The sequence below is a fragment of the Panulirus ornatus genome, chromosome 25 (assembly GCF_036320965.1).
Source record: "Panulirus ornatus isolate Po-2019 chromosome 25, ASM3632096v1, whole genome shotgun sequence".
Classification (NCBI taxonomy): Eukaryota; Metazoa; Arthropoda; class Malacostraca; order Decapoda; family Palinuridae; genus Panulirus; species Panulirus ornatus.
Window position 1 is genome coordinate 3,613,590 of NC_092248.1, and position 116,389 is coordinate 3,729,978.

Sequence of the window (116,389 nt, forward strand, 5' to 3'; positions counted from 1 at the left end):
AAGGGGGCCAGGTGAGGATATTCCCTCAAAGGCCCAGTCCTCTGTTATTAACGCTACCTCGCTATCGCGGGAAATGGCGAATAGTATGAAAAAAAAAGAAAAAAAAAAAAAAAAATATATATATATATATATATATATATATATATATATATATATATTACTATTATACAATCCCAAGACCACTTTAATGGGGCACTGTATCTTTAAAGCTGTGCTGCAGTCAGTAGCAGGGGAAATGATAGACTTCTTTGAGTCCTCTAGAGAGAAGCTCTTTAATGAGACGGTACACATTTTCGCCCATTGATATATATATATATATATATATATATATATATATATATATATATATATATATATATATGTGTGTGTGTGTGGTTTTTGTTCGTTCTTTCTCGTTATCTTAACAATAGGAAGACCTTCAGTCTTTGTCTCTTTGCTTCTGCACATCAGAAATAACCTCGAACACATCGTCATCATCATCAGCGCCCTCTGTCAGCTCCCGCAGACTTTTGGCGGCCTCTCCTTCCACCTTCAGGTTCTCGCTGTCATCAGGACAGCACCCACAGAAGCGTCGGAGGCAAGCGTACACACTGAAGGTGAGTATGAGTGGTGGCCCCGTCACCATTAGCGTGGCTACAATGGGAACGGCAGCCAAGTCGCTGTGCGAAAGGAAAAGATGATTGGATAACACCATACAAAAGAATCTAGTCCTTAATTTCAAAGACTTTTAGTATGTCTTAGTAACATATGTTTAAATCTAAAAAAAAAAAAAAAAGTATTTTTTTTTACCTGTAGGGACTCTCAATGGATAATTTGAGGAGGATAAAAGCCACACCAGGGTTCTGTAAGGCCGTCTCGATGCTAACGGCAATGATCTGAGGCTTGGAGAGGCACATGACTCTGGCGAAGACGGCGCCCAGGGAGTAGCCAGAAGCTGCCACCATCAGGCCAGCCACTGCCATCTGCCACGTCATCATCAGTACAACCTTGTACGAGTTGTAAGTCCCCATCTGCGTGACAGTAGGACATGCATAAGTGTAGGAGAACTCTCCTGGTTGTGTTATCACATTCAAGAGCACCTGGTATCCATACCCTAAGAATAAGATCCATTATTCACATTCATGAAGAATTTGGGTACTCATGCCCCACGAGGACCATCTGGCACTCGTACCCGTGAATAACATTGAGTTACTCCATATAAGTCTCATAAAGCACGCATACCCATAGAGAACTCGCATGAGGTACTCACAATCATGAAAAACAGGAGGATGAAGAAGGAGAACGGTTTGATGATCTTGGCGCCCTTATCTGCCCAGATTGGCCTTTTAATCCTAAGGTAAGACAGTAAAAGTTAGTAGCCTGGTGCAGGAAGAGCACACGAATTCGATTAGAAAGTACACATTACCAGCTGAAAATGTACACAGAAACATACAGGAAAGTGCAATGCAGAAAGTTAGATAAACACACACCGAGTTATATGTGAATGTGGACAGCACACAGAGGGTTAAACAGTTGTATGATCAAGTTGAAAGAAATGGGGCCTCATCAGTGTAGAACTTCCTCCCCTTATGGTACAAATACATAGATGTATATAGGAAGAAGCGAATGACGGGGGAAGGAATGCAAGCAGCGTGCCCCTGGGGTGTTTTCGACATAGTCAGGGAACAGTGGCAAAGTGGTTGATAAATCAAGAAAGAGTTTGAAAAGACTTTTATGTTAGCTGAGACGCCACGGGCTAGCGAACTCCCTAATCAAGACCATATATATATATATATATATATATATATATATATATATATATATATATATATATATATATATATATATCCCTTGTTTAAGTCAGGTGCCAAACCTACCGACTAACTCCGTGGGAAGGATGAACAGCTGGGTGAACTGCAGACCGAAATCTCCGACAAAGGATTCGAACCCATTCACACACAGTAACAAAATGTAGCACACTGGCAGGCAAGATCATTATCATGGATCATATTCGTACACAGAGCTGAGGATCAGCAAGACAAAAACAAAAAAAATAGAACTTGTAAATGTAATTTCCCGCTATGGGTGACGTCGATTTTTATTCATGGCTGTAGTGACTATTTTGATCATTTTTGAAACTATGAGGCCGAAGAAAGACCTCTGAGGGAACACAATAAGGTCTCTAGCACTGCATGAATCAGACAAGGCCAGTATATAGGAGGAGAGTTAAATACTTTGTGATGAACATCAGCAAGACGACGAAAGAAAAATGAAGCCGACTGATAAGACTGACAATCACAGAACAGAATTCACAGCAGAAGTGGAGGGTTCTATCTTATTGATTTTGAGCTAAAAGTCTTACCAGATTTTATTCATAGACAAACAGGGGAGTAGAAAAAGGCCATTAGCAATGTGTGAGCCAATAGCGTTCTATAAGCCAGATCAAGGAAAACTGGTAAGTCCCTAGCACGCCATACCTAGCTAGGGTAATCCTCTTGTCTTGCTGACCAGGCAGAATATTGCAGCTCGGGGCAAATTACCATCATGGTAGCAAGCAGAAGGAATGGATAAGAAGGTAACCAAAAGTTGGAGTTGCTTGTATGCATGATCTATAGTTTTCCATATAGCAGGAAATACATTCTCTGTTCATCTTGCCATGATTAAATACATCAGAGCAGAAAACCTTACATGCAGGACAATAGAAATGGGTTAATCACGCAGAAATGCAAAAAAAAAGAAAAAAAAATGATATTTTGGCAATTTCTAAACATCGGATGACAAAAAAGATTTTCAGTGATGAAGTACCTGATTAAAATGCCAATGCAGACGGGAATTGTTAAACTGGCAAGTGACACGGCCATATTGCCGAAGGGGATCTGCAGATCCGCGTTCTCCTGAAGCAGCTGTTTACCCATTGTAAACATCCACAACGGCATCATTCCTAAGACACCAGAAAGGCTGAAAAACTTTAAAATGTGATTTCATTTGAACTCTATGGTTTTCATACACAATCCGATTCTGGACTGAATATACCTGTGCGATATTACCATAGCCAACAGGAAGATATAATCTAATCTAACACTTCTAATATCAAAAGATAAAATCGTTGATGGTGTAGGCAGTGTTATAGAAATGATAATAGACCTCGCCTGGAATATAAGATATACGGACCCATGGCGGCGATGGTGGAGATGGCTGTCATGGTGATGGAGAGGTTAATGTCTCCGTTGAACATAAGGGTCCAGAAGTTGGACGAGGTGCCTCCAGGGCTGCAGCCGAGTGTGAAGAGCCCAAGCCGCTGAAGAGGGTCCGTGAACAACAGGTGTCCCATCCAGAAACTGGCCTGGACGTGATATAGAATTGATTTGCTGCATATTCCTTTTGAAATATACGCGAATAAATTGAAAGATTAGAGACAGACAGACAAAAGCGGAAAAATAGCAGATTAAGACGAACGAATAGCAGAAACTGTTGTTGGAGGATACGTAAAAGATGTAGCCTCTCTCTCTCTCTCTCTCTCTCTCTCTCTCTCTCTCTCTCTCTCTCTCCAGAGGTACGCGAGTGAACTTTGAGACGGAAGCCCGGCTCGCTAGAGCGTCATACATATGAACTGGGAGATGATTCCACTATCATCAGAGTCATACGAGTGAACCGGGAAGAGATGGAGGTGGACTTACCATGGGCATAACTGCGAACTGCGATAGGAAGCCACACAGAGGGCCGACGGGTCGCTTCAGGACGCTCTTGATTATCTCCAAGTTCAGCTGGGCTCCCATGTTGGCGTTGTTGAAGAGGACGAACACCGAGCCGACGGAGATGAAGACTATGTCAAGGGTGAGGGCCATGCGGTCCACGGTGATCTGTGGCGGCAGATCTTGCGGTCAGGGGAGATGAACACGCGTAAACCAAACACTTGGAAGGGAAAGTGAACAAGCATACTAGTTAATGAATCCCATAAAACGACGTATGGACAGCAGGCGAACAACAACTGGAAGCAGGAGAACTATGCCAACAAACGTGGTTTGGGAAGTGAGCATGGCACATGATCCGACCAGTAAAGAAAGATGGTTAAAGTTAAAAATGATAGTGATAAGATGAACTAAGATATAAACATGTTTAATGAAGACAAGCAAACGCTTGTTCAGGTTAATTCATTTTTTAGGAATGGATAAGCAATTTTTCTTTATCGGGAATGCTTATAACACAACATCAGATAGTAAGTGAAGAAACTCTACGATAAGAAAAAAAAAAAAAAGATCACAGAAGCCCATGAAGACGGTAAAATGAATAAGAAGCATGTGGACGAAATTTGTGCCAAAATCAACAAAATGGTTCGAGGAGCAAGGAAAGTGGATGGTTTGGGCAGGACACGAACATATATCTTAAGCAGGTAATGATCACACCCATATATAGCGGGGGGCTAGAAATCCTCTCCTCTCATTTTTTTTTTTTTAACTTTCCAAAGAAGGAACAGAGAAGGGGGCCAGGTGAGGATATTCCCTCAAAGGCCCAATCCTCTGTTCTTAACGCTACCTCGCTAATGCGGGAAATGGCGAATAGTATGAAAGAAGAAAAAAAGATATATATATATATATATATATATATATATATATATATATATATATATATATATATATATATATATATATATATATATATTAAGGATATACAAAACAATACATGACGCTGATATGACAGTTATCAGAAACTACGTAGATCATACATCTTATAAGTTCACAGTTCTTTATAATGATTGGTGCCTCTTAACACAGCCACTTCCCTTGCAGCAATGAGAGATTCCATGCCCCAGAAACCACAGTTGTTTTCGAAGGCTCTCCAGAATTTACCCACGGTAGAGGAGGTATTTTTATAGTATTTTTTATGCTATTATAATAATGTAATCCCGGGATTCCTTCTCCAGGGACTCCTGCAGGTTTAAGACTACGGTCAGTAGCAGGGAAAGGATGAATTCGTTTGGGGTGAGAAATTGTTTGTCTAGAGATTGTACTCCGATGACACTACTACCTTTGAGTAGGCGGAGTTCTGTTTACCGTGTGATTTTTTTGGACGTCGTTTTCACATCCTTACGCCCTACCAGATCCATTCCAGCTAACTACCTTACCCTAACCAAATCACATAACCAACTAACCTGACCTTTTAGGATACCACGAGAACCCCAGGTGGGCGAGGTCAGCAGGCATCAACGACAAATGCGCGACAAATTCTAGGATCTTTGGTACGCGACATCAGCTAAGCTTAAACATAACGTCCGTTGCTTCGACAAGTGGGAAGATTACTTGATTACCTCTGTGATGAAGTGTGTTCTTGGTCGCAATAATATTGATGAATTGATTACCTCTGTGATGAAGTGTGTTCTTGGTCGCAATAATATTGATGAAGTCAGTCATTTCAATGACATATTAGGACTACGAACGGTTGGTTGGTTATTCTGGCTCTAGACTTCTCAAATTTTCGGGTAGTTTTAGGTCTACCAACCTAAAAAAATCCAATAACCGGAAATACTTTATCATTTTCAGGTAAGGATGTATCCATAACCTGACATACCGACTTTTCTCTTACATATGGCTTTAGATTTATATTAACCACCTGTAAGTATTTATATCTTGTTACTGGTGACTCTGAAAGGAAAGTCGGTAAACTGTAAATGTTTTAAGTTGACTCTAATATTTACAACTTTACGGGCAGATTAACCAGTTGGTTGCTGAGTTCAATATAACTCGTTAATTTAAATTTCAGCAATAGCGACTCATTCAACGGGATGAATTATCAGTAGCAAAATGTATGAATGTCTGGCAATTTAGATTCTTATTTTCTTTTAGAGAAAATGCAGGCTAGGGTATTGAATGAGTAACTTCTGTAATTTGATATTATCGTAGTAAATGTCGCAGTGTTGTGAGTTTGGTCTGACTCAAATATTTCAAATCCCTTTCCGGATGACTTTTTTCATGTTGCTTGCAGAGTAGGGTAGGGGGACCAGCAGGAGTAAACAAAATGCTAAACAAGAGGGGGAGGGTAAGAATTTAAGTGAAATAAAGAATTAACCAAAGTAAGAAATTACCATACTTCACACATACTAATATACAACAGAAACACAGCGTCATCTTAGAAACTTAATTTCGATCATGTCATTCATGAGGATTATCAAGAGTAACAACACTCAACCATGTAGGTTATATGGTCTTTATACAAGTACGCAAGCTACAGAGGAGGTAAGAAATTTATATATATCAAATTCTCTGTTTATCATAATCTTAAGTTTCACTACAGCCGGTATCGAAATCTGGGGGAGAAACGTGAATAGTGAGTTAGCTTAAATCTACTCCTTCTTCACATTTCTTTTTGGTTTGTCCACTTCTTTTTTTTATTTTTTGACTAACTATACTTACTGCTAGGTCGTCCCTCAAAAGAGTGGTGTTGAAGTCCGGGTCAAGGTCATTTTGTGTGAGGTAGAAGGAGAGGTGGGTGATCCCCCAATAGTAGCCGGAGAAGGTGAGAGTTTTGTTGACTTCAGCAAGCACCTCTTCAGCCGTGAAGAATACGTTGGGGTTGACGAAGTCCAGCTTGCCTTCTTGGTCGGGTACCACCGTTACCACCAGCCGCGCCTCCTCCAGGCCCTGCTCCCAGACGCTGGGGGCATCACTAACGTTAAACCTCAGGGACAGTGTCAGGTTGTAGAAGGTGTCCTCCTTCACTTTCCAGACGCCTGTTTGAAACGTTTCCAGGTATACGCCCCGGCACGCCTCCACCAGCGTCGCCAACAACAACACTACCGGCCGCAACCAAGACATTCCAACGGGAGGGAGTTATAAAACTCTGGAAGAAAATGTCTGTGGCACCACAATGTGCGCTGGCTGGCCTGCCCTCTTGATGGGACTCACTTCACTATTCATGTATATGTTAAAAAGAAAGACCATTAATTTTTGTTATGATGAATCGTATATAATAACATAGGGAATAATCTAACCTATGATTATAGTCAGGTGCCTGAGAATTGGCGAAATGCATGTATAGTGCCATTATATTAAGGAAATGGGGATAAAGGTGTGTTTAAACTACAGAGGTATAAGTTTGTTGAGTATACATGGTAAGTTGTATGAGGGGGTATTGATTGAGGTGAAGGTATGTACAGAGCATCAGAATGGGAAGGAGCAGTGTGGTTTCAGAAGTGGTAGAGAACGTGTGGATAAGGTGTTTGCTTTAAAAAAAAAAAATGTATGTGAAAGATACTTAGAGAAATAGATGGATTTGTATGTAGCAGTTATGGATCTGGAGAGAGCATATGATGGGATTGATAGGGATGCTTTGTGGAAGGTCTTAAGAATAAACGGTGTGGTGGTAAAGCTGCTTGAAGCAGAGACTTTTTTTTATTAAAGAATGTAAAGCATGTGTACGAGTAGGAAGAGAGGAGATTGAGTGGTCCCAAGTGAAGGCTGGTGTGCGGCAGGGGTGTGTGATATCAACATGGTCGTTCAATTTGTTTATGGATGAAGTGGTGAGGGAGATAAATGTGAGGGTCTTGGAGAGAAGGGTGAGTATGCAGTCTGTAAGGGATGAGAGGGCCTAGGAAGTGAGTCAATTGTTTGTTGATGTTATAGCACTTGTGGTTGATTCGAGTGACAGACTGCAGAAGTTGGTGACTAAGTTTGAAATGATAAGTGAAAACAGAAGTTGACAGTAAATATGATAAAAGAAAGGGTATTAGGTTCAGCAGGGTTGAGGGACTGGTTAGATGGAGTGTGACTTTAAATGGAGAGAAACTGGAGGAGGTGAAGTGTTTTAGATACCTGTGAGTGTACATGGCTGCGAATGGAACCATGGAAAAGGAAGCGAGTCATAGGGTGGGTGAGGGAGCGAAGGTTCCTGTAGCGCTGAGGAATGTGTGAAAAGAGAGAACGTTGTCTGGTAAGACAAAAATGAAATGTTTGAGGTGTGAGGTGGTTTGTTTCGGTAAGTAATGAAACGGTAGAAAGGATGAAAGAGCTGTGGTAACGAAAAGGGCGTGGTTGAGAAAGCTGAAGGTGTGCTGAAATGGTTTGAGCATATGGAGAGAATGAGCGAGGAAAGGTTGACAAAGAGGATATATGGGTTAGAGGCAAAGGAAAGCAGGAGAACAGGGAGACTAAATTGGACATGGAAGGTTGGAGTGAAAAAGATTTTGAGCGACTGTGACCTGAACATGCAGGAAGGTGAAAGGCTTGCACGGGATATAGCGAACTGGAACGATGTAGCTTACTAGGGTCGACGTGCTTAGTGGACTGAACCAGGGCATGTGAAGCGTCTGGGGTAAGCCATGGAAAGGTCTGTGGGGCCTGGTTATTGATAGGGAACTGTAGTTTCAGTGCATTACCCATGACAGCTAGAGAATGGAGGTGAGCGGCCTTTCTTCGTGTTCCTTGCGTTATTCTGCTAACGCAGGAAACGACGATCAAATATATATATATATATATATATATATATATATATATATATATATATATATATATATATATATATATATATAATGGCGTCTTAGTCCTACTCACTTATGAATATACATAAGATTTGCCGAACAACCATCATTCTATATTGCAGTCAGTAGCAAATCATCAGGGGAACTAAGCATATCCTTCCTGCACGCTCAGAGAAGTAGATTTATAGCCACAAGTAGTTTAACGAGAGCCCCAGCTGCGTGCCACTCTACTCCAGCTGGTTACCACTCCACCCCAGTTGAGTGGTACCTAGAGAGAGACCGCTAAATCCCAGCTGGGGCAACTGAACTCCAGTTGGGAGCTACCCAGCCCCAGCTGGGAGCACCGATGTCACGTCTCAGTATTTCTTGAATACCACCATAGTTTGTACTTGGGATTGATGTCGGTATTTATATACTAGGTTTTGTTGTTTTGCTGTATGCCTGAAGACTCAGGAATGCTGGATGTACTCAGGTTAAGTCTATTACATAAAGGCTCATTTTACATTTCTATACGTTGATGCAAGAGTTAGGGGAGAGCTTAGAAGTTCGACATACACGCTGATTCCACCTTCGTAAGGAGAATTAGCTACGTCTTTTTCTGCACTAATGTCCTCACTTATATTCAATGAACATTCAGACAAAGACTATGTGTTTCATCAAAGTAAAAGTAAATTTAACTGTAACACCACTTGACGAGAGTACTCTGTGACACCTCCTTAGTGACAGCAAAGAATCATTTGATGTACCTATGTTTGAGTAAACATGAGCATTTGTTCTTACTGCCTTGTCCAGTGGCCATCAATTATCCTCGTACGACTTCCTGATGCCTTTAACTGTTCACTTACATTATGCGCATTGTAATTTCAACATTCTAGGTTTGTCTTTAGTGAGACACAAGGATGCCGCTCCTTAGACCTTCAACACCACCATCGCCATCCACCAACACAACAGATCTAGGCACGACTAACTGCCGGAGAGAAGCGTCGACGTTGTTGCCGTTGGCGCTACTGCCACTGTGTTCTCCGCAGATAAACCTGTATCAGAGGTGGACCTTCACCACCATACGTCGACGACCAATAACCTTAATGTTGCCTCCAAGTGATCCAGTCTGTGATCTCAAGGATTTGATATGAAAACCCATCACCATTGGGTCTCATTGTCCATTGTCCGAGTACGAATAATTGAACCTTCGTGTCGAGAGGCAACATACAGCAACAAGTGAGACATGGTGGCCGATTGTCACGTTATCGTGTGTTGTAAGGCGAGATACTTATCGCATTATCGATAGGAATATACTAATCTATAAGCCACTTCACCGGAGGTTGAAGGCTGATGATGTTCCTGTCTGGGAAAACATTTAAAACGATTGTTTTTTCCGACATTGTGCCTGTCATGTTGACCAGTGATAAGCAGAAGTTTGGCGATATGACATATATACTAGATAGATAGAAGAAGCGCACATGACTCGACTGCGTACATCAAGTAGACAAGATATGAGAGAAATCGTCGCGACAAGTTTTATTGCCACTGGTCGACTAATTTGAGAGGTGTCCTTGGAGACGTTGCCAGATACTGTCGTGGGTGATGGGTACAACTTGAGGCCATTTCTCGGTGCAAGACTTTTCCCCACCTCTAACTACCCAGGTAGTCTCAGCTCTGAATGGGGTTACGAACTCATTATGAACTGAGAAACCAAATGGCTCGTTGAAAGAGGCAATCTTGTGGATGTGCTCAGCTTGTAACCGCTTTGGTCCTCCTTACGTACTTCTATAATTTTTGGACAAGGAAGTATCTATCCATCCATCTGTCAATAAAAGTACTACATTTACTTTCCTGCCCGATGATACCCTATTAAGGAGCTTGTGAAGCGCTTAAGGAGGTGTCTACATTACAGATCTCAAGGCAGAACTCTAGCGACAGATATGGGACAACGTTGACTCAAAAGTCTCCCACACAGATTGCTGCAGCTTACTTCTTGCATTCATATCAAGCCCCTCTTTCGCTGGGTCCCAGCCTAATTACATTCACTCAGGATGAATTACATCAACTATGTATCAGACCAACTTTGGAATCTGTTTAGGTCCCCTTGTAAGTTGATGCAATCATCCTCTTCATTACTTCTCATATGACCCCGTCATCATCGGCATTTTCAGGATGGAGTCGAGTTCTGTCCAGCCGTTCACAGTAATAAGGAAAAGCAATGCATCCAAAACAGAACCATGTAGCATGCCACTGTGACAAAGCATTTCAAAGTCTTCTCTGACATGCGACTATTGGTCTCTTTTTTTTTTTTCCCCCACTAGATGTATCGTTCGAGGTAATCTCCATATTTCTGACGAGATTCAACATCCGAATCAGCCCACCATAAGGTACAGTGTCAAATCCTTTCTACATAGTCCAAATGAGACAATCCATCCAGCCTTTTTCTTTATCTAATACGGAGCTCACTCACAGAAATCTGAGATGGTCGTTTCACACGACCTTTCCCAGAAATCGTGCTCTTTCACTTTGTAATCTGAATCTCACTTAAGTAGTTATCCTCTGTATAAAGTCACTCATTTGCTATTTGATTACCGTCTTCGGTACCCTACAAATCACTTTTGTCAGAGTGATTGGTGTGTAATTAGACACATATTAATTAGGTCTTTCTCGTGATGACGTTACCCTCTTCCAACAGTGCGTCTTACCTTTACTCTTGCGACATATTTCCAGTGGTTTGTCAAGGGTATTCAGACACAACGTCAGCACTTCCAAGGGAATTTCATCAAGACTATGAGCATTATATAAATCATTACCATTTAGAATCTTGGGTACGTCTCTTCTGGATATTTCAAGGCCTCTTACCCATTCCTTTTCATTGGTGTTGCAGCTAGTTTCTACTCGCGTAAAAATCCTTTTGTCCTTATTCACTTCCTTCGTATCCTTAAATCATCTTCTATAACTCTTGTATGATAAATGCGTATTTCAGTAAAGGTTTTCTGAGCTGTCAAGTGTAAAACAAAATCCAAAAAGCTGATTAAATATGAATATATCTTTTATAGTTTTCACACTGCGATATCTGTCGCATCTGCCGCTGTCTACCGTAAACTCGTTCGTAAAAGTCCTTTGAAAAACGATTCCTCGAAATAGTCATAACACTTTTTCCATAATCTATTAATAAACTTAATCATGTACTAAATCAAAAAACGAATAGTTTTCAGTGTGATATTACTCGATGATATTATATTTTATCAAGTAAATGGGGTTTGTTTTGAATGGCTGGAGCTAGTTGGTGAGCTTATAAACTTTGCAGTGTATGTGTTGGCAATTTACGGATGACATCTGAGGTTATCGCATCTTCATAGGATTAAAGGGCACAGGGAAACTATGTGGTCGATATTCTCACGCGACCCAACTAGTTCCTTTCCATATGAATTAGGAGAAGAAATACGTTCAGGGGACAGTCGTAGTATATGGAAGCTCCATCGAGGCAAGAAAAAGGTAATGTCAAGAACCCACGTTTCAAGTTGAATGTATAGTAGTGTTTTAGCATGATTGCTGTTAAACAGTGCATTGTAATACAGAAATCCATGCTTCCTATACTGATTTACTGTATTTTGTTATATTAATCTTCTGAGATTCTACAAAATCAAGCCAATGATACATGTATCTTTAGGTATATCTCGCAGAAATAATATTAATAAGCAGAATCCGCTTTAATGCATTTGCGAGTTGTCTGTCAGTTCTTATATGTGAAGGAGGCTTTCTTACACGTGTAGAAATAGGCAAACTTTCTTTTACACTGATGGGTCAATCGTTTTGTAAAGATCCATACTAATATTAATACATGTCGAGCAGATGCTTATCGAATGGGGCGTTCATTTCGTTCCTGGTTCTGGCAAATATCGTATAGTAGACAGTTCCATTCTCATATGATTCTCTGGTTGAAGAAATTTTGGCTTACTGGCCCTTGTCGTTTGTCTGGACTTTCCCTTGATTTCATTGTATTCTTAGAGTGTGATTTTTTCAGGATTGAATAATTACATTAAAATTCTTTCTTTTTACCCTTTTAAAGATCCCCTTATATCTTTTTCTTAGCCATTCATTGTAACTTTAACATCTTTCACCTCTCCTGATAGCTTTTGCTTTTGTATCTGGGACAGTTGATGTCCTGATGTTAGTGTTGCAGGTGAAATTCAGAGTTTCTGTAATTGTAGTGTTTCTAAGACATTCAGTGAAACATAAGAATTAGACCAAGGAGGACAGGGCTTGAAAGATAAGGGAGTATTGTATGTTTTAGAAAAATTACTAAGACAACCTAATGTGGACTTGATTACTGATTCTGATTTAACTCGGATTAAGTGGAGTTGAGGCTGAATATGTTGGAAGATGAAGCAGTCTTAACTATCCTAACCCAGGTCGAGTTAAGGAATGTCTGATATGTTTGAAAGTACATCATTTGAAGGAAAGGCTGATTATGTTGGAACTTACAGCAGTATGATCTAAACTGGGTTAAGTTGAAGAAGGCATAATATGTTAAAACTTTGTTTATTGTAACCAAAGTCAGAATAAGTTCAGGAAAGGTTGAGTTTGTTAGAACTTAGAGCAATATAACTTTTCCCAGGTTAATTCAGGAAAAGTGAGTAAGGTGTAACTTGATGTAACTTGTAACTCAGGTTAGAATAACCTAGCTCAGCCCAGGGTAGATTCAGGTACATTGAAACTTGCAGCAATTTAACCAAACAAAGGAAAGGCATAAGAAATGTTGAATTTATGTGAGTGTAAAATAGCTTAAGACAACCTTAGATGGGTTTTGGAAATATGAGTTCAGTACATTAGTTCAAGTGATGGCTTAATCCAAAATAGTTGTGTTTCTCAGGGTAAATACAAAGGATAGCATTTTACCTTATCTGGGGTGGGGTTGACAAGTCTGCAATTAACTACAGAAATGTGTCAGATATCTCTCATAGACATTGATGTTATATTGTATGTAAATACCATGTGTACAGTGTTATCCTTCATATGCATAACATTTGGTGTGGGTGATGTCATGCATCATTTTTCAGAATTCATTGCTTTAGTAAATTGTTACATTTACTACTTATTGTACTGTTTTATTGTAGTGTATCATTTGATCTCTGTTTTTGAGAGTGTGACAGCAGAATGGCAAGTTTTTAGTTCGTACTTAAAAGCAACCTTAATAATGGTGATTCGCTTGTAAGCAGCAAAAAGCAGTGTAGGCAGCCAGATCTTGCATGGAGCCACAATGGGATTGGATGACCAAATGGCCATCAGTACTCTGGGACACTACCATTTTAGACATGAACTTATTCACCAGACTGTTTTTCCAGATGACCAAAATGTTTAAGTTGTAGGAAAGCTTGATTTTGGAGTGTAATTTTGTATATATGATGTTACTTACGATGTATGCTTGAAACCTGGCAGATGCCATAAGATCATCGGTCTGCCATTGGTCAAGTACTGCATACTTATTATTTTACTCTTGTCTTTAACAGCAAAACGGTGAAGAAGTGAGTTTGTTTATATGTGATGTAAAGGATGGGAATTCATCTTATTTGGACATAGCTAAGTCTGCAGTTAAGAAGTTGAAGACACTTCGCCACCCCTGCATCCTTACCTACATGGATAGTCTAGAGGTAAATTTCCATTTTTTTTTTTTTTAAACCATGTAAATCACATTTTAATTTCAATAGGTGACAGCCAACCACTGACTATGGAGATACTACAGGTTAATGGGAGGTTTAAAAATAGCACTGTGCAGTAATGTTTGCTGCAGTGGCTCTCATATCCCTGGTCCAGGTTTAGTTTTTATCTTCTCTTTCTGTCATACATACGCATTGGTTGCTGGAATTCATTCCACAGACACACATTCTCTCCATATCTTATTTAATTCTTGATGGCTTGTAAATCACATGACATTATTTTTATCACAGATTTCCTAATGTAATCTTTATGCAGTATATTCAAGTACAGGCTCATCACTTTTTCACTGTTATGCTCTTTTTGCTAATTTTGCTTTGTGCTTTTGTTGTGACACTCTGTAGTTAGATTTTAGATTATATTAAATGTAATTATGTAAACTCTGGTTTTAAGTAGCTATTTAGAGTGCTGTCTTTGATTAGATCATTGGTAAGGATAATTCTGGAAAATGCAAAGAATAAGAGAATGTGGAAAATTGCAATCCTTTTTCTGCTCTGAAGTTAGATAGAAGTATGGCTCCAATAATGAGAGAAATGGAAAGGCTCTTTAGTATGTAGATCAAGGGTATAGTTTGATGCCAAATTTTGCTGAATTTATTGCATATTCAGAAGAAAGCCAGGAGTCTGCCTGAGGATCTAAAGGAAGATTATCACAGGGGGTTTGATGTTGAGCCTTTTCATACTAGCAAGGGGGGGTTTATAGTAAGAGATGTACTGAACTTTATCTGTGTAACTTGTTATACATTTAAACTATTTGTGTAGTACACAGTGGTATTTTGTAAAGTACCATCAAAACTTGAAAATCTGATAACCTTTGGACTAGTCAGTGTATGAATTCCTGAAAATTACATACTTTTGAGTGGTGAAGCTGTCTGGCCTTTTCCTACAAAAAGGAGCCAGAAATAGACAACCTTTTACTTTGCATTTAACACTTAAATCACCCCTACACCATATTGTCAAGCTCTGCTAACCTTCCTAGGTGATTTATGGCTGGCCCTGTCTTTGTTTAATTGTCAGCACAGTATTTTGACATCTTTTCGTGTTGCCTCTTGATGTCATAATTTGCTGTTTCCAACACCATACTGTTCAGTGAGTTTGATTGCCAAAACATCTTTGCCTGATTTATGTAATATTTCATTTTTTTGCATGATAGTGAGGGTAATGTGCTTTAAATCTGAAACTGCAGACTTTTGATATTTGGATTTTTGAGCTATAACTGTAATAGCAACCAATTTCATGAAATTTCTGTTATTATCATTTTATAGCTCAAAGAGAGGGCTGTGGTAATGCATTGAATCCATTTGCATAATTTTTTTTCATAGGAAAATAGTCTCCATTAAGTGATGTTTAGCATAACACTTAGTTTTCTGGAAATAATAAAGAGCATTAAGCAGGGGTTGCTTGTATGTCAAGTGATGTCTTTCTGGCCATGACTTGAATAGTACCATTTGTCAAGGAGGGGTGAGCATTTCTTGAGGTCCCCTTGACCACTATTAAGTGACTGGAATCCACCTCACCGCCACTGACGCTGTTCCTAGATGTGTCTTTTTCTCTATCCTTTTCTTCAACATTTGCAATCTCAGACCCAGCCTCCCTTTATTGAACACCATCTTCCTACTTCCTCGTCTGATCTCTTTTCTGAAACCCACTTGTTCATGGATGCCATTGCTTTTCACTGTTATTGTTAACTATAATCATAGCTATTGTTTTAGCTTAAAGGGTAATATTTATGCTTGTTTTAGTACAAAAACACCTATTGCGTATCTGAGGATCTTGAGTCTCCCAGCTCTTAACCTGTTTAGCTCAATATTTCTGTATTGTTTATAACTTTAATTTTATTTTTCATCAATCCCCCACCCCCCCTTCTTCCACAGATGAATTAAAAGCCCTCAGCCATATTAACTCTCATACTGTCATCCCTCCTTAACCTTCCCTTTCCATCATCTGTGATGTTGCTGCCCTGTCTCTGTTCTACAGTGACTATTTTGGCCACTGCTTCCATGAGCTTTCTGCATGTGTCCCAACCACTAAAGTGCAGACCCACAGCATGTGCTGCTTTCCATCTACAGTTTCTGTGCAGGGACCAGCGTACCTCCTTTCCGTGAACAGTAAAGCTGTAGAATTCTCTTCCTTCTGTCAAATATTGCTCCTCCTGTGATATTTCCAACTTTAAGATTTTCATGTATTTTTGAGACTGAATGGTCAGAGGTAATGTTTTTCCTCTTCTTTTCCATGGAATTACTGGTTATGTGTCCCACATTTCATTATTTTCATTGCCTAATGATGTATGGTCTTTATATATGCTATAGAAGAATGAGTTTTTCCTCCACATAATGATGAAAAATGGTGTAGATGTACTACAGTTAGCAATATACCACTATTCACTCACTTTCTTCATATCCAGATTTTTTCTTATGCAGCATAAGAAATTAAGACTCGCTGTCCTCATAATTGTAAGAGGAAAGCAAAGTTTTTTGTGTGATATTATGGTGGTTCACTCTTCCAGTTTTTACCACATAATTTTGTTATTGATTTTGCATTATTGTTCTTTTTCATGTATCTTTCTTTCTTGTAACATGCAGAATGACAAGATGGTGTATTTGGTGACTGAACCTGTAACCCCCTTGCTTATTTGGCTGAAAGATGACACCCTCACTGCAGAACATCGCACTACAGCTGTTTCATGGGGTCTACTTCAGGTCACTGTAAGTACATATGTATACCTTTCTTTTTTAGGGTTTCTGACCTTTTTTTCTTAGATTTTTCTCTTTATGGAATTTTGGTGCCATTATTCATTAGGTACTTTTATATTGCTTTAGCTACCATCCAGTGATAAGCAGCATTTCATATATACATATACACATGCGTATATATGTATATGTCTGTGTATGTGTATGTATGTATACATTGAAATGTATAGGTATGTATATATGCATGTGTGGACGTGTATGTATATACATGTATGTGGGTGGGTTGGGCCATTCTTTCGTCTGTTTCCTTGCACTACCTTGCTAATGCAGGAGACAGCGACAAAGTATGATAAATAGATATAAATATGAATATATTTTATTCTCATACAGCTTTTACTCATCTGTCTCCTTGACTAGTTCAGACTGGAATTGCAGTAGGTAAGAGCTCTGCTATGCATGATGTTTGTATTTCCAAGCAAGTGACAGCCTTTTAGATGTTCATCTTGGTGCAGATTCACTGACTGGCACCATTTTTAACTTGTGTTTTTGGAAACCTGTGGTATTCAGTTCATATTGTATGGTACTGTTATTTTGGATTGTCTGAGATGGGAAATCTTTTTTATTATTTCATACTTGTTCGCCGCGTCCCACGTCAGCATGGTAAAACCAAGAACAAAAGAAGAAAAGGCCTCATTCGTTATCACTCTTCCTATAGCTTTCTGTTGTAATGCACCAAAACCACAGCCTTCATCCACAACCAGGCCTCACAGAACTTTCTGCAGTGACCCCTGGCTGCTACATTTGCTATGTTTCAGTCAGTTACAGCATGTTGCCCCTTGTTTATCGATAACATCACATCAGTTCACTTAATCCTGTACAAGCCTTTCACCCTCCTGTATGTTCAGGCCCTAAGCACTCAAAATTTTATTCACAACTTCCTTCTATCTTCAGTTCACTTCCCCCTTTTTTTTCCCCTTCACCTTTGATGCATGTATCATCTCTGTCAACCAACCATTTTGGCACAACCCTCTTAAGCTTTCTCTGCCATACTCTTCTTATTACATACCGCACTTTTATACCCAGCCATGCTGTTCTTATTACTACACATCTCTCTTGCCCAGCCATGCTCTTCTTATTATCCCACCTCTCCCGTACTCTTTCATTACATACTAAAATCAACCCTTGTCACACCACATGTTCTCAAATAGTTAACTTCCAACACAGTGACCCTCTTCTGTACACACTTATCCGTAGCCCATGCCGTGCATCCATACAACACTCTAAAAATTATTGTAACTTCAGACATAACCATTTTTACCCATTGAGATAGTGACCTCTCTTTCCACACTTTCGTCATTGCTCCCAGACCTTTTTCCCTCTCTCCTGCCCAGTGACTCACCTCAGCTGCCATGGTTCCATTCTCTGTCCAGTCCACTTCCAGTTATATAAAACATTTCACTTCCTCCAGTTTTCTTCCATTCAGACTCAAACTCCAGCTAAACTGTCTCTTTACTCTGCTAAATCTAATAACCTTGCCCTAAGATAACTAAACTCAGTGAGTATATCTACTGGCATTGGTTTTGCAAGAGAAAAAGAATCCCCAAGAATACTCTGTATACTCATCATCTATGCCTTGCCTGCCTGATCATTTGCCATTTCTACCTATCTATCTATATCTCTCGACACCTGTTCCTGGTTAGAACTCCCTTAAGGGGTTGACCATGGCAAAAGAGTCTCCATAACAAGTGAACTCCATTGCCGCTTTTTAACCTTTAGTGCCTAACCCTAAACAGGCCACTGGGAGAGGGCAACGCTAGCACAGTGTTTGCAGAGTCTCCTACCTAATGTTTCAACGGAGTACTTCTTCCTAATGCTCTTGCATAATGTTCCTACTTACTACTTCTATCTAAAGCTCCATTCTAAACTACTTCTGTCTATTGCTCCTACCATTTTGCTGAAAGGCAGGGCTAATGCACAGTGCTCACTGCAGGAAAATCTAGTTACAAAGAATGAGTTGTGTGAATTAAGTGTTGTATTATTTATGACAAGGAGAAATTGTATGTTTGCAGACAGATTGCCATTAGTCCATGTATGGGTGAGGCATGAAGAAAAGACAGCTACCTGTGTCAGAGGAGTGCAACTTGACAACCATTGAAGTGCTAGTTCACTGTGCAGCTGTCACTAACCCTCCCTAATTCTCAGATGGGTAGTACTGGTAATATACCTCCCTGGTTGTTGGCTATCCACCAACTTCTACATGCTTTGTGGAAAATATGACCAAAACATCATGTGAGTGTGAATACATGAAAAAACAAATATGAGATGGTAGGATGTGTTGGATAAGTATGTGAGCAAGAGAGATGCAAAGTGGAATACAAGTCTGGTGATATATAGTGAAGTAGTTTTTGGAGATAAGTTGACATAAATCATATTGTGTAAAGCAAATATAGTGAATCTGTAAACCACACACAATAGAGCACTCAGAAGAATCACTAGTTGCTTAGCAGCCACAAACATTCAACTAGTACACAATGAAACAGTCAACTAGTACACAATGAAACAGTACTTCCTATATTTTCCCAGGTGAGCATGCTTAGTACCCAATCTTATGTAATAATAATAATCTGCATCACATCTAAGCCATAATATGACCACATACTATCTTTATTGATGATATGATCTCACCCCAGATTCTCACAGTGTCCACATATATTTGCTGATCTTTTCATCCCCTGTAAACATCATATTGATGAGAAGTATTCACCTTGTGATAAGCAGGGAAGTAGTAAAGAGCCACTCCCCTAACTCAGTCTTGAACTCCATTCTACCAGACTGGTACTACACTCCCCAAACAAACTTGAAACACACCCACTCCTCTGCACTTTAGATACCATTCATCTCTTCAGCATTGCAAACATTGGTTCATCATATCACAGGACCGCTTGTGCCTAACATGCAACTTCCACGTTGAAGACACTGAACACCTACTTCTCAGCTTCCTGTCTCTCACCCCAACAAAACAAACTCATCACATTTTATCTGTAGTCGTAATTGATGGGTCTCGCTGACTTTTTGAATGCTTTGGAAGCCCCACAAAAGGTGCTCCTGAAGTAGGATAAGGTACTTTAATGTAAATTTTATTATTTTACATGATATGTAACTAATATTTCTTAATACTTATCCACAGAAAGGACTGAGCTTCTTAAACAATGATGGAAATTTAATTCATTATAACGTTTGTGCAAGCAGTGTATTTGTCACACCTGCGGGAGAATGGAAATTGGGCGGTGTGGAGTATTCTAACAGTGATTCATCCATGTATCCCGTCAAAGTTATACCACAATTAGATGTCTATAACCCTCCAGAAAAGACTGATTTATCAAAAATGCGAACTACAACTAAATGGTGAGTCTTTGTTTTATGTTATAAGCATGCTTTGTACCTTTATGAATTTATCTTTGTGCCATTTTCCCTGTATGGCAACATGGGCTGTAGAGAATCTCATTGCCACCATACATATTACTGTACATTCCTTTATATGAACACCTTTTTTTATTTGCTCACATTTTCCTTTTTTCCACCTTTTCCTTGACTTCCCTCCATTTTTTCCTCATTTATCTTACTAAATTACAAAAAGAATTTCTCCAGTCTTTTTGAATACCCTGACTACCTCAGTGACTGACATGACACTGGCTGAACATTCCCCAGTCAAGGCCATCTCAAGTGAAAAGGAAAAGAGTAAGATGAAAAAAGTTAGAATTAATCAGGGCACTGCAGATGTTTGTTAATTTGACTCTTAAAGGTAGAAAGGTTGTAGAAAGAGGGAAAGATGAATGGGGGAAGAAAAATACACAGCTTTGAAGAAATGAATCATAACAGTTGAACCTTGAGGTACTAGTCTCCACACAAAAACAGTGGAAGTATCAACCAGTATGTTTTCTTCTTTGATATCCACTTAAGATCACGTCACTTTCATTTTTAATTCTCTACTTTCTTTTAATGATCACACCATGCTCATGCTGATATCTCCAGTTTACTTTTTTCTACAACTGAGATTTATTCTGTCACTGTCTGGGCAGACATACTGGTGTGTCATAGGTGACTTCTGAGGTAATGTTTTGTCATCCTTCTTAAGAAATTTTTTTCTAACCCTCCTCTGAATGTTGGTATGCTTTTATAGCAAGTAGGATGAACCAACCTTAGAGAGAAATGTAGGATTTGAAGTATGTAAACCTTGTTTTTTCAAGGGCAGTGACCTCTGAGCATTTTTTCTGCTTTGTGTTTCCCGCCCTTCCTTCCCCACTCCTACAAAAACCTTTCTTTATAATGGTAATGATTACGATTGAGTTGACATCTATGTTTTTAATCTGTAAGGCAGTTTAGTCCTGATGGCCAGAGGGTGATGATGTCATTATTGAGGGAGGTAGTTGATTGGTCCCAGGGCAGACTCAGGCTGAGCCATTAGCCAGTACCACCAAGTAGGTGGTTAACTAGGGTTCAGGCTTTCATGTCACCTGAGGGTTAGGAGTTTAGAGGTTTTTTTAACCAAAGACTTCTGGGAGAATCTCTCATAGCTCATGGGACACCATCCTGGGGAGAAAGAGTTTTTCATGCTTGAAAAGACTTTGTAGGGATTTTCCTTATGGAACAATTCTTTTAAGCAGTTTGCAGTTTAAACAGTGTTTCTTATCACCTTTCTAAGCCGACTTTTTTCAACACATGTATTGATTTGATCTTTATTGCAATACATGATGCCTTGTTTTATTTTTCTCTCACAGGGCAGCAGACATGTGGGGGCTTGGTTGTCTTGTGTGGGAAGCATTTAATGGATATCTTGACCAGTCTATGTCTTTAAAAAACACTTCCAAGGTTAGTAATTGATGTTTACAGGATTGACATTAATAGATCATAACTTAGTTATGTAGCTTAGACATTGAAGCTTATTGACACAGTGGTGAAATTGATGAGAACTGCTACTGACGTTTGTGTGAATAAATTGTACATTTCCTTTTCCATAGCCAGAGGTTGAACCATTATGTGACATTCATTTTTTTTCATTCATTTCAAGCTAAAAGTTTGTTTTCTAAATTGTTTCTTACATTTTTCATATGTATATATATGTATGTGTGTGTGTGTGTGTGTATGTGCATATGTGTGTGTGTCTGTGTGTGTGTATATGTATATATATATGTATATTATCCCTGGGGATAGGGGTGAAAGAATACTTCCCACGTATTCCTCGCGTGTCGTAGAAAGCGACTAGAGGGGACGGGAGCGGGGGGCCGGAAATCCTCCCCTCCTTGTATTAACTTTCTAAAATGGGAAACAGAAGAAGGAGTCACGCGGGGAGTGATCATCCTCCTCGAAGGCTCAGAGTGGGGTGCCTAAATGTGTGTGGATGTAACCAAGATGTGAAAAAAGGAGAGATAGGTAGTATGTTTGAGGAAAGGAACCTGGATGTTTTGGCTCTGAGTGAAACGAAGCTCAAGGGTAAAGGGGAAGAGTGGTTTGGAAATGTCTGGGGAGTGAAGTCAGGGGTTAGTGAGAGGACAAGAGCAAGGGAAGGAGTAGCAATACTCCTGAAACAGGAGTTGTGGGAGTATGTGATAGAATGTAAGAAAGTAAATTCTCGATTAATATGGGTAAAATTGAAAGTTGATGGAGAGAGGTGGGTGATTATTGGTGCATATGCACCTGGGCATGAGAAGAAAGATCATGAGAGGCAAGTGTTTTGGGAGCAGCTAAATGAGTGTGTTAGCGGTTTTGATGCACGAGACCGGGTTATAGTGATGGGTGATTTGAATGCAAAGGTGAGTAATGTGGCAGTTGAGGGAATAATTGGTATGCATGGGGTGTTCAGTGTTGTAAATGGAAATGGTGAAGAGCTTGTAGATTTATGTGCTGAAAAAGGACTGATGATTGGGAATACCTGGTTTAAAAAGCGAGATATACATAAGTATACTTATGTAAGTAGGAGAGATGGCCAGAGAGCGTTATTGGATTACGTGTTAATTGACAGGCGTGCGAAAGAGAGACTTTTGGATGTTAATGTGCTGAGAGGTGCAACTGGAGGGATGTCTGATCATTATCTTGTGGAGGCTAAGGTGAAGATTAGTATGGGTTTTCAGAAAAGAGGAGTGAATGTTGGGGTGAAGAAGGTGGTGAGAGTAAGTGAGCTTGGGAAGGAGACCTGTGTGGGGAAGTACCAGGAGAGACTGTGTACAGAATGGAAAAAGGTGAGAACAATGGAAGTAAGGGGAGTGGGGGAGGAATGGGATGTATTTAGGGAATCAGTGATGGATTGCGCAAAAGATGCTTGTGGCATGAGAAGAGTGGGAGGTGGGTTGTTTAGAAAGGGTAGTGAGTGGTGGGATGAAGAAGTAAGAGTATTAGTGAAAGAGAAGAGAGAGGCATTTGGACGATGTTTGCAGGGAAAAAATGCAATTGAGTGGGAGAAGTATAAAAGAAAGAGACAGGAGGTCAAGAGAAAGGTGCAAGAGGTGAAAAAAAGGGCAAATGAGAGTTGGGGTGAGAGACTATCAGTAAATTTTAGGGAGAATAAAAAGATGTTCTGGAAGGAGGTAAATAGGGTGCGTAAGACAAGGGAGCAAATGGGAACTTCAGTGAAGGGCGTAAATGGGGAGGTGAAAACAAGTAGCGGTGATGTGAGAAGGAGATGGAATGAGTATTTTGAAGGTTTGTTGAATGTGTCTGATGACAGAGTGGCAGATATAGGGTGTTTTGGTCGAGGTGGTGTGCAAAGTGAGAGGGTTAGGGAAAATGATTTGGTAAACAGAGAAGAGGTAGTAAAAGCTTTGCGGAAGATGAAAGCCGGCAAGGCAGCAGGTTTGGATGGTATTGCAGTGGAATTTATTAAGAAAGGGGGTGACTGTATTGTTGACTGGTTGGTAAGGTTATTTAATGTATGTATGACTCATGGTGAGGTGCCTGAGGATTGGCGGAATGCGTGCATAGTGCCATTGTACAAAGGCAAAGGGGATAAGAGTGAGTGCTCAAATTACAGAGGTATAAGTTTGTTGAGTATTCCTGGTAAATTATATGGGAGGGTATTGATTGAGAGGGTGAAGGCAGGTACAGAGCATCAGATTGGGGAAGAGCAGTGCGGTTTCAGAAGTGGTAGAGGATGTGTGGATCAGGTGTTTGCTTTGAAGAATGTATGTGAGAAATACTTAGAAAAGCAAATGGATTTGTATGTAGCATTTATGGATCTGGAGAAGGCACATGATAGAGTTGATAGAGATGCTCTGTGGAAGGTATTAAGAATATATGGTGTGGGAGGCAAGTTGTTAGAAGCAGTGAAAAGTTTTTATCGAGGATGTAAGGCATGTGTACGTGTAGGAAGAGAGGAAAGTGATTGGTTCTCAGTGAATGTAGGTTTGCGGCAGGGGTGTGTGATGTCTCCATGGTTGTTTAATTTGTTTATGGATGGGGTTGTAAGGGAGGTAAATGCAAGAGTCCTGGAAAGAGGGGCAAGTATGAAGTCTGTTGGGGATGAGAGAGCTTGGGAAGTGAGTCAGTTGTTGTTCGCTGATGATACAGCGCTGGTGGCTGATTCATGTGAGAAACTGCAGAAGCTGGTGACTGAGTTTGGTAAAGTGTGTGGAAGAAGAAAGTTGAGAGTAAATGTGAATAAGAGCAAGGTTATTAGGTACAGTAGGGGTGAGGGTCAAGTCAATTGGGAGGTGAGTTTGAATGGAGAAAAACTGGAGGAAGTGAAGTGTTTTAGATATCTGGGAGTGGATCTGTCAGCGGATGGAACCATGGAAGCGGAAGTGGATCATAGGGTGGGGGAGGGGGCGAAAATTTTGGGAGCCTTGAAAAATGTGTGGAAGTCGAGAACATTATCTCGGAAAGCAAAAATGGGTATGTTTGAGGGAATAGTGGTTCCAACAATGTTGTATGGTTGCGAGGCGTGGGCTATGGATAGAGATGTGCGCAGGAGGATGGATGTGCTGGAAATGAGATGTTTGAGGACAATGTGTGGTGTGAGGTGGTTTGATCGAGTAAGTAACGTAAGGGTAAGAGAGATGTGTGGAAATAAAAAGAGCGTGGTTGAGAGAGCAGAAGAGGGTGTTTTGAAATGGTTTGGGCACATGGAGAGAATGAGTGAGGAGAGATTGACCAAGAGGATATATGTGTCGGAGGTGGAGGGAACGAGGAGAAGAGGGAGACCAAATTGGAGGTGGAAAGATGGAGTGAAAAAGATTTTGTGTGATCGGGGCCTGAACATGCAGGAGGGTGAAAGGAGGGCAAGAAATAGAGTGAATTGGTGTCATGTGGTATACAGGGGTTGACGTGCTGTCAGTGGATTGAAGCAAGGCATGTGAAGCGTCTGGGGTAAACCATGGAAAGCTGTGTAGGTATGTATATTTGCGTGTGTGGACGTGTGTATGTACATGTGTATGGGGGGGGGGGGGGTTGGGCCATTTCTTTCGTCTGTTTCCTTGCGCTACCTCGCAAACGCGGGAGACAGCGACAAAGTATAAAGAAAAGAAAAAAAAAAAACAAAAAAAAAACTTAGTTCTGTCTAATTAGCATATAGACTGGTAACAAGTGAGCATGATTTTCGTATGATACTGTATATTAAACTCAAGAAGGTCTAAGGAGACTGGACAAGATGAGGAAAATGTTACCTGTGTGATATGCTTAAGATTTTGTCAGTTTGACACATGGGCCCTAGTCTTTGTTAACTCTTCACTTTGGGAATGCTAACCCAGACAGCAAGAGGTAAAATCACAGATTTTTGTGGAGCATTTAGATATAACAAGTTTCTGAATGTGACAAAAAGTAGGATTGTGTTCAAGATGATAGTAGTCATTATTGCCACAAAGTTATTGAAAGAAAAGGAGTCTGAGATTCGAATGTGTAAATTTACTTGAGTGTGAAGAAAAATTTGTATGGATAGTGTACAGGACTAGACATATTGTTAAATACAAATAGATTTCTGTGCCCACATACATTAATTACATACTTAAAATTCTGATAGGACAGTCCATAAGCTTGATACATCCAAGTTAATGAATCACTTCCACGAGTTTACCTGTTTAGCCCCAAGCAACCATCCTTGCCTCCATCTATTTACAGTCCAATAGAATTATCCTTCTGTGTTATTTTCACGACCGTGCTATATAGATTTTTTTATATACACATGCCATAATATTGTTACAATATTTTACTGGTAGTAGTGAGCAAGTAGACCTGTGTGTTATACAGTTCTTTATATCTTGTATTCACCAGAAATCAAAATCCTGATGTAGCCTTCTCCTGCTACTTTTTAACAGATAGATAGTAAAGGTATGAGAGTTTTCTCTCTGTGTATTTTAATGGTTGATGGGTTATCACCTCCCTCCCAGTTACCCCCAATGCCTCCATCCTTTTCCCCCCTCCTTCACATTCCAACAGAATTGCACCAAACTGCTCTACCTGTTACATCATTATTTGATGTTTTCTTTTTAGAGTGTATATAGAAGAATTTAAATAGTTTCAAAAATTTTAATGTCCTGTAATAGCTGTGATTCTGTCATGAGTAAGCAGCTGCTTGCCCATGCCAGAAAGACCCCATGGTGATGATACAGCTTGCTTTCCATTGTTGAAATATTGCCATATAACTTCAAACCCCAGCATTGCTACCCCCTGCAACTGTGAGGTATCGACAGGAAAACAGGCAACGAATGCCACATTCATTCATACTCAGTCTCAAGCTGTCGTGTGTAATGCATTGAAACCACAGCTCCCGAGCCACATCCAGGCCCATAGACCTTTCCATGGTTTATCCCAGACATTTCACATGCCCTGGTTCAGTCCATTAACAGCACATTGACTCTGATATACCACATCATTTCAATCACTCTATTCCTTGCATGCCTCTCACCCTCCTTTATGTTCAGGCCCTGATCACTCAAAATCTTTTTCACTCCATCCATCCATCTCCAATTTAGTCTCCCACTTCTCTTTTTCCCTCTGTCTCTGACACATGTATCCTCTTTGTCAGTCTTTCCTCATTCATTCTCTCCATATGTTCAAACCATTTCAATGCACCGTCTTCTGCTCTCTCAACCACACTCTTTTTATTTCCACACATCTCTCTTTCCCTTTCATTACTTACTTGATCAAACCACCTCACACCACATATTGTCCTCATACATTTCATTTCCAACACATCCACCCTCCTCCGTACAACCCAGTCTATATCCCATGCCTCACAACCATATAATATTGTTGGAACTACTATTCTTTCAAACATAACCATTTTTGCTCTCTGAGATAATTTTCTCTCATTCCACACATTTTTCATTGCTCCCAAGACCTTTGCCCCCGCTCCCTACCTGTGATTCACTTATGCTTCCATGGTTCCATTCACTGCTAAGTCCACTCCCAGATATCTAAAACACTTCACTTCCTCCAGTTTTTCTTCATTCAAATTTACATCCCAATTAACTTGTCCCTCAACCCTACTAGACTTAATGACCTTGCTCTTATTTACATTTACTCTCAAGTTTCTCCTTTCATGCACTTTTCCAAACTCAGTCTCCGACTTCTGCAGTTTCTTCCTTGAATCAGCCACCAGAGCTGTATCATTGGTGAACAACAACTGATTCACTTCCCAGGCCCTCTCATCCCCAACAGACTGCATACTTGCACCTCTCAAAACTTGCATTTGCTTCCCTAACCACCCCGTCTGTAAACAAATTAAACCACTGTGGGGACATCACATGCCCCTGCTGCAGACTGACCTTCACTGGGAACCAATCACTCTCCTCTCTTCCAAGTTGTACACATGCCATGCTTCCTTGGTAAAAACTTGTCACTGCTTTGAGCAGTTTCCTCCCACACCTGATCCCCTATTTATGACCTAAGCGATTTACAACCATCTGTACATTGGACCGGAGAGAAAATATGAATTAAAAAATGAAAATGATGAAATATGAACTAAAGAATCTTTAATGAAAGGTAAAAAGACACCACAGAATCATATGATAGAGCTGGTTATTAAAAAGATAATCATGATAGAAATTGTGTAGGATAAAAGAATGCTGTACAGGTATACGAATTGCACATGCCATGCTGACGTGTCTGACTTATTGTCATTTCGAAATCTGATGGTTGGAGAATGGAACTTGAACATACGTCAGGAGTTAAAAACTCATGTTTCTTTTGTACCATGCTGTCATATTGATTTTATTGTGAATTTTAACATCAGGTAGGAGCCTCTACAAACACTCCACTAAAGTTGCCTCCTGCCAGTGGCCAGTTAAAAGTGAAGCACTAAAGGCTAAGATCTTAAGTGGCACTGGAGTTCACTATCTCTGGAGACTATTGTTGTAGCTACACCCTTGATAGGTAGATAGATAGATTGGTATGGGAGTGTACTTTTTGAAATTAGGCTTCTTCCTTCAAGACTGTTCACTTTTAGACATCATGTTTTGCATCATTATTTTCTCTGTTTCAGATTCCTAAGTCATTAGTGACAACATATACCCGATTGGTTGGGGCAAACCCTGCTAGTCGACCAAACCCAAAAGATGTAGTCAGTACCCTTCGCAACCCAGGACAGTTTTTCCACAATGATCTTATTGAAACTCTACTGTTTTTAGAAGAAATTCAAATCAAAGATACTGATGAAAAACATAGGTAAGTTCCTTTAAGATTTAAGTATTAATGATACCATTTACCCATGGAAAAAAATGTCAAGAAAGGAAATGAAATAGGGGAAATGCTTAACCCTTTGCTTGTGAGACTGATTTTCAGCTGCATAATGGAGGAATGTCAGTTTTCCAGTAAAATATGATTATGATTGTTTATCATTTACTGTTTTTTTCTTATTGATTCCAAGCCATAGAATTTTCATATCTGGCACTAATTTTTTTTTTAAACATCATCTGATAGCAGGGTTAAGAAATATGATAATAATGTGTTTGTGGGTGATGCATGAGCAGGATGACATAAACTCCTCTAAATTCAACAGTTTTCTTATTCCCAAAGTTGGGCACTAAAGTGATAATCTGACAACAGATGATTATCGAAGTTAATTCTTGTTGTTGGACTATTATCGAAAGTTAATTTTCATAATTGTTATTGGACCACATTAGTTTAGATATTGTTTTTACTAGGAGTATGAGGCAAGCCAAATTTATGTCATGCATTGGCAAAATACCCAAGGCTTATATAAAAATGTTTCAATAATCTCTCACTTATCAGTTTGCATTGCAGAAGCATTAGATCAAGTTGTAAATCATTTGTGAAATTCTGAGAATCAGTATTCTTAAGTAATGTACGATGGGATAGTGAATTTTCTTGTATGTAGCACTGTAGAATATTTTCTCTCAATGTTTTACCTGTTTATATAATGGCACAATTTTTGGGGGTATTATTTTTAAAAGAACTTTTTGAGTTATTAAAAAAGGAGTTAGGAATAGCTTGAATCACAGGACTTAGTGTGAAGGGATGGTTAAAGTAAGTGGTTCATTATGTTGGCATCAAGTCTGCCCCATGGAGTTAGGCATCCCTGTCTTTTGTTAGCTTGCCAGATTGGGGTTCAACCCCTTTTTTCAAAGTTAATCCCCACAAAGATATATGGCTGTATGTACTTGTTTCACCCCATACATATAGGGGTGGAGTTAAGAATGTTTTTTTTTTTTAAGTGATAATACTAGTTTTTTTCTTCCCCATTTATTTTACGTCACTATAGCTCTTCTTGGCCATGATGGAAAAGGCTGTATCTTTTAGAGATGAAGACATAGAGATGTGAAATAAATGAATTGTGCCATTGATTAACACTCATTAGACTATACTTAGCACATGCATACTTTATACTAGTGCTTGAGCTGAAGGTGGATTTTCACATGTGGTGTTACATGTAATAGGTTCTTCTCCGAGTTAACACCGAAGCTGGACAACATTCCTGACTACGTGGCCAAGAATAAAATCTTACCAGCTCTGTTAGCTGCTCATGAATTCTCCAATGTGGGATCTGTTATTCTTAGTCCTCTTTTTAAGGTAAGAAGCAAATATGATGGCATTATCAGCCTAAGGCATCAAGATTTTGTTTAACTTTCATGGTGTTGAATGTAACAATTCTTTTGCCATATTTAAAGATTTATGTCACTTTATTACTGTAATTCTTTTTCATATATGTTCACCTTTTTAAGCCTGATGATACCCTTCTTTATGGTTCCATCACACCCAGTAAGCTTGCTGTTATCCACTGGGCAGGACCACAGATCAAGAAGTGTGGTGATGTATGTCCTTCAGGGATGAGTGCCTTGAGTGTAGAAGTTGCATCTTGGATATGAGGGGTCTTAGGATATGGTGAATTGATGTTTGTGATGATGCAAAGGCAGGTGATATCCAGAGCAAAGATGAAACAGCTTATACTGCTTGGGAACTGTAGTTTCATATGGGTTATATGGAGTTTAAAACTGGGTTAGGAAGGTGATTGTTAGTTATTGTTGTCATTTTGGTGTATTGTATATATGTTTTGTGAATGTTGTGTTTTTTAGGGAAGAGGAATTCTGTTAGTATAGTAGTTGCTGAGTTATGAAATAGGGGTAAGCCCTTTCTTTCTCCTTAGGGGTTGATGGTTGTAATTTGGTTTGGATAGGAATATATAGCACTGAATATGTTGAAGTAAGCTCTTATTAGAAGCATTCTTTTTTCATTATGCAGGTGGTGTATGTTTATGGTTGTTAGGCAGCTGGTGATTGTACTGAGCACTTTGTTGGGTGTGGTTGGCAACTTTGATATATTTGATTTTAACAGGGGTGAATGACCAGCAGGTAATGCATAGTTTAGGTAGGAGAAAATGAATTGTTTGTGAAGCATACCCATGTAGATATGCACCCATCCCCCACTTGATAGGGTAGATATAGTCCTTAAAAGTTGACTATTAAATTAAATTTTTGTAAGTGAAACATGTTTTTCCATAGACTCACATTGATATAAGTAAAGGGAAGTTCCTACAGAAAGTATTTCACCCCTGAGGCATACTGAAAAAGGCACTAAAGGACATAGAAAATCTTGTTTTACACACATATATGATATGAAGTCAAAAACAGTCTGTTGAAATATTGATCCTTAAGTAGCAGGTATTTTCAAAGACTATCTCCCTTTGGTAAACACAGAAAATCTCATGAATTGTTAGGTTGTTTTTTAAAAGTATAGAAAAATCTGTAAGTACTTGGCATGTTGTAACACTTAGTAGGCAGAGAAGGGTGCATGGCTCCTACATTTCTTAGGCTATTCTTCCTCACCTCGAGACAAGAAGGCATGACATGAAGGTCTTGTTTCTTTGTTTCCAATGGTCTTTGTATCACACTCTACACTTGATTCTCATATAGGCTGATTGATGGTGGAGAGCAACACAAATATTTTCAGAGACATTACAGATGAGTGGAGGAGATTGTATGACAGCCACATATGGGGCAACCTTATCCCGCAGCAGGGTAAAAAGGAGGAACCTGGAAGTTTTGTTTGTTTTTCCTGACCTTGGAATCAGACTTTTATTTCTACAGTACCACAGAGCCATATATTTTCCTCCTTTGTTCCAACTCACTCCCTCTCAGCTGGCATCTGTGAATGGCTGTTATTGTGTATTTTTCTTTCCTCTCATATTATGCTCATGTATGCAGTACATCCTGTATTATGAAATGAACAAATGAACCAAAAATATGATAGATTCAATATTAGTGAGAGATGAGGGTAAGAACTCTACTATACTATACAACATGCTGTGCCCACACTCAATTTACAGCTGTTAAATAAATGAAGAATTCATTGGATCTAAGGTATGTGAGGCCCCCATCAGCAAGTTTCTGTGATAATCATAAGAAATTTAAATGATTACTAGGACCATGTTTCATATTACCCCTCCTCACTCCAACTATAACTCAACCACCACCACCTCACCACCACTTCCTCCTGTGCCTGTATTTTTGCTTTTTTTTCATACTTTATTGCCATTTCCCACATTAGCAAGGTAGTGCCAGGAAACAGACAAAGACACATACACTCACATACACGTATGTATACATATATGCATATACATGAACATATACATATGTATACATTCATATACATACACATACCCGGCACCACCTCACCACACAGGAAACATCATCCCCACCCCATGCATCACTGAGGTAGCACAAGTAAACAGACGAAGAAAGGCCACTCCGGCTTACATAACATAACCTGTCATGAGTAATGCACCAAAACCACAGCTCCCTATCCACATCCAGGCCCCAAAGACCTTTCCATTGTTTACTTTGCTTCTGTTTATGAATTTTCCTGTCAGCTTTTGAGCTATTTCATACAGTATACATTTATATTGTATGTACTTGTAGTACTGTTAGTGGAATTGGTTGCCATGAGTATGACCCTGCCTGCTAACTTTATGAATTTTGAAACTTCCAGTCATGTAAACCATCTAAATGCTTTTTCTGTTTCCTGTAGATTGGCAGGTTGCTTGGAGAATCAGAATATCAACAGCATATTCTCCCATGTGTTGTGAAACTTTTTTCATCCAGTGATCGAGCCACCAGACTCAAACTCCTTCAGCAGATTGAATTCCTTATAGAATACATGAACCATCAGACAGTGAATGACCAAATCTTCCCTCAGTTGGCAACAGGGTTCTTGGACACAAATCCCACCATACGGGAGCACACAGTGAAGGTTAGTAAAATCGAACTTCCATTATGTTGCCCAGAATATAAGACCTGAGACAAATTACTTAGTTTGATTAGTATGGCTAGCTCAAAAATTTTGATAATTTAAGGACTGATAAAAGTGCATCACTTTCCATGTCATGGAATATTGATTTTAAAACAGGTGGAGATGAATTTATGGTTAAAAATCAGTTTACCTTGATTGCTTGTTCAGTAGAGGAAAAGTGAAAGTTACTCTAGTACAACAGTATTAAATTTTTTAGATCTATGCACCACTCCTAATTAACATCAGGGTTTCTATGCTCTAACCCATGACAGCACTTAATTTGGTGATAAATGTTAAGTCTATAAAGCAAATTGTTTTACTTGGGGTGCATATTGCTTCAGTATAAGGGAGAATTAGATTCCTATATGGTTGGAGGTTGACTGTTAAGGACGTTTGGGACAGATGTATGTTGTCCAGTGGCTCATAACTTCCTGTTGTACTGCTGTAGCTGGCTCCTCAGATATCAGCCTTCTACTATTGATGCTGCTGCATGAATGTTGGGCCCAAAAGCACCACTTAACTCTTAAACTGTAACATGATATACAGAAAGTGCTTCACAATGTATGATGAAAAAAGATTTGCATGAAAATAAAGATTGGCTTGTAGAAGTAAAAGAAGTACTCAAACAGTTATATAGAGACCTTTGTGTTAGCAGGGTCGTACAGAGTCAGCAGGCAAAGGTGGTGTGTTCTGATAGCTCTTGAAAAATCAGAGGACATGGATCTCTTGTTTCTTTCTTTTTCTTGAGTGTAGTCTCACATTCTACCTTATTTCATACATAGGGACAGCATTGGTTTGAACGACTGTAATATATTTAGAAATATTGCACTACTCAGGCTGATGTTCATTAGCAATGGTTTTGAGGTTCAGTTAAGGTAATTAAGAAAGAATAGAAAAGTTTTGCATCTAGGAATGTTAAATATGATTCATTTTAATAGAATTCTGATATATACTAAAAGATTAGTAAAGCGTTCATATTGTGTGAGAGGTTTATTTGGTAAAGAGTTGTGCAAATAAGATATCATTCTATTTCAGTCAGTTTTGTTCCTGGCACCCAAGCTTAACTACAATAATCTTAACTTGGAAGTTCTGAAGCATTTTGCTCGTCTTCAGTCAAAGGATGATCAGGTAATTAAATGTGTTTGATAGCTTCTTGAAGTTTTCATATTATCTTCAGTTATACACAATTCAAATTTCCAATGTTGGATGAAAGAAAGGGTAGAACAGGGGTTAAGTGGTAGGTATTAGGTATCAGGTGAAAATAGCAGTGGTGAAAGGGTGATATATAAGAGCAAGGTTATTAGGTACAGTAGGGTTAAAGGACAAGTCAATTGGAAGGTAAGTTTGAATGGAGAAAACTAGAGGAAGTGAAGTGTTTTAGATATCTGGGAGTGGATTTGGCAGCAGATGGAACCTTGGAAGCGGAAGTGAGTCACAGGGTGGGGAAGGGGGCGAAAGTTCTGGGAGTGTTGAAAAATGTGTGGAAGGCGAGAACATTATCTTGGAAAGCAAAAATGGGTATGTTTGAAGGAATAGTGGTTCCAACAATGTTATATGGTTGTGAGGCGTGGGCTATAGATAGAGTTGTGCGGAGGAGGGTAGATGTGTTGGAAATGAGATGTTTGAGGACAATATGTGGTGTGAGGTTGTTTGATTGAGTAAGTAATGAAAGGGTAAGAGAGATGTGTGGTAATAAAAAGAGTGTGGTTGAGAGAGCAGAAGAGGGTGCATTGAAATGGTTGGTCACATGGAGAGAATGAGTGAGGAAAGATTGACAAAGAGGATATATGTGTCAGAGGTGAAGGGAACGAGGAGAAGTAGGAGACCAAATTGGAGGTGGAAGGATGGAGTGAAAAAGACTTTTGAGCGATCAGGACCTGAACATGCAGGAAAAGGCATGCAAGGAATAGAGTGAATTAGAACGATGTGATATACCGGGGTTGATGTGCTGTCTATGGATTGAACCAGGACATGTGAAGCATCTGGGGCAAACCATGGAAAGTTTTATGGGGCCTGGATGTGGAAAGGGATCTCTGATTTCGGTGCATTATACATGACAGCTAGAGACTGAGTGTAAATGAATGTGGCCTTTGTTGTCTTTTCCTTGCCCTACCTCGTGTGCGTGTGGGGGGAGGGGGTTGTCATTTCATGTGTGGCAAGGTGGCGACCGGAATGAATAAAGGCAGCAAGAATGAAATAGGTACATGTGTATATATGTATGTGTCTGTGTGTGTATGTATATATATACGTTGAAATGTATAGGTATGTATATGTGCATGTGTCGGCGTTTATGTATATACATATGTATGTGGGTGGGTTGGACCATTCTTTCATCTGTTTCCTTGCGCTACCTCGCTAACACGGGAGACAGCAACAAAGTATAATGACAATAAAGAAAATATTTATTTATGTATTTATTTAATATACTTTGTCGCTGTCTCTCTATGTATGATTTTATACCATTAGATAACCCAGCGGCCTTTCTCCAGGGGCTCCTGCCGCTTCATTACTGCACTATAATCAGTAGCAGAGAAATAATGGACTCCTTTTTTATAAGAAGTTCTCCCGCTTTCGTTAAATGACAGTGATACAGCCTGGCCAAAGACTACTTTTAACTTGCACTTTTTACTTGCACATTTAACTTGTACTGTAACCACAAGCAGCTAGATTCCAGTAACATATATGATATTGTTATCCCTACCCTTGGGTTGAGACAGTACTTCCCACACATCTAATGCATTTTATAAAAGGCAACTAAAAGGGATGTGACCTGGGGACTAGAAGTCCTCCCTTCTTGTATTACTTTCTACAAGAAGGAACAGAGGAAGGAGCCAAACAAGGATTTACTTTCCACTAAGGCTCAGTCATGTTTTGGACACTTCTTCACTTATGCAGGAAAGAGGGAATATATATGAAAGGAAAGAAGAAAGATATTTAACAGGAGGACCTCTTCTCCAGGGGATCCTGTAGTATCAAGGCTGACTGCCATCAGTAGCAGAGAAAGATGGACTCCTTTGGAGTGAGATGTTCTTTGAAGAAACTGAAGGTGACTTTTACACTCACATGTAACAGCAGACAGATTGAATTTGGTAACACCTATATATATGCGTAATTATTTTTCACACTTGATCAACATATCCTGTATTAGGGAGGTGGTATACATAAATGTTACATAAACAGTCATCGGACTACCTACACATCTGATAACACACCATTTGCCTCCACCCAAACAACCATCAGAAAGACTTAAAACACACAACAGCAAAGCCGAATGGCCAGCCTTTACATATAACATGGAGTCATAGCTCCAGAACTTCAGTACAGATGATTTTCCATCCTTACATCATACAGTCTCACACTTCACGAATATCTCCAACCAAGCCATAAAAGAGCGTACAACAAAGGCTTAGAAAGCATCACAAACCAAACTCCTCCCCATAAGCTACTCACACCTCATAAAGCATAGAAAGCAACTCAGATTAGATCATAACAGATATCAGAGAGTAAAGCCAAACTCTAAATGACACCTTCACTAATCTAATCACTGAAAGATTCGCTGGACACTGGCACTCCTTTCCTAATGCAGTGATCATAAGACCTACAGCAACCAGCTCTGGTTCATGTTAAAGAAGCTCCACTTTCATCTTTCCAGTGAAATTCTATCTCCCGAAGAACACACTAACATACTCTTGAGACATTACTCAAAAATTAGCCACATACCAACCTCGCACCTAAACTGGAAAATCATGAAATATCTATACTAAATCCATCCAGAAACAACTGCCCACCCATACTTCTCTCCCACTGATACAAGCAATGCCTTTAAACTCTTAAAGATGTTGGAAGATACTGTATTATTGAGCTTTAGGAGAAATGTGTCTGTTGTCTCACAAGATGGCCAAAGACTGAGTACATATTGTCTGTACCACACTGCAATATAAGGAGGAATATTTGTAAGTAATTTTGCTACCAAAAATTCCATATAAAGATTACTCAACACTGGTATGCAGATTTATTAGTTTAATAAACAGAATTTGAAATAGGAATATTAAGGTTGTCCAATGTCTATGAAAAAATCCAACAAATTTTCATCTGGAACTTTTGTGAACGAGGATTACACGTCAAAGCTTACTAGTCAGAGAGGAAATAGGGAAATGATAAGCAAGAAGAGTTTTATAGGAAATAAGCAAAGCTTGCCTCAGCTTGCAAGTAGTGTAACTTGTTATAGTCACCTTCTAGGATAAGGGAGATTCTTAGTTTCAGTGCATTTATCCTCTCTTGTTCTGATTTTGTTTCAAGAAGGTCATCTTTATATATTTTCATGTACCATATTTTTCAGAACAGTTAAGCTGATAAGCTCATTCCCATGATTATACAAGAATTTTGATGCTGTTTCACTAATACATGAAATATGGTGCTTCTAAGAAATGCATTGTAACTTGTAGTGCAGATAATGTTTGAAACTTTAAACTTTACTGGTTCTGACAGTCACAGGAATATATAAAGGTGTGAAATCAATTGAGTATTTTGAATTTTCAGGGAGGAATCCGAACCAATACTACTGTTTGTTTAGGAAAGATAGCAAACTATCTTCATCCAGATGTGAGACAGAAGTGCCTTACCTCTGCATTCACTCGAGCCATGAGGGATCCATTTCCTCCGGCACGTACAGCTGGTGTAATGGCCTTGGCAGCCACTCAGCAGTACTACACATTACAAGAAGTTGCTTCAAAGTAGGTTTTCTCTCTCTATTCTTCCACTTTTTGTATTCTTTAGGTATATTCTTACACTTCTTACTTCTTGTTTTACAGCATCCTCCTCTCCTTTATTTATTTTTCCCTCTCTTTTACCAAAAGTCACATCTTTTTTCCTCCTTATCTGTAGTCATATTTTAAAAGTACTCTACAAATCTCTTCCAAACCTCAGCCTTTGTCAGAAGGTCTACCAGATTGTTTTAGTATGCTCAGTCCTGACACAAGCCTTCCTTGTGCATCTGTGGGGAAGAGGGACTTAAGAAAGCCCCCAAGCTCTCAGCAGATTACAGGAGTATTCTTGTGAAAGATACTTTGTACTTTATATAGTATTTATCTTTGTACTAAAATACATGACCAGGATTGTTGTAAGAGATAAATTGTTTACTTGTTATTTATATTATACTTGATCGCCATTTCCCGCATCAGCAAGGTAGCGCCAGGAAACAGATAAAGAATGGCCCATCCATTCACATACGCACATGTATACATAAAAACCCATACACACACACATGTACATACATATGCATATACATTTCAACATATGCACGTATACATGAATACACATACACAGACATATACACATGTGCATTTTCATACTAGCTTGCCTTCATCCATCCCTCGTGTTACCCCGCCCCACAGGAGATAGCATTGCTACCCCCTTTCTTGGGGCAGGCATGCAGTCTGTAGGGGGTGAGGGGGAGCCTGGAAAGTGAGTAGTTGTTGTTTGCTTATGATATAGTGCTATTGGCAGATTCAAGTGAGAAACTGCAGAAGTTGGTGTCTGAGTTTAACAGTGAGTGAAAGGAAGAAGTTGAGAGTGAATGTGAGTAAAAGCAAGGTTATTAGGTTTAGCTTTGCAGAGAGACAGGTTAGTAGGGATGTGAGTTTTGATAAAAGAAATATGGAGGAAGTAGGGTATTTTAGTTACCAGCAAGTTGACATAGCAGTGAATAGAAATGTGGAAGCAGAGTTGAGTCATAGGTTGGATGAGAAAACGAAGGTTCTAGGGGCATTGAGGAATGTGTGGAGAGAGAATTTATTGTCTGGGAGAGTACAAATAGGTGTGTTTGAAGGTAAAGTAGTTGGATAAGAAAACGAAGGTTCTAGGGGCATTGAGGAATGTGTGGAGAGAGAAGTCATTGTCTGGGAGAGTACAAATAGGTGTGTTTGAAGGTATAGTAGTCCCAATGATGTATGAATGTTAGGCATAGGCTGTAGATTAGAATATATGGAGGAAGATTTTTTGGAATTTTTGAGTGCTCTGAGCCTGAATATACAGGAGGGTGAAAGGTGTTCACATGATAGAGTGAACTGGAGCCGTGTGATATATGGTGGATGACTTACTGTCATTGGACATGTAAAGCAGATGGGGAAAACCACGGTAAGGTGTGTAGATGAGGGGCAGTGGTTTTGGTGGGCTATACATGACAGCTAGAGAATGGATGTGTGCAAATAAGGCCTTTTCTTCATCTGTTCTTGATGCTGCATCACTGAAATGGGTGTTAGCTGAGTGGACAGGTTGAGAAGATGTAAAGAAATACTTTTAGAGTATAAGAGTGGTGGGTGAACGGAATAAGACTTTTACAGTATAGAGTGGTGGATGAATGAGATAAGATTACTGAAGACATAGATGATGTAGACAGCATACATATTTTTAAGAAATTGTATGATAGGAGAAAATATTCAAAAGATGTGGTCCCATGAGTGTAAAGCTCCTTCCCCATGTAATACAAAAAGGTAATGATAAATAGGTAATTAATTGCTCATACACACACACTGTTTGCCTTGTCTGATTTACTTGTAGCTGCATTTTTTTTATTACCATGATTAGGGCATGCTTTTGCCAGTGCCATGTTGGCTGCTATGAAAACAAATCCAAAATTGGTGACAACAAGAGGCATTGCATAAGTTCTCCCTTTAGTAAATTTTTGACTCAAGTTTGGTTTTAATTTTCTCTTGAGTTGCAATGCATGTTAAATGCTTGATCCATATTTTACTTTCCCACAGCCTAGCAAGGCAGCATATGTCAAGTCTCCTTCTTGTATTCTTGTGCTTGCATGGCTCTGAACATTCCAACGTGCCATTATTGTTCTTACGTTCCTTTGTTCTGTCAATTTTCACTCTTGATCTCCTTCCTCCTCTTACTTTCATCATGTTAAATGCCCTCTCTTAGTTACTTTTGCAGCAACTATTCTTTCCATGTTTTCAGACCATCTCAGCTACTCCTGTTGAAAAACTTAATCATGCTGTTGTATTCACATTATACTCTCTTTTTAGTCCTCCCCAATTTTAGATTCTTAAGTCATATTTTATTTGTTGCTTTATTTCCTCCGTCTTTTTTATCCTAATCCTAATACTGTAAGAAGAAATGTACTTCTGTAACCTTCACACTGTCATTCTTATATTTCAGACCTCTGCATCACTCACATTTATCAAGAAAGGCCACACTATGCCTTATTATTAGATTTACTGCAGCACCTTACATGTACATCTTCACCACTTCCAACTTGTTTCATGGTACCAGTATCTTGTCTGCCTTTCAGCCTTTTGTGCTTCATTATGTTTTGGTTTCTCTGATGATAAATGATAATTTTCCTGTTAAACATATACTTCTTTTTTTAATACTAGGTCATCATCATTTATGCTCGGGTATTTCCTACTCTTGGTGGTTTGGTAATGTATCAGGCAAAAAGATATTGTTAATGTGTGGTATTTTTGCATGCTTTGCCAAATGCATGCAAGTTTGTATCTTCTTTGAACCTTGGCTCTTCCCTAAGATCTTGTGGACTAACAACCAATGCATTTGGTATAATGCTTCCACTGTTTGATACAGATTTGATGATTATTCCATCTCTTTCTTAGATGTACTCTTTCTGCATAACGAGTAAAAAGAAAATTTGTCCAACAGGATCCTCCCAAGTCTATGCCAGCTAACTCTGGACCCAGAAAAGTCAGTTAGAGATTCTGTTTTCCGTGTCTTAAAAGGTTTCCTCAGCAAGTTAGAGAAGGTGTCAGAAGACCCAGCACTGAAAGAGCAAATGGGTAAGGCAATCTTGATATAGTTGACCATATGATGATGTTTCTGAGTTGGAGCACAAACTGAAATATAACTTAGGTTGTGAACAGTAAATAGAAGGTTGTAAGCAGTAAATACAATGCATAATGCCCAACATGTCCAGCACTCACATCATCCTTTCATTTCTACTCCTGTGCTTAAGAGGCATAGGGTTTGGGTATGTCACCATTTAAGGAAGGATGACAAATTATTTGGAAGGAATTAAATGTGTGTAAAAGCAAGGTCATGGTAGATGATTTTAGGAATTTAATAATGACAGTTGATGTACTTTGCAAGAAGTGAAGAGAACATTAACCATTTCACTGTCAGAATCACATGATCTCTGCTGAACCCAAAAAGTTTTTACTGAAAATCCCCACTAAGCAGAACCACTGGATAGTGAATCCCATTTTACAGTAGGGTTGGGGGGGTTACATTCTTTGGGGAGATTTCTTGTTTTAATTTTTACCCAAAATTGGGAATAGAATATCCTTAGTCATGATGAACTGGTCAGGCACAGTTTACATTTATGTATTTAGATAAGAAATACAGTGTAATGTATTTGAATATATGTATTTCATTCAGCATGATAACATGTAAGTGTTGGGATATGTTCCTGAATTTTGTCACACCCACTCCAGACACATTTTTATCCCCATTCATGACATTCATCCAAGGCAAACTCATCTACAGTGTGCATGATTACACCAGCCATGACACATATATACAAAATATGTTGTGCATGATTACACCAGCCATGACACATGTATACAAAATATGTAAGTTTACAATATGAAAACAAAAGATGACAAGAGCATTAACCAATAAAAGCAGTATCCAGGAACTATGGCATTGTGGTGAGAGCTTTGAATTTACTTTGAAGGAGTAGGAACATGGGTACATCTAGCCTCAAATACAGAGGAAAGGTTCAGAAAGAGGGAAAGATAGTGTGATATAAGATGTCAAAAAGCAAGAGCTTAGAGATGTGCAATGTGCACATGGAAGTGCATGGGAAGGACAGGTAATTGGAGACCTGATAATCCATAATGAGACTAGGTGTATGAAAAAAAGATATCTTAATTGATAGAAACAGGATGGGAAAGTGATGAAGATATTGGAGGCATTCCAGCTGGTTGGCATTTACAGAGTGTGATAGAGCAAGAAAGGAGTATAGCAGGATAAGAAAGAAGGAACAAAGAAACTTTAAAAGGAATATTGTGAGCAAGGCAAGAGAAAATCCAAAACTTTTCCTTGAATTCACGCAGAATGAATTGTCAGTTAAAGAGTAGTTACTCAGGTTAAGGGATTCAGAGGAAGGAATTGTAGAGGAAGATGTAAGAATTCTTACAAAAAAGTATCTTGTGAAAGGTAAGAAGCTGTATGCAGCTTTTATGGATCAGGAGAAAGTGTGGAACAGAGTTGAATTTTATTGGATGTGTTAGATATTTGGGGTAGGGGAACAACTGATGGATGATGTGAAAGTCTTCTGTAGAGTAGCAAATGCATGTATAAGAATGGATGGAGAGTTAAGTTAAAGTAAGTTTCAGTATGCATATGGTTGTGAGGCAGGGCTGTGTGATGTCACCATGGTTTTTTAACATATTTTTGGATGGAGCGATAAGTTAGGTGAAAGCAAAACTAGGGAAAGGGGTGTGGAGATGGAGTGTGGCAGTGAGATTTGGTGGCTAGTAACAAACTTGTTTTTGGATGTTACTGGGGATGCAGAGACAGGAGTGTGGCAGTGAGGAATGATGGCTAGTGACAAACTTGTTTGTGGATGTTACTTTGTTGTTTGCTGGGAGTGAAGAGGACTTGCAGAAGGTTGTAAGTGCTTCATGATGTGTGTGAGCATAGGACATTGAAAGTAAATACGAGTGAAAGTAAAGTAATGGCATTTGAAAGGAAGCAATAAAAGTATAGATATTACAAAATCCTCTTGAGTGAAAGAAAGAAGTGTATTGAACTATATTATAGATATGGAAGGAGAAAGGTTGGAACAGGTGAGAGAATGTAAGTGTTTAGGAGCTATCTTGGGTAAGCTTGGTGATACAGAAGAAAAGATAAGGAAGAGAGCAGTACAGGGTAGAAGAGTCATTGGGTCCCTTGGCAGAAGAATGAAGGGTTGAGGTGTAAATGTGGAGAAAATGATTAAGGGATAGCATAGTCCTCCCAACCTAGACTTTGAAACATGGATATGGAATGGGTCACAGGGGTCAAGAATCCAGGCTGTAGAAGTGAGGTATTTGAGAGGAGCATGTGGCATGAGTAGATCAAATGAAGAAAAAAGGAGGAAAGGATGGGGGTGTATGATAATTGTGGTATGGCAGAGAATGCAAATGGAATGAACTGTGGATTGGTAGAATGGGTGAAATATGATATCTTGAGGTGGTTTGGGCATGTAGAAAGAATGCAAGTTAGGGAGATTACAAGGAGTGTTTGATAATACAATTAGAGGAGTTTTGTATGTGGGGAAATAGAGTGGAAGAGTACCGGAGGGAGAGAAATGGGGGAAGAATGTGTGGAATGGTGTATGTGATTTAGGCATGTAAAGGCAGGGATAAGTGGAAACTCTTTTGCCATGGCTATCCCCTTGAAAGGATTTCCCAAAGGGAACAGATGTTGAGATATAGATAGATGGATATAAGGTTATGTAAGGAACTACACAGCAAGTTCAAAAGTCTTTACACAGAGAAAGGTACTATAACCCCAACACCAGTGAGACAGAATGAGGAGGATTTTTTAGAATACAGTACAATATCTAGAAAATGTATTTACAGAATGTTAAAAGTCTTGACCTGTACAAGCTCATGGCCCTGATGAAATGTTACCATAAGTACAGATTGTTCAAGATGCTCTTGGAGGGAGGTAAAGTGCCAAGGGAGTAGAAAAGGGCAAATGTTACACTTGTCTGTAAGAAAGGAGACCAGGAAGAGGCACAAATCTACAGACCTTTCTTACTGACGAGTCTGGCCTGTAAGGTTTTGGAGAAGATATTCAGAAGGCAAATGGATACATTTTACAGAGGAAGAATTACTGAAGTTAGAAATAGCACAGTTTTAGGGAAAGGAAGTCATTTTAAACTGACCACTTAGATTTCCATGAGAGTGAGTTCTGTCATAGATAAAAGGGAAGGCTGGGTGAATTGTTTGTATATGGATGGCTAGAAAGCTCATTGGCATTGTACCACTTGGGAGGCAAATGTTGAAGCTAGATTAGGAGGCAGGAAAAAGGGAGAGATTCCTTTATTAAATAGAAGATTTCTTAGTGGAAATGAACAAAGGATGATGTTTGAGGGTCATTCTTAAAATGAGTTAAGGTTACCAGTGGGTTGCCATAGGGTTCTGTACTTGGACCATTACTCTTCTTGATATGTGTAAATGACTTTCTAGAAGGATTGGACTCCTACTGGAATATGTTTGCAGATGATGCAAAAGTCATGAGGGAAATGAAAAGCATTGAGGATCACATTATCTAACAAAGTGACCTTAACTTACTCCAACTGTGGCCAGATACATGTTGGCCAGATACATTATTTGTGACTTTCAGCCTGGGTAAATGTAAAATAATGAGTATGGGACACACAGAAAGAAAGGACCCTGATATTATTATCATCTAGCAGAAAACATGGTATAGAAATGTGTCCGTGAAAAGAGCAAACAGTCAGTATCATCTCTAATCAGTTGCTAGAGTTTCACCTTTGGAGAGTAATTAAGAGACCAAATGTCTGCTGACAAATATTAGAATTGCATTCAGGTTAGCAGACAAGGAAATATTAAGCTAGCTATTCCTATTATATATAAGGCTGAAACTAGAATATGTTTCTCAAGTTTGGGTATTGCACCTAAAGAAGCACAAAGACCTGATATAGAAGTTCCAGAGGAGAGCAACAAAGACGTTGCCAGAATTAAGAGAGCTGATTTACAGGGAAAGCATATATGCCTTAAATTTATCGTCTTAGAAGAGAGAAGAATGATAGGTGACTTGATCACAGCCTTTAGACTTTTAAAACAGTTTATGACATGGACAGTGAACAGTTCTTTGTGAGATGCAAGGATAGAACAACTGGAGGCCATTATTCATTTGTTCTTAATGCTACTGTGCTGAAACAGAAGTAATTGGGTAAAGAGAAAATGAATTCTCACTTATATATTACTACAGCCTAGATTTGCTGTTTATCTTTATAAAGGAGTGAGATTTGCATTCATTATGTGTAATTTGGGAATTTCTTAGCTAGTACTGCTTTTGGCTACATCATTGTGACAAGCTTAGAGTCAGTAAATTTTATAATGCCTCCCATAGGTACTGCAGTAAATGTCTGCAGTAAAAAAGTTATACCTAATATTATATTCTTTCTTGTATGTAATTTTAAGTGATCAGTTTTGTCTTTGTCTTACATAACTGTCATTGCATTGTTTAAATGTTTAAGTTTATAATTGAAAGTTGAGTTCTGGAACATTATCATAGGTATTTGGTTTCTATATTATTTTGATAAGAGTGCTTTCATCTTAAAAATTAATGATCTCATTTCTGACTTAAGATTTTTCATTATCAGAGACGGAAGTGAAGAGTTTCAACTCAAGTACTTCTCAGCCAGCGTCTTGGGCAGGCTGGGCAGTTGGTGCCATTACATCAAAGTTTTATAAGAGTTCCATAAGTGTAAATCCTCAGCAACAGCAGCAGCAGCAACAGCAGGGTCAGCAGAAGGTAGATTAGATACTCCTCATGAAATTTTCACATCATGTATTATAATGCCTCAAAAGGTCCCAAGTACTGTAGTAGCTTTTATTTGATAACTGATAATAGATAGCAGTTGTTAATTCAAATGGATTTTGGTACTTTTTTGTCCATTGTACTCACTCTTTGTAAATGCTTGACTGATTTTAATCATATTTCTTTGAGTTTATTCATTTTGTTGAATTATCAGATTGTATTTTTAATTCAAGACAGTAACTTCTGTGAACCAGTAACATATGTATTGCCAAGAATAACCACCTAGTAAGAAATGCATTTATTCTGCAGCCAGCCTCCTCTTCATTTGGTACTTTTACACCTTCCACTAAGACTAGTAGTGTAGCTTCCATCCCGTTGGAAGAGCCTGGCAAACCCTCCAACAGAAGTCCGACTAAATTGCCCGATGAGGAGTCTGACAATGATGACTGGGAGAACTCTGATTGGAAATCTCTGGTTAGTCTAATAATTCCACTGGATTATAAGTAGTCATTTAAGTTGTATCTTTGTTTATAGATATATAAAGACATGTGTGGTGTGCAAAGTGAGAGGGTTAGGGAGAATGATTTGGTAAACAGAGAAGAGATAGTAAAAGCTTTGCGGAAGATGAAAGCCGGCAAGGCAGCGGGTTTGGATGGTATTGCTGTGGAATTTATTAAAAAAGGGGGTGACTGTATTGTTGACTGGTTGGTAAGGCTATTTGATGTACAGAGCATCAGACTGGGGAAGAGCATTGTGGTTTCAGAAGTGGTAGAGGATGTGTGGATCAGGTGTTTGCTTTGAAGAATGTATGTGAGAAGTACTTAGAAAAGCAAATTTGTATGTAGCATTTATGTATCTGGAGAAGGCATATGATAGAGTTGATAGAGATGCTCAGTGGAAGGTATTAAGAATATATGGTGTGGGGGAGCAAGTTGTTAGAAGCAGTGGAAAGTTTTTATCGAGGATGTAAGGCTTGTGTATGTGTAGGAAGAGAGGAAAGTGATTTGTTCTCAGTGAATGTTGGTTTGAGGCAGGGGTGTGTGATGTCTCCATGGTTGTTTAATTTGTTTATGGATGGGGTTGTTAGGGAGGTGAATGCAAGAGTTTTGGAAAGAGGGGCAAGTATGCAGTCTGTTGTGTATGAGAGAGCTTGGGAAGTGAGTCAGTTGTTGTTTGCTGATGATACAGTGCTGGTGGCTGATTCGTGTGAGAAACTGTAGAAGCTGGTGACTGAGTTTGGTAAAGTGTGTTAAAAAGAAAGCTGAGAGTAAATGTGAATAAGAGCAAGGTTATTAGGTACAGTAGGGTTGAGGGACAAGTCAACTGGGAGTTAAGTTTGAATGGAGAAAAACTGGAGGAAGTGAAGTGTTTTAGATATCTGGGAGTGGATTTGGCAGCGGATGGAATCATGGAAGCGGAAGTGAATCATAAGGTGGGGGAGGGGGCAAAAGTTCTGGGAGCATTGAAAAATGTGTGGAAGTTGAGAACATTAGCTCGGAAAACAAAAATGGGTATGTTTGAAGGAATAGTGGTTCCAACAATGTTGTATGGTTGCGAGGCATGGGTTATAGATAGAGTTGTGTGGAAGAGGGTGGATGTGCTGGAAATGAGATGTGTGAGGACAAAATGTGGTGTGAGGTGGTTTGATTGAGTAAGTAATAATAGGGTAAGAGAGATGTGTGGTAATAGAAAGAGTGTGGTTGAGAGAGCAGAAGAGGGTGTTTTGAAATGGTTTGGTCACATGGAGAGAATGAGTGAGGAAAGATTGACAGAGAGGATATATGTGTCAAAGGTGGAGGGAACGAGGAGAAGTGGGAGACCAAATTGGAGGTGGAAAGATGGAGTGAAAAAGATTATGAGTGATCGGGGCCTGAACATGCAGGAAGGTGAAAGGCATGCAAGGAATAGAGTGATTGGAATGATGTGGTATACTGGGGTCGATGTGCTGTCAATGGATTGAACCAGGGCATGTGAAGTGTCTGGGGTAAACCATGGAAAGTTCTGTGGGGCCTGGCTGTGGAAAGGGAGCTGTGGTTTCGGTGCATAATACATGACAGCTAGAGACTGAGTGTTAACGAATGTGGCCTTTGTTATGCTTTCCTAGCGCTACCTCACGCACATGAGGGGAGAGTGGGGTTGTTATTTCATGTGTGGTGGGGTGGCGATGGGAATGAATAAAGGCAACCAGTATGAATTATATACATGTGTATATATGTATATGTCTGTGTGTGTATATGTATGTATACGTTGAGATGTATAGATATGTTTATTTGCGTGTGTGGACGTGTATGTATATACATGTGTATGTGGGTGGGTTGGGCCATTCTTTCATTTGTTTCCTTGCGCTACCTCGCTAACTCGGGAGACAGCGACAAAGCAAAATAATAAAAAAAAAAAATATTTTATTTGGAGAAAGTGAGTAAGGAAAGGTTGACAAAGAGGATTAATGTGTCAGAAGTGAAGGGAACAATGAGAATTTGGAGACCAGATTGGCGATAGAAGGATGGAGGAAAAAGATTTTGAGCTATTGGGGCCTGAACTTGCTGGAGGGTGAAAGGTGTACATGGGATAGAGTGAATTGGAACAATAAGGTATACTGTGGTCAACATACTGTCAGTGGACTGAACTAGGGCATATGAAGGGATTTGGGTAAACCTTGGAAAGGTCTGTAATTCAAACATTCTTCTTTGACCCCCTTTCTTTTATGCCCTGTTACTACTCAGGCATTCTGTCAGTCTTCAGGCACCTCATCATAAGTAATACATACAGCAAAAATCTTAATAAACTGGTCAGCGACACAGTAACCCCTTTCTTGAGAAATTCAACTGCATTTCCGTGCACTCCAATCACCTTGCCACATTTCTTCTTATTTCAATGGCCTTTCGTGGTGTGGTGGTCAGCATTCCTAACTATCTATAGTTCATGCCTCGCATCCATGCAAAATGCTAGGACTACTGTACCTTCAGATATACCCATTTTTAACCTTCTATATGGTGACTTCTCTTTCCTCATAATCCTCAACACTTTTACAACCTTGGCCCTATACCCACCTGTTGACTTACCTCTGCTTCCATGCCATTTGCTGTCATGTCCACTCCCCCATATCTAAGAGACCCCAGTTCTATCAGGTTTTCTCCATTGAAACATGCACCCAACTAACTTGTCTCTTGTACTTAAAAACCTATTGATCTTGTTTTTATTCACATTTACTCTCAACTCTCTTGTTTTACACATTCTTCCAAACTCAGACACCAATTTCTTTGGTTTCTCACTTACATCTGCCACCAGTGGTGTGCCATCAGTTAACAACTTACTCACTTTCCAGGCCCCCTCACCCCTGACAGACTACATACCTGCCCCTCTGTATGTATGTGTAAGAAAATTATAACCCTATTGGCAATGTTAAACATGTTTATTTTCAAATTCTTGGTCTTTTGCATTCATTATGTGTGAGCTTGAATTGTACAAGGCTCACTAGAAACCAAGTTAGACATGGTATAGTTTACTTGTAAGCAAGACCAAGAATTATGTAGGTAAACTACACTTGAATGTACAAGATTTATACTTGAAATATATTATATTATATAACCAAATATGACTATAAGAGGGGAATGTATTCTGACAAATCTAACAAAGATGATCTGAGAGCCTGTTATTTGAGAAAGAGTGATATTTCATTGACACAAAAATATGGGATAGAATTATGATTAAAAGTCTTAATATTAGATAAAGTGACTTTCACTTTAAGCCATGGCTTTTCAAAACAAAAGGCTCCATTTTAACTTTTGGTTGGAAAATAAAGCTTATGGAGAAACTTTTGCTCAATAAATTGATGTCAGTAGAGGATAAGTACAGGTAGTCATGTAGCTTTGATTGTATTGATGTATGCATATTTTCTAAACCAAGTGTTCTCAATCGCCAATTCTTTTTCAGCACACCTCAACAAGCTGTTTACCATTCAATTTGCCACAGGTACCCAATGTCCACACTTATAACCTCATCTGCCATATGCTTTACTCTTGTATTTAGATTACCTGTCAACAAGATCTTATTCTTTGCATCAAAATTGCTAAGCATTCCTTCAGCTCCTCCCAAAAAACACCTCTTTCTTCTCTGTTTTAACTGCCAGGTGCATAAGCAATAAGATACATCCTCCTCTCATGGTTTGGTTTCATTCTAATCCATAATAATCTTTATTCATCAACATAGTCCTACAACTCCTTCATCATAAGTGCCATCTCTTGATTTAGCTCTTACCCATACATAAACCCCAGACTTTGCTTCCTGAACACTTTCAAACCACTCCACAACTTTATAGTTTCTCTCATCAGACATAGCACCTGTCGTTCCTTTCTCATCCTGGTTACATCTACATATTCAGGCACCCCAGCCTAAGCCTTTGAGGAGAAACCCTTGTATGGCTGTCTACCTGCCAGCTTATAAAGACAGCTTTAATTTGTAATATCTTTTGTGGCAGGATGACTCCTCAGAAGGAAAGAAGAGTGACACTGTTTTGAAGCCAACTACGGTGTCTAGTGCTCTAGCTGCTGCTGATGGTGACATGGATGGTGAAGATGGATGGGGAGAAGATGAAGAATGGGGCAGCTTAGAGGATGGGGTAAGGAATCATAGTAATATCACCATTTTTAGATGTTTATAATGTGACATAGTTGATCATAGTTGTAATAATAAGCTGTCATTATTTCCATGAATGAAACTGTTGTTATTTTCATATTGTTTGCAGTTATTATAATGTTTTTACCAAATATTATTATCCCTGGGGATAGGGGAAAATGAATACTTCCCAAGTATTCCATGCGTGTTGTAGAAGGCGACTAAAAGGGGAGGGAGTGGGGGGCTGGAAACCCTCCCCTCTCGTTTTTAATTTTCCAAAAGAAGAAACAGAGAAAGGGGCCAAGTAAGGATTTCCCTCAAAGGCTCAGTCCTCTGTTCTTGATGCTCTTCGCTAATGTGGGAAATGGCGAATAGTATAAAAAAAAAAAATCAAATATTATGGAATTAATCTGTGGTTTTTATTTCTAACAAGCCTTTTTCTGAAGCAGAAAAGGTTGGCTCATGCATTCTCTCATTTAGTATCAGTAAATTTGAACAGCTTGGTACTTGAAGGTGTTAAGTTAGCTTCCATCACAAAACCATACTACCAATTTGTTCGTGTCACTATCTTGCCATTAAATCATTATCAGAATAAAGAAATAGTCAAATACACAAAACAAGAAATAGTACAGCTCTATGAAATTTTTGGTGATGGAACAAACACCTGTTATAACTGAATTAACTCTTATCAAAAACAAATTGTGTTCAAGTGAAATTGACAACATCCATCCATGCCCATGAAGCAAATGGCAGCTGTGACAAAGCACCTCCCCTCCTCACAGTGGAACCTGGATCAGCTTCAGCCTTACTGCTGGCAATATCTTGCTCTTCTTCCTCCTGCTTTCAGACTCCCATATCTTTGTGAAAACTGCATCCATTTGATTCACTGTCAATCTCATCTGAAATGTTCAGGTCAAGTGTATCGAGTAAGTATGATTTGGGTTTCTTTATATGGCTTGTGTGAGGCAAAGTTGTTATAAAATCATATGCTTCAGCAATATGATGGTTCATAGCCACTTGAGTGGAAAAAAATATCAACTAATACATGGAAATACCCTATGAGATGCCAGTAAGTGCATTCTGAATGATTTACATCCCTATAACTGCACATTGACTTTTTAGAAATGAGATTTGTTGTCTGAGAGACAGACAATTCCTGGAGGCAGTGTGTCCCATTTATTGGATGCCAGCAGTCATCTAGCTGTCATGTATAGTGCACCAAAACCACAGCTCCCTTTCCACATCCAGGCCCCACAAAACTTTCCATGGTTTACCCCAGATGCCTCACATGCCATGGTTCAGTCCATTGACAGCATGTCGACCTCTTTACATCTCATCATTACAATTCACTCTATACCTTGCACGCCTTTCACCCATCTGCATGTTCAGGCCCCAATCGCTCAAAATCTTTTTCACTCCATTCTTCCACCTCCAGTTTGATCTCCCACTTCTCGTTCCCTTCACCTCTGACACATCTATCCTCTTTGTCAATCTTTCCTCACTCATTCTCTCCATGTGACCAAACCATTTCAAAACACCCTCTTCTGCTCTCTCAACCACACTCTTTATTACCACACGTCTCTTTTACCCTTTCATTACTTAATCAAACCACCTCACACCACATATTGTCCTCAAACATCTCATTTCCAGCACATCCACCTTCTTCTGCACAACCCTATCTATAGCCCATGCCTCACAACCATATAACATTGTTGGAACCACTATTCCGTCAAACATACCCATTTTTGCTTTCCGAGATAATGCTCTCGCCTCCCTCACATTTTTCAACGCTCCCAAAACTTTCGCCCCCTCCCCCACCCTTTGACTCACTTCCACTTCCATGGTTCCATCCACTGCCAAAACCACTCCCAGATATCTAAAACACTTCACTTCTTCCAGTTTTTCTCCATTCAGACTTACCTCCCAATTGACTTATCTCTCAACCCTACTGTACCTAATAACCTTACTCTTATTCACATGTACTCTCATCTTTCTTCTTTCACACACTTTACCAAACTGAGTCACCAGCTTCTGCAGTTTCTCACCTGAATCAGCCACCAGCACTGTATCATCAGCAAACAACAACTGACTCACTTCCCAAGCCCCCTCATCCACAACAGATTGCATACTTGCCCCTCTCTCCCTAACAACCCCATCCATAAACAAATTAAACAACCATGGAGACATTCACTGAGAACCAATCACTTTCCTCTCTTCCTACTCATACACATGCCTTACATCCTTGATATAAACTTTTCACTGCTTCTAGCAACTTGCCTCCCACACCATATACTCTTAATACCTTCCACAGAGCATCTCTATCAGCTCTATCATATGCCTTCTCCTGATCCATAAATGGTACATACAAATCCATTTGTTTTTCTAAGTATTTCTCACATCATTCTTCAAAGCAAACACCTGATCCACACATTATCTACCACTTCTGAAACCACACTGCTCTTCCCTAATCTGATGCTCTGTACATGCCTTCACCCTTTCAGTCAATACCCTCCCATATAATTTCCCAGGAATACTCAAGAAACTTATACCTCTGTAATTTGAACTCTCACCTTTATCCTTTTGCCTTTGTACAATGGCACTATGCACGCATTCCGCCAATCCTCAGGCACTTCACCGTGAGTCATACATACATTGAATATCCCCACCAACCAGTCAACAATACAGTCACCCCCTTTTTTAATAAATTCCACTGCAATACCATCCAAACTCGCTGCCTTGCTGGCTTTCATCTTCCGTAAAGCTTTTACTACCTCTTCTCTGTTTACCAAATCATTCTCCCTAACCCTCTCACTTTGCACACCACCTCAACCAAAACACCCTATATCTGCCACTCTATCATCTAACACATTCAACAAACCTTCAAAATACTCACTCCATCTCCTTCTCACATCACCACTACTTTTTATTATCTCCCCATTATCCCCATTCATTGATGTTCCCATTTGTTCTCTTGTCTTACGCTCTTTATTTACCTCCTTCCAAAATATCTTTTTATTCTCCCTAAAATTTAATGATACTCTCTCACCCCAACTCTCATTTGCTCTCTTTTTCACCTCTTGTACCTTACTCTTAACCTGCTTCTTTTCTTTTATACATCTCCTAATCATTTGTGTTATTTCCTTGCAAAACTCATCCAAATGCCCCTCTCTTCTCTCTCACTAATAATCTTACTTCTTCATCCCATCACTCACACACTTTCTAATCTGCCCACCTCCCACGCTTCTCATGCCACAAGCATCTTTTGCACAAGCCGTTACTGCTTCCCTAAATACATTCCATTCCTCCCTGACTCCCCTTACTTTCTTTGCTCTCACCTTTTTTCATACTGCACTCAGTCTCTCCTGGTACTTCCTCATACAAGTCTCCTTCCCAAGCTCACTTACTCTCACCACTCTCTTCACCTCAACATTCTCTCTTCTTTTCTGAAAACCTCTACAAATTTTCACCTTCGCCTCGACAAGATAATGATCAGTCATCCCTCCAGTTGCACCTCTCAGCACATTAACATCCAAAAGTCTCTCTTTCATGCTCCTATCAATTAACACGTAATCCAATAACGCTCTCTGGCCATCCCTCCTACCCACATACATATACTTATGTATATCTCTCTCTTTAAACCAGGTATTCCCAGTCACCAGTCCTTTTTCAGCACACAAATCTCCAAGCTCTTCTCCATTTACATTCACAACACTGAACACCCCATGTACACCAATTATTCCCTCAACTGCCACATTACTCACCTATATATAACATATACATGCATATATACACATGTACACATACTTGCTTGCCATCATCCATTCCTGGCGCTACCCTGCCCCTCAGGGAACAGCATTGCTACCTCCTGCTTCAGCAAGGTAGCGCCAAGAAAACAGACAAAAAAGGCCATGTTCACTCACCCTCAGTCTCTAGCTGTCATGTGTAATGCACTGAAACCACAGCTCCTTGTCCACATCGCTGTTTCTCAAGTTAGCAAGGTAGCACCAGGAAACAGACGAAGAACAGCCCATCCACTCATATACACATATATATACATAAACGCTTGAAAATAGTCAATGAATTTCTGGTTTGAATGCGAGGCTTTAGTGCTCCATGTTTTCGTAGTTAATTCTGCTATTTCTGTGTGTTTTACCCGTGTTCTGGCCTCAATTTGGCATCCAGTGTGTCCAACCCTCTAGCACTTCATATTTGTCTACATTATACTTGTTATTTACATTATTACCTATAACATATCCACACTGGAAAACACTACAAGAAGGACCAATATTTATATTTCAAAAAAAATCTATAGTATGATCCTTGCTCAATCTTCAGGAATCTGAACAGATCCTTCAGCCTAATAGATATATCAGTTTTAATGTCATATATTTTCTTATATTTTTGCAGTTTGATAGCAACATTGAGAGTAACAAACTTGAATCTGAATGTAGAGTCAACACAAATACAAAAACATCTGTCAGCACTTCATCAGCACCGGGGATTAGTGAAGACTTTTTCAATTACCTTGTTGGTGACCAGGTATGTGTATGTTTTATTATGCTTATAGATAGATACTTTGATTGGCATTACTTGACTCCACCTGCTTATGGTTGCACCTTGAGTGAAAAGTCATTTTTGGCGAGGCTGTATCATTGTCTCTTGGTAATTGGGAGTACAGTCTTATTGAAGAACTTATAACTCCAAAGGAGTCCCCAGTTTTTCTGTTACTGGAAATTGTGCAGCCTTGGAATAGCAGGAGCTTGTAAAGATGGGGTCCTAGGGCAGTTGTGAATTAAGTGATGTACTATAATTCAACGACGTGCTGTCAATGGATTGAACCAGGGCATGTGAAGCGTCTGGGGTAAACCATGGAAAGTTCTGTGCAGCCTGGATGTGGAAAGGGAGCTGTGGTTTCGGCGCATCATTACATGACAGCTAGAGACTGAGTGTGAACGAATGGGGCCTTTGTTGTCTTTTCCTAGCGCTACCTCGCACACATGGGGGGAGGCGGTTGTTATTCCATGTGTGGCTAGGTGGCGATGGGAATAGATAAAGGCAGACGGCCTAAATTATGTACATGTATATGTATATGTCTGTGTGTGTATATGTATGTATACATTGAGATGTATAGGTATGTATATTTGTGTGTGTGGATGTGTATGTATATACATGTGTATGTGGGTGGGTTGGGCCATTCTTTCGTCTGTTTCCTTGCGCTACCTTGCTAACGCGGGAGGCAGCGACAAAGAAAAGTAAATAAATAAATAAATAAATTCTATGATTCAAAAATATTTTTAATTCTTACTAATATTTCATTATTATGTTAAACATAGATCTGATGTACATGAGAACTAACTTCATATACTTTGCTAGATTCTCATTGAGAGCATAGTGTAGAAGGGTTGACAAAGATGATATATGTGTCAGAAGTGGAGGGAACAAGGGGAACTGGCAGACCAAATTGGAGATGATAGGGTGGAATGAAAAAGGTTTTAAGTGATTGGGGTCAAACATGCAGGAGGATGGAAGGCATGAATGAGAATTGGAATGATGTGGTGTACTGGGGTCGATGCACTGTCAGTGGACTGAACCAGGGCATGTGAAGCATCTGAGGTAAACCTTGGAGAGGTCTGTGGGGCCAGGTTGTGGATGCGGAGTTGTAGTTTGTGCATTACATTTGACAGCTCAAGAATGGATGTGAGCAGATGCTGTGTTTCTTTTTCAGCTGTTCCTTGCTCTACCTCAAAGGGAGGAAGATATGGTACAATATAATTGATGTAGGTAATGATTGGTTAAAGACATGAAGCATGTTTTTCAGAACCTAACTCCAATCCTTAAACAATTTAGTATGTGCTCCCTTAAGTAAAGTATTCTAAACTGCATATTTGATTGATTCCAAAAGCCATCTCTTTCAGTAAGTATACCTCAGTCAAAGCCTGATCTTTCTTTCTCAAGGAGAGAGAAGCTGTTGTTAGTCGCTCCACGACACATATGTCTTCCAGCAAGACTTCACAAGGTGGGGGCTGGGATGATTGGCTTGATCAACAAACTTCCGGTAAGCTCATTTTGACCTATGTGCTGGAATGCTGTAAGTATGTGTATTTATAAGTGCAATTATGAATAACTGTGAAGTTAGTATACTGTAAACTATTTCAAAATGTAATATAGTGAATATAACTGGTCAGAGTATGATTATGTAATTTTACTGTATATATTTTTGCTACAGTTAGACATTAGTTTTATTGCACATATGTAGCTGTGTGATAATTACAGTGAATGCAACAGTTAAACATCAAAAATCCATTTTTGAGGACACTTATGATTGTGTCACCTGCATAGCACAGCAGGCACATAGGGATCACCTTTTCCATTTTCATTGTTGTCCATGTATCCTTTGTCAGTTGTCATACCCTAATTTAGTGAAGATATGTTTAACCTAACCTTACATCAATCATTATTCTTTATGCTGTCTCTTTGCATCTGAATAGATAGAATGGCATTTGACGTATAGCTTTGATTTGGATTTTACCTGATTTTGCCCCTCATAAAGAACTTAAATTGGCATGCCATGTAATGGTCAGGTCAAACACAGCAAACTATATACTGTACATGGTTGTTTATCAATGTATAAAGATTTGGATGGCTTAAGATCCTTAAGTTCCCTATGATTTTGGTGTGAGTTATGCCCCATATGAAAAGGTTTAACCTAGAATTTAACTTGGTTCATAACATGTCTGTGGAACTTAATACAGATGTGTTTGATGTTCTCTGAACAGTATATGCACCCATTTTATTTTAGTCCCAATAACTGCACTACAATGAAGGTGTCACAAGTATTTCATTAAACATCATTATAGTTATTTCACTTGTGTAGCATGGCAGAAACCTTGGGACTGTTTGGTGTAGCTTCATCATAAGTCATTATTTCATCCATCTCTCCATCTTTCATCTGCCTTTCTATCTATCTATCCTTCATCAGAAGTGACACTTTAAGCTGCAACTGAATGTTCTCGTTCTTGTTCTGATACTGATTTAAATTATTTCTTGCTTATAAAAGGTTGAGTGGTATAAAACCTATAACTCTAGGATGGGTTTGCCTCTGCAATGCTTTTTTATGAAAAAAATTAACTTGAAACTTAAACTGGCTCATAAATTGAAGAAAACTCCATCTTTGGTCTTGGACCTTAATTCAGATGTTTTCGTGTTATATGTTCAGCATTACAGACATATAAGGAATGCTTTGTCTGTTGTGCCATCCATCTGTTCATTGTCCATCCTTGGGAGTCACACTTCAGCCTGCGTCATAATCCTGGTCATAGCTTGATCAGGTCAGATACTCTTGATTTTTTTTCCATACATATTGGCCATTTCCTGTATCATCAAGGTAATGTCAAGAACAGATGACTGAGCCTTATACTTTGTGATGTTGTAACCCATTATCTAAAGAACTGAATTACATAACATTATTTTGATTTTGATTTTGCTTGTGTTGTGCTGCTTATGAAGTGGGTAGCTTGGAATTGAATGTAGCTTTTGCCAATATTTTCACCAGTTCTTATTTCACTTTCATTCACAGTCCCAATATACTCACCAGTTCTTGTTTCACTCTGTCTAAGTACTACAATATACTAGTTGGTGACACAGGTTTTCTGTGGAACACTTTTCTAGTATGAATGTTGCAGTTGTAAACAGTTTGCAGATTGATTCTCTTATATTTGTATCTGTGACATTGATATATCAGAGTAGTACCTGATCATTGATATACCTTGTGATCATTTATACCTCCCAGTACACCTGATATGACTTTTTTATTTACATTACACTCATTCTTACAATATGCTTCAAATAATGAAGTTATATAACTGAATTTTATATTGGTAGGTTTCAGTAAAGCAGAGGAGCAACGTCGGCAACGTGAAGAGAAAAAGCTACAACGGCAGAGAGAGATTGAAGCAAAACGAGCGACTCGCACAGGACCCATGAAATTAGGAGCAAAGAAAATGTGAAAAATAGTTGCTGGAAATAAACACATTGGGGAAATTGTTTTGCCTGATTGCAAGTCTAGATGATAGTTGATAGATACAGTAGAGCACAGGTTAGCAAGATTTTATTTGATCGTATGAACTTCTCCATACAAACAAATGAATTTGTATGTACATAGTGTTTGAATGAAAATTTGAATATATTTTACATTGAAGATATTTCTGTATTTCTGATAGAAATCTCTGTTATACTCATTCAATATATTTCATGCATTAAAAGGGGTTTGTGCATGTAGAATATTTTTCAAAGACTTTTATTTGACACTTGAGAGCAGCCCTTAAAAGCTTGCTGATGTGCTTGTCACAATTTTTCATGGTTGTCATACAACTAAGAGATTTGATATTTTTGTGCACTGTTATAAGTACAGTTGCTCTAACATATAAAGTATGATTAATAACTTGCAGTTTGCAGAACCTCATCCAGAACTTCTGTTTACTATATGCTTCCACAGAATCCCTTTTCATGGCACCTAAGTGTAACCTAAAGTTATGATTTTAATCATATATTGTTTGATTCATGAAGAATATTATTGTTAACTTTCACTACATGAAGTAACTCGCTTCCTTGATAAGAGATAGTAAGAAGAGTACGTGTATCCAAAAGATTTTGGACCTAACCATGAATACAAAATTGTGTGAGAGATAATTTCATTATATTACATTGTCATTGTAACCAAAACCTGTCAACTTTCAGGTTAGTAAAGACCAAGTGAGAGTGTTAGTTTCTAAGAATGGTGTGATTTTGGTAGAATATTAATTTCACTTGTAACTGAGTCTAAGTGATCCATAGCTTGTTGAACTACAGCTTGTTTGACAGCCAGCTTATGAGGTGGACCTTTGTAGCCTGAATAATTGATACCTCTATCTCTGACACCCATTCCCTCCAGAGACTTCCACTGAGGGGATGGCCATGGTAAAGTGAAATAATTAAAATCATGCAAAGTTTAAACACTCTGGGTTATCCTTTTGGTTTACATTAGTATTAATTTTTTCTTGGTGGATATTTGACATAGTACAGCAATGTCTGTTTTGTTTAATAAAAATATTTTCTTTATGAAAGAAAAATTTGCCTACTTTCACAAATTTTAATGTCTCTTTATATATATTTTATATTTTGAGTCCTTTCAAATGAACATAGGTGGACCATTATTTTTTTTCAAGCTTGTTCACCATTTTCATTGTAAATGAGGTAGTGCCAGGAACAGATGAAGAAAGACTGCATTTGCTCACATCCATTATCTAGCTGTCATGTATAATGCACTGAAACCACAGCCCCTACCCACAACCAGGCCCTGCAGACCTCTCCATGGCTTCCCTTGGTTGCTTCATAGGCTTTGATTCAGTCTATTGACAGCATGTTTCTCCCTGTATACCACATTGCTCCAGTTCACTCTATCCCTTGCACACCTTTCACCCTCCTGCATATTCAGGCCTTAGTCACTCAAACCATTTTCATTCCATCCTTCCATTTCCTCCCTTCCACTTCTGACACATATCCTCTTTGTTAACCTCTCCTTACTCATTCTCTCCATATGTCCAAACACAGCCTCTTCAGCTCTGTCAACCACACTTCTTATTACCACACCTCTCTGCAGGGCATGGGCTATAGATGGGATTGTATGGAGGAGGGTGGATGTGCTGGAGATGAAATGTTTGAGGATATGTAGTGTGAGGTGGTTTGATTGAGTAAGTAATGAAAGGATAAGAGATATGTGTGTAAATAAAAAGAGTGTGATTAAGAGAGCAGAAGAGGGTATGCTGAAATGCTTTGGACATATGAAACAAATGAGTGAGGAAAGATTGACAAAGAGGATATATGTGTCAGAGGTGGAAGGAACAAGGAGAAGCGGGAGACCAAATTGGAGGTGGAAGGATGGATTTTGAGCAATCTGGGCTTGAATATGCAGGAGGGTGAGAGACTTGCAAGGATTAGAGTGAATTGGAACAATGTGGTATACTGGGATCGATGTGCTGTCAGTGGACTGAACCAGGGCATGTGAAACGTCAGGGGTAAACCATGGAAACGGCTATGGGGCTATGGGCCTGGATGTGGATAGGGAGCTGTGGTTTTGATGCATTACACTTGACAGCTAGAGACTGAGTGTGAGTGAATGTGGCCCTTTTTTGTCTGTTTTCAAGGTACTACCTCACTGACATGGGGTAGCGATGCTGTTTCCTGTAGGGCAGGGTAACACCGGGAATGGATGAAGGCAAGCAAGTATGAATATGTACATGTGTATATATGTATGTCTGTGTATGTATGTATATGTGTAAATGTTGATATGTATATGTGTGTGTATGGGTGTTTATGTGTATATGAGTGGATGGGCCATTCTCCATCTGGTTCCTGTCACTACCTTGCTGACATGGGAAATGGCAATCAAATATGATAAATATGAATAAATGTGCACTTACATACTTTCTTGCTTATTTACATATTTCTTGCCCTAGGAGTCCCTTCTCTCCTTATGAGGCATCTGCAGCACTGGAAGCTGGCCGTGTCCACCAGTCAGGACCATGGGCCATAAATTGTTGTGATGTGCGTGTGTGCGCGTGTGTGTTTATGTGTGTGTGTGTGTGTGTGTGTGTGTGTGTGTGTGTATATGCAGTAAGTGCAGGGCAATTTAGAGGTAAGTGCATGATGTTTTCTTTATGGTAGCTGCATCATGGGCATGAAAGATCTTGGGAAGTTGAGATACTAGTGTTTGTGGTGGTGTAATGATCTGTTATGTTCAGAGCATAAGGAGGAGAGTTTGTTTAGGTATATGGTTTCTGATGGGTCTATTTATGGTGTGTTGAAGTGTAAAAATGAGTTGGGAGGTCAGTTGTTTAGGGCTTGTTAGGTTATTTAAGTGTGTATATGTTTTATTGGTATTATATTTGTTGTGGTTTATGAGAGCATGTATATATGTGAGGAACTTCACACTTCAGAGGAGTACATCATATCTCTGCTCCTGCCTGGGAGTGCAGCTTTGAAGTTTGAAGGTACTAATGGTATCCTGGGGCTGTAAGATTAAATTGTGCTATCTCCAGATCCGTAAATGTCAAGCAATTCACCTTCATGTTGCAGTGGGTTGTTTATATCTCTGAGGCTATTTTACTAGTCTGTGTTTTACATTCCACCAGATGTCATTAAGCTCATTAGTGGAAAGGGGCAAAAATTAGTTTTCTTAATCCTCACATCGATTTTTATGGAAGTCTTACAGGGATGCAAAAATGTAAAGTGAGAATGTTGATCTGAGAGGAAATAAGATTTTGCTGGAGGAAGTTATATTTCATATCTTCAAGATATAAATGTCTTTTAGAGTGAATATATTAAACATCAAATATCGTGTATTACATGTAATGATGGTGACTAGTATCCATTAGTTAAGTATATCACTTTCTTTCATTAGTTTAAGTTTGATTATTGCTAAAAACATTTTGATACTTTCAGTGATTTCTGTAAAGAGACATTACAGTACTGAATTAAGATATACTGTGTCTACATGGAGGAGAATTAAGTTGGGTTGAAATGTCATTGTGTTTTTTGTTTTTCCTGGGAAAATTAGACTTTATTTTAAGTCTATTGATGTTCTGAGAAATATGACAATAACATGGTATGTAGTCAGTAGATTTAAGGTAGTTCAACAAGTTACAACATTTTGACCCTTGCCTCACATAAGAATGTTAATTGATCAAGTATTTTATTGATTTATGATCGCTACCTCGCTGATGTGGGAAGTGGCGAATAGTACGAAAGAAAAGAAAAAATGATTACCCCAAGACCAATTTCTATGAAAGAGTCTTAGTATTATCCAAAACCTTTCTAAAGGCTCCTGCAGCCAAAGGCTGTCCCACTTCCAGTAGCAGGGAAATGTAGACTCCTTTGTATGATAAGTTCTTTGACTAGACTGTCAGTACTCTCACTGATATAGTCTTGCCAAAGGTGACTTCACTTGCTATTTAACCTCAAGCAGGCAGAGTCTAGTAACACCCATTGATCGGTCATGACAGAGTAATCAGTTAGCTTCACTACTAGATTATACTGCCATAATTTTAGTGGCAATAACATAAGTAAAACAACGTCCATAATTCTCAACATATCTTTTGGGAGGAACATTGTGGTTTCAGTAGTGGTAGTGGATGTGTGGATTGGGTGTTTTCCTTGATGAAGGTGTGTAGAAATACTTGGAGAAACAGAAGGATTTGTATGTGGCATTGATGGTTCTGGAGAGTGCATATGATAGGATTGATTTTGGTGCTTTGTGGAAGGTGTTATGAATATATGGTGTGCAAGGAAAGCTATTACAAGCAGTGAAGAGATTTTATCAAGAGAGTAAGGCATGTGTGTGAGTAATAAGAGAGGAGGAGTGATTCCAGGTGAAGTTGGGTCTATGACAAGGATGTGTAATGTCTCCATGGCTATTTAATTTGTTTATAGTTTGGGTAGTGAAGGAGATAAATGCAAGAGTCTTAGAGAGAGGTTCAGTTATGCAGATTGTTTTGGGTTTGGGAGGCAGGGGGAAATCATGGGAAGCTAGTCATTCGTTGTTTGCTGATAGCACGGCCCTGGTGGAAGACTGGAGTGAGAAACTTTTGAAATTGATGACTTGAGTTAGGAAGAAAGCATGAAAGGAGAAAGTTGAGAGTGAATATGAGTGAAATCAAGGTCATTAAGTTTAGCAGGGAAAACAGACATTATTTATAGTGTATGTGTATATGAAGAGAACTTGGAGGAAGTGTAGTGCTTTGGATACTTGGGGGTGGATATGAGAGTGAGTGGAACCAGGGAAACTAATATGAGCCATTGGGTGGGTTAGGGATAAAGGTCTTGGGTGCATTGATGAATGTGTGGACAGAGAGGTCACTTTCTTTGAGGGTAAAGATGGATTTATTTGATAGTCAAATGGTCCCACAGTGCTGTATGGATGCAAAGCATGGACCTTAGACAAAAATGTGGAGAAGGGTGAATGTGTTGGAAATGAAATATTTGAGGACAGTATGTAGTTTGAGGAGGGTTGATTGAATAAGAAATGATAGAGCAAGACAAAGTTGCGGTACTAAGAGGAGTATGTCTGAGAACACTGAAGATGGTTTACTGTGGTGCTCTGGACATATGGAGAGGATGAGAGGACAGGATGGCTTAAAAGGTTTACATATTAAAAGTGAAGATAACTAGGAAAAGGGAGAAACTTTGGAGGCGATGGAAGGATGGAGTGAAAGATGCTTTTAGGGTTTGTTCCCTGAACATGCAGGAGAGTATGATATGTGAAAGAGGCAGGAGGTCAAGAGAAAGGTGCAAGAGGTGAAAAAGAGAGCAAATGAGAGTTGTGGTGAGAGAGTATCATTAAATTTTAGGGAGAATAAAAAGATGTTTTGGAAGGAGGTAAATAAAGTGAGTAAGACAAGGGAACAAATGGGAACACCAGTGAAGGGGGCTAATGGGAAGGTGATAAGAAATAGTGGTGATGTGAGAAGGAGATAGAGTGAGTATTTTGAAGGTTTCTTGAAAGTGTTTGATAATAGAGTGGCAGATATAGGGTGTTTTGTTCGAGGTGGTGTGCAAAGTGAGAGGGTTAGGGAGAATGAATTGGTGAACAGAGAAGAGGTAGTAAAAGCTTTGTGGAAGATGAAAGCCGGCAAGGCAGCAGGTTTGGATGGTATTGCAGTGGAATTTATTAAAAAAGGGGGTGACTGTATTGTTAACTGGTTGGTAAGGCTATTTAATGTATGTATGACTCATGGTGAGGTGCCTGAGGACTGGCGGAATGCTTGCATAGTGCCACTGTATAAAGGTAAAGGGGATAAGAGTTGAGTGTTCACATTACAGAGGTATAAGTTTGTTGAGTATTCCTGGTAAATTATATGGGAGGGTATTGATTGAGAGGGTGAAGGCATGTACAGAGCATCAGATTGGGGAAGAGCAGTGTGGTTTCAGAAGTGGTAGAGGATGTGTGGATCAGGTGTTTGCTTTGAAAAATGTGTGTGAGAAATACTTAGAAAAGCAAATGGATTTGTATGTAGCATTTATGGATCTAGAGAAGGCATATGATAGAGTTGATAGAGATGCTCTATGGAAGGTATTAAGAATATAATGTGTGGGAGGCAAGTTGTTAGAAGCAGTGAAAAGTTTTTATCGAGGATGTAAGGCATATGTACATGTAGGAAGAGAGGAAAGTAATTGGTTTTCAGTAAATGTTGGTTTGCGGCAGGGGTGTGTGATGTCTCCATGGTTGTTTAATTTGTTTATGGATGGGGTTGTTAGGGAGGAGAATGCAAGAGTTTTGGAAAGAGGGGCAAGTATGCAGTGTGTTGTGGATGAGAGAGCTTGGGAAGTGAGTCAGTTGTTGTTCGCTGATGATACAGCGCTGGTGGCTGATTCGGATGAGAAACTGCAGAAACTGGTGACTGAGTTTGATAAAGTGTGTGAAAGAAAAAAGCTGAGAGTAAATGTGAATAAGAGCAAGGTTATTAGGTACAGTAGGGATGAGGGACAAGTCAATTGGGAGGTAAGTTTGAATGGAGAAAAACTGGAGGAAGTGAAGTGTTTTAGATATCTGGGACTGGATTTGGCAGCGGATGGAACCATGGAAGTGGAAGTGAATCATAGGTTGGTGGAGGGGGCGAAAGTTCTGGGAGCGTTGAAATATCTGTGGAATTCTAGAACTTTATCTTGGAAAGCAAAAATGGGTATGTTTGAATTAATAGTGGTTCCAACAATGTTATATGGTTGCGAGGCTCGGGCTATAGAGTTGTGTGGAAAAGGGTGGATGTGCTGGAAATGAGATGTTTGAGGACAATATGTGGTGTGAGGTGGTTTGATTGAGTAAGTAATGAAAGGGTAAGAGAGATGTGTGGTAATAAAAAGAGTGTGGTTGGGAGAGCAGAAGAGGGTGTTTTGAAATGGTTTGGTCACATGGAGAGAATGAGTGAGGAAAGATTGACAAAGAGGATATATGTGTCAGAGGTGGAGGGAACAAGGAGAAGTGGAAAACCAAATTGGAGGTGGAAAGATTGAGTGAAAAAGATTTTGAGTGATCGGGGCCTGACCATGCAGGAGGGTGAAAGGCGTGCAAGGAATAGAGTGAATTGGAACGATGTGGTATACTGGGGTCGACGTGCTGTCAGTGGATTGAACCAGGGCATGTGAAGTGTCTGGGGTAAACCAAGGAAAGTCTTGTGGGGCCTGAATTTAGAAAGGGAGCTGTGGTTTTGGTGCATTATACATGACAGCTAGAGAGTGAATGTGAATGAATGGGGCCTTTATTGTCTTTTCCTAGCACTACCTCGCGCACATGCGGGGGAGGGGGTTTTTATGTCATGTGTGGTGGGGTGGCGACGGGAATCAATAAGGGCAGAAGTATGAATTATCTACATGTGTATGTCTGTGTGTGTACATATATGTATACGTTGAGATGTATAGGTATGTATATGTGCGTGTGTGGACGTGTATGTATATACATGTGTATGTGGGTGGGTTGGGCCATTCTTTCGTCTATTTCCTTGTGCTACCTCACTAACGCGGGAGACAGCGACAATGTATAATAAATAAATAAATACATAAACCTAGAGAGTGGATGTGCATGAAACCATATCTTTGTCTGTTCCTGGCACTGCCTTGCTTATGCAGGAAATGGAAATGTATGAAAAAATAGTTAGATATAGGGAGTACTTTTTATATTCATTCTCTCTCTTGTTGAAAAGTATATGAAGCAATCAGTTTAAACTTATCTCTTTTAAAAATTTGTTTCTAATGATAATCCTTTCGTCGGAGTGTTATTGTAACTTCATACAAGTCTGATGATTAAGGAAAGCCCTAAAATTTTGATGAAAACCTTAGGTATAAAGTCCTAATCTCTTGTTAAGTAGTTTTATGCCAAGGCTTGGAAGAGAATGTGCTTGGTACTTATGAATAACTAAGTTGTCACAAGTGTGTAATATAGTCCAATTTTTAAATGTAAGTTATCCTTAGTTTCATCAGCAATAATGGTATGCATCATTGTTTTCTTGTGCATCATTAGAATCTTTAGTTTATTGTGTATGCCTTGTTTACCCTGTCATTGAGTAACCTAAGCCATCTTTATATGTTAGAGTATTTTTTTTATTTAAATGTAATTCATAGAATTACCACTTACGTGAAACTGCAGTTGGTGCTGTATAGTTTTTATTTGAAACATAACATGAATGTTCTCTGTGTCTAAATACTCCGCCATTTGGTTTTACTTGAATTACTGTCATACATAAAAACTCATGGTTTATTGACAACAATGTTAAAGTTGATAGTGAATGAACAGTTACATGTGATAGTATTGTGAAAGTTTAGGGAGTTTCTTTCCAATTACTGGAAGCACATGACATCAAGAATATGGTTATTAAACAATACTGGCCTTTGTTTGTAAGCTTACTGGTGTCTAATTAAGGTAAATGTTTACTCATCACACATATCCATTCCAGACCTTGTGGAATAGTCATCTTTTGCATATAGTAAGTCATCAACTCCCAACCAGCACAGAATCATTCATGTTGCACAGTAGAGGAGTCTTATAATGTCATGGTTGTATTTGTTAAAGCCACTGAATTGTATCTAAGGTTCTGTGTTTAAGTTTCACTATTTCTTTACATATTTCTTTACATTTTGTACTAGCTCTTAAACATGATTACAGATACAACAGTATACTAGTTATATTATTCCGGCCTCTCTGTTGGCTACATATCTTTACTTTTTCAAGTCAAAAACACCTCATTTTCTTTTATGCCATGTGTATTGCAATCTTGGCCTTTTTGCCTTTCCTGTCCCAGCTCCTGCTTGGAATCATTCCTTGGTCTTTTGCAAGGAATAGAAGATGTATGGATACATACATCATGTAGTAGTTGCTGCAATCTTCACAAATGAAGTTGAAAATATATATGTATAATTAAAGGATGAGATAAGTTTGGGTATCATATTTCCATATTGTGGTTTTATATCTGCTGTATTCACTGTGCATCACATTGGAGATATTAGAACACAACATTCAGAAAGAATTTGATGGTACCATATTCTCACAAGAAATGTGAGGATGTAAGAGCCGTGGCTTATGGGAAATGACTCATCGCTGAAGTGGCAGACTACTGCATCATTTACATGCACTTGGTTACCCCATGCTACCCTTTCAGCAATCCTATGCCACCTTGGGACTTGTGTTTAGCATGTCTTCAATCCCAGCAAGAAATTAAAAAGATTCATATTACAAAACAGCAACTCATTTCTCAAAATGTTCAAGGCAGTCTCAAATTGGCTGAACCACTTTCCTGATAGAATGGAAAATGAATCTTGGAAGCTCCCAGAGTGCGGATGATTTAATCAAAATGTGGGACGACAAGATGTGAAGTACCTCTGTCTTTATTCATATTTAGATACACTTCCTGTTGATGGATAATGCTTATGAAAATATGGATAGTCAACCTTTAGGGATATTCACCTTATAGATGGCAGACATTTTCTTGAAGTAAGGCACTCAGAAAACATTAAACTGCTAGTCTGTAAACTGCTCCCTTTGTCTTGCGATGAACATTATAGCGTTACTTCCATTGTCACATAATGAATGAAGCCTTCCCACCTTTATTTTAAATCTGAGCTGATGTTTGTTTCAATAATTATCTGTAGAGTTTACTAGCTGCATACTTTTACAGCTGGAAAAAATATCACACATCTCGGTCACTAGTAGCATGTGAAAGAAAGTGTATAGACATCATCTAGGTGGGATGCCAGGTGTCTTTGCTCACCACTATAGTTTTAGAGTTAAAAGAGAAGTTTCTAGGCAATGAACATTGATATTTTTGATGCAAATAAAGGTACTTTTCCATTTCTTCATGAAAAAAGTTCTGTGTGTAAATGACATGAAGAAATATTTATTGTTAAACTTGTAAAGTATTTAGAAGATTTGTGAAAGAATATGGATATGTAGTGTAAAATCATGTGCTGAAATAATTTATTGTGTAAAGCGATTAGGTGTATATAGAATGAATCCCTGAAAAAGCCATATTGTCATCTACTTGTTTGTAGATAAGGAGCATCCATGCTGATAGCATAGGCCCTCCCCCGTCCAACACCTTACCACATGAACACAGGAAAATATACTACTTTAATGTTGATATATACATTCTTTTTAAGGGTTGAAAGGTCAGTGTATACATGGTGCTAGAAGACTCCACCTGTGTGGGGTTACACTGTAAATGAAACGTCACCATTGGCAAGGTTGTATTAGCATCAAGAGTACAATCTCATCGAGAATTTCGCACTTCAAAGGAGTCCATCATTTCCCTGCAACTGATTGTTGCATAGCCTTGAAGCTGTGGAACCTAGTTTAAGGGGTCCTGGGGTTTAATATTAATAACATTGGTATGAGGATGTTATGTACGATTTATTAAAATATAGCCATTATATCACCTGCTTAGAGCTGATAATGTACCAGCTACAAGTTTCCACTGTGGTCAGCCTTTCAAGAATTTGAGATTTTTTCATTCCTACTGTGTGCATATAAGTTGCCATTGTTAACCAAAAAATATTTTCATAGGAAAAGTAAGATTGTGCTTTGACTTCTTTCTTAGTCAGAGAAGAAAGATGTTAGGAAAATTATTGCATTATATTTTAAACCCTTGTTATCCTTTTCTGTGTGGAACATGGATTTCATAGGTTTGCCATTTCAATGCAGAACATAGCTTTTTATTTTAAAGTTGATGTTTTAGAAGTGTACCAATGAGGTTGCTAGGGTAACTATAAGTTGCCAAGGGCCATGTTACACTTAATCATAAAGAAAAATTTACCTCATTCATAATTTGCTAGCCATAGTGACCATGCCTTGTGCTCCACAACCCAAGTTTTATGATATATTTACACTTCATGTATAGTGTTGCTAGTTGTTAGAAGAATATAGTATTGATATTGGCCTTGAGACTGTGCCTGGGATGTTGGGAGATTTACTGCAAAAATTTTTTAACCTCTCCACTATCACCTGAAACTGATTGCATCATAGTGTATTCTTAGTTTGTTTTTGCCTTGTTTTGCTCTTGTTAAGGTTTGCTTTTTATTCCTAGTTTCTTAGTAGTGTACATGCATGATATGGGCCATTAGATGTGCTATGTAGTTTGTTTGTCAGCAGGCTGAGTGTAAACATCTCTACCGTACTGCCAAAACCCCACCCCACACCAGCACTTTAGGTGAATTTGCCACTATTTACACAGTGTTTAGGCAATATTACATTTTTTATTTATTCAGTGTTTATAAATTGTAAAGATTTATTTTGTGATTTTTATTTTTCAAAAATTTGGACTTTCATTTTTGCCTTTCCCTCAGCCTCATTGAAGGCGAGGGTTGCATGAAGTGGATCAAATAGTAATTTTTACATTGCAAGTGTGTTTTTTTAAGTTCAGAAGTATAATTTTCCACCATTCTGCAGTTTATTGTAAATTGTACACAGTATGTAATTAATTATTAGAATTCTGGCCTGACTTGTAAGAATCTTTCTCAGATTGAAAAATATTGCATTATTTTATAGAGGATTTTGGCATATCTTTACCCTTTTCATCTTGCAGTTTCTATACCAAGCCAGTATTCTTTCGAATATGTTGCCAACAACCCTTGCATAAGGTTCATAAATGAAGTCAGGTAAGCAAAATCTGATAACTGTATGCATGAAACCATATCCTTGTGCAACATACCTAGCAGAATCTGAGAACTTTATGCATGCAACTGTATGCTTGTGGAATGTAAAGATTTTTATGTAAATAGTTATACATGCATTATTAAGAGTACTCATTGATCTGATGTATTTTGATACTTTTTGAATGTTTGTTGAGTGTCAAAACAAATAAATATATTACCTTCTAATGTTCATTATTTAGTGAAAATTTCCTTCAAATTTCCAAATGTGTTGGTTAAGGAAGTATTAATCTGTATATTATCCCAATAGAGGTGTACACACATTACCAGGATTACATTGTATAAAGCAGAACCTGTGACAGTAGTGTGTGTTAGGTCTCCATACTGTGCATAGGTCTTGAGAAACAAGTTGCTATATTTCTCCTCTCAAAAAATCAAACAAGGCAAAGCTCCTACCAGGATCTTTACCTTCAGTTACCTATACTACTACCTACTGACTGGCATAATGTGATGTAGTATTACTTAATTGCCTGATGGCCTTGCACAAAATGATGGTCATTCAGCTGATACAATATGAATATAATAAAAGACTGCATGATAATTAGATTGAATTGTTAAAGATATAGATCCCTTGAAATAGAGTAATGTAGTCATTTTTGATATAATGAGTGAATGATATCCAGTATGTAAGGGAATAAGAGCCATTTCTTACCTGCACAATAGATAATATATTTATTTCAACAGCATATACCTTATAGTTTCCTGGATTTAGGCAGCCAATCAGCTGTAAAACACAGTTGAGGTATTACAGATATTACAGAACTTGGAGGTCATGATAGTTACTAATTAAATAGTTATGCAAGAGCTCAAGATTGGGGTGAGCTGGATATTTCCACACTGGGTAAGCAGATGGGTGAGGTACATCTAGATAGGCAGGATGGCAGATATACATGTATGCATAAATGACTCATGGTCAGTAGTCAGTACAACACAACCCTAAAATATATGCCAGAATATACCAGAATCACTCAATGTATGCCATCCAAATTGTCTGTGTTGTGTTCTAATGGAGTTGGTAGAACAATGCATGATATAGAAAAATATTCACTGCTAATCTGAGGAATTTCATCCTAGTCCTTTCACCAGATCAGTCTCCCAAACATTGACATACATTGTGCATTGTTTCTTTGTTATGAAATGAAAGAACATGCAAAAATAAAACCACAAAGAAATGAATAGCCCTTAATTTGCATGGAATAGTGTGTGCGAGGGGGGCACATAAAGACATGGATAAGTAGAAACTCTTGCTGTGGCCACCCCCTTGATGGGAGTTCCCAGAGGGAATGGATGTCAGAGATATAGATAGATAGAAGAATAAGAAAAAGTGTAAGAAGTGTATTTTTAAGATAATGGTGAACTCTATAAACAGTATGATGATGACATTTCTCCAAGTCAGTGGTGTCACCTCATCATTTATATTGTTTTGGCGCTTTTGCTTTTATACTGAAATTATCAAAATATGCCAGAAAAACAGTGTATGCAATCCATATTACCGCTTCACTTATATGGCTGGCCAACATTTCAGCTCCTGCTTACAATTAGGTAGCAATCTCAACCCACTCTTATTGTCAATAAAACTGTTCACTGAGTGATGATATAATGATTATCTTGTTTGACAATCTAAAATTTGAGTTTTCAGTACAAAAGTGTAGATAAAGAATCATCTTGGTCAATGTCAACAACAACAGATCATTGGTTGCTTTCTTTTTTGTGTTCAAATATTAGCAGCTGTTTTGTATTAAAGCAATTCAACAGCTGAATATGATAGTGGATCAATTTTCACTGCTTCTTTCGTGCTAAATTTTTTCAAGTTTTACCTAGAAATTGAAGCTACACTATTAAAGAATTATGATTAGAAAATATGTAGGAATGAAATCAGTTACTCCTCTTCCCACAGAGTAAAATGTAACACAATTTACAGGGCTGGTGTTGGGCCCCAAATGCAATGATATAGATGAAATGGAATGCTGGATAAGACGCTCCAATCATTTCACCTGATAGAGGAAAAAATATGGTGATATCACCATCTTAGACCAGTTATGACTTCCAGATCTGAGATGCTGCTGAAGTTGGCAAACAAAGGTTAACTATTTCCTCTGAATCTTTAATATAAATTCTCAACTGAGTTTATGCACTATTTTTCTCTATACAGCTAGAATATCTTATCACCTTAAATGTGTATGTGCTGAGGCTTAATATGATCAGTTTAAGGATATATCAGAACTGAGTTTTGTCTTACCTGGTTGAATGAAATCGATTAGTGGCATATATGTTTCTGATATTTGACCAGTTACAATGAAAAAATTGGTGTCAGACATATTATGAATACTGTGTGGAAAAACTTATATAGGTCAAGTTTCCTGAGCAATATTTGCAATGAGCCTAAGCAATGACCCCTCTCCAATATACTAATAATGATTTTTCTTTTTTAAGTAAACTTTGATCCCTCTGGAATAACTGAAATTGCTCAAAGTACAAAATTATTCTTTGCATTAATTGAATGAGATTACAAAGACAAGCATATTTGACCTTTGACTCGGAAAATCCTTTCTTTATATTTCACTGACTCATGTTATTCATTATAGCCTTCGTATCGATATTGTCATATATATATATATGGTAGAGGATGTGTGGATCAGGTGTTTGCTTTGAAGAATGTATGTGAGAAATACTTAGAAAAGCAAATGGATTTGTATGTAGCATTTATGGATCTGGAGAAGGCATATGATAGAGTTGATAGAGATGCTCTGTGGAAGGTATTAAGAATATATGGTGTGGGAGGCAAGTTGTTAGAAGCAGTGAAAAGTTTTTATCGAGGATGTAAGGCATGTGTACGTGTAGGAAGAGAGGAAAGTGATTGGTTCTCAGTGAATGTAGGTTTGCAGCAGGGGTGTGTGATGTCTCCATGGTTGTTTAATTTGTTTATGGATGGGATTGTTAGGGAGGTGAATGCAAGAGTTTTGGAAAGAGGCGCAAGTATGAAGTCTGTTGGGGATGAGAGTGCTTGGGAAGTGAGTCAGTTGTTGTTCGCTGATGATACAGCGCTGGTGGCTGATTCATGTGAGAAACTGCAGAAGCTGGTGACTGAGTTTGGTAAAGTGTGTGAAAGAAGAAAGTTAAGAGTAAATGTGAATAAGAGCAAGGTTATTAGGTACAGTAGGGTTGAGGGTCAAGTCAATCGGGAGGTGAGTTTGAATGGAGAAAAACTGGAGGAAGTGAAGTGTTTTAGATATCTGGGAGTGGATCTGGCAGCGGATGGAACCATGGAAGCGGAAGTGGATCATAGGGTGGGGGAGGGGGCGAAAATTCTGGGAGCCTTGAAGAATGTGTGGAAGTCGAGAACATTATCTTGGAAAGCAAAAATGGGTATGTTTGAAGGAATAGTGGTTCCAACAATGTTGTATGGTTGCGAGGCGTGGACTATGGATAGAGTTGTGCGCAGGAGGATGGATGTGCTGGAAATGAGATGTTTGAGGACAATGTGTGGTGTGAGGTGGTTTGATCGAGTAAGTAACGTAAGGGTAAGAGAGATGTGTGGAAATAAAAAGAGCGTGGTTGAGAGAGCAGAAGAGGGTGTTTTGAAATGGTTTGGGCACATGGAGAGAATGAGTGAGGAAAGATTGACCAAGAGGATATATGTGTTGGAGGTGGAGGGAATGAGGAGAAGAGGGAGACCAAATTGGATGTGGAAAGATGGAGTGAAAAAGATTTTGTGGGATCGGGGCCTGAACATGCAGGAGGGTGAAAGGAGGGCAAGGAATAGAGTGAATTGGAGCGATGTGGTATACCGGGGTTGACGTGCTGTCAGTGGATTGAATCGGGGCATGTGAAGCGTCTGGGGTAAACCATGGAAAGTTGTGTAGGTATGTATATTTTGCGTGTGTGGACGTATGTATATACGTGTGTATGGGGGTGGGTTAGGCCATTTCTTTCGTCTGTTTCCTTGCGCTACCTCGCAAACGCGGGAGACAGCGACAAAGTATAATAAAAAAAATATAAAATAAAAATATATATATATATATATATATTTTTTTTTTTTTTTTTTTTTTTTTTTATACTTTGTCGCTGTCTCCCGCGTTTGCGAGGTAGCGCAAGGAAACAGACGAAAGAAATGGCCCAACCCCCCCCCCATACACATGTACATACACACGTCCACACACGCAAATATACATACCTACACAGCTTTCCATGGTTTACCCCAGACGCTTCACATGCCTTGCTTCAATCCACTGACAGCACGTCAACCCCTGTATACCACATGACTCCAATTCACTCTATTTCTTGCCCTCCTTTCACCCTCCTGCATGTTCAGGCCCCGATCACACAAAATCTTTTTCACTCCATCTTTCCACCTCCAATTTGGTCTCCCTCTTCTCCTCGTTCCCTCCACCTCCGACACATATATCCTCTTGGTCAATCTCTCCTCACTCATTCTCTCCATGTGCCCAAACCATTTCAAAACACCCTCTTCTGCTCTCTCAACCACGCTCTTTTTATTTCCACACATCTCTCTTACCCTTACGTTACTTACTCGATCAAACCACCTCACACCACACATTGTCCTCAAACATCTCATTTCCAGCACATCCATCCTCCTGCGCACATCTCTATCCATAGCCCACGCCTCGCAACCATACAACATTGTTGGAACCACTATTCCCTCAAACATACCCATTTTTGCTTTCCGAGATAGTGTTCTCGACTTCCACACATTTTTCAAGGCTCCCAAAATTTTCGCCCCCTCCCCCACCCTATGATCCACTTCCGCTCCCATGGTTCCATCCGCTGACAGATCCACTCCCAGATATCTAAAACACTTCACTTCCTCCAGTTTTTCTCCATTCAAACTCACCTCCCAATTGACTTGACCCTCAACCCTACTGTACCTAATAACCTTGCTCTTATTCACATTTACTCTTAAATGTATATATATATATATATACATATATATATATATATATATATATATATATATATATATATATATATATATATATATATATATATATATATATATATATATATATTTTACTTGTGTCTCCCCTGATGATGTGATCATTACACGAAAGTGCACTTGGGAACTTTTCGTGTTTCATTTTCCCCTTGGACTCATAGGAATATCTTGACCACGCGCAAATATATATAAGGGGAGTGAGCGGGGATTGATAATCTTCCCCTCTCGTTTTCAATGTTTTAAAAGAAGGAACAGAGAAGGGGACCAATTGAGGATATTCCCTCAAAGAATCAGTTTTCTGTTCTTAACGCTGCCTTGCTAACGCGGGAAATGGCAAATGTGTATGTATGATGATATATATATATATATATATATATATATATATATATATATATATATATATATATATATATATATATATATTATCCCTGGGGATAGGGGAGAAAGAATACTTCCCACGTATTCCCTGCGTGTCGTAGAAGGCGACTAAAAGGGGAGGGAGCGGGTGGCTGGAAATCCTCCCCTTTCTTGTTTTTTTTTAATTTTCCAAAAGAAGCAACAGAGAAGGGGGTCAGGTGAGGATATTCCCTTTAAGGCCCAGTTCTCTGTTCTTAACGCTACCTCGCTAACGCGGGAAATGGCAAATAGTAAAAAAAAAAAAAAAAAAAAAATATATATATATATATATATATATATATATATATATATATATATATATATATTCAAAGACCAACCGTTTCGAAGCGGTAAAAAAGATTACATCATCTTGGCAAAACAAAAGCTAGGTCGTTAGTCTGCGCAAACGGGCTTACGTCATGAGAAAGGCGGAGCTGTGTACCCAATCCACCAATCATGTCTAGGCCCCGCTCTTATGATGACGTCACTCGTGTTGCTTCAAACCCTATGTTGTGTTTTTAAAAAACCGTTGCGTTTCAGCGTCTGTACTGGTAGGTGAAGCTGAGAGCTGCACCCGCCAGCACTCCTCCACTATAATGGTGCTTTCTGAATTGTTTTTCTGTCTTTTAAAGGTGAGGGAAGCTAGCTATTGGTACATCAGATAATTCCATACGACAGTTTACACAGGACTTGTTCAGTTAGTGAGAGGTGACCAACCAAAGGAGAAGCCAACCCTGCCTGTGCGTCCCGACCCACTATGAAACGCTTTACTGGTAAGTTGTTTGTCTGTATCTTTTACGAAAGCCACATTTTTTTTAACCCCATTACAAGCCACAGTTTTTTCTTTCAAACCCCATTATTAGGGATGGCACTCCACCCTAAATCATGGGGCGTAACCCCACTAGGAAGCCATCCACTGCATCCTTAAGGGGTAGTGGTGGGGACGACCGTAACTTGTGTATGAAGAACAGTAATGTGCAATTCGTTCAAATTCATGCAACGGGTTCGACGATTTGGCCTCTATCAATCTCTTTATGATATGGAAAGTTACTGATGGTCAGGCGGGAGCCTTTGAGATGGATAGGAAACTGGCAAGTAATGATCTCGGGAAGATAATTTCGACGAATCGGGTGGCATACCTTCCGAAGTGAGGAAATTCCACTCATGGTGTTACCTCAGTCACAGTGTCCATGAACCTATGCAGTAATTACTGTTGGTTGAGAACGGCGCAGGACACCTTTGATAAACCTAACGTATGGAAAATCTACTAGATTGTCGGAGACAGTCTGTAGGATACATGAAATGTCAGGTTCAACCCGCATCCCAAACCTCTTTAAATGGTTTCAGTGCCAGCAGTATGATCCCCTAGAGAAATCCTGTACCCTCTCTCTCGGCAAGAAGTGGAAAATGTTATGGCGAGGATCACATTGCGGCAACTTGTACGGCAGAACGTTCTTTGTGTGTTAACTTCCAGGGTAACCATCAGACCCAGGCTCGGACCGAGAGTGTCCCCGGGTTCAAGTTTGAAAAGGAGGTCTGTTAAGGCACTGAACGACATATACGGTAAAGCCAGGAAGAGGGCTAAGGAGTCTCACCAGACTCCAAAGCCCAAATGAATCTTCAGCATTAGCGGTGAGGTGCAGGCTTTTCATGTGTACATTTGCCATCCAGACTGGGAGATCCGCCGAAACACGACTCACAAACCCTGATGTCCCTATTCCCTAAACCTACACAACCTGAAAACCGTACAAAAGAATCCTACTTCAAGGCCATTTGTAAACCTTGCACGCCCTAAAAAAAAGTGGAAGAGGACTGAATTAGATAAAGAAACCACGTCGCTCGTCTCTTCCGGTGAGTCGGAGCAAAGCAAATCTGACGCGGAATCGTTAAACTCGATGGACGTTAACGAATACGCCACTTCCAGAGACAGATCACGTTCCCCAGGGGACTTGCCCAAATCCAAAAAAGGGTTCGTATAGCTGGCCGGTTAAATAAACCAACGCATTCAATATCATCCAGTGGAAGTGTAGGAGGCTTTAGGTATAAGGAAGCACAACTGTGTTGCTTGCAAAATGTAGGCCATCCGTTATGTCTATGAAGCTAATCTAAAACAGCACAGTCGAAGACTGTTGTTATAGGTAGCTATCACCCGTATTGAAGAGATGAAGCTCATGAGCTATTTACGTACACCAAAACACCCCATACAGGAATAACTGAATTCTACGTGCCTGGCCATTTGTTCAGTATACTGTCTCAGTTCCATTGCAGTTGAGCTATACTTACTTTCGGAACAATTACCTCGATGTAAATTAATTTCAGATTTTTAACGCTCATCAATATCAGTGGGGAAGTAAACGGGCAAACTACAGAGGGAATCAAATGGGTAATTTTCTCATCAGTTCTACTCTCACTCTTCTGAACGATGGTAGTGGAACTTCGGGTAGACGATCGGACTGATAACATATCACACCATCGACCTGTCCTTTTCATCCCCAGATATCCTTATGACATCACCTGGGTTACATATGACGACTTCTTGGGAAGGTTAGGTTAGGTGTTAGGTGGTTATGTTTCAGCCATCAACAAGGACGCACCTATCATTCAGATCTGGTCCACAATTATAATATAACCAGGAAATACTAATCCTCACTCAGGACACTAGTACAGCATCGTAGACTACCAGGTTAACATAGCCAGCACACTCGCCAGGAGATTCTCAAACATAAGTAGCTCGGTCAGCTATGACCAGTGTTTTATAGACCAACTTGGTATTGTTTAGCTATCACGATTGGTGGAATATCCACAAACACCTATCTCTTCCTCTTTCCATAACATTTACATTATCTGAGATAGAGGTGTATATGTATTTTAGTTTTCAAGTATTCATAGTTATCTTGTGAATGACGACTTTATATAAGATCTGTCTCTTTTTACAATCAGAAACGTGGTGTTACATGATACATAGCAAATCAGTATTTTTATTTTTTTTTATGTCGCTGTCTCCCGCGTTAGCGAGGTAGCGCAAGGAAAGACGAAAGAATGGCCCAACCCACCCACATACACATGTATATACATACACGTCCACACACGCACATATACATACCTATACATCTCAACGTATATATATATATATATATATATATATATATATATATATATATATAAGTGATTGGTTCTCAGTGAATGTAGGTTTGCGGCAGGGGTGTGTGATGTCTCCATGGTTGTTTAATTTGTTTATGGATGGGGTTGTTAGGGAGGTAAATGCAAGAGTTTTGGAAAGAGGGGCAAGTATGAAGTCTGTTGGGGATGAGAGAGCTTGGGAAGTGAGTCAGTTGTTGTTCGCTGATGATACAGCGCTGGTGGCTGATTCATGTGAGAAACTGCAGAAGCTGGTGACTGAGTTTGGAAAAAAGTGTGGAAGAAGAAAGTTAAGAGTAAATGTGAATAAGAGCAAGGTTATTAGGTACAGTAGGGTTGAGGGTCAAGTCAATTGGGAGGTGAGTTTGAATGGAGAAAAACTGGAGGAAGTGAAGTGTTTTAGATATCTGGGAGTGGATCTGGCAGCGGATGGAACCATGGAAGCGGAAGTGGATCATAGGGTGGGGGAGGGGGCGAAAATCCTGGGGGCCTTGAAGAATGTGTGGAAGTCAAGAACATTATCTCGGAAAGCAAAAATGGGTATGTTTGAAGGAATAGTGGTTCCAACAATGTTGTATGGTTGCGAGGCGTGGGCTATGGATAGAGTTGTGCGCAGGAGGATGGATGTGCTGGAAATGAGATGTTTGAGGACAATGTGTGGTGTGAGGTGGTTTGATCGAGTGAGTAACGTAAGGGTAAGAGAGATGTGTGGAAATAAAAAGAGCGTGGTTGAGAGAGCAGAAGAGGGTGTTTTGAAGTGGTTTGGGCACATGGAGAGGATGAGTGAGGAAAGATTGACCAAGAGGATATATGTGTCGGAGGTAGAGGGAACAAGGAGAAGAGGGAGACCAAATTGGAGGTGGAAAGATGGAGTGAAAAAGATTTTGTGTGATCGGGGCCTGAACATGCAGGAGGGTGAAAGGAGGGCAAGGAATAGAGTGAATTGGAGCGATGTGGTATACCGGGGTTGACGTGCTGTCAGTGGATTGAATCAAGGCATGTGAAGCGTCTGGGGTAAACCATGGAAAGCTGTGTAGGTATGTATATTTGCGTGTGTGGACGTATGTATATACATGTGTATGGGGGGGGGGTTGGGCCATTTCTTTCGTCTGTTTCCTTGCGCTACCTCGCAAACGCGGGAGACAGCGACAAAGTATAATAAAAATAAATAATAATATATATATATATATATATATATATATATATATATATATATATATATATATATATATATATAAGATATATACGCACACAGACATATACATATGTACGCATGTACATAATTCATACTGTCTGCCTTTATTCATTTCCGTCGCCACCCCGTCACACATGAAATAACAACCCCCTCCTCCCGCATGTGCGCTAGGTAGCGCTAGGAAAAGACAACAAAGGCCACATTCGTTCACACTCATTCTCTAGCTGTCATGTATGATGCACTGAAGCCACAGCTCCCTTTCCACATCCAGGCCCCACAAAACTTTCCATGGTTTACACCAGACTCTTCACATGCCCTGGTTCAATCCATTGACAGCACGTCGACCCCGGTATACCACATCGTTCCAATTCACACTTCCTTGCGCGCCTTTCACTCTTCTGTACGTTCAGGCCCCGATCACTCAAAATCTTTTTCACTCCATCTTTCCACCTCCAATTTGGTCTCCCACTTCTCGTCCCTCCACCTCTGACACATATATCCTCTTTGTCAATCTTTCCTCACTCATTCTCTCCATGTGACCAAACCATTTCAAAACACCCTCTTCTGCTCTCTCTCAGCCACTCTTTTTATTACCACAAATCTCTCTTACCCTTTCATTACTTACTCCATCAAACCACCTCACACCACATATTGTCCTCAAACATCTCATTTTCAGCACATCCACCCTCCTCTGCACTACTCATCTATAGCCCATGCCTCGCAACCATATAACATTGTTGGAATCACTATTCATTCAAAAATACCCATTTTTGCTTTCCAAGACAGCGTTCTCAACTTCCACACATTTTTCAGCGCTCCCAGAACTTTTGCCCCCTCCGTCACCCTATGATTCACTTCCGCTTCCATGGTTCCATCTGCTGCCAGATCCACTCCCAGATATCTAAAACACTTGACTTCCTCCAGTTTTTCTCCATTCAAACTTACCTCGCAGTTGACTTGTCCCTCAACCCTATTGTACCTAATAACTTTGCTCTTATTTACATTTACTCTCAGCTTTCTTCTTTCATAAACTTTACCAAACTCAGTCACCAGCTTCTGCAGTTTCTCACCTGAATCAGCCACTAGTGCTGTATTATCAGTGAACAACTGACTCACTTTCCAAGCTCTCTCATCCACAACAGACTGCATACTTGCCCCTTTTTCTAAAACTCTTGCATTCACCTCCCTAACAACGCCATCCATATAGAAATTAAACAACCATGGAGACATCACCATCACGCACTCCTGCCGCAAACCAACATTTAATGAGAACCAATCACTTTCCTCTCTCCCTACAGGTACACATGCCTTACATACTTGATATAAACTTTTCAATGCTTCTAACAACTTGCCTCCCACACCATATATTCTTGATACCTTCCACAGAGCATCCCTATCAGTTCTATCATATGCCTTCTCCAGACCCAATAATGCTACATACAAATCCATTTGCTTTTTTAAGTATTTCTCATACATTCTTCAAAGCAAACACCTGATCCACACATCCCCTACCACTTCTGAAACCACACTGCTCTTCCCCAATCTGATGCTCTGTACATGCCTTCACCCTCTCAATCAGTATCCTCCCATATAATTTCCCAGGAATACTCAACAAACTTATACCTGTGTAATTTGAGCACTCACTTTTATTCCCTTTGCCTTTGTACAATGGCACCATGCGAGCATTCTGCCAGTCCCCAGGCACCTCACCATGAGTCATACATACATTAAATAACCTTACCAACCAGTCATCAATACAGTAACCCCCTTTTTAATAAATTCCGCTGCAATACCATCCAAACCCGCTGCATTGCCGTCTTTCATCTTCCGCAAAGCTTTTACTACCTCTTCTCTGTTTAGCAACTTATTCTCTCAAACCCTCTCACTTTGCACACCACCTCGACCAAAACACCCTATATCCCACTGTATCATCAAACACATTCAGCAAACCTTCAAAATACTCACTCCATCTTCTCACATCACCACTACTTGTTATCACCTTCCCATTAGCCCCCTTCACTGATGTTCCCATTTATTTCCTTGTCTTACTCACCTTATTTACCTCTTCCTAAAACATCTTTTTATTCTCCCTAAAATTTAATGATTCTCACCCCAACTCTCATTTGCCCTCTTTTTCCCCTCTTGCACCTTTCTCTTGACCTGCCTCTTTCTTTTATACATCTCCCAGTCATTTGTATTATTTCCCTGCAAAAATCATCCAAATGCTTCTCTTCTCTTTCACTAATAATCTTACTTCATCCCACCACTCACTACCCTTTCTAATCTGCCCACCTCCCACACTTCTCATACCACAAGCATCTTTTGCGCAAGCCATCACTGTTTCCCTAAATACATCCTATTCCTCTCTCACTCCCCTTACGTCCTTTTGTTCTCACCTTTTTCCATTCTGTACTCAGTCTCTCCTGCTGCTTCCTCACACAAGTCTCCTTCCCAAGCTAACTTACTCTCACCACTCTCTTCACCCCAAGATTCTCTCTTTTTTTCTGAAAACCTCTACAACTCTTCAGCTTCGCCTCCACAAGATAGTGATCAGACATCCCTCCAGTTGCACCTCTCAGCTTATTAACATCCAAAAGTCTTTTTCGTGCTCATCAATTAACACGTAATCCACTAACGCTCGTTGGCAATCTCCTACTTACATATGTATAGTTATGTATATATCTCTTTTTAAACCAAGTATTCCCAATCACCAGTCCTTTTTCAGCACATAAATCTACAAGCTCTTCACCATTTCTGTTTACAACACTGAACACCCCATGTATACCAATTATTTCTTCAACTGCCACATTACTCACCTTTGCATTCAAATCACCCATCACTAAAACCCTGTTTCGTGCATCAAAACTGCTAACACACTCACTCTGCTGCTCTCATGATCTTTCTTCTCATGCCCAGGTGCATATGCACCAATAATCACCCATCCCTCTCCATCCACTTTCAGTTTGACCCATATCAATCTAGAGTTTACTTTCTTACACTCTATCACATACTCCCACCACTCCTGTTTCAGGAATAGTGCTACTCCTTCCCTTGCTCATGTCCTCTCACTAACCTCTGACTTTACTCCCAAGACATTCCAAAACCACTCTTCCCCTTTACCCTTGAGCTTCGTTTCACTCAGAGCCAAAACATCCAGGTTCCTTTCCTTAAACATACTACCTATCTCCTTTCTTCTCATCTTGGTTACATTCACACACATTTAGACACCCCAATGTGAGCCTTTGAGGAGGATGAGCACTCCTTGCGTGACTCCTTCTGTTTCCCCTTTTAGAAAGTTGAAATGCAAGGTGGGGAGGGTTTCTACCCCCCCGCTCCCGTCCCCCTTTGTCGCCTTCTATGACATGTGAGAAATGCATGGAAAGTCTTTCTCCCCTATCTCCTGCGTTAGTGAGGTAGCGCAAGGAAAGATGGAAGAATGGCCCAACCCACCCACATACACATGTATATACATACACGTCCACACACGCACATATACATACCTATACATCTCAACGTATACATATATATACACAGACATATACTTACATACGCATGTACATAATTCATATTATCTACCCTTGTTCATTCCTGTTGCCACCCTGCCACACATGAAATGACAACCCCCTCCCCCCGCATGTGTGCGAGGTAACGTTAGGAAAAGACAACAAAGGCCAAATTCGTTCACACTCATTCTCTACCTGTCATGTATAATGCACCGAAACCACAGCTCCCTTTCCACATCCAGGCCCCACAGAACTTTCCATGGTTTACCCCAGACGGTTCACATGCCCTGGTTCAATCCATTCACAGCACGTCGACCTTGGTATACCACATTGTTCCAGTTCACTCTAATCTTTGCACGCCTTTTACCTTCCTGCATGTTCAGGCCCCGATCTTTCAAAATCTTTTTCACTCCATCTTTCCACATCCAATTTCGTCGCCCACTTCTCGTTCCCTCCACCTCTGACACATATATCCTCTTTGTCAATCTTTCCTCTCTCATTCTCTCCATGTGACTAAACCATTTCAAAACACCCTCTTCTGCTTTCTCAACCACAATCTTTTTATTACTACACATCTCTCTTACCCTTTCATTACTTACTTGATCAAACCACCTCACACCACATATTGTCCTCAAACATCTCATTTCCAGCATATCCATCCTCCTCCGCACAACTCTGCCTATAGCCCACACCTTGCAACCATATAACATTGTTGGAACCACTTTTCTTTCAAACATACCCATTTTTGCTCTCTGGCGGGTTTGGATGGTATTGCATTGGAATTTATTAAAAAAGGGGGGTGACTGTGTTGTTGACTGATTGGTAAGGTTATATAATGTATGTGGCTCATGGTGAGGTGCCTGATGATTCGCAGAATGTTTGCATAATGCCATTGTAGAAAGGCAGTGGAGATAAAGGTGAGTGCTGTAATTATGGAGGTATAAGTTTATTGAGTATTCATGGGAAATTATATGGGAGGGTATTGATTGAGAGGGTGAAGGCATGTACAGAGCATCAGATTGGGGAAGAGCAGTGTGGTTTCAGAAGTGGTAGAGGATGTGTGGATCAGGCGTTCGCTTTGAAAAATGTACGTGAGAAATACTTAGAAAAGCAAATGGATTTGTTTGTAGCATTTATGGATCTGGAGAAGGCATATGATAGAGTTGATAGAGATGCTCTGTGGAAGGTATTAAGAATATATGTTTTGGGAGGCAAGTTGTTAGAAGCAGTGAAAAGTTTTTATTGAGGATGTAAGGCATGTGTACGAGTAGGAAGAGAGGAAAGTGATTGGTTCTCAGTGAATGTTGGTTTGAGGCAGGGGTGTGTGATGTCTCCATGGTTGTTTAATTTGTTTATGGATGGGGTTGTTGGTGAAGGCAAGAGTTTTGGAGAGAGGGGCATGTATGCAGTCTGTGGATGAGAGAACTTGGGAAATGAGTCAGTTGTTGTTCGCTGATGATACAGCACTAGTGGCTGATTCGGATGAGAAACTGCAGAAACTGGTGACTGAGTTTGATAAAGTGTGTGAAAGAAGAAAGTTGAGAGGAAATGTGAAAAAGAGCAAGGTTATTAGGTACAGTAGGGTTGAGGGACAAGTCAACTGGGAGGCAAGTTTGAATGGAGAAAAACTAGAGGAAGTGAAGTGTTTTAGATATCTGGGAGTGGATTTGGCAGTGGATGGAACCATGGAAGTGGAAGTGAGTCATAGGATGGGGGAGGGGGCGAAAGTTCTGGGAGTGTTGAAAAATGTGGGGAAGGATTTTTTATTTTTTTTCATCATACTTTGTGGCTGTCTCCCGTGTTAGTGAGGTAACGCAAGGAAAGATGAAAGAATGGCCCAACCCACCCACATACACACGTATAGACGTACACGCTCACACACACATGTACATACCTATACATTTCAACGTATACATATATATACACAGACATATACATAGATATACACATGTACACATTTACACGTTCATACTTGCTGCCTTCATTCCTTCTCGTCGCCACCCCGCCACATATGAAATGGCACCCCCCTCCCCCCACGCACGAGAGGTAGTGCTAGGAAAAGACAACAAAGGCCACATTTGTTCACCCTCAGTATCTAGCTGTCATGTGTAATGCACCAAAACCACAGCTCCCTTTCCACATCTGGTCCCACAAAACTTTCCATGGTTTACCCCAGATGCTTCCAATTCCCTGTTTCAATCCATTGACATCACATCGACCTCAGTACACCAAATTGTTCCAATTCATTCACTCTCCTGTATGTTCAGGCCCCAATTGCTCAAAATCTTTTTCACTCCATCCTTCCACCTCCAGTTTGGTCTTCCACTTTTTGTTCCCCCCACTTCTGACACATATATCCTCTTTGTCAATCTTTCCTCAGTCAATCTCTCCATATGACCAAACCATTTCAATACACTCCTCTGCTCTCTCAACCACACTCTTTTTATTGCCACACATCTCTCTTACCCTTTCATTAATTGCTCGATCAAATCACCTCACACCACATATTGTCCTCAAACATCTCATTTCCAACACATCCACCCTCCTCTGCACAACCCTATCTGTAGCCTATGCCTCGCAACTATATAACATTGTTGGAACCACTATTCCTTCAAACATACCCATTTTTGCTCTCTGAGATAATGTTCTCGCCTTCCACACACTCTTCAACGCTCCCAGAACCTTTGCCCCCTCCCCCACCCTTTAACTCACTTCCGCTTCCTTGGTTCCATCCACTGCCAGATCCACTCCCAGATATCTAAAACACTTTACTTCCTTCAGTTTTTCTCCATTCAAACTTACCTCCCAATTGACTTGTCCCTCAACTCTAGTGAACTTAATAACCTTGCTCTTATTCACATATACTCTCAGATTTCTTCTTTCACACACTACCAAACTCACTCACCAGCTTCTGCAGTGTCTCACCCGAATCAGCCATCAGCGCTGTATCATCGGCGAACAACAACTGACTTGGTTCCCAAGCCCTCTCATCCACAACAGACTGCAAACTTGCCCCTCTCTCCAAAACTCTTGCATTCACCTCCTTAACAACCCCATCCATAAACAAATTAAACAACCATGGAGATATCATGCACCCCTGCTGCAAACCGACATTCACTGGGAACCAATCACTTTCTTCTCTTCCTACTCGTACACATGCCTTACATCCTCGGTAAAAGCTTTTCACTGCTTCTAGCAACTTACCTCCCACATCATATACTCTTAATACCTTCCACACAGCATCTCTATCAACTCTATCTTATGCCTTCTCCAGATCCATAAATGCTACATACAAATCCATTTGTTTTTCTAAGTACTTTCACATACATTCTTCAAAGGAAACACCTGATCCACACATTCTCTACCACTTCTGAAACCACACTGCTCTTCCCCAATCTGATTCTCTGTACATGTCTTCACCCTCTCAATCAAAACCCTCCCATATAATTTCCCAGGAATACTCAACAAACCTCTAATTTGAATACTCACCTTTATCCCCTTTGCCTTTATGGAGTGGCACTATGCATGCATTGAGCCAATCCTCAGGCACTTCACAATGAAGCATACATACACTGAATATCCTCACCAACCAGCAAATCAGTATGATTTGATGAATTACATGTTTTGAGATTCAGTAAAATAAACTACATACATTTCCCCAAAGAATTGTGTGCATGTGTATATATGTATGTGTCTGTGTGTGTATATATATGTGTACATTGAGATGTATGGGTATGTATATTTGCGTGTGTGGACATGTATGTATATACATGTGTATGGGGGTGGGTTGGGCCATTTCTTTCGTCTGTTTCCTTGCGCTACCTCGCAAACACGGGAGACAGCGACAAAGCAAAATAAATAAATATAAATACCTTATATGGTACTTCTGTTTGGTTATATCCATCAGTTTTTAGCAATGTTCTCATTCATATGCCGTTTATTATATCTCTTCTCTGTATAGATTTTAATTTATTTCTTGCTTAAGCTGTCTATTCATCACCAAACGTGTTTTTGGTGTTATTGCCAAGTTTTGAGTTATATGATTTACCCATTTTGTTTTTTGTTTCAGATATCAGAAGTCCAAGGTGAAAGATGTGACCGGTTTCTTTGCTTCAAAACATCATCAGCTAGGCAGGAGAGCAAGCCACCGTGAGCGAAAGTGGAGCCAAACAGCATAACATAAGGTAGGGTTGGTGCTCTGAGCTACATCATAAGGTAGGGTTGGTACTCTTGAGCTACCCTGGTGATGCCATCAGAAGGGCGGGACCTGATCAATATGGGTACGAAACCCTGGCCTTCTGATGACGTCAATCGAGATACCCGGTCTAGCAACCCATCCTTATGATCTTGGTCTTTTATGTTATTCTGTCATGTCTGTGGGCTTTTCTTCATTGTGTCACTAAGTATTTATGATTGGTTTTATTCCTGTTGTTTTGCTTTTCTTATATCCATTTCTCTCAAGCTTTAATGTTTGTTATTCAGTCAGTCAATTTGTTCATTGTGTAAATACTGTGTGATTTTCAGTATTAACTTTGAAGGACATGTTTTTGTTGATGTTTATTTCATTTTTTTACTTCAAGTTTGTACCTATGGTTAAGATTTCATTTCGTCTGTGATTGCTGGATTTTCATACTCTCCACTTGGATTATATGTGTTATCTGTGACATTTTTCGTTAATGTAGGTTGGTTTTGCCTTATTTTTGTTTCTATTTAAGCCTCTTGTCTGTTCTCGTTTGTTTTAATGGTTAATGTATTTTGATGAATTTGTATTGTGTATATTGAATTGTATTCATTTATAGTGTTACTGTCTTTTTAAAATGCGGAAATGTCTGCGAAGTAGACCGTGAGAACTAGGATGATGTGTGTAATTGTTGGAAGGGGACCTATGTGCCAATCACGTCTTGACTGTAATGTCAGCATCTCATTTCCATGTTTTTCCCTTAGCCAATCAGAACTGGCCCCGTGTAGTTACTATTATTGATACCCCGGTGGTGTTGTGAAGAGGTGTTGAGTTTTATTTTCTTCACTTGGCAGCGTTAAGATAGGTTGCAATTTTCTTGGACCCATAATTTGTATATCCATAGCCACTGTACTGCATTGCATTCATTTAAGTGATTTTTTTTTTGTTGTCCTTGTATGTTGCCAGTGTGTAAAGTGTAATAGTTCATTGTTAGATGGAGATTTGTCCTGACTGCATCTTATTTTGCCACATTTTTATTATTTATATATTTTGCCACATTTGTATTATTTATATTTTTTTTTATTATACTTTATCCCTGTCTCCCACGTTAGCGAGGTAGCGCAAGGAAACAGATGTAAGAATGGCCCAACCCACCCACATACACAAGTGTATACATAAATGCCCACACACGCACATGTACATACCTATACATTACAACGTATACATACATACATATACATACACAGACATATACATATATACACATGCACATATTCATACATGCTGCCTTCATCCATTTCTGCTGCACATGAAATGACACCCCCTCCCACTGTGTGTGCATGAGGTAGTGCTAGGAAAGGACAACAAAGGCCACATTCGTCCACACTCGGATTCTAGCTGTCATGTGTAATGCACTGAAACCACAGCTCCCTTTCCACATCCAGGGCCAACAAAACTCTCCAGGGTTTACCCCAGATGCTTTACATGCCCTGGTTCAATCCATTGACAGGATGTCGACCCCAGTATACTACATCGTTCCAATTCACTATTCCTTGCACATCTTTCACCCTCCTGCATGTTGAGGCCCCGATCGCTCAAAATCTTTTTCACTACATCCTTCCACTTCCAATTTGGTCTCTCACTTCTCGTTCCCTCCACCTCTGACACATATATCGTCTTTGTCAATCTTTCCTCACTCATTCTTTCCATGTGACCAAACCATTTCAATACACCCTCTTCTGCTCTCTCAACCACTCTCTTTTTATTACCACACATCTCTCTTACACTTTCATTACTTACTCGATCAAACCATCTCTCACCACATATTGTCCTCAAACATTTCATTTCCAACACATCCATCCTTTTGTTGCCCATGCCTCACAATCATATAATATTGTTGGAACCACTATTCCTTCAAACATACCCATTTTTGCTTTCCGAGATAACATTCTCACCTTCCACACATTCTTCAACGCTCCCAGAACCTTTGCCCTCTCCCCCACCCTATGACTCGCTTCTGCTTCCATGGTTCCATCTGCTGCCAAATCCCCTCCCAGGTATCTAAAACACTTCTTTTCCTCCATTTTTTCTCATTCAAACTTACCTCCCAATTTACTTGTCCCTCAACCCTACTGAACTTAATAATCTTGTGCTTATTTACATTTACTCTTGGCTTTCTCCTGTCACACACTTTACCAAACTCAGTCACCAACTTCTGCAGTTTCTCCCCTGAATCGGTCACCAGTGCTGTATCATCAATGAACAACAATTGACTTGGTTCCCAAGCCCTCTCATCCACAACAGACTGCATACTTGCCCCTCTCTCCAAAACTCTTGCATTCACCTCCCTAACAGTGCCATTCATAAACAAATTAAACAACCATGGAGACGCTCTTGCACCCCTGCTGCAAACCGACATTCACTGGGAAACAATCTTTTTCCTCTCTTCCTACGCTTACACATGCCTTACATCCTTGATAAAAGCTTTTCACTTCTAGCATTTTACCTCTCGCACCATATACTCTTAATACCTTCCACAGCATTACTATCATATGCCTTTTCCAGATCCATAAATGCTACATACAAATCCATCTGCTTTTCAAAGTATTTCTTGCATACATTCTTCTAAGCAAATACCTGATCCACACATCCTCTACCTCTTCTGAAACCACACTGCTCCTCCTCAGTCTGATCCTCTGTACATGCCTTGGCTCTCTCGATCAATATTTATTTTATTGTACTTTGTCGCTGTCTCCTGCATTAGCAAGGTAGTGCAAGGAAACGGACGAAAGAATGGCTCAACCCACCTACATACACATGTATATACATACATGTCCACACACGCACATATACATACCTATACATTTCAATGTATACATACATACATATACATACACAGACAAATGTATATACACACATGTACATATTCATACTTGCTGCCCTCAACCATTCCTGTCACCACCCTGCCACACATGAAATGGCACCCCCTCCTCCCGCATGCGTGCAAGGTAGCACTAGGAAAAGACATCAAAGGCCACATTCATTCACACTTTGTCTAGCTGTCATCTGTAATGCACCAAAACCACAGCTCCCTTTCCACATCTAGGCCCCACAAAACTTTCCATAGTTTACCAGAGTCACTTCACATGCCCTGGTTCAATCCATTGACCGCATGTCTACCCTGGTATACCACATGGCTCGAATACACTCTATTCCGTGCATGTCTTTCACCCTCCTTCCTGTTCATTCCCTGATCGCTCAAAATCTTTTTCACTCCATTCTTCCACCTCCAATTTGGTCTCCCACTTCTTGTTTCCTCCACTTATGACACATATATCGTCTTTGTCAATCTTTCCTCACTCATTCTTGCCATGTTACCAAACCATTTCAATAAACCCTCTTCTGCTCTCTCAACCAACCTCTTTTTATTACCACACATCTCTCTTACCCTTTCATTACTTACTCGATCAAACCTCCTCACACCACATATTGTCCTCAAACATCTCATTTCCAATACATCCACCCTCCTCTGCACAACCCTAGCTGTAGCCCATGCCTCACGACCGTGTAACATTGATTGTCGGAACCACCATTCCTTCAAACATACCCATTTTTGCTTTCCAAGATAATGGTCTAGCTTTCCACACATTCTTCAAAGCCCCCAGAACCTTCACCCCCTCCCCCACCCTGTGACTCACTTCCGCTTCCATGGTTCCATCCGCTGTTAAATCCACTCCCAGATATCTAAAACACTTCACTTCCTCCAGTTTTTATCCATTAAAACTTACCTCCCAATTGACTTGTCCCTCAACCTTACTGAACCTAATAATCTTGCTCTTATTCACTTTACTCTCAGCTTTCTTCTTTCACACACTTTACCAAACTCAGTCACCAGCTTGTGCAGTTTCTCACCCGAATCATCCACCAGCGCTGTATCATTAGTGAACAACAACTAACTCATTTCCCAAGCCCTCTCATCCACAACGGACTGCATACTGCATACTTGCCCCTCTCTCCAAAACTTGCATTCACCTCCCTAACACCCCCATCCATAAACAAATTTAACAACTATGGAGACATCATGCACCCCTACCACAAACTGACATTCACTGGGAACCAATCACTTTCCTCTCTTCCTGCTCATACATGTGCCTTACATCCTCGATGAAAATCTTTCACTGCTTCTAGCAACTTGCCTCCCACACCTTATATTCTTAATACCTTCCACAGAGCATCTCTATCAACTCTATCATATGCCTTCTTCAGATCCATGAATGCTACGTACAAATCCATGTGCTTTTCTAAGTATTTCTCACATACATTCTTCAAAGCAAACACCTGATCCACACATCCTCTACCACTTCTGAAACCACACTGCCCTTCCCCAATCTGATGCTCTGTACATGCCTTGACCTTCTCAATCAATACCCTCCCATATAATTTACCAAGAATACTCAACAAACTTATACTCTGTAATTTGAACACTCGCCTTTATCTCCTTTGCCTTTGTACATTGGCACTATGCATGCATTCCGCCAATCCTCAGGCACTTCACCATGAGCCATACATACATTGAATATCCTCACCAACCAGTCAACACAGTCACCCCATTTTTTTTTTTTTTTTTTTATCAAATCCACTGCAATAGCATCTAAACCCGCTGCCTTGCCAGCTTTCATCTTCCTCAAAGCTTTTACCACCTCTTTGTTTTACCAAACCATTCTCATTGACCCTCTTACTTTGCACACCACCTCGACCAAAACACCCTATATCTGCCACTCTGTCATCTGACACATTCAACAAACCTCCAAAATACTCACTCCATCTCCTTGTCACATCACCACTACTTGTTATTACCTCCCCATTATCCCCCTTCACCAATGTTTCCGTTTGTTCTCTTGTCTTACTCACTTTTATTTACCTCCCTTCAAAACATCTTTTAATTCTCCCTAGAATTTAATGATACTCTCACCCCAACTCTCTTTTGCCCTCTTTTTCACCTCATGCACCTTGTTCTAGCCCTCCTGCCTCTTTCTTTTATACATCTTCCAGTCATTTGCACTGTTTCCTGGAAAAATTAGAATTCTAATGTCATGAACAATGTTGATTTAGTCAACAAGCTAAACAATATCAATGTTAATTTTGCTTTTAAACTAGTTAGCTTTGATGTTTCCTCACTTTTCACTAAAGTTCCAGTTGATGACCTTTTAGAATATTTATTTGATGTCTTGGATGATATTCATTTACCTTTTTCAAAGTCTAATTTCATTGAACTGATAAAATTGTGTATAAAAGACTGTATTTCAATTTAATGGAGATTATTATGCTCATAAATTTGGTATGGCAATGGGTTACCCTCTTTCACCTGTGATAAGAAGTATTTAAATGGAATTTTTTGAAACAAAATTACTAAAGGATATCTTACCTTCTAATGCAATTTTGTTTAGGTGTGTAGATGATGTTCTTTGTGTTTGGCCAACAAATGAAAATTTACAAATATTTCTCCCCTTACTTAACAATTTAGTACCTTCCATCAAATTTACTGTAGAAAATGAAAATAATGGTATGTTACCATTTTTAGATTGCATGGTCCATAGACAAGGAAACAAGTTTAAGTTTAGCATATACAGAAAACCCACCATTGTATGCTCATATATTCATTATTACTCATCTCAACATGACAGTTGAATTATCATCATTTCAATCTATGTTCCTTAGGACATTACGTATTTGCAGTCTAGAGTTTATTGATAATGAGTTTGAGAAGATATATTCTATTGGATCTAAGTTAAAGTACCCTAGATCTTTCATTGATAAATCCCTTAAATTAGCAAAGAAATCATTTTATAGAGTTGAGCCCAAACCTCCCATTGACACCAAGAATCTTTTAGTTCTCCCTTTTAATAATAGTTTCAATTTGCTTCCCATGTTGTTTAAATCCTTTAATGTATATGTTGCCTCTAGCAACAATAATACTATAAAGAATACCTTAATCAGGAATTCACCAGAAAATTCTCTTGGATGCATCTATAAAGTGCCTTGTGGAAACTGTGATAAATTTTATGTTGGTTAGACTGGTAAGGATCTTTCTGTCAGACTTAAGCAACATAAATATAGTATAAGAATGGGACAAGAATCAAATCCTTGTTTAATCACATTAAAAACTACGATTATTGTATTGACTGGAGTAACGCCATCTCAGTTATTAACTCTAACTCTATTACCAAGAGAAATATCATTGAATCTTCTGTTATTGAATACACAAAGAATTATATAATCTTAATATTACTGATGGTCTCTACAAATTAGATAACTTTATTGTTGATAAAATTTGTAAAATGATAAGTTTATGAATGCTTGTTGTATGTTTTGGACAATCGCATGTTTACCAAATGGCGTCCTAGCTTCGTCTCTTCGATGTATATCAACTGACTTATACTTCTCTCTTGTGTCTCCCCTGATGTGATTATTACAGGAAAGTGCACTTGGGAACTTATCATGTTTCATTTTCCCGGTGGCCTCATAGGAATATATACACTTGTACATAATTCGTACTTATCTGCCCTTATTCATTCCCCTTGCCATCCCACCACCCATGAAATGACAACCCTCACCCCCTGCATGTGTGCGAGGTAGTGCTAGGAAAAGACAACAAAGCCCACATTAGTTCACACTCAGTCTGTAGCTCTCACTTATAATGCACCAAAACCACAGCTCCCTTTCCACATTGAGGCCCTACAAAACTTTCCACAGTTTACCCCAGACATTTCACATGCCCTGGTTCAATCCATTGACAGAACATCGACCCTGGTATACCACATCGTCCCAATTCACTCTATTCCGTGCACGCCTTTTACCCTTCTGCATGTTCAGGCCCTGATCACTCAGAATCTTTTTCAGTCCATCTTTCCACCTCTAATTTAGTCTCCCACTTCTCGTTTACTCCACCTCTGGCACATATATCCTCTTTGTCAATCTTTCCTCACTCATTCTCGCCATGTGACCATACCATTTCAAAACACCCTCTTCCGCTCTCTCAACCACACTCTTTTTATTACCATACATCTCTCTTACCCTTTCATTACTTATTCTTATCAAACCACCTCACAGCACATATTATCCTCAAACAACTTATTTCCAGCACATCCACCCTCCTCCGCACAACTCTATCTATAGCCCATGCCTCACAACCATACAACATTGTTGGAACCACTATTCCTTCAAACATACCCATTTTTGCTTTCCAAGATAATGTTTTTGACTTCCTCACAATTTTAACTCTCCCAGAACTTTCGCCCCCTCCCCCACCCCATGATTCACTTCCACTTCCATGGTTCCATCCACTGCCAAATCCACTCCCAGATATCTAAAACACTTCACTTCCTCCAGTTTTTCTCCATTCAAACATACATCCCAGTTGACTTGTTCTTCAACCCTACTGTACCTAATAACCTTGCTCTTATTCACATATACTCTCACCTTTCTCATTTCACACTTTACCAGACTGAGTCACCAGCTTCTGCAGTTTCTCACCCGAACAGCCACCAGCGCTCTATCATCAGCGAACAACAACTGACTCGCTTCCAAGCTCTCTCATCCACAACAGACTGCATACTTGCCCCTCTTTCTAAAACTCTTGCAATCACCTCCCTAAAAACCGCATCCATAAACAAATTAAACAACCATGGAGACATCATGCACCCCTGCTGCAAACCTACATTCACTGAGAACCAATCACTTTCCTCCCTTCCTACTCATACACATGCATTACATCCTTGATAAAAAATTTTCACTGCTTCTAACAACTTGCCTCCCACACCGTATATTCTTAATACCTTCCACAGAGCATCTCTATCAACTCTATCATATTCCTTCTCCAGATCCATAAATGCTACATACAAATCCATGTGCTTTTCTAAGTATTTCTCACATACATTCTTCAAAGCAAACACCTGATCCACACATCCTCTACCACTTCTGAAACCACACTGCTCTTCCCCAATCTGATGCTCTGTACATTCCTTCACCCTCTCAATCAATACCCTCACATATTATTTCCCAGGTATACTCAACATACTTATGCATATGTAACTTGAGCACTCACTTTTATCCCCTTTGCCTTAGTACAATGGCACTATGCAAGCATTCCGCCAATCCTCAGGCACCTCCCCATGAGTCATACATACATTAGATAACCTTACCAACCAGTCACCCCATTTATTAATAAATTCCACTGCAACAACATCCAAACCCGCTGCCTTGCCTGCTTTCATCTTCCGCAAAGCTTTTACTACCTCTTCTCTGTTTACCAAATAATTTTCCGTAACCCTGTCACTTTGCACACCACCTCAACCAAAACACCCGATATCTGCCACTGTATCATCAAACAGATTCAACAAACCTTCAAAATACTCACTCTATATCTCCTCCTCACATCACCAATGCTTATCACTTCACCATTAACCCCATTCACTGATGTTCCCTTGTCTTACGCACTTTATTTACCTCCTTCCAAAACATCTTTTTATTCTCCCTAAGATTTAATGATACTCTTTCACCCCAACTCTCATTTGCCCTCTTTTTCACGTCTTGTACCCTTCTCTTGACCTCCTGCCTCTTTTTTTTATACACCTCCTAGTCATTTGCATTATTTCTTTGCAAAAATCATCCAAATACCTCTCTCTTCTCTTTCACTAATAATCTATCTTCTTCATCCAACCTCTCACTACCCATTCTAATCTGTCCACCTCCCACGCATCTCATACACCAAGTATCTTTTGCACAAGCCATCACTGCTTCCCTAAATACATCCCATGCCTCCCCCACTCCCCTTACGTCCTTTTTTCTCACCTTTTTCCATTCTGTACTCCTTCTCCTCTGGCACTTCCTCACACAAGTCTCCTTCCCAAGCTCATTTACTCTCATGACTCTCTTCACCCCAACAGTCTTTCTTCTGAAAACCTCTACAAATCTTCACCTTCGCTTCCACAAGATAATGATCAGATATCCCTCCAATTGCACCTCTCAGCACATTAACATCCAAAAGTCTCTGTTTTGCACTCCTGTCAATTAACACGTAATCCAATAACGCTCTCTGGCCATCTCTCCTACTTACATACATATACTTATATATTATCGTGTTTATTTATGCATTTATTTTCCTTTGTGGCTGTCTCCCGTGTAACAAGGTAGCACAAGGAAACAGATGAAAGAATGGCCCAACCCACCCACATACACATGTATACACTTACACGTCCACACACGCAGATATACATACCTATACATCTCAACGTTTCCATATATGTACACACAGACATATACATATACACACATATACATCTTCATACTGTCTGCCTTTATTCATTCTCATCGCCACCCTGCCACACATGAAATAACAACCCTCTCCCCCTGCATGTGCACGAGGTAGTGCTAGGAAAAGTCAAGAAAGGCCACATTTGTTCACACTCAGCCTTAAGCTGTCATGTAATGATGCGCTGAAACCACAGCTGCCTTTCCACATCCAGGTCCCACAGAACTATCCATAGTTTACCCCAGACGCTTCACATGCCCTGGTTCAATCCATTGACAGCACGTCAACCCTGGTATACCACATCGTCCCAATTCACTCTATTCCATGCACGCCTTTCACCCTCCTGCATGTTCAGGCCCTGATCACTCAGAATCTTTTTCAGTCCATCTTTCCACCTCCAATGTAGTCTGCCACTTCTCGTTTCCTCCACCTCTGACACATATATCCTCTTTGTCAATCTTTCCTCACTCATTCTCGCCATGTGACCAAACCATTTCAAAACACCTTCTTCTACTCTTTCAACCACACTCTTTTTATTACCACACATCTCTCTTACCCTTTCATTACTTACTCTTATCAGACCACCTCACAGCACATATTGTCCTCAAATAACTTTATCTCCAGCACATCCACCCTCCTCCGCACAACTCTATCTATAGCCCATGCCTCACAACCATATAACATTGTTGGAATCAGTATTCCTTCAAACATACCCATTTTTGCTTTCCAAGATAACATTTTTGACTTCCACACATTTTTAACGCTCCCAGAACTTTCAGCTTCTCCCCCACCTCATGATTGACTTCCACTTCCTTGGTTCCATCCGCTGCCAAATCCACTCCCAGATAGCTAAAACACTTCACTTCCTCCAATTTTTCTCGATTCAAACATACCTCCCAATTGACTTGTTATTCAACCCTACTGTACCTAATAACCTTGCTCTTATTCACATATACTCTCACCTTCCTCATTTCACACTTTACCAGACTGAGTCACCAGCTTCTGCAGTTTCTCACCCGAATAAGCCACCAGCGCTGTATCATCAGCGAACAACAACTGACTCACTTCCAAGCTCTCTCATCCACAACAGACTGCATACTTGCCCCTCTTTTTAAAACTCTTGCAATCACCTCCCTAACAACCGCATCCATAAACAAATTAAACAACCATGGAGACATCGTGCACCCCTGCCGCAAACCTACATTCACTGAGAACCAGTCACTTTCCTCTCTTCCTGCTCATACACATGCCTTACATCCTTGATAAAAACTTTTCACTGCTTCTAACAACTTGCCTCCCACACTGTATATTCTTAATACCTTCCACAGAGCATCTCTATCAACTCTATCATATTCCTTCTCCAGATCCATAAATGCTACATACAAATCCATGTGCTTTTCTAAGTATTTCTCACATACATTCTTCAAAGCAAACACCTGATCCACACATCCTCTACCACTTCTGAAACCACACTGCTCTTCCCCAATCTGATGCTCTGTACATGCCTTCACCCTCTCAATTAATACCCTCACATATAATTTCCCAGGTATACTCAACATACTTATGCGTATGTAACTTGAGCACTCACTTTTATCCCCTTTGCCTTAGTACAATGGCACTATGCAAGCATTCTGCCAATCCTCAGGCACCTCACCATGAGTCATACATACATTAGATAACTTTACCAACCAGTCACCCCATTTATTAATAAATTCCACTGCAACACCATCCAAACCCGCTGCCTTGCCTGCTTTCATCTTCCGCAAAGCTTTTACTACATCATCTCTGTTTACCAAATAATTTTCCCTAACCCTGTCACTTTGCACACCTCCTCGACCAAAACACCCTATGTCTGCCACCCTATCATCAAACACATTCAACAAACCTTCAAAATACTCTCTCTATCTCCTCCTCACATCACCAATACTTATCACTTCACCATTAGCCCCATTCACTGATGTTCCCATTTGTTCCCTTGTCTTACGCACTTTATTTACCTCCTTCCAAAACATCTTTTTATTCTCCCTAAAATTTAATGATACTCTCTCACCCCAACTCCCATTTGCCCTCTTTTTCACGTCTTGTACCCTTCTCTTGACCTCCTGCCTCTTTCTTTTATACATCTCCCAGTCATTTGCATTATTTCCTTGCAAAAATCATTCAAATACCTCTCTCTTTTCTTTCACTAATAATCTTACTTCTTCATCCAACCACTCACTACCCTTTCTAATCTGCCCACCTGTCACGCTTCTCATGCCCCAAGTATCTTTTGCGCAAGCCATCACTGCTTTCCGAAATACATCCCATGCCTCACCCACTCCCCTTACGTCCTTTTTTCTCGCCTTTTGTCATTCTGTACTCATTCTCTCCTGGTACTTCCTCACACAAGTCTCCTTCCGAAGCTCATTTACTCTCATGACTCTCTTCACCCCAACATTCTTTCTTCTGAAAACCTCTACAAATCTTCACCTTCGCCTCCACAAGATAATGATCAGATATCCCTCCAATTGCACCTCTCAGCACATTAACATCCAAAAGTCTCTGTTTTGCGCGCCTGTCAATTAACACATAATCCAATAACTCTCTCTCGCCATCTCTCCTACTTACATACATATACTTATATATTATCTTATTTATTTACTTGTTCATTCATTTTGCTTTGTGGCTGTCTCCCGTGTTAGCAAGGTAGCGCAAGGAAACAGACAAAAGAATGGCCCAACCCACCCACATACACATGTATACTCTTACACGTCCACACACGTAAATATACATACCTATACATCTCAACGTTTCCATATATGTACATACAGACATATACATATATACACATACACATAATTCATACTGTCTGCCTTTATTCATTCTCATCGCCACCCTGCCACACATGAAATAACAACCCTCTCCCCTTGCATTTGCACGAGGTAGCACTAGGAAAAGTCAGGAAAGGCCACATTCGTTCACACTTAGTCTTAAGCTGTCATGTAATGATGCACCAAACCCACAGCTCCCTTTCCACATCCAGGCCCCACAGAACTTTCCATGGTTTACCCCAGAAGCTTCACATGCCCTGGTTCAATCCATTGACAGCACGTCAACCCTGGTATTCCACATCGTCCCAATTCACCCTATTCCGTGCATGCCTTTCACCCTCCTGCATGTTCAGGCCCCGATCACTCAGAATCTTTTTCAGTCCATCTTTCCACCTCCAATGTAGTCTGCCACTTCTCGTTTCCTCCACCTCTGACACATATATCCTCTTTGTCAATCTTTCCTCACTCATTCTCGCCATGTGACCAAACCATTTCAAAACACCCTCTTCTGCTCTCTCAACCACACTCTTTTTATTACCACACATCTTTCTTACCTTTTCATTACTTACTCTTATCAAACCACCTCACAGCACATATTGTCCTCAAACAACTTTATTTCCAGCACATGCACCCTCCTCCGCACAACTCTATCTATAGCCCATGCCTCACAACCATATAACTTTGTTGGAACCACTATTCCTTCAAACATACCCATTTTTGCTTTCCAAGATAATGTTTTTGACTTCCACATATTTTTAACACTCCCAGAACTCTCGCCCCCTCCCCACCCCATTATTCACTTCCACTTCCATGTTTCTATCCGCTGCCAAATCCACTCCCAGATATCTAAAACACTTCACTTCCTCCAATTTTTCTCCATTCAAACATACCTCCCAATTGACTTGTTCCTCAACCCTACTGTACCTAATGACCTTGCTCTTATTCACATATACTCTCAGCTTTCTTATTTCACACACTTTACCAAACTGAGTCACCAGCTTCTGCAGTTTCTCACCTGAATCAGCCACCAGCGCTGTATCATCAGTGAACAACAACTGACTCACTTCCAAGCTCTCTCACCCACAACAGACTGCATACTTGCCTCTCTTTCTAAAACTCTTCCAATCACCTCCCTAACAGCCGCATCCATAGACAAATTAAACAGCCATGGAGACATCATGCACCCCTGCCGCAAACCTACTTTCACTGAGAACCAGTCACTTTCCTCTCTTCCTACTCATACACATGCCTTACATCCTTGATAAAAACTTTTCATTGCTTCTAACAACTTGCCTCCCACACCGTATATTCTTAATACCTTCCACAGAGCATCTCTATCAACTCTATTATATTCCTTCTCCAGATCCATAAATGCTACATACAAATCCATGTGCTTTTCTAAGTATTTCTCACATACATTCTTCAAAGCAAACACCTGATCCACACATCCTCTACCACTTCTGAAACCACACTGCTCTTCCCCAATCTGATGCTCTGTACATTCCTTCACCCTCTCAATCAATACCCTCACATATTATTTCCCAGGTATACTCAACATACTTATGCATATGTAACTTGAGCACTCTTTTTTATCCCCTTTGCCTTAGTACAATGGCACTATGCAAGCATTCCGTCAATCCTCAGGCACCTCACCATGAGTAATAAATACATTAGATAACTTTACCAACCAGTCACCCCATTTTTTAATAAATTCAACTGCAACACCATCCAAACCCGCTGCCTTGCCTGCTTTCATCTTCCGCAAAGCTTTTACTACCTCTTCTCTGTTTACCAAATAATTTTCCGTAACCCTGTCACTTTCCACACCTCCTCGACCAAAACACCCTATATCTGCCACTGTATCATCAAACACATTCAACAAACCTTCAAAATACTCACTCTATCTCCTCCTCACATCACCAATACTTATCACCTCATTATCAACCCCCTTCACTGGTGTTCCCATGTGTTCCCTTGTCTTATGCACTTTATTTACCTCCTTCCAAAACATCTTTTTATTCTCCCTAAAATTTAATGATACTCTTTCACCCCAACTCTCATTTGCCCTCTTTTTCACGTCTTGTACCCTTCTCTTGACCTCCTGCCTCTTTCTTATATACATCTCCCAGTCATTTGCATTATTTCCTTGCAAAAATCATCCAAATACCTCTCTCTTTTCTTTCACTAATAATCTTACTTCTTCATCCAGCCACTCACTACCCTTTCTAATCTGCCCACCTGCCACGCATCTCATGCCCCAAGTATCTTTTGCACAAGCCATCACTGCTTTCCGAAATACATCCCATGCCTCACCCACTCCCCTTACGTCCTTTTTTCTCACCTTTTTCCATTCTGTACTCATTCTCTCCTGGTACTTCCTCACACAAGTCTCCTTCCGGAGCTCATATACTCTCATGACTCTCTTCACCCCAACATTCTTTCTTCTAAAAACCTCTACAAATCTTCACCTTTGCCTCCACAAGATAATGATCAGATATCCCTCCAATTGGACCTCTCAGCACATTAACATCCAAAGGTCTGTTTTGCGCGCCTGTCAATTAACATAATCCAATAACGCTCTCTGGCCATCTCTCCTACTTACATACATATACTTATATAATATCTTATTTATTTATTTATTCATTTATTTTGCTTTGTGGCTGTCTCCCATGTTAGCAAGGTAGCGCAAGGAAACAGACAAAAGAATGGCCCAACCCACCCACATACACATGTATATTCTTACACGTCCACACACGTAAATATACATACCTATACATCTCAACGTTTCCATATATGTACATACAGACATATACATATATACACATACACGTAATTCATACTGTCTGCCTTTATTCATTCTCATCGCCACCCTGCCACACATGAAATAACAACCCTCTCCCCCTGCATTTGCACGAGGTAGCGCTAGGAAAAGTCAGGAAAGGCCACATTCGTTCCCACTCAGTCTTAAGCTGTCATGTAATGATGCACCAAAACCACAGCTCCCTTTCCACATCCAGGCCCCACAGAACTTTCCATGGTTTACCCCAGAAGCTTCACAGGCCCTGGTTCAATCCATTGACAGCACGTCAACCCTGGTATACCACATCGCCCCAATTCACCCTATTCCGTGCATGCCTTTCACCCTCCTGCATGTTCAGGCCCCGATCACTCAGAATCTTTTTCAGTCCATCTTTCCACCTCCAATTTAGTCTGCCACTTCTTGTTTCTTCCACCTCTGACACATATATCCTCTTTGTTAATCTTTCCTCACTCATTCTCGCCATGTGACCAAACCATTTCAAAACACCCTCTTCTGCTCTCTCAACCACATTCTTTTTATTACCACACATCTCTCTTACCCTTTCATTAGTTACTCTTATCAAACCACCTCACAGCACATATTGTCCTCAGACAACTTTATTTCCAGCACATGCACCCTCCTCTGCACAACTCTATCTATAACCCATGCCTCACAACCATATAACTTTGCTGGAACCACTATTCCTTCAAACATACCCATTTTTGCTTTCCAAGATAACGTTTTTGACTTCCACACATTTTTAACACTCCCAGAACTCTTGCCCCCTCCCCACCCCATTATTCACTTCCACTTCCATGTTTCTATCCGCTGCCAAATCCACTCCCAGATATCTAAGACACTTCACTTCCTCCAATTTTTCTCCATTCAAACATACCTCCCAATTGACTTGTTCCTCAACCCTACTGTACCTAATAACCTTGCTCTTATTCACATATATTCTCAGCTTTCTTATTTCACACACTTTACCAAACTGAGTCACCAGCTTCTGCAGTTTCTTTCCCGAATCAGCCACCAGCGCTGTATCATCAGCGAACAACAACTGACTCACTTCCAAGCTCTCTTATCCACAACAGACTGCATACTTGCCCCTCTTTATAAAACGTGCAATCACCTCCCTAACAACCCCATCCATAAACAAATTAAACAACCATGGAGACATCATGCACCCCTCCGCAAACCTACATTCACTGAGAACCAATCACTTTCCTCTCTTCCTACTCATACACATGCCTTACATCCTTGATAGAAACTTTTCATTGCTTCTAACAACTTGCCTCCCGCACTGTATATTCTTAATACCTTCCACAGAGCATATCTATCAACTCTATCATATTCCTTCTCCAGATCCATAAAAGCTACATACAAATCCATCTGCTATTCTAAGTATTTCTCACATACATTCTTCAAAGCAAACACCTGATCCACACATCCTCTACCACTTCTGAAACCACACTGCTCTTCCCCAATCTGATGCTCTGTACATGCCTTCACCCTCTCAATCAATACCCTCGCATATAATTTCCGAGGCATACTCAACATACTTATGCATATATAACTTGAGCACTCACTTTTATCCCCTTTGCCTTAGTACAATGGCACTATGCAAGCATTCCACCAATCCTCAGGCACCTCACCATGAGTCATACATACATTAGATAACTTTACCGACCAGTCACCCCATTTTTTAATAACTTCAACTGCAACACCATCCAAACCCGCTGCCTTGCCTGCTTTCATCTTCCGCAAAGCTTTTACTACCTCTTCTCTTTTAACCAAATAATTTTCCCTAACCCTCTCACTTTGCACACCACCTCGACCAAAACACCCTATATCTGCCACCCTATCATCAAACAGATTCAACAAACCTTGAAAATACTCACTCTGTCTCCTCCTCACATCACCAATACTTATCACCTCACCATTAGCCCCTGATGTTCACTGATGTTCCCATTTGTTCCCTTGTCTTACGCACTTTATTTACCTCCTTCCAAAACATCTTTTTATTCTCCCTAAAATTTAATGATACTCTCTCACCCCAACTCTCATTTGTCCTCTTTTTCACGCCTTGTACCCTTCTCTTGACCTCCTGCCTCTTTCTTTTATACATCTCCCAGTCATTTGCATTATTTCCTTGCAAAAGTCATCCGAATACCTCTCTCTTCTCTTTCACTAATAATCTTACTTCTTCATCCAACCACTCACTACCCTTTCTAATCTGCCCACATGCCACGCATCTCATACCACAAGCGTCTTTTGCGCAAGCCATCACTGCTTCCCTAAATACATCCCATGCCTCCCCCACTCCCCTTACATCCTTTTTTCTCACCTTTTTCCATTCTGTGCTCATTCTCTTCTGGTACTTCCTCACACAAGTCTCCTTCCGAAGCTCATTTACTCTCATGACTCTCTTCACCCCAACATTCTTTCTTCTGAAAACCTCTACAAATCTTCACCTTCGCCTCCACAAGATAATGATAAGATATCCCTCCAATTGCACCTATCAGCACATTAACATCCAAAAGTCTCTGTTTTGCACGCCTGTCAATTAACACGTAATCCAATAACGCGCTTTGGCCATCTCTCCTCCTTACATACATATACTTATATATTATCTTATTATCTTATTATCTTTTTTTTTTTTTTTTTTTTTTTTTTTTTTTTCCAAAAGAGGGAACAGAGAATTGCGCCAGGTGAGGGTATTCCCTCAAAGGCCCAGTCCTCTGTTCTTAATGCTACCTCACTAATGCGGGAAATGGCGAATAGTTTGAAAGAAAAAGAAATATTATCTTATTTATTTATTTATTTATTTATTTATTTTGCTTTGTGGCTGTCTCCCGTGTTAGCAAGGTAGCGCAAGGAAACAGATGAAAGAATGGCCCAACCCACCCACATACACATGTATACACTTACACGTCCACACACACAAATATACATACCTATACATCTCAATGTTTCCATATATGTACACACAGACATATACATATATACACATATACATAATTCATACTGTCTGCCTTTATTCATTCTTATCGCCACCATGCCACACGTGAAATAACAACCCCCTCCTTCTGCATTTGCAGGAGGTAGTGCTAGGAAAAGTCAAGAAAGACCACATTCGTTCACACTCAGCCTTAAGCTGTCATGTAATGATGCACCGAAACCAGAGCTCCCTTTCCACATCCAGGCCCCACAGAACTTTCCATGGTTTACCCTAGACTCTTCACATGCCCTGGTTCAATCCATTGACAGCACGTCAACCCTGGTATACCACATCGTCCCAATTCACTCTATTCCGTGCACGCCTTTCACCCACCTGCATGTTCAGACCCCAATCACTCAGAATCTTTTTCAGTCCATCTTTCCACCTCCAATTTAGTCTGCCACTTCTCGTTTCCTCCACCTCTGACTCATATATCCTCTTTGTCAATCTTTCCTCACTCATTCTTGCCATGTGACCAAACCATTTCAAAACACCCTCTTCTGCTCTCTCAACCACATTCTTTTTATTACCACACATCTCTCTTACCCTTTCATTACTTACTCTTATCAAACCACTTCACAGCACCTGTTGTCCTCAAACAACTTTATTTCCAGCACATGCACCCTCCTCCGCACAACTCTATCTATAGCCCATGCCTCACAACCATATAACATTGTTCGAACCACTATTCCTTCAAACATACCCATTTTTGCTTTCCAAGATAACATTTTTGACTTCCACACATTTTTAACGCTCCCAGAACTCTCGCCCCCTACCCCCACCCCATGATTCACTTCCACTTCCATGGTTGCATCCACTGCCAAATCCACTCCCAGATATCTAAAACACTTCACTTCCTCCAGTTTCTCTCCATTCAAACATACCTCCCAATTGACTTGTTCTTCAACCCTACTGTACCTAATAACCTTGCTCTTATTCACATATACTCTCAGCTTTCTTATTTCATACACTTTACCAAACTGAGTCACCAGCTTCTGCAGTTTCTCACCCGAATCAGCCACCAGCGCTGTATCATCAGCAAACAACAACTGACTCACTTCTAAGCTCTCTCATCCACAACAGACTGCATACTTGCCCCTCTTTCTAAAACTCTTGCAATCACCTCCCTAACAACTGCATTCATAAACAAATTAAACAACCATGGAAACATCATGCACCCCTGCCACAAACCTACATTCACTGAGAACCAATCACTTTCCTCTCTTCCTACTCATACACATGCCTTATATCCTTGATAAAAACTTTTCACTGCTTCTAACAACTTGCCTCCCACACCGTATATTCTTAATACCTTCCACAGAGCATCTCTATCAACCCTATCATATGCCTTCTCCAGATCCATAAATGCTACATACAAATCCATGTGCTTTTCTAAGTATTTCTCACATATATTCTTCAAAGCAAACACCTGATCCACACATCCTCTACCACTTCTGAAACCACACTGCTCTTCCCCAGTCTGATGCTCTGTACGTGCCTTCACCCTCTCAATCAACACCCTCGCACATAATTTCCGTGGCATACTCAACATACTTATGCATATGTAACTTGAGCACTCACTTTTATCCCCTTTACCTTAGTACAATGGCACTATGCAAGCATTCTGCCAATCCTCAGGCACCTCACCATGAGTCATACATACATTAGATAACCTTACCAACCAGTCACCCCATTTTTTAATAAATTCAACCGCAAGACCATCCAAACCCGCTGCCTTGCCCGCTTTTGTCTTCCACATAGCTTTTACTACCTCTTCTCTGTTTACCAAATAATTTTCCCTAACTCTGTCACTTTGCACACCACCTCGACCAAAACACCCTATATCTGCCACTGTATCATCAAACACATTCAACAAACCTTCAAAATACTCACTCTATCTCCTCCTCACATCACCAGTACGTATCACCTCACCATTAGCCCCCTTCAGTGATGTTCCCATTTGTTCCCTTGTCTTACGCACTTTATTTACCTCCTTCCAAAACATCTTTTTATTCTCCCTAAAATTTAATGATACTATCTCACCCCAACTCTCATTTGCCCTCTTTTTCACGTCTTGTACCCTTCTCTTGACCTCTTGCCTCTTTCTTTTATACATATCCCAGTCATTTGCATTATTTCCTTACAAAAATCATCCAAATACCTCTCTCTTTTCTTTCACTAATAATCTTACTTCTTCAACCAATCACTCGCTACCCTTTCTAATCTGCCCACCTCCCATGCATCTCATGCCACAAGCATCTTTTGCACAAGCCATCACTGCTTCCCTAAATACATCCCATGCCTCCCCCACTCCCCTTATGTCCTTTTTTTCTCCCCCTTTTCCATTCTGTACTCATTCTCTCCTGGTACTTCCTCACACAAGTCTCCTTCCGAAGCTCATTTACTCTTATGACTCTCTTCACCCCAACATTCTTTCTTCTGAAAACCTCTACAAATCTTCACCTTTGCTTCCACAAGATAATGATCAGATATCCCTCCAATTGCACCTCTCAGCACATTAACATCCAAAAGTCTCTGTTTTGCGTGCCTCTCAATTAACACGTAATCCAATAATGCTCTCTGGCCATCTCTCCTACTTACATACGTATACTTATATATTATCTTATTTATTTATTTATTTATTTATTTATTTTGCTTTGTGGCTGTCTCCCGTGTTAGCAAAGTAGTGCAAGCAAACAGATGAAAGAATGGCCCAACCTACCCACATACACATGTGTATACTTACATGTCCACACACTCAAATATACATACCTATACATCTCAACGTTTCCATATATATACACACAGACATAAACATATATACACATATACATAATTCATACTGTCTGCCTTTATTCATTCTCATCGCCACCCTGCCACACATGAAATAACAACCCCCTCTCCCTGCATTTGCACGAGGTAGCACTAGGAAAATCAACAAAGTCCACATTCATCCACACTCGGTCTTAAGCTGTCATTAATTATGCACCGGAACCACAGCTCCCTTTCCACATCCAGGCCCTACAGAACTTTCCATGGTTTACCCCAGACGCTTCACATGCTCTGGCTCAATCCATTGACAGCACGTCAACCCCAGTATGCCACATCGGTCCGATTCACTCTATTCCTTGCACGCCTTTCACCTTCCTGCATGTTCAGGCCCCAATCACTTAAAATCTTTTTCACTCCATCTTTCCACCTCCAATTTGGTCTCCCACTTCTCGTTCCCTCCACCTCTGACACATATATCCTCTTTGTCAATATTTCCCTACTCATTCTCTCCATTTGACCAAACCAGTTCAAAACACCCTCTTCCGCTCTCAACCACACTCTTTTTATCACCACAAATCTCTCTTACCCTATTATTGCTTACTCGATCAAACCACCTCACAGCACATTTGTCCTCAAACATCTCATTTCCAACACATTCACCCTCCTCCGCACAACTCAGTCCGTAGCCCACACCTCGCAACCATATAACATTGTTGGAACCACTATTCCTTCAAACATACCCATTTTTGCTTTCCGAGATAATATTGTCGACTTCCACACATTCTTCAACTCTTCCAGAAATTTTGACCCCTCCCCCACCCTATGATTCACTTCCGCTTCCATGGTTCCATCCGCTGCCAAATCCACTCCGATATATCTAAAACACTTCACTTCCTCCAGTTTTTCTCCATTCAAACATACCTCCCAATTGACTTGTCCCTCAACCTTACTGTACCTAATAACCATGCTCTTATTCACATTTACTCTCAGCTTTCTTCTTTCATACACTTTACCAAACTCGGTCATCAGCTTCTGCAGTTTCTCGCACGAATCAGCCACCAGCGTTGTATCATCAGCGAACAACAACTGACTTGCTTCCCAAGCTTTCTCATCCACAATAGACTGCATACTTGCCTCTCTTTTGAAAACTCTTGCATTCACCTCCCTAACAACTCCATCCATAAACAAATTAAACAACCATGGAGACATCACACACCCCTGCTGCAAACCTACATTCACTTAGAACCAATTACTTTCCTCTTTTCCTATGCGTACACAGAACCAATCACTTTCCTCTTTTCCTACATGTACACATGCCTTACATCCTTGATAAAAAATTTTCACTGCTTCTAACAACTTCCCTCCCACACCATATATTCTTAATACCTTCCACAGATCATCTCTATCAACTCTATCATATGCCTTCTCCAGATCCATAAACACTACATACAAATCCACTTGATTTTCTAAGTATTTCTCACATACATTCTTCAAAGCAAACACCTGATCCACACATACTCTACCACTTCTGAAACCACACTGCTCTTCCCCAATCTGATGCTCTGTACATGCTGTTACCCTCTCAATCATATACCCTCCCATATATTTCCCAGGAATACTCAACAAACTTATGTGTCTGTAATTTGAGCACTCACCTTTATCCCCTTTGCCTTAGTACAATGGCACTGTGCAAGCATTCCACCAATCCTCAGGAACCTCACCATGAGTCATACGTACATTAAATAACCTTACCAACCAGTCAACAATACAGTCACCCCCTTTTTTTTTTAATAAATTCACTGCAATACCATCCAAACTCGCTGCCTTGCTGGCTTTCATCTTCCGCAAAGCTTTTACTACCTCTTCTCTGTTTACTAAATCATTTTCCCTAACCCCCTCACTTTGCACACCACCTCGACCAAAGCACCCTATATCTGCCACTCTATCATCAAACACATTTAAGAAACCTACAAAATACTCATTCCATCTCCTCACATGACCACTACTTGTTATCACCTCCCTATTAGCCCCCTTCACCGAAGTTTCCATTCGTTCCCTAGTATTACGCATTTTATTATCCTCCTTCCAAAACATCTTTTTATTCTCCCTAAAATTTAATGATACTCTCTCACCCCAACTCTCATTTGCCCTCTTTTTCACTTCTTGCACCTTTCTCTTGACCTCCTGCCTCTTTCTTTTATACATCTCCCAGTCATTTGCATTATTTCCCTGCAAAAATCATCCAAATGCCTCTCTCTTCTCTTTCACTAATAATCTTACTTCTTCATCCTACGACTCACTATCGTTTCTAATCTGCCCACCTCCCACGCTTCTCATGCCACAAGCATCTTTTGCGCAAGCCATCACTGCTTCCCTAAATGCATCCCGTTCCTCTCCCACTCCCCTTACATCCTTTGTTCTCACCTTTTTCCATTCTGTACTCAGTCTCTCCTGGTACTTCCTTGCACAAGTCTCCTTCCCAAGCTCACTTACTGTCACCACTCTCTTCACCCCAACATTCTCTGTCCTTTCATGAAAACCCTTATAAATCTTCACCTTTGCCTCCACAAGATAATGATGAGGCATCCCTCCAGTTGCACCTCTCAGCACATTAACATCTGAAAGTCTCTTTCATGCCCCTATCAATTAACACGTAATCCCATAACCCTCTCTGGCCATCTCTCCTACCTACATACGTATACTTATGTATATCTCTCTTTTTAAATCAGGTATTCCCAATCACCAGTCCTTTTTAAATCTACCAGCTCTTCACCATTTCCATTTACAACCCTGAACATCCCATGTCCACCAATTATTCCCTCAACTGCCACATTGCTCACCTTTGCATTCAAATCGCCCATCGCTATAACCTGGTTTCGTTCATCAAAACTACTAACACACTTACTGAGCTGCTCCTAAAACACTTGCCTCTCATGATCTTTCTTCTCATGCCCAGGTGCATATGCACCAATAATCACACATCTCTCTCCATCCACTTCCAGTTTTACCCATATCAATCTAAAGTGTACTTTCTTACACACTATCACATATGACACAATGACAGCACATCAACCCCGGTATACCACATCGTTCCAATTCACTCTATTCCTTGCACACCTTTCACCCTCCTGCCTGTTCAGGCTCCGATCGCTCAAACTCTTTTTCACTCCATCTTTCCACCACCAATTTGGTCTCCCACTTCTCCTTGTTTCCTCCACCTCTGACACATATATCATATTTGTCAATGTTCCCTCACTCATTCTCTCTGTGACCAAACAATTTCAAAACACCTACTTCTCTTTCAACCACACTTTTTATTACCACACATCTCTCCTACCCTTTCATTACTTACTTGATCAGACCACCTCACACCACAGAGTGTCCTCAAAATCTCATTTCCAACACATCCACCCTGCTCCGCACAACTCAATCTATAGCCCACGCCTCGCAAACATATAACTTTGTTGGAACCGCTGTTCCTTTAAACATACCCATTTTTTTTCCAAGATAATGTTCTCGACTTCCACACATTCTTCAGCGCTCCCAGAACTTTTGTCCCCTCCCCCTCCCTGTGACTCACTTTTGCTTCCATGGTTCCATCCGCTGCCAAATCCAGTCCCAGATGTCTAAATGCTTCACTTCCTCCAGTTTTTCTCCATTCAAACTTACCTCCCAATTGACTTGTCCCTCAACCCTACTGTATCTAATAACCTTGCTCTTATCAACATTTTCTCTCAGCTTCCTTCTTGCTCACACTTTACCAAACACTCACCAGCTTCTGCAATTTATCACCTGAATCAACCACCAGCGCTATATGAGCAGTGAACAAAACTGACCCGCTTCCCAAGCTCTCTCATCCATAAGAGACTGCATACTATCCCCTCTCTCCAAAACTCTTGCATTCACCTCCCTAAAAACCCCATCCATGAACAAATTAAACAACCATGGAGACATCACGCATCCCTGCCTCAAACTAACATTCACTGAGAACCAATCACTTTCTTCTCCTCTTACTCGTGCATATGCCTCTCTATTTTTATTCTTATTATACTTCGTTGCTGTCCCCTGCGTTAGCGAGTTAGTGCAAGGAAACAGATGAAAGAATAGCAGAACCACATACACATGTATTTACATATACGTCCACACACACATATACATGCCTATATATATCTCAACGTATAAATATATATACACACACAGGCATATACATATATACACATGTACATAATTCGTACTGTCTGCCCTTATTCATTCCCGTCGCCACCCTGCCACACATGAAATGACAGCCGCATCCCCCAGCATGTACGCGAGGTAGTTCTGGGAAAAGACAACAAAGGCCACATTCGTTCACACTCAGTCTCTAGCTGTCGTGTATAATGCACCGAAACCACAGCTCCCTTTCCACATCCAGTCCCCACAGTCTCTAGCTGTCGTGTATAATGCACCGAAACCACAGCTCCCTTTCCACATCCAGTCCCCACAAAACTTTCCATGGTTTACCCCAGACGCTTCACATGCCCTGGTTTAATCCATTGACAGCACCTCAACCCCGGTATACCACATCGTTCCAATTCACTCTCTTCCTTGCATGCCTTTCATCCTACTGCATGATTAGGCCCCGATCACTCAAAATCTTTTTCACTTCATCTTTCCACCTCCAATTTGGTCTCCCACTTCTCCTCGTTCCCTCCACCTTTGACACATATATCCTCTTTGTCAGTCTTTCCTCACTCATTCTCTCCATGTGACCAAACCATTTCTTTTTATTACCACACATCTCTCTTACCCTTTCATTACCTTTATCAATCCACCTCACACCACATATTGTCCTCAAACATCTCATTTCCAACACATCTACCCTCCTCCGCACAACTCTGTCTATAGCCCACACCTTTCCAACCATATAACATTGTTGAAACCACTATTCCTTCAAAAATACCCAGTTTTGCTTTCCAAGATGACGTTCTCGACTTCCACACATTTTTAACGCTCCTAGAACTTTTGTCCCCACCCCCATCCTATGATTCACTTCCACTTCCATGGTTCCATCGGCTGCCAAATCCACTCCTAGATATCTAAAGCACTTCACTGCCTCCAGTTTTTCTCCATTCAAACATACCTCCCAGTTGATTTGTCCCTCAACCCTACTGTACCTAATAACCTTGCTCTTATTCACATATACTCTCAGCTTTCTTCTTTCACACACTTTACCAAACTCAGTCACCAGCTTCTGCAGTTTCTTACCCGAATCAGCCACCAGTGCTCTATCATCAGCGAACAACAACTGACTCACTTCCAAGCTCTCTCATCCACAACAGACTGCATACTTGCCCCTCTTTCCAAAACTCTTGCAATCACCTCCCTAACAACTCCATCTGTAAACAAATTAAACACCCATGAAGACATCATGCACCCCTGCCGCAAACCAACATTCACTGAGAACCAATCGCTTTCCTCTCTACCTGCTTGTAGACATGCCTTACATCCTTGATATAAACTTTTCTCTGCTTGTAGCAACTTGCCTCCCACACCACATATTCTTAATACCTTCCACAGGGCATCTCTATCAGCTCTATCATATGCCTTTTCCAGATCCATAAATGCTACATACAAATCCTTTTGCTTTTCTAAGCATTTTTCACATACATTTTTCAAAGCAAACTGATCAACACGTCCTCTACCACTTCTGAAACCATACTGCACTTCCCCAATCTGATGTTCTGTACATGCCTTGACCCTCTCAATCAATACCCTCCCATATGATTTCCCAGGAATACTCATCAAATTTATACATCTGTAATTTGAGCACTCACTTTTGTCCCCTTTGCCTTAGTACAGTGGCACTATGCAAGCATTCTGCCAATCCTCAGGCACCTCACCATGAGTCATACATACATTAAATAACCTTACCAACCAGTCTACAGTACAGTCATCCCATTTTTTAATAAATTCCACTGCGATACCATCCAAACCCACTGCCTTGCCGCCTTTCATCTTCCACAAAGCTTTTACTATCTCTTCTCTGTTTACCAAATCATTTTCCCTAACCCTCTCACTTTGCACACCACCTCTACCAAAACACCCTATAACTGCCACCTTATCATCAAACACATTCAAAAAACCTTCAAAATACTCAATCCATCTCCTTACTTCACCACTATTTATCACCTCTCCATTACCCCCCTTCACTGATGTTGCCATTTGTTCCCTTGTCTTACGCACTTTATTTACCTCCTTCCAAAACATCTTTTTATTCTTCCTAAAATTTAATGGTACACTCTCATCCCAACTCTCATTTGTCCTCTTTTTCACGTCTCGTACCCTTCTCTTGATCTCCTGCCTCTTTCTTTTATACATCTCCCAGTCATTTGCATTATTTCCTCGCAAAAATTGTCGAAATGCCTCTCTCTTTTCGTTCACTAATAATCTTACTTCTATATCCCACCACTCACTACCCTTTCTAATCTGCCCACTTCCCATGCATCTCATGCCACAAGCATCTTTTGTGAAATCATCAGTGCTTCCCTAAATATATCCCATTCAGCCCCCACTCCCCTTACGTCCTTTGTTCTCACCTTTTTCCATTCTGTACTCAGTCTCTCCTGGTACTTCCTCACACAAGTCTCCTTCCCAAGCTCATTTACTCTAACGACTCTCTTCACCCAAACCTTCTCTCTTCTTTTCTGAAAACCTCTACAAATCTTCACCTTCGCCTCCACAAGATTATGATCAGACATCCCTCCAATTGTACCTCTCATCACATTAACATCCAAAAGTCTCTCTTTTGCGTGCCTATCAACACGTAATCCAGTAACGCTCTGTGGCCATATCTCCTACTTACATATGTATACTTACATATGTATTACACTTTCGTGTAATAATCACATCATCAGGGGAGACACAAGAGAGAAACATAAGTCAGTTGATATACATCGAAGAGAAGAAGCTAGGACGCCATATATATATTGGAAAGGATCACAATTATGCGCGTGATCAAGATATTCCTATGAGTCCACGGGGAAAATGAAACATGAAAAGTTCCCGAGTGCACTTACGTATGATAATCACATCATCAGGGGAGACACAAGAGAGAAACATAAGTCAGTTGATATACATTGAAGAGACGAAGCTAGGATGCCATTTGGTTTCATTTTCCCCGTGGACTCATAGGAATACTTAAGTATATCTCTCTTTTTAAGCCAGGTATTCCCAATCCCCAGTTCTTTTTCAGCACATAAATCTACAAGCTCGTCACCATTTCCATTTACAACACTGAACACCCCAAGTACACCAATTATTTCGTGAAATGCCTCATTACTCACATTACGCACATATACATAACTATATATTCCAACCCATATATATATATATATATATATATATATATATATATATATATATATATATATATATTTATTTACTTATTTTGCTTTGTCGCTGTCTCCCGCGTTTGCGAGGTAGCGCAAGGAAACACGAAAGAAATGGCCCAACCCACCCCCATACACAGTGTACACACACACACACACGCCCACACACGCAAATATACATACCTATACATCTCATTGTACACATATATATACACACACAGACACATACATATATACCCATGCACACAATTCACACTGTCTGCCCCTATTCATTCCCATCGCCACCTCGCCACACATGGAATACCATCCCCCTCCCCCCTCATGTGTGCGAGGTAGCATTAGGAAAAGACAACAAAGGCCCCATTTGTTCACACTCAGTCTCCAGCTGTCACGCAATAATGCCCGAAACCACATCTCCCTTTCCAAATCCAGGCCCCACACAACTTTCCATGGTTTACCCCAGACGCTTCACATACCCTGATTCAATCCACTGACAGCACGTCAACCCCGGTATACCACATCGATCCAATTCACTGTATTCCTTGCCCGCCTTTCACCCTCCTGCATGTTCAGGCCCCGATCACACAAAATCTTTTTCACTCCATCTTTCCACCTCCAATTTGGTCTCCCACTTCTCGTTCCCTCCACCTCCGACACATATATCCTCTTGGTCAATCTTTCCTCACTCATTCTCTCCATGTGCCCAAACCATTTCAAAACACCCTCTTCTGCTCTCTCAACCACGCTCTTTTTATTTCCACACATCTCTCTTACCCTTACATTACTTACTCGATCAAACCACCTCGCACCACACATTGTCCTCAAACATCTCATTTCCAGCACATTCACCCTCCTGCACACAACTCTATCCATAGCCCACGCCTTGCAACCATACAACATTTTTGGAACCACTATTCCTTCAAACATACCCATTTTTGCTTTCCGAGATAATGTTCTCGACTTCCACACATTCTTCAAGGCTCCCAGGATTTTCGGCCCCTCCCCCACCCTATGATTCACTTCCGCTTCCATGGTTCCATCCGCTGCCGGATCCACTCCCAGATGTCTAAAACACTTTACTTCCTCCAGTTTTTCTCCATTCAAACTTACCTCCCAATTGACTTGACCCTCAACCCTACTGTACTTAATAACCTTGCTCTTATTCACATTTACTCTTAACTTTCTTCTTTCACACACTTTACCAAACTCAGTCACCAGCTTCTGCAGTTTCTCACATGAATCAGCCACCAGCGCTGTATCATCAGCGAACAACAACTGACTCACTTCCCAAGCTCTCTCATCCCCAACAGCCTTCATACTTGCCCCTCTTTCCAGAACTCTTGCATTCACCTCCCTAACAACCCCATCCATAGACAAATTAAACAACCATGGAGACATCACACACCCCTGCCGCAAACCTACATTCACCGAGAACCAATCACTTTCCTCTCTTCCTACACGTACACATGCCTTACATCCTCGATAAAAACTTTTCGCTGCTTCTATCAACTTGCCTCCCACACCATATATTCTTA

General features: G+C 40.0%; 2 protein-coding genes and 1 long non-coding RNA gene across 6 annotated transcripts in view; 2 read left to right on the forward strand and 1 right to left on the reverse strand.

Moving 5' to 3' along the window:
• Positions 1-247: 247 nt before the first annotated feature.
• LOC139757180 (ileal sodium/bile acid cotransporter-like) lies at positions 248-9,520 on the reverse strand. 4 transcript variants are annotated; one of them, XM_071677311.1, is made up of 8 exons: positions 9,418-9,520; positions 6,387-6,882; positions 3,657-3,839; positions 3,151-3,322; positions 2,785-2,920; positions 1,250-1,331; positions 790-1,010; positions 248-659 (listed from the first exon to the last, which is right to left on the reverse strand). In XM_071677311.1, exons 2-8 carry the CDS (start codon positions 6,786-6,788, stop codon positions 419-421), a joined length of 1,437 nt encoding a protein of 478 aa, XP_071533412.1. In that variant the 5' UTR covers positions 6,789-6,882; positions 9,418-9,520; the 3' UTR covers positions 248-418. The 4 variants fall into 4 exon arrangements, with proteins under 4 accessions (XP_071533412.1, XP_071533411.1, XP_071533414.1 ...); XM_071677310.1 differs by having other exon boundaries at positions 295-659; positions 9,295-9,433; XM_071677313.1 differs by lacking the exon at positions 9,418-9,520 and adding an exon at positions 9,230-9,354 and having other exon boundaries at positions 295-659.
• Positions 9,521-11,722: 2,202 nt separating this feature from the next.
• Positions 11,723-58,688, forward strand: yata (N-terminal kinase-like protein yata). Its single transcript, XM_071677309.1, has 17 exons — positions 11,723-11,929; positions 13,945-14,085; positions 16,731-16,853; positions 20,026-20,243; positions 21,617-21,707; positions 28,309-28,490; positions 29,723-29,855; positions 32,310-32,531; positions 33,606-33,698; positions 37,110-37,303; positions 40,233-40,366; positions 44,932-45,083; positions 45,399-45,563; positions 49,567-49,707; positions 54,111-54,242; positions 55,659-55,758; positions 57,585-58,688. Exons 1-17 carry the CDS (start codon positions 11,816-11,818, stop codon positions 57,707-57,709), a joined length of 2,460 nt encoding a protein of 819 aa, XP_071533410.1. The 5' UTR covers positions 11,723-11,815; the 3' UTR covers positions 57,710-58,688.
• Positions 58,689-75,286: 16,598 nt separating this feature from the next.
• Positions 75,287-116,389, forward strand: part of LOC139757183 (uncharacterized) — an 89,056-nt gene continuing 47,953 nt past the window's right edge. The window contains exons 1-2 of the long non-coding RNA XR_011714526.1: positions 75,287-75,551; positions 86,684-86,798. This is a non-coding gene — a long non-coding RNA (uncharacterized lncRNA). The remainder of the gene's footprint in view (positions 75,552-86,683; positions 86,799-116,389) is intronic.

Bases quoted from the DNA above. Each gene is read 5' to 3' on its own strand.
- LOC139757180 (XM_071677311.1), bottom strand. From the start codon at position 6,788: ATGTCTTGGTTGCGGCCGGTAGTGTTGTTGTTGGCGACGCTGGTGGAG. The intron at 3,323-3,656 runs GTAAGTCCACCT...TATCACGTCCAG, and splicing joins AGTTCGCAGTTATGCCCATG to GCCAGTTTCTGGATGGGACA. The intron at 1,332-2,784 runs GTACTTCATCAC...GTCTTACCTTAG, and splicing joins TGCATTGGCATTTTAATCAG to GATTAAAAGGCCAATCTGGG.
- yata (XM_071677309.1), top strand. From the start codon at position 11,816: ATGTGGTCGATATTCTCACGCGACCCAACTAGTTCCTTTCCATATGAA. The intron at 16,854-20,025 runs GTAAGTACATAT...ACTTATCCACAG, and splicing joins GGGGTCTACTTCAGGTCACT to AAAGGACTGAGCTTCTTAAA. The intron at 40,367-44,931 runs GTAAGGCAATCT...TTTCATTATCAG, and splicing joins AGCACTGAAAGAGCAAATGG to AGACGGAAGTGAAGAGTTTC.